This window comes from Ursus americanus, chromosome 20, assembly GCF_024610735.1.
Source record: "Ursus americanus isolate L20-20 chromosome 20, mUrsAme1.1.p, whole genome shotgun sequence".
Classification (NCBI taxonomy): domain Eukaryota; kingdom Metazoa; phylum Chordata; class Mammalia; order Carnivora; family Ursidae; genus Ursus; species Ursus americanus.
This window is the reverse complement of record NC_142146.1, coordinates 38,726,666-38,870,844: the sequence shown is the minus strand read 5'-3', so window position 1 is coordinate 38,870,844 and position 144,179 is coordinate 38,726,666. Positions and strand designations below refer to the sequence as shown.

The window sequence follows — 144,179 nt, the reverse complement described above, 5'->3', positions numbered from 1 at the left end:
CTAAGGTCACCCAAAAACTTACATTTAAGTTATTATATGATCTCTCGTCCAAAAATAGTATAAAATGTGATTTTTTAAAAACTGAGTTATAATAGATTCATACTGGGAGCCTTTGGCCCTTTGCCTCGGCTGTCAGAGGACATTAGTGTCGATCTAAGGACATGGCTATCACTCAGTATGGTTGATGCACGTGGGATTGCTTTAGACCCACACATTTCTTCAGACGACTAGACTAGTTACCTCACTCATGCATATAGCCTGCCAAAATCACCCTCTGTTTTATAGATTCCAGAAATCTCCCCAGCTGGGAGCAAGGAATTTCATCCAGTTTGAATTTCTTTTAGAGTAGTGTGTCACAAACTCCCAGTGTTGGCAAAGGTGTGGTGAAATACCCATCCCCCAACATCACAGAAAGTCTAAAATCATTTTTGGAAAGAAAGTTGGCAATACGTAACACATGAGCTTTAAAATGTTTATGTTCTTTGACCCAATGATACCATATCTGAGAATAATCCAAAACTGATTTAAAAGAACGAAAACAGAAATATCATGCATGGTGATATTCATTACGGCGTCACTGAGAATAGAAAAAGGTAGAAACAACCCCAGTTTCTAACAACAGGGTCTTGGCAAACTACAGTAAGTGATTGTTTGTAGCCATTGAAGTTTTATTTTCTAAAAGGTGATAACTTGGGAAGCTAGGTCCATCTGGTGCTGCCTTCCAGGAATCTGACGCCGCAGCAGAGGGACCAAGTGGCAGCAAAGGCTGGAGCTGCCGGCTTCTGGGTGGGGAGCCCGGCCAGATTGCCCCCCGCGGGACCCCTGCTTTTCCCTGCCCTGCTGATTCCCACATCTGGCTTGCCAGCTGCACTGTCAGTTCCCTGAGATTCCATAGCTTCCACTGAATTCCTTTTCGGTTAACTTAGCTAGAGATGTTCTCTGTTGTTCGTGCCAAAGGACATTGACACATCAAATAACCCATTAATCAGATCATCAGATTCTGAACAATAGTTGCCCAATCACAGCTTGCAAGTGTTTTCCAGAGTCTGATCAGCGGAGCTTTAGCCTTCTGAGATCAGAACAGTTGGAAAATAAGATATAATGCCTCCTGCTTGGGGGTACGGAGTACATAGTCTCGGTACTTTCTGAGAAGCACTGCTGAAAAAGCCGATTAGCCCAGTGCCTCCCAATTTACTCTTTTTTCCTAAGTAACATCTAGTAACACCCTGCCGCGAGTGCAGGAGCGGCAGCGGGGTGGGTGGCCGCGCGGACTGTACGAAAGCAAGCTCATGCAGTCCTCAGGACCTACAGCTTCCTCGTCTCCCAGCCCCAGAGCTCCAGGGGTGCTATGTCCTGATCTAGTTGGGTCCGTTTAAGGGAGGCCAAGCGATGTTAATCTTAGGGTGAATGCTTAGCCTCTGTTGAGGGAAAAGAAATCACAGGATCCAAGAAAATGATGAGAGGAGAGGTTGAATTATTTATCAGGGAGCTGCTGCTTGCTTGGGGCAATGCTGGATACTTATCACTTATGAGACCATTTAATCTTCACAGTCAAGAACCTCCTAACTGGTTTCCCGGCTTCTCCTCTTGCTCCTCTCCCATTCTCTCTGCACAGGGACCAGAGTGAACTTCCGAAACTACATCGGGTCACTCCCTTGCTTAAACCGTCAAGTTCTACTGAACGTCATTTCATGCCACAACTTCCTTTCCGCACTGCCCTCAAGCCATACTAACTGCTTTCCTCAACTGCTTTTCCTTTCCAACACCGCCCCCCCCCCAACCCCCCCCCACCCCCATCAAAGTTCCATACTGGCAGCTCCCTTGGCACGGAGCACTCGGTGCCCTGTCTTCCCGTAGCTAGCTCCACCTTATCGCTCAGGCCTCAGCTCAAACTTCGGCACCACTGAGAGGCCCTCTTTGACTACCCTGTCTGTAAGAGTACCTCTCCCCCACTTTCTGTCTCACCACCGTGTTGTTTTTCAGTACATTTTACCATCTGAAATTATCTTGATTTTTTTGGTCTGATGCCTCCTGCTAGTACGTAAATTCCAAAAGACCTTGTCTGTCCTATTCATTACCATAGATTACTGGTGCCTAGAACAGTGCCTGGTGCACCGTAAATGCTCAGCTCGTTGATGACCTGTGTGAAGTGGCAGGCACGCTCATGCTGCAGATGGAAATGGGCCCCAGATGCCTCGGTTAAGATCTTGACCAAGGCCGCACAGCTGGAAAGTGATCAGAGCCCATGCTTTGTGATGGGGCAAGGCTGAAGGGAGTCTTTGGGTCTTTGGAGTCCGGCTATTATTTTGTGTGGTTGGCCAAGTCCTGCTGGGATGCAGAACACAAAGAGCTAGGTTTTCCAGGAAGCCCTGAGCTTCTGTAAACTTTCTGCCTGTCAAGCCCTGTAGGAACTAATCTAGATTTATTAAAGATGATCAAGGTCAGAAATTCATGTTCCACCCAAATATCCAAAGAGCTCTCTAGTCTTGGGTTTGACAACTGGACTCATTCATACAGGAGATTGTGGAAGTGATTACGTCTAATATTTCATGTCCTTGCCCCAGTCTTTCTTCTTGCATTGGGCAGTGTTTTGGTCAAAGGTAAGGATCTGTACAAATTGATCAGCAAGAAGTATCACTTCAGCCAAAAATCCGGTATTTTATCATACCTTGTTGTCTGCAACACATTCTGCAAGGAAAGAACTAAAAGCTTGAGAGAAAGTAGGAAGGAAACAAAAAGCACAAGTCAACGAGGGGAGGTAAGGAGGGCAGGACAAGTCCTCTATTTCTGCCAAAAGCACATTAGAGTCTCCTCCATTTTCATCAAAAGGGTCTGTTTCAACAGAGGTAGACCATCTTCCACAGACACAGGAAGCTTCGCAAGGTCCTCAAGGTCTTTGGACCCCTGATGGGTGCGTGTAAGGACACATCAAGAGAAACTGACAAAAGGCCAAAGTCAAGGATAAAGAGGTGTAGGCATTAGTGTACTCAGGCACTAAAAATAAACGGAAAGATTTTTTTCCTATAACCCAAGTTATATAAGGACAGATGAGGTACAAAGAAAGCTATGAGGAGGTGGTGAGCTGTGTAGCTAAGAATTCCACTGTGATAGGCTACTGCAGTTGGAGAGAATCATTTAAACTCTTCACTGGGTAGGACAATCATCAGTGTACGTACCAGGATTAATCATGAAGAATATTACAAGATAGGCTGCTCTAGACACACTAAACAGATCTAGATAGTGGAATTCTGCACCGTATCACAAACGGTATTATAAGCTCTGAAATAGACAGCAGGGAGAGAGCCTTTCTCAGCACCAAACCTCTCTCATTCTTCATACATTGTTAATCATGGTTTTATTATATAAGAGGCAAAGTAAAGAATACACTAGATTTCATTACAAAATACATGCAAATAAAGAATATTCTCAGAGGTTTTGACAATTTCCATGTGAGTCAGGATAACAAACAAGTTAACAGATCATTCCCTGCTTAAAGACTTAACATATACTTGCTACTTGAGTAAAATAAATCATGCTTTTAGGGCAATCAGTTCAGAATTAAACCATATTTTTAGAGGTTGATGCCTCTGAAGTACTTGATGAGCGATATTTCTGCTTGGTGGCACTTACACATATATAGTATCTGGCACAGAGTTGGACACGCTGCAGATTTTTCTGGGGAGGACACATTCTTAAAATAAGATGGGATATATCAGAAGTGGTGGAAAAGCACCCTACGAAATAAAACCCAAGGGTACACATAATACGTGATCTTTTTTTTTTTTTTAAGATTTTATTTATTTATTTGACAGAGAGACAGCCAGCGAGAGAGGGAACACAGAAGGGGAGTGAGAGAGGAAGAAGCAGGCTCCCAGCAGAGGAGCCCGATGTGGGACTCGATCCCCGAATGCCGGGATCACGCCCTGAGCCGAAGGCAGATGCTTTAACGACTGCGCTACCCAGGCGCCCCACATAATACGTGATCTTGAGAGTTGAAATTCACATTAGCTGAATGTTATGGTTGGAGAATATAAAAATAAAAAAATCCAATTAGAACACCTCTTGAGTTTTGACCTCGTTACACCCTGTGAGGGAGGCTTATATTAGACTCAAACAGTTTACTTTTCCAGAAGTAAGTGAACAGTTCGACAGATCCTTTAATAAAAAGTCAGCATGGCCCAAAACCATCCGAAACACAGTTTCCTAAATGCTCTTAATAACTGCTCACACCTAATAGCTATTGCAATGCGATAAAACAAAATATGCTGAAACAAGAAAAATCATCTAATAGCACTTCATGTAATAAGACTAGCTGCTGAGGTAGCCAATGTATACTGAGGTGCTTATCCTCTTCAATTTCAACGCTTCAGCTTTGTGGAGGACCAAATAGTGCTTTGAATCAAAGTTCTGCTTTTCCAGATTCATGTTTGTGCAGTTGCAAGAACTCCAAAGAGTTTTACAAGTGTTCTGAGGACATTACTACAAAGCCATTATTTTTTAGCAGAATTTAAAGTATAATTTCCTTTTCAAATTTTATGGTTTCAGCTCTCCCGTATTGTTTAGGTTACATTACTTATTTCTACATAATCTGAAAATACCAACTGTAACACGCAAATATACACCAATCACAAGAGTTCAAGTCCACTCACATCACTAACCCTCTTCTTCGTCTTCTCTCGGGATACTGTTCTCTGCCCACTCATTTTGTGAGAATTCCCACATGGCTGCTCAGTTCTGGTAATTTGATTTGTTATTTTTATATTTTTTACTTTGAACTTGGGCAGAAAATCCAGTGCTTCATCGTATTTCGTACCATTCTCCAGGCTCCTTCCCCATATACCCTATTTAAGTTGTTCACACTTAGCTTTTCCTTTACGGGCTTCCTTTCAGAAACGTTGATCATGGAGTTAGTTCTACGATAATAAATGACAACTAGGATTTTTAAAAACCTAGTTAATAAAAAAATTTTTCTTAAAGGAGATTAACAAATGTCATGAACGACTGGGACAGCAGAATATGTACTGACACTCAGTGTGCAAAAAACCAACATATCCCAAATGTGAGTTTATAAATTCTATTACAATGCTATAGAATTGTTGTATTACTATTTTAGTTAAAAGGTGTTCCCATCATTAGCTTTCAGGAATACTGTTATTAATTTTAAATACCACTGTGTGACAACTATGTGTCAGTGATTTACATGTGATTTCACTCTTATGATGAACACCCAAGGTTATTACCCATTTTATAAGTGAGAAAATCAGATTCTGAAACATGACACAGCTAGCAGTGGGGAAGAGCTGGTATTCCGATCCAAACAGGACTCCACAGCCCAGGTTCTTCCTCTCCTTCCACATTAGGCCATGCCACATCTCAATTCAAAATCAAAAAGCATATATGCAACTAATGAATCACTGAACGTTTAAAAAAAAAAAAAGCAAGTTTCTTAGGCTGAACAGTTTGAAGGTCTGTGTTTTCTTAGGGTAAAAGAAAAGAAATGAGAATGGGACTTTTCTTCTTTTCTTTGTGGCAAATGAGTATCTAATCCAAATACTACATTTACTAAATGCCAAAGTTTTAGTTTCATCAGACAAAAAAAAAAAAGCATGAGTATGGTCATTAATATTAATACAATTTCAAAATCACATAGCTTGCTTTCAAAGTATACTTTGTACCCTGTGCTATGAAATGTTGACATGAAATTATACATAACCATTAAAAGAGGACACAGCATAAAAAGTGATAAAAATGGTAAAGAAAGTGGTGTGGAGTAGCTGGCATATATACTTGGTATTACTTTGTTTTCTCTTGAAGTTTTTACTCAAAATAGAAAATGCTAATGTGCCATTTGGGGAAAATCCTTTTCAAATTCCGTAAGGAAACAGAGAAACTTTAAAGTAGGTTTTAAAAAAAGAACCAATGCACATGCTACCACATGGATGAACCTTGAGGACATTATGCTAAGTGAATTATGCCAGTCACAAAAAGACAAATATTGTATGAGTCCACTTGTTTATCTGGAATAGTCAAACTCCCAGAAATAAAAAGTAAAATAGTTGCGGGGTGGGGAGATGAGGAGTTGCTTAATTGTTTTAGTTTCAATTTTGTAAAATGAAAAGTTCTGGAGACTGGTTGCCCAATGTGAACACACTTAACCCTACTGGATTATACACGTAAAAATGGCTAAGATGGTAAATTTTGTTATGGTAAATTTTTAATTTAATTTAAAATTTAAATATTTAATTTAAAAATTAAAAAATTTTAAATTTTAAAAGGAATCAATGGATTATTTTTAATGTAATAAACATATTGTGGTTATGTTACATTTTAAAAAGAAAACACTTGGAGATACATACATACAAGTTGATAGATATTTGGGATGTTCGTTCTACTTTTTTTTGTATGTTTGAAATCTTCCCCAATGAAATAAAATGGAATAACCCTTTGAAAAAGGGGGAACCAATAAAATTTCCTAATCAAGAGAATTATCTATCATGAAAATATTTTATTAGAGTTTAAACATATAAAATGTAACCTCTTAGCTACAACTGATAAATGAGACACATCACTTATTTCACTTGAGAGAAAGCTGCTGAAAACCAGACATGGTTTACTGGGCTTGCATTAGAAAAACTACATGGAGAAAATTACATGAACAGGCTAAAGTTTGCTATGAAAACAACGTATTTTATTAAAGTAATTAAAAGTCAAAAAACAACAACAAAAGGGAAATTCCACAACCTTTGCAACTATATAATCTTTATGTAGAAAAACTATAAAGTGACAGTCTGGAAAGCAGCTCCACAATAAACTTAATCCTTACATCAAGAGTAACTAAATTATGGAATCAGTTCACCCAAAAGAAATTGTCTTGCTGTAAAATATTTCAGCTGAGCTGATTTCAACTATATTATTCTCATTCCTGAAAAATTGTCTTTCCTGATATTTCAAATCACCAGAGATGTAACGTACAAGAGCCTGTTGAAGTAAAAGGATAAAACAAATACTCCAAGCACAATTACATGTGAAAATGAATGAGGGCATTTTATCTATAGAGCTACAAAACTATATAAATAACCAATTATACACATAATCCATTTACACCGAAGCTCCATGAGGTGGTACTGAATAAACACTGAGGCGTTGAATTTTCAACAATGGAACACGGCTCACTCTGAACAGCAGCACATTCCCACCTTTTAGTCTAGCATCACGACACTTCCCCTGGGCTCTGCATTCGTGGATTACCTAAGTCCTGGGAAGTTGGTAACAAAAATGAAGAAAAAAAGCCAAAAGGGCAACAAATTAAATACCCCCTACAATCTAAAACCTGCATGTGAAATAGGAAGAAACCAAGCACTCTGAGTTTTTAGTCACGTGTTCTTTTAAACGTATACTAGTGTCTTCATTACTATCTGAACTGAATTTTCTGTAATTTGCTTTACCATGAAAGTATAAAAGGAAAACAAAAAAAAAGCTCTTATTTTGTAAATGTACAGTCTTAGAAAAGTGGTACTATTTATTTTTTAAAAACCAACCTTCTCTGTGAAGAAAACACACTGCTGTGGTCATCAGAACAGTTTTGAGTCACTTTGGCAATACAGGGATTTATTTGCTCTCATTTCTTAATAATCATAACGATAGGCTATTATCACGGCCACATAACTTTTCAGAATTTATGTGATCACAAAGGTAAATGTGCAGAGAACATGTCTAATAAATTAAACCATGATTGGAACTTCTTAAAAATATTTTCAAGACTATTAAAATTTGGGGAAAAAATACAGAAGTCATAAGCAAGTATTTCTTCTAAGATTCTTTAATTGGGATAAAAGTCTCAGGGTTACCTCACAGGAATGGTCTGCAATAAAGAAAAATTAGGTCAGTGTCTCGTAATTTCTGCAAACTTAAGCAGAAAAGCCAAGAACATTCTGAGCATCATAAAAGCATTCTTTTGGGTCAGGGCTTCTTGTTGTTTTAGTTCTTTAATCTCTAACTTTTCCACATGTTACGGTTCAGAAACGCCCATATGCTTAACTAATGGTAATAAGCAAATACAATGTCAAAGAAAAGATATACAAACATGATCCTTTTCAATCATAGGTCTCTCTTTGGTAAGAAACAGACCACCATTTATTTACTTTCTCTCAGTGGAGGAGAAGGAGATTAAATGGTATTAACCTGGTAAGAAATCCCTGTGTATAAATGTTAGGATAGAGGGTAGAGAGTTTAAGCCACGCCCTTTATGAGAAGAGTAGGTAACAGAGGATTTCCTCTTACTTGTAGCTATGGCAGAGCGCAATAACGATCTATTACAGAGCTGGAACAGGGTATTTCCTGTAACTAGCAAGTCACCGTATCTGAACATTTTAGTCAACCTGTAGAAATTCTGCTATCTAATGAAGAGTGTTCTTTAGATGCAAAACATGAATAATATGCTATTTAAAAAAAATGGTGAAGTATCTCCCTCCTTAGAATTCAGCAATTTCTGATCCTGTTAAACTTTCACAGAATCCATGAAGAATTCAACAGGCTTACTCTAGGTATTTTCTAAGTAAACTGGAAATAACCATTTGTAATTCCAGAAAAAAAAATCCAATACAATCTAATACACACATTAATAAACTTTACAGAATACATATTCTATCAACCTAAGCAATCCCCACCCACCCACCCATCCAAAAGGAAGCCAGTCTGATCCTCCACAAGATATTCGTTGTCACCTGGATTCACATTTAAAGAACCGCTAAATTCCGTGGCAGTAGGAAAAATACTACAAATAAGCACCCAAAACTGACCTAAGAATTTCTACTCACTCCTCCTTATTCAGGATATTCTTTTTTAAAGAGAGAGAAATAAGCATTCCTTGTAATTTGACTACAAAAATCATTACCTGCCCAATTATTTCTAAGCCTATACTAGATACCAGCTAATGACGGAATGCCCAGATCACCAGGAACTCAACATTATCATTTTTGCAAAGAAAGGTAATATATAAAATTCCCTCCCCCCAGGCAATGACCAGGGGAGAAAAAACACGTTACCTTAAAAATGGCTATCTCTGTAGGTTTTTAAAAACCTTTAAAAATGGCTGTATCTGTAGGTTTTTAAAAACCAGCACCAAATGTTCATTTTTAATTATTCTGCAAAACATTTAGGAATTAACATTCCCGAACATTATGGACAAACAAAAGAGTGAACGATAAGGGAGTAACTTTCAAGCAACACTGCATGTTGCTAAGAACCATTAAGTCAAATAATCGGACTGGCTCATTTGTAAAGCTGCTGTAGGTCTGCCCAGTTTGGAAACAGCACACCTCACTGTCAGCTGATATACCTACTCCCCAAAGCATCTGTACAATCCGTACAGCTTATTTTATAACAAGGCAACATTAAATAAAACAACCTGAAAATAGTTTTAAAAAAGGTAACTCAATCCATTAGAATGGTTTTCTATGCTATTAAGGGGGGAAAAAAAACAACCATCAAACCACTGCATAAAGTATCCAGAAAAACTGAAAGATTCACAAATAGTAGTAGTGTCAGTTCAAGTCTACATAACCCTTTATTACATTATATTGATAGCAATATTATGATCAACATTATACAAGTTTTCTTATTTCTTCCTCATACTGCAGCAATTTTATTCCCATTGTATAACAGATTTTAACTCTGCAAATTGTTTAAATCAACTTTTTGCACCTTGAATTTACAAACCACTGGATGTTAAGTTCCTGAAAACTACTTTACTTTTAAGCTTTACTTAAAGCTAAACCTAAAACTCACTTCTTAAAAAAAAAAAAACAACCAAAAAACGAAAAACACTAAGGTGCTCTAAACAGAACTTTGTAGAAATATACTGATACTAGTGCTTGAAAGATAATCTACAGAGTGCTATAAAAGGGCAATTATCATACAAAAAACTTCTATGGCCAACTCTTGTTAGAAAATTTATTTTATAAATAAACTTCTTTCATGATCGAAGATGAAATCGAAAGATGGAGATTTAATTTTTCCCTAAAAGTAAGTAATTGCTCAGAACATAGGCTGAGTACACTAAAATCATATTGCTTCTTTGATAAAAGATAAAATATTTTAGCCAGGCATTCTGTTAACAAAAAAGACCATGCCACCTTTCCCTAGTCTTTTGATCTCTGGGTACTAGTATTACCCAAGGTAACGTCATCGAAGAAGTTGGTTGGCACACCTACCAAATAGGAGTCTCAGGTCCCTTAATTTTGATGGTCATCTTAGTAAATATAAAACTTTAGCTACTTGAACAATGGAGCTTATAAAGTGCATTAAGTATAAGAAACACAACAGAAGTGCTAAACTCACTTAGTAGGACTTTAAGGGACTTGATGTCACCAATAGGGCAAAAAAACAACATTATAGTTTTCTGTTCATATTTTATTTGAAATCTAATCCAAATTGTCAAAGCTACAAAAGGGGGGAAGACATCTGCATTATTTTTGCTAAGTCACAACATCCTAAAACAAAATACTACTACTGCCAGCAGATCCAGTATACACATTTCTGATGAAATTCATTAGCACAATAAAAATCTCATCTTGAGAAACAGCCACAACGAAAGTAATTTATACAATATAAAACAATGACAGGTCTACAGATGCAGTTACTCATGAGTTTACACATGCATTCACAAACAAATAAACAAAAAATCCAGGAATGCTCTTTCATTTGATTTTTTGTTGGTTTAAAAAAAAAAAAAACAGACCATTCAGGCACAAAACAAAATTGCATTTCTAATAAGTGACAGCATCTTAAAAATTTATGTCAGTGTTTGTTTTTCTTTGACTTTTTATGAGACCTGTGTGGAGATCGGGACTGGGATCTGGATTTCTTCCCTGACTTTTTAGGGGATCTAGACCGTGATCGCCTAGACCTTTTAGGTGTCCTCGAACCAGATGGTGATCTGAGGAAACAAACAGAAACAATTTATCAAAGTACTCATATGATCAAAATGGACCATCCTTCATTTATCTAAAATGATCTTTAACAGAGCACAATGAAAGTCAGAAATAAAAAAGACTGTAAACTTCCCAAATTTATACTTTGCCTACTTTACATACACACACACACACACACACACACACACACACACATAAACACACACACTTTTGCACCTTCTGTGCACAGCTTCAATGATTATCAGTGGTGTGCTTGCTTAAAAAAGACTGATTCCTGAGCCCTACCACTGCTCTATCTAACCAAAATCCCAAGAAGTAAGAACTGGGAATTTGCATTTTTAACAAGCTCCCCAGGTTATTGATATTTCCCGAAGTCCGAACCTCTAAATCTACAAGATAAAGTCGAAAGATCATTCACAAAATTTTTAAAACATGACAGTGCTGCAGCCTATCTTCTTGAAGGAAAAAGCACCAACTACTGTATATCATTCAAGGGAACCATTTAAGACCCCGTAATTCCGTAAGCACGGTTCATGTGGATTACCAAAACAAATAAATACACTTTATATATCTGCAAGTGCCACTGAGAAAAGGAAAAACTTATCTTTTACAAAAATTTTACTAAATATGGTCACAAAAATAAATTTTTAGGATATAAAGCAGTTTCAGTTCTCAGGAAAATTCCACTATATAACACCAGATGAATAAAACATTTCTTAACCACTTTTCTGGAACTACAAGGAAAAAAAGTATATAACACACATTTACATTCCCCACTGAAGAATGGTATTTATTTCCACAAATCTCTACCCAAGAACTTGCTAATAAGATGCAGGGGCAGGAGGGAGGGGGTAATGCATTTTCCTTTCAGCCTTGACAAAAATCAAAGAATATTCTACAGAAACTGAAGAACAGAATGAAAAGTAAAGCAGCTACTCCTAGTCCACAGAAAACACTGGATATAATGTTTAAAATTCTTGGCTGGTCTTTACTTGTTGGAAGCCTTCTTGTGCTTTAGTCATGAGGAGACTGGGGTGGGGAGGTGGGAAGGAATAATCTAAAATGAAAGTATACTTCTCTGGTTTTCTAAAGCCCTTTAAAAAATGGCTGCCAGCCAAATTATTTTGAAAAGCTGGTGAAATGACAAGGAAACTGGCATTTAAAATATTACCAAAAAAAAAAATAACTTGCATTTACCTTTTGGCCTTTTTGCTAACATCTCTAGGAGAATCTTTGTGAGAAGACCTGGATCGTGAGCTCTCTTTATGAGATCTTTCTGAACGCTCTGATCGCTCCGATTTGGGTGAAGGGGATTTCACTCGTCTACCACTGCTACTGCGAGATGGGCTAGGGGATGTGCTGTGTCGCCTCTTCCTATGGAACAAAGCCCCCAAAATATTCCATAAGTGAGCAAAGGATCAGGTATTCATTTTCTTTCTACTGAATTAGCTATTAATTCCTATCAGTTTACACTAACTTTATTTTCACTAACCTTGTTAATGTTATTTTCCAACAACATTCAAAGCCCTTTATAAAGAACAAGAAAGTCTTAAAGATAGGTTGATCAAAACAAAAACTGAATTCAACTAAACTGGATTTTCTTTTGCTGTAAGAGATTGGGACAATGGATAAAATTTCATTAAGGTCTCTGGTTAGATAACAGTATTTTTTCAATGTTAATCCTCCAATCTTGAAACTTTTATTGTGGTTATGTAAGAAAATGGGGCATCATGTTGGCAAGTTACTCTTAAATGGTTGGGAGGAGGGGAAAGGAAGGGGGGAAATTTAACAAAAGTAGAAATATTTCAACATTTGGAGAACGTGGGTGAAGGATATCTGGGAATTCTTTATACTATCTTTGCAACTTTTCTATAAATCTGAAAGTATATCAAAAGAATAAATACAAGTGGTAAATTTAGCATTTAACAAATTAGTATACCTATGTTATTTGTAATTATCTGTAGAGTATCTAAGCCAGAATTTTTTTACTTGCATTCCCTTGGATATGAGGAAAATCTCAGTTAACTAAAGCAGTTTTCTCTATTAAATGAGAGATTTAGGAACTTTGAAAGTAAAATAAAAAGTAAAAGAGAAATGATTTTGATTAGAATGAAGCCTTAAAGTGAGGAGTGAGTCCCTATGGCCTATGTACACAGACTCCTTTTAGACAGGATTGGGAGATTCAAGTTCACAAAGGCAGCAGCCTCAGCACAGAAGAAAAGCTTATACCAGAGGCAACAAGGAGGATGTAGCAAGCCTGTTTAGTTATTTAAACCTTAGGTCTGATACCTAATATGGTAACTGAATTCTTGCACTTAACTAAGGCTAAGGTACCATTTGAACCATGCAATGGGATGATGTCCCAATTAACTAAGCCACGTGCCAACTAACTGCTCCATTTCTCAGTTAAGTCTGCCTCCTACAGGCAGGAGCCAAACATGTTCATCATGAAAAAATACTTTTCAAGTTTGCTGGCATCAGTGATAAAAACATTACAAAATGAAACATCATTCCAAAACTTTATTTATTTATTTTGGGGGGGGCACGTAGTAATGTCATTTATTTTTTATTTTCTTTATTATTATTATGTTCAGTTAGCCAACATAATAGTACATCACTAGTTTTTGATTTAGTGTTCAAAAAGCAGTACAGGCATTAAATGAGGAATGCATACCTTTCTTTCCTTGTTGGAGTACATTCATCTTTTTCCTTCTTGTCTTTGGATCGAGATTCCAATTTTTCTTTATCCTTTTTATCTCTTTCTCGTTCTCTTTCTAATTCTTTCTCTTTCTCCTGTTTTATTTTTTTAAAGAAAGAATATTTAGTCATTAAAAAATATCAATCTGGGTTAATCTCATTTATACAATATTTTAATTACTTTTTAAATCACTACTGAAGGTATAATGCCGTTTTTTAAAAAATACCTACACTTCCAGAAAAACTAGTTATGTCTTCTACTTATCCCGAGTGATAATAGTAATACCAGTTACTGAGTTCCTACCATAGACCAAACAATTACTAAACAACTTTCCATATACATTTGTATGTAATACTTCAAAACACCCTTAGGAGTATTACTATTATCCTCATTCAAGAGATGAAAAATGAGACTCAGAAAGGTTAAGCCCATCTCCCAGTCACACTGGATGGTGAAGTCAGGACTTAAGTCCAAGCTCTACAGCCAGGGCTCTTAACTACTTCCTCTGTTCCTCTGCTAAAAAAAAAAAAACCGAAAAGCCAACAATACACTGGCCTTTCTATCTTAAACTACAATAAAATAGTCAGTAGCGATCTATAGCAAGTTGATTGAATCTAAAGAAAGCGCTCTCCAAAGCAACAGGCTGAAAAGGAAAAACAGTTATTCATAATAATCGTCCATCAGAAAATCTTATTAGTAACAAGTACCATTTTTATTGGAAATTTTACACCCTAATTTATAAAAGTACAAACTGACTACATGACTATACAATTATATAAACCAGAAAGATGACCTATCTGTTTATTCCCACTGCTACAGTCGCTACTTCTCACTTGAAATTATTTGTTCATAATGTAATTAGGGAGTGGCTACAGAAAATGAAACCACAAAGCCAACTTAGCTCTTCATTAACATGAATTTAATTTCCCTATGATTTGTATGCATCAAGAAAGCTATCTGGTAGCTCATAAAAAACCTAGACCGGACGTTGCAAACAGAAATGTTCTGTAAACAACCAGATAGTAGGTATTTTCTGCTCTGTGGGCCACACACAGTCTCTGTCCCAGGATTCAACTCTGTCACAATAGTCCAAAAGCCACTATCGATAATACATAAGTGAAGGCACATGGCTATGTTCTAATAAGCTTACTTAAAATGAGGTGGTGGCCTGTGAGGTGATGAGTCTCCTGACCCTTGGTATATACCTTCAAGAAACACATCCTCCTCTCTAGTTACAATCATCGAATGCAAAGAGATTAAAATGATATTACATGCATTACAACCATCAGGACCGGTGAGGATCTCAAGGTGTAGTCTTCCATGCAGATCAAATACCTGCGACCAACTCCAAAGGGACTCATGGAGTACAGAAGATACATCTTTTTAAAAACCTCATTTTTCTTTTTTTTTTGAAATACAACATATAGAGTACGGATTTAAAAAGTTATGCGGAGGACACCGTCTTCCTCTAGTGATCTGTAGGATATATTTTCCTGATTGATAATTTCATAGGAATCAAACTAGTTAAAATACTTAAAATATTTTAAACAATTTAATCCGATAAAAGAGTAATAGCAGCTATTTTCTCGCAATCCTGCAAACTGGACTATCGACCTAGTTTCACGGAGAAAACCAGGCCTCAGTGACTTGCCTAGGATCACACAGCAAAGGGAGGCATCAGGAACGCACGGGTCTGTGCAGCACCAAAGCTATTTGACTATACTGCTGCTCCCATCATCAGTTCTACGCCATTAATAGCTTTAGTGATTCTCACCTCTGTTCTGGCTTGTTCTTATTTCTCTCTCTATATATATATAACCTTTTCTGTAATGATAGTCAAGATATAAGTAAAAATTAATAGCAGTCCCAATAAAATTCCTGGGTTCTTTCAACAATTAACATGTGTTCTAAAATTCTCTGTATATTGCTACATATTTTTTACACATAAAGAATACAAGGCTTAGAATTCACTGATGAGGTATTCTACCATTTGGTGTCCTTCTTTGGAAACAATGGAAAAACAGTCCTAAATGAACTTCCCAAACTAACTTCATCTTTGTCTTTGTGCCACTTCTGAGGGTTGCTGGTGTTTTACAGTCACACATGTAGAAGCTTCTTAAGGTCTTCCAGTTTTGAAAGCACGCTTTTAGCAGATTTTCTAGTCCACGGGTAGTATATTCAGAATAAAATAGTGTGCTGTTGCCCTAAGACCCTTTTCCAAGTTGAAATAACTGCAAAACATCAAATTTCAAATATTCCTAATTGTCTACCAGTATTCAGCATTTACACATCAAAGGGTGTAATTTGAGACATACTTTTCTTTATGTATCCCAATATACCAATAATCTAGGTAGTCAAACAAATAACTTTGGAAAATGCATATTGTTAAATATACTTATTCCTTACTCGTTGAAGAAGTTTATCTCTGTAGTGCTCAACTTGCTCCTGAAAGCTCTGACCTGGTTTTTTAGGTCTTTTTCCAGATTCCAATTCATCCTGAAACTTCATAACTTTGAGCTGTGAAATAAGATTTTAAAAATAAATCTTTTCATCACTATAGTTTTTCAAGCAGTGCTTTGCTCCTTTAAAATTTTTTTTTCTTTGAAATAAGTGTGTAAAAAGGAAAAAAACAGAAACACAAAGTAGTAACTGCTTAGGACTCGGTCAAAATAGAACATCGACATAAAGCTCCCTTATCTGAATGCCACTTGTTAGACGAGCCCGACCGTGCAGAATTCAAGTGATCAGGAGTGGGCCCACATGCTCTCTGCACAGCCACATGAGAGGACTAAAAAACCCATGAACTATATAGTTCATGCCCTTAAGAAGCCACTTATTATCTCAACACAATGATAATGAATTTGCCATCTGCGTCCCCAAATGTGAAAGGCAAGGTTGCTAAATGCAACCTACTTCCAACAAGATGGGACAGCAGGCAGAACACAAGATAAATAACTAATTTTTTTTTTAAAGCAGCATTCTTTACAGTTCACGTCGGACCAAACACAGAGCTGCAGAATTTGAAGGTTTCACTCTATTTCCAGTAAGTGCAATCACTGAACATCAAAATACCAAGAAAAGGTTAAATCACAGTAGAAATATATTTAAGAGTATACTAATAAAAAAAGATTAGAAAAACTTCCAATTCCATTTCTTGTAATGTATCCATAGGGCCACAAAACTATTTGTACAAAACCAATTCAGCACTGTGTGTGTGCGTGCGTGTGTATATATTAATTACTTTATGTTAATACATATATTAAAACATATATTTATAGGTGCATTTGTTACATATGTAAATATAATATAAATATATTTTGTAATATAAAGATATATATACATCTTTACTAAGGGAGAACGAGAGGGAGAACTAAGGGAGAATGAGTAAGGTGAAATGCATGAGGACTCAGAAGACATTGGAGGCAGAGGGAGAAAGCACATATGGATCCCCCAGGTGCCAAACCTGTCCACCTCGTTTCACTCAAAGAGGGGAAGAAAACACTCTTGCCTAATGGAATTATTGCATATACAAACATCTTAACCTATTTTATTGAACTTTAACGTTCTTTAAATGGACTAAATGCTACTCTAAATGTTTTATATGTATTTGGAAACAAGACCTCATTGGTTTTAGGTTTTTTCCCCTCACTACAAATGAGGCTTTCCAGTAGAATGGGAACAAGTTATAACAACTTTCTTCCATGCAAAGTGTTATTTTCACTATTTTTGATTTCATGAACATTTCTCATACATTCCCTGATTTTTGCCCTTTTTCTACCTAATTCCACTTCTATAACCTGGGTCATTTATAATCAGAGATTTGAGGTTCTAGCCTCTTTCAAAACTCTTTAAAAAAATCTTTGCATTTTGTTGTTTTAATGAGGATATTTTCAAACATAGACAAAAGGGTAAGAGAGAGGGGGAAAGGGGAAGAAATGTAAATGTCTCACTTTACCACTGTGTGAAGCCTCTATGACTAAAGTGACACTGTTCTACAGAATGCATTTGTGGCAAATCAGTTTAAGAGTTAAGCGCCCAGGGGCACCTGGGTGGCACAGCGGTTAAGCGTCTGCCTTCGGCTCAGGGCGTGATCCCGGCATTATGGGATCGAGCCCCACATCAGGCTCCTCCGCTATGAGCCTGCTTCTTCCTCTCCCACTCCCCCTGCTTGTGTTCCCTCTCTTGCTGGCTGTCTCTGTCTCTGTCGAATAAATAAATAAAATCTTAAAAAAAAAAAAAAAGTAGTAGCGCTCAAAGGTCAAACAGACCCAAGTGTTACTTTGGAGAAAGAAAGGCATTCCTAGAGAATCTTTTTAAAAATCATTATAAAATCCTTATAGTTCCTCCTCATGTGGCCTAACTCAGGTACAAGCACAAGTCCAGGGCACCAAGAAAACAGGTGACAAAGGACCCCAACTCAAATGAAAGCAGCCCATGTAACAGCTTGTTTGCCAGCTAGCTATCTCGCTGTTGCCCTGAGACAGTGGCAAGTAGCAACTTCCCACTCAACTATCCACTCCTTCTTCAGGGGTCAGGGCAAAAAAGGGATCTTTCTGCTCCAACAACATAGAAGACACACCCCGTACCCCACCACCAACCGACCCATGTGTTCCACATCTCCAACCCTTGTTGGCAGAAATGGGGATGCCCAAAGAATAGGAAAAGACAACTCCAGCATAGGCCAGGCTCTAAACACTGTATCTGAAAGACTAAGAACTTCTTCTAGCCAACACCAGTAATACCCTATGCTGGTATGTTTTCTAAGTGCTTTGTGAAGAATGAAGAATGTCAGTATTTTATAACACAAATTCTTTGGTTTTTATTAATCCCATGCTAAAAAATGTTCAGCTATATAAGTAAACCAGTCAAAGAAAGACAAATACCATTCACTCATATGTCGAACCTAAGAAACAAAACAAATGAACAAAGGGAGGGAGAGGGAGGGGTGAAAAAGAGACAAACCAAGAAACAGACTCTTAACCATAGAGAACAAACTGACAAACTGACAGTTACCAGAGGGGAGGTGGAAGGGGGAGATGGGTGAAATAGGAGATGGGGATTAAGGAGGGCACTTGTGATGAGCACTGGGTGTTTTATGGAAGTGCTGGATCACTGTACTGTACACCTGAAACTAGCATTACACTGTGTGTTCTCTAACTGGAATTTAAATACAAACTTAAAAAGTGTTCAGCTATAGACATCTTTATGATGATATATTCGGGGAAGAGAGGAGTTTTCAAAAAGAAAAACTACAGTAATATTATAATAATTTATAACAATATAACAACATATACTATGATAATGTAATAATGACTATATATATATCCTTATTGAACTAAGGAAGGACATGTAACGTGAAAAGCATGAGAACTTAGAGGATGCCGGAGGCGGAGGTAGAAAGTACGTGCATCTTGGATCAAATTTAGGGGAAGAGGACAGGAATAAATCTCATGAGCCCTGAGTTCCAGTTCAAATTTGCCACCAGTTGTGAACCTTTATCCCACATGACTAAATCTCAGAGTGAACAATGGAGAAGAATTAGATAAGTCTAAAATGAAGCCAAGATCTAGATTTTAAAATTAGGGACTTGGTTCACAATTTAAATCTCGAAAGGGTAGTAAGTTGTGAGAGGTAGGCACTACATGAACAGGAAAACAATCACTGAGTATCTAACAATGGAGAGGCCAGATTATCAAAGAAGAGCACAGAAGTATGGAAATGTATGTATGTAGATGCATCTCTCTCTCTCTCTCTCTCTCACATACACGCACACAGATAGATACAGTGTGGAAATAATGTTCACAAAAACCATCCAAGTTACCAAAAAGCTAAATTATATGGTTTTCTTCTCTAATTTAAGCCAATAAGGAAACAGAACATTTAAAAACTATTCAACAGTCAGTTTTGGCATTTAAAAGGGGCAACTTCATTATCAAGAAAATGTATTTTTATTCAACTCCAGCAAGGCAAAGTTAGGTAAGCTTGGGAGGAGTTCTGAGAATTAAGAAGGGGCATGTGCAGCTTGGAAAAAATCCACAGGTGGAGTACATTCACTGATACATTTTTGCCCCTAAGAAATTTATACAGAATGTATATAAATAAATACATCCCAGGAAAAAGGAATCAACATGTTAACTCTGAAAATCTCTCCTCTCACTTATAATAGACAGTATACTAATTCTGTGTAAGGTTAAATCAAAATATTTTCCCTGTTAACGTTCTGGCTTGGTGATATCCAAGAAAGAGTTGGGCAAAAACTTGTACCAGCTCAACAGTGATTAGAGAACTGGAAACAAGGTAACTACTATGGCAGATATGATAAAGTGTAAGAGAAATAGTACTGACACATAGTAGGCATGCAAAATACTGTTATTTAAATGAACAGATAAAGATTTAAAATACACTCTTATACTTTTGAGACTGTAGGCTGACTGCTACACCAAAATTTACTGGGAATGTTTAATCTTCTTGGGGCAAGGAATGAAGAAGGTTCCCGTTACAATACCCTCACTTCTCTGATACATCTAACTAGTTTTGGTAATAAAAAAGGCATTAAAAAAGGAGAGGGGATTGAGGGAGGGAAAATTTTGTTTGAGATAGTTTGGACTCATTATCATAAGTTTTCCCCCTTCTTACTGTTATGTCCCACTTAATGTCTACTCTCCCCATCACAAAAGGATGCATACACTTAAAAATGAGCCCAGTATAATAAAATGTACACATAACTTGAATGTGCCAGAAAATCTCTCACTCTTCCTTGTTACATACTATGTGCGCTCAAATCTTATGGCCTTCATAATGCCAAATGTAATATATTCATTAGAAGAATTGGTATATTCAGAGGACATCCTCTGTGCCAGGCACTGGATTTACGATGATGAACAGAAAACAGACAGAGCCCTTTCCCCTTGTATACATCACAGCCTCGTAGGAAATACAGACATTAAACAAGCAAGCTAAGAAAACAAAAATAAAATAAAACACACACCACAATACATGTAAAATCACAAGAGAAATAAATAGGGAGAAGTAAGCAAATGCAGAAGTTTAAGAAAAGGAGAGCAGTAGAGAAGGGATGCCTGAACTAAGAGGCCTGTAGGAAGTTAGCTGGCATGAAGGTTTCCAGGCACAGAGAACACAGCACACAAAGGAATGATGCCAAGAGGGAGCCTAGGTCAGTGGAAAAGTGAAAGAAGGCCAGTGAAATATAGTTTCAACTTCATTGCAATACTAACCTCAATTTCACGAAGCTTAGCTCGTTTTTCCTCACTCATTTCAGAGTACTTAGAGAACTTGGACTCAGTCATTTCTTCTTTGATTGGATTAGAGTACAAATGATGTTCTTCTGATTTGGAACTTTGAGTATCTTCTTCATCTTCACTTTCTTCTTCTTGACTGGAAATAGGCAGAAAATATCATATGTCAAGGCAGAAAAAAAATGTTATATTTTACAGTCTGGCTTTATTTTTCACTTAGACTGTAAATAATGTTAACAAAACATAAGAGACCAATTCATCACTAAGACATTTCTAGAAAATATTTTTTTTTAAAGATTTTATTTATTCTACAGAGAGAGAGACAGCCAGCGAGAGAGGGAACACAAGCAGGGGGAGTGGGAGAGGAAGAAGCAGGCTCCTAGCAGAGGAGCCTGATGTGGGGCTCGATCCCAGAATGCTGGGATCACGCCCTGAGCCAAAGGCAGACGCTTAACGACTGTGCCACCCAGGCACCCCATTTCTAGAAAATACTTTATCAAATAATACAATTTTATAAAACTCTTGTTTCTTCCACATAAAAAGTTTGAGCTCAACATAATCACTTTAAAAAATTCTATGTATGTTAATGTTATCTGTGTGCCTTTCACTCTGCAACAAACTTTCCTTGCAGCATTAAGTGAAATGAATAATCAGGCCAATGATTCCCCACATTTTCCAGTTCAGCATGAGTTTGGGAAGCTTAACATTAAAAAAGCCAAACGTATTTATCCTTTCTTCAGCAGAGGCTACACACTAGAAAATACATGAGTTTGTGTCACACAGTTAACTATGAAACAATGTAGCATGTAAAGACCTTATCTGATTAGCACATAACCCTAGGAATAAAGCAATGTATAAATTTTAAATGTTATCACATATTAGTACTCATGTCAGAATTGATTCTAAAAATTGTACTGGTTCTACGTCAGATAAGAAGAAAATGAAAAGCTAAGTGAATGCCATGGGTAAGGATACAAAGATGAAAAAAAATCTCCTTTCCCTCCAGAAGCAATACAGTGGAAACAGGCAAGCAAATATGGGCAAAGTTGGTCCTCACAGCTAGACTCGGACTGACAAAATGTACTTGAAACACAAATGAAGGGCCCCCCCCCAAAAAAAAAGAAAAAAAGAAAAAGAAAGTAAGTTGTATGCTCTGGGACAGGGCTTTGGTGTGTACATATGTCAAATTTGGGAAAACACGTCATCCACACACAAACTCAGAATGTTTATGTATATACAAACAAAATTCCTTTTATAAATGAAATTGATTGTAACATTAACATTACTGGCATAGCCTAGAAAATATGCCATTTCCCTTTAATATTTGAACCTTATTTGTTGGGATTTGGGAACTAAACACATTCTACCATAAGCAGGAGTCCTTTCGGTATATATTTAAAACTATTCATAATAATGTAAAAGTAGTTATAATCAAATTCGTTCTAAATAAAAATTATTTGAGAGACTGGTAACAGAACTCACACACTGATGAGAAAAATGTAAGCAAGGGAGATAAAAATGAAGTGTTGGCAATTCAGAATCAGAAATATGGCACTAAGAGAAGACTATGCTCCTAGCTTTGTGATTTCTTACCCAAGGGTCCTTTCCTGAACATTACTAAAATGTTTTACAAACTTCATACTCTCAGAGCCCCACAAATCATTAGTACCACATAAAGGTACAACTCCCTATAATACTTGAAGAAGAAAATAGTAAAATCAAACCATTTCTAAAGAAATTGATTCTTTTTGGAGATAAATCTTTTACTTAACACTTCTCATTAATTTGTCAGAAACTTCCTAAATGCGGTTTTTAGTTAATTTTTTTAACCACAAGAATTTCTTGTTTTATGGTGCATAAATTTTTTACAAGTGTTTCAGATGCTTTTAAATGGTTAAACTATATGCACATGTATATGTAAATACAGAGGTTTGCTGGGAGATTATTCCAGAAAGGGTCACTCAAAAAGGATGAGACACAATTAAACTGTGGTATCTATGCAATGGAAATTACTTAACCAATTCCAGCCAGTTATTTACAAATTTTCAATAATTCTTCTGCAAATTCAAATATTCCTTAATAAACATCTTTGAACACTTACCTGAATGCTTTCAACTACAGATAAATACAGAGCAGACAACTATATGGGTTGACACAGAATAATGCCCATGACACTTAAGTGAAAAACAGGGTCAGAGAATAGTATGTGCGGTATTATATAATTTATGTTTAAAATAGATACACGTTTTACGTATACAGAGAAGATCCAGACAGCATACCGAACATTAATCACATTATTTACTTTTAAAGTGGGCTACACTTGATAATATAAAATACATATTCATTTTACAATTGCTATTTTAATTTTTCAGGGCCCGAGCAGTCTGTTCTAACTGGTTTTGACTTTAGCTCTTAGTTACCAGTTCTAGGTTCAGATCTCATCATAGCTTCATCTTACTCTTTTAAAGAAATGGAAATTCAAGTCTATAAAACCATACAGAATTCATTATCAATGAAATTAAATTACTATTGGGAAGTTCTCTACAAAACAATAGTCAGGCTGTATTGTTCTTAATCACCTTTCTGCCATAAAAAATAATTACTAGTTTCAAAATGGCGTTTTGGACTCAGCCACTAGAGAGCAGTAGTGAGGCATAAGAAAATTTCAAAGACCAAAAAGTTGTATATGAAAACATATCTTTTCCTTGCTTTGTACTTTCATAAAGTTATTTTTATCTTATTGTGATTTATTTGGAGCTCTTAAGAAAAATAAAAAAATAAAAATTATATTTCCAGTGATCCAGGTCTCACTCTATAAACATGATTATTCTGTCAACACTAAAATGTAGTCACATTCCAACATTAACACAAATATCAAATTTATGCAAAAAAAAAGTTAATACTTTTAGAAACAAAACCAACTGAAGAAATATTTGAGTTCTGCAATGGCCTTTTCTACCCTTCCTTCCCTCTAAATTAAATAATTATCTCATGAATACGCAAAATTAAATAATTTTCTCAGTGATGCTACAATAGTGACAGATATTAATAATGATGTATTACAGACATTAACAAAAGGTTAAAGCACTATTTTAAAGCAAACTGGACTGTCTCAATTCCTGTACTCCTAAACAGCCCCACAGAGGTATTTCCAACAGCAAACCACATCTATATTTTGTACATACTTTGTCATAATCATTGCTGACTTGTTCTGACCATCCCAATTTCCGGAAAGACATCATTGCTGCCAAGTTTTCCTCAGCATATCAAATTGTGTTCCCACAGATGCTGATCAATCACATTTCTGAATCCATACAAAAGCCCAAATTGTGCTGGGACACAAAAAGGACTTTTTCCTATGTTCACTCTTTCCTTTGAGAACCATAAACAAAAAAAAAAATTTTTTTTTAAAGCAGACACCTCTGCTTTGTGTTCTTGAGGTCATCTGTTCTATTTAATAAAATCAACTTCCTCGCAATGATTTAAAAAGGTGTCAAGATCTACCTAAAAACTACCAATACAAACTTGCCAGGAGAAACTGGGAGCAGTGTTCCTATAGTCACATTCAGTGTTAATTCAAAAACAATCTTGGGGTGATTACCAAAGAGCAAAATACAAAATTATAATTTCTCTAGATGTTAAAAGAAAGCTTTCTTTTCTGCTTATTCTTAGTTCTTTTGAGATGTTTACATTTAAACAGAATGGCCATCAAGCAATGCTTAGCAATGTGCAATTCAAATAAAAAGCAGCATAACTCTCCCATTCACATTTTAAAAATCACTTTTTGTGGAGCTAAAATACCTGATGACAACAATTTGAATTAAATGCAGTTGACCATTCAGTAATTACCAACTGAGTACATATACACCCAGCACAGAAAAATCAACTCAGTAGCAAAGTGAAACCAGATCCATCAAGACCAGAAACCAAAAGCTCTTTATTCACTGGAAAAACAATGACAAACTAAAAATGATCCTCTCAACAAGTTTTTTAAGAGTGAAGTTTTTCCTCTTCACAATTATTTCAATCAAGCATACCTCTTAATGAAAAAGGGAGTGTATATGCAATAAGAAACTAAGTATGTTTGAAACTTAAGATTCTTACTTTTGATTTTCTTCTTCTTCTGATTCTTCATGCTGGTCAAATAACTCCCATTTAGAAGTTGTTACAGCTGAGTGGAAGGAAAAAAAGGATGTGATTCCACAAGGTAAATTAGTATTTTTGCAGTAGCACAGAAGCCCAGCTTTAGAATTGAAAGTTCTTATTACAGAAGTTACCTACAATCATCTGTTCTTTAAATAGCCATTTCTATGTGCTAAATTTCTTTCCTCACACCTATGCTATAATTTTATTTAAATTCATGAGGTGACAAATAACATTACCATTCTTATTTCTGTGCTAGATGGTTAAAAGTTATTTCATTAGAACCTACAAATATTAACAATTACAGATTATACACACTAAGGACACATGTCCAGGTAAGTACGAAAGCAGGTCTAAACTGCATCTAATAATTAGTTAAGCATTATGGGAAGATCAAAGCCTGGTTTCTCTGAAAGTGACCTCTAAATAGATTCCCAAATAGGTGTACCTTCCCATCTACATTTTCTACTGAAAATGTCTTAACCTGAAAGGTTTTAGTGATTTCTCCGATTACTCTCAAAGCATCCAAACTGAAAGATGTAAGAAAATTATAACAGCAACTATAATGAAAACTTAGCCACTAGATGTAAAATACAGTTAACTCTGGGTCTTAAGGTTGAAACACCATGAAATACAAAAACACACAAACTAATGATAAGTACTCAATTTTTTAAAGCTTAATATTTACTGTACTTTTACTCACCCTGTGCTTCCAATTCAGATTCATCTACAGCTTCCCATTTTGATGGGGCAACTTTAAATATGGGCTCATTCTTCTTTGAGTCCTCGGTTGCATCCACTATTGAGGAAAGATAAGCCATTAACCCCGACTACTAGGGGATGACTTAAGTAGTTCATGGGTATCCACTATATTATTAAAAAGTAAAATAAAATAAGGCCACACATGGACTAATAATGCTAGTGTCAAAAATTATGACTAATCCAATTCTCTGTGCCTGAGGTCCAATTTTTAAACATATACATCAATGCAGAATATACAAGTTATTATGATTTCAAGCACATGGAAAAGTTGCGGCAGTAAAAAAATTTTTATTATCTCTACATAATTACTGTTTTTATTTATTATCTCTACGTAATTACTACACAATTCTTATACTATTCAATCTTTTCATGTAATTCAAATGTACTAAAGACTGTGTACACTTCCTGTTTCCAAAAATGATTTTAGGCATCTAGGAAAAGTGAACCCATAAACTATAAATAAAAAGAGAACTGACGAAATGAGGAATCTGGGATTATGAATAAAATTGAGCACAAGATCTTGCCTACAAGTTTTCCTGACAATCAAGACAAAAAGAGAAACTTACTAATACTATACGAGGCTGCCTACCCCAACAGAGAAATGTGACCAGAAAGAAAACCTTTTTCTTGGCAGAGTCAAATACTGGGTATTTGAATTTTGAAAAGTCAGAAATACACGACAGAAAAAAATTAAAGACTGACACCTTAAACTTTTTCCGTATCAGCATGTGTGGAAATTAAAGAGTTTTGGAATCCAACTTATTATTAGATCATCAGTTTGAAATCTGAACTTACAAGGCACTCCATCAAGATCATCATCAAGACTCTTTATAGGGACCCCATCAAGATCATCAATGGGAGTAGCATCAATAGGAATCCCATCCACATCTTCTAGAGGTGCACCATCAAGCTCTTCCTCAATGGGGGCACCATCGAGGTCATCTGGTACATCCTATGGAAACATACATACCATTGTAACATTTTCCTTTGCTTACTAGTCATATTGCCACAGGATTAATTTGCAATCCAGTTACAAACCAACCAGCTGGATACCCACATTCCCAGGTAAAATGTTGAGGACATAACTAGGATATAATCTATCCTCTTCCTGTCTGACAAAGAAGCAGTCATTCTTTCATTATTTATGAAATATCTACCAAGTGTTTACTGAAGCCAGGTACCATGTAAGGCACTGAGCATACAATGATGAGAAAAAATTAGTTTGTTCCCTTGGTCGCTCCTGTAATAGGGCTTACCAGAATTTTTTTTGGTGGGGAACGCAGACAATTATATAATCACAATATAGAAAGAACTGCAACTATGTTGACTGCTACAACAAAGAGGTATATTATACTATTCAAGTATGATAAGTAGGTTTCACCTAAAGAGGTCTGAGAAGGCTCAATGCCGTTGCTTAAACTGACATCTGAAGGATCTCAGGTAAACAGGAGATGTTTCAGAGACAGGGAGAAATGAATATTTAAAAAGGTCTATGGTAGAAAGAAATGTGTATTTAAGAAACTGAAATGAAGACCATGTGCTTGGAACAGGAGGGCCAATTAGGAGGATCTTGTAGGAGTGAAAGTGAAACTATAATTGGATTAGGGTGGTAGAAATGAATATAAAGGATTCACGAAACACTGATGAGGTGAAAAGCAACAGAATCGCGATGAACAGAATTTGCTACCATTGTGGTGCATCTCTTCATGTACGTATTTACTTATATAGCTACTTTAATAAAATTAAATCATGCTATATATATTGCTCTATTACTTACTTTTTTCTAATACATTATGTATCTTTCATGTCATCAAATAAAACACCAGTCATAAGAAATCAAAAAATACATGGAGACAAATGAAAATGGAAAAAAAAAAAAAAAACCCAACAAAACAGTCCAAAAATTTTGGGACATAGCAAAAGCAGTTCTAAGAGGGACATTTCCATCAATACAGGCCTACCTCAAGAAACAAAAAAATCTCAAACTATCAAACCTTACATGTAAAGGAACTAGAAAAAGAACAAAGCCCAAAGCCAGTAGAAGGAATACTAAAGATGAGCAGAAATAAACAAAATAGAAACTAAAAAAAACAAAAAACAAAAGAAAACAATAAAAAAAATCAACTAAACCAAGTGCTGGTTCTTTGAAAAGATAAACAAAATTGATAAACTTTTCACCAGACTCATCTAGAAAAAAAGAGAGGATTCAAATAAATAAAATCAAAAATGAAGGAGAAGAAACAACAACCAACACCACAGAAATACAACGGATTATAAGAGGACACTATGAAAAATCATATGCCAACAAACTTGACAACACAGAAATGGGGAACTTCCTAGATACATACAATCTTCCAAAACCGGAATCAGCAATCAAAAACCTCCAAACAAAGTTCAGGACCAGATGGCTTTTCAGGTGAATTCTATCAAACATTTATTTGTTTATTTTTAGAGGGGGGGACAGGCAGAGGGAGAGGGAGAGAGATAATCCTAAGCAGGCTCCACACTGGGGAGGCTCCACGCGCCTGCTCCACGATGCAGGGCTCAATCTCACAACTCTGAGATCATGACCTGAACAGAAATCAAGAGTCGGACGCTTAACTGACTAAGCCACCAGGTGCCCCTCTATCAAACATTTAAAGAAGAGTTATTACCTATTCATTCATCTCAAACTATTTCAAAAAATAGAAAAGGAAGAAAAACTTTCAAATTCATTCTACAAGACCAACATTATTCTGATACCAAAATCAAAGACACTAAAAAAGAAGAGCACTATAGCCAAAATCCTTGATAAACACAGGGGTAAAAATCCTCAATAAAATATTAGCAAACCAAATCCACCAATACATTAAAACAATCTTTCACCACAATCAAGTGGGATTTATTCCTACGATGCCAGGGTGGTTCAATATTAGTCAATGGGATACATCACATTAAAAAGAGAATGGACAAAAACCATATGATTATCTCTGTAGGGGCAGAAAACGCATCAGACAAATACAATATTCATTCATAATAAAAACTCTCAACAAAGTGGATTTAGAAGGAACATGCCTTAATAAAGGCCATATATGAAAACCCACAGCTAACATCATACTCAATGGTGAAAAACTGAAGGCTTTTCTCTAAAATCGGAATAAGACAAGGATGTCCACTCTCAACACTTTTATTCAACGTAGCAGTGGAAGTTCTAGCCACAGCAATGAGGTAAGAAAAAAAAATAAAAGGCATCCGAATTGGTAGGGAGAAATAAAACTGTCGTTATTTGTAGATGACACCATTCTACACATAGAAAACCCCAAAGATTCCACTAGAAAAATTAGAACAAATGAATGCAGCAAAGTTGCAGGATACAAAATCAATATACAGAAATCTGTTGCATTTCTATACACTAATAATGAAGTAATCAAAAGAGAAATTAAGAAAACAATCCCATTTACAATGGCACCATAGAGAACAAAAGACCTCAGATTAAATTTAACCAAGGACGTGAAAGACATATTCTGAAATCTATAAAACACTGATGAAAAAAACTAAAGATGACAGAAACCAATTAAAAGATATTCCATGCTCACGGACTGAAAGAATATTGTTAAAATGTCCATACTACCGAAAGCAATCTACAGATTCAATGCAATCTCCATCAAAATACCAACAGCATTTTTCACAGAACTAGAATAATCCTAAAATTTGTATGGAACCACAAAAGATCTCAAATAGCCAAAGCAAGGTAAGAACAAGGTGGAGGTACCACAATCTCAGATTTCAAGACATACAAAGCTATAGTCATCAAAACAAGATAGTACTGGGGTGCCTGGGTGGCTCAGTCAGTTAAGTGTCTGACTCTTGGTTTTGGTTCAGGTTCCAATCTGGGGGTGGTGGGACTGAGCCTGGCATCAGGCCCCACGCTCAGCAGGGAGTCTGCTTGTCCAAGACTCTCCTTCTGCTCCTTCCCCTGCTTGTGCTCTCTGCTAAAATAAATAAATAAAATCTTAAAAAAAAACCAAAACACCCAAGATGGTACTGGCACAAAAATAGACGCATAGATCAAAAGAACAGGATAAATACCCAGAAATAAACCCACACCTATGTGGTCAATTAATTTACGACAAAAGAGGCAAGAACATATAAAGAGGAAAAGACAAGTCTCTTCAATAAATAATGCTGAGAAAACTGAACAGCTACATACAACGAAACAAAACTGAACCAATTTTTTACACCACACACAAAAGTCAACTCAAAATGGATTAAAGACCTAAATGTAAGACCTGAAACCATAAAACTGCATCAAAACATAGGTGGTAATCTCTTGGGCACCGGCCTTAGCAACAATTTATGGATATGTCTCCCCAGGCAAGGGAAACAAAAGTGAAAATCAACTACTGGGACACTACCAAAATAAAAAGCTTTTGCACAGAAAAGGAAACCACCAACAAAACAAAGAGGCAAGCTACCAAAGGGAGATGATGTTTGCAATAAGGGGTTAATATCCAAAATACATTAAAAACATACAACTCAACACCAAAATAAAACAAATAATCCAATAAACAAATGGGCAAAGAACCTGACAAACATTTTTTCAAAAGACGACACAGAGATTGCCAAGACACATGAAAGAAGGCTCAAAATCACTAATCATCAGGAAGATGCAAATCAAAAAACCACAAGGAGCTGTATCACCTCACACCAGTCAGAATGGCTAGGATCAAAAGATAAGAAATAAGAAGTTTTGGCGAGGATGTGGAGAAAAGGGAACCATCGTGTACTGTTTTTTGGTGAGAATGTAAACTGGTGCAACTACTGTGGAAAACAGTATGGAGATTCCTCAAGAAATTAAAAATAGAAGTATCGTATGACCCAGTAATTCCACTGGTGGATATTTACTCAGAGAAAACAAAAACACTAATTTGAAAAAATACACACACCCCTATTTTTATTTCAGCATTATTTACAATAGTCAAGATATGAAGATAACCCAAGTGTCTACTGACAGATGAACTGGTAAGATGTGATGTATACACACACACAAATGTTAGTCATCAAAAAGAATGGATTCTTGCCATTTATGACAAAAGAGATGGACCTAGAGGGTATTAAGCTAAGTGAAATATATCAGAGAAAGATAATAAAATCTCATTTATATATGGAATCTAAAAACCAAAACAAACAGACCAAAAAATAAAAACAAAAAACAAAAAAAAACAGACTCTTAAACACAGAGAACTGGTGGTTGCCAGAAGGGAGCAAAATAGGTGAGGGGGATTAAGATGCACAAACATCCAGTTATAAAGTAAATAAGTCACAGAGATTAGAAATATAGCATAAGGAACAAAGTCAATAATACTGTCATAACATTGTCTGGTAACTACACTTATCATGGTGACCATCAAGTAATGTACAGAATTGCTGAATCACTATGCTATACACCTGAAACTAATATAACAATGTATGTCAACTATATTTCAATAATTAAAAAAAAATACAGGGATTGGGGGAAACGCAGTCATCCAGTTTTCACATAAGGACACAAAACAGAATTCCTATTATACATCATTTCATCTCCTGGGCTCCCAACAATTCCAGCAACAAAAACCCCCAAGTTAGTGGTCAACAGTAGGTATTTTTCAAAGAAATGTTACTCACATTCGTAACATACCACACCCCCACAGCATCCCCAGAAATAAATTCTAAAATAATCACACAAAGACACTGAGTGCCTACCTCTGTTTCCTTTTCTTCAATAATATTTACAAGTCCTAAGAAAATATTTTGTAGTTTGATCAAAAATGGTTCGGGATAAATTGCCCAATCCTCCCATGCTCTGAAGCAGGTCATTACCCGTTGCTAAATAAATAGGAAAAAGACAACAAATGATTATTTAAGGCAATACGTTTCAAACTTCATTTCATGAGAATGGCCATCACAATTTGCTGAATTTTCCTTTACGCCAACATCCTTGATAGAAAATAACTACCATCATATTTTTAAAAAATCAATGTCACCTTCTAACTAAAAGGGAATGAAATAAGAAATAAATATAATGAAAAAGAAACAGTAACTTTACGTTTAGCTCTTGACTACCTAAAATCAATGTCCCATACCACTGGTTGTACACACAGGCCACATTCTGGGAATAATAGTTAGAAATTTATGAAAATTGGTATTAAGGTAGTTTTGACCCAAATTCCTTTATGGTCCAATGAAGTACTTTCCTGATTCTGGCTAATACTACTTCTCCTTCCCATTACTAAACTTTTCTATAAGGTCTGATTTATGGTCAAAATTAAGATCAAAAAAATTTTAACTGGAGTTGTTTAAATTCCCAGGCTAAAAATTCCCTTAATAGAAGTCTTCTCCCATGAAAATAGTATCTATTTATTCCATTATATGCAAGGTATTTTATTTGGGTTTTCTTAACATTGGTCCACAGCTAAGAGGTTATAAAAAGTAACTGAATATAAACATGAATAACTAAAATTATGTTCCTACTCTAGCCAAATTATATATACCATTACAAAACAAGTGATGTTCTGAATGTTTTTTGTGAAAAGACTAATATTTAGAACATTTAAATGAAACACTTCAAACTAAAACAAACATCCAACAAAGTAACACTACATAATATATTTCAAACTTACAGGCATTTTTGATACTGAAGATAAAATGGCAGTAAATTTTAAAGCAGTAATTTCTGAAAGATGCATGTTATGTCTTATACTTGTCCTATGCACTTTTCTAGCCCTCCAATGTGCTTGCCAGCCCCTACCCTCTGTTTCACACTAGGGAAAAAATAAAACAATAAACATACCTTAAAGTTTTCAGACTGTAAATGGCCTTGAATTGTACGATAAGTAGCATTGAGGTCTGAAAATATCTGACATAACTTTGTTTCAAAACTGAAATTCAAGCAATACATATTAACAATAGAATTTATTTAAAAACCCCTATCTACTTCAGCATGCTAGCCAATGAAAACCCCACCTGAACTTAAAAAAAAAACAAACCTTATAAAGTAATTCTTTAAAAATCAAGAACTAGGTATCTAAACTCTTAAAACTATAACTAAACTCCTTATTCTGAGTTATTCTCTCGCAAAGAATTAGTTCCCTCGATTAACAAGAAATTTTACATTTAGGATACTTTATGCTACTTAAACTGACCTCTTTGTTTTATAATGGGAAAAGTGACTTGGACAAGGTAAAAAAACCAAAAACCAAAAACCAAAACCCTAATAACAGAGCTAAGATTAGGACCCACATCTCCAAATTTCATTTCAGAGTCAGCTCCTAGAGAAAAGTTTCCCTGATTCATAAAATAAACACCAAAAATGAACTCTGAGGAAGAATTATATATTAATTATAAGAGAGCAACATAACTTCCTATTGCCTAGGAAAATAATCACAGTGAACTACAACCAATACAATGATAATCAAAAGAGAACACAGATTCTATAAACAGTAAATGTTCTGTCTTTGGTCTCTTCCTTTATGCTTGCCACTATTTCTATTGTTTCAGTTTACTTACTACACAAGTGGCTAAATATGCAATAAAAATAAAGTTATTTTTTAACTCTTAATTTGTTCTAGTATAATTTATCAAAAAGCTGATAAGAAAACTAAACATTTAGCTTAAAGTGGTTTAATGAATGCAAACCAATTTTTTAGAAAATTCTACAAACTACGAAGAAATACAAATTATTTATTACTGAAACTATTAATTAACAAATAATCCTCTTTTCTGAATTCCTTACCCTTAATGTTTTATTTCAGGGATATCAGCTTACACCATTATACTTACAATTTTCTATAATATGAAGCATTGGCAACTTTGGCTGAAGAGTTATACAAAACATCAGAAACCAAATATAATCTGGCAATCTAGAATACCAAAAGAGAACATAAAAGTGATTAAAGATAAAAACCAGCAGCAAATAATATATCTAGAAAAAATTTCATATTGAAATTTTTTGCAATCAGTGGCATACAGCTAATGTTTGGCTACAACAATAACAGCTAATTAGAAGAGTTATAAGAAATTCAACATTACCCAAGTCACTACTTTGGCAGGGATAAAATATGTAACTCATTTACGTTTCAACCTGTTGATAACCTGTGTATTGATTAACATAACAAGTTTCCCCAGACAGGAGGAAAGTAAGACTGCATGGGGAAGATCTCTTCAGTCAAGTGCTTCATGCAAAAACAAAACAAACAAAAAAACACCAATTTCAATAAAAAAGAAGTCAACTATAATTCCTTTTACTTAATTAAATGTTCCATAAAGAGAAATCATTCCCATACCTTTTTGGGGAGGGGTGTCTTTAAGATGGACAGTGACTCAGTAATGCAATCCACTATTTCTTCAGCAGCTTCAGCATTATTAAGACAGAAAACCATTGCATCTCCAATATCATTTTTCCTTGGAGTTAACCCCCGCAGGATTTCTTCTAACTTGTCCCTCTGTCTGAATACAAATGTTTTTAACTTATAAATATTTATACATACAAATTTCAAATGCCATTATAGTTTCTGCTCACAAACTGATTTCTTTAAAACCAACTCGGATAAAATTCTGAAGACTAAATCGTGTTAAATCTGATTTAAGTCCCCCAAATATATTACATTTCTTTGAAGAGCTTACATGGGAGAAGAATATTTTCTCGTGAATAAAGGATCTCAGTGACTTTTAGCTTACAAATAAAGTAAATTTTAAATTATGGGCATTTTTTTTAAGAGTGTTTGAGTGTCCCAGTACCATCATCCCATTACAGTGAGGGGATAAAAAAAAAAAAAGCCTTCATGTTTTTCACTCTCTTTTGAAGGAAGTCAGTTACTTTAGCACTTCTGCATCAGACAGAAACAGGCTAAAGCAGGTGGTGGCAAACTTTGTGAGAATCAGAGAGTAAATATTTTAGGCTTTGCAAGTCATACCATCTACCGTCTCTCTCATAGTTACTTGACTCCACTGCTATTAACACCAAAGCAGCCACAGACAACATATGGGGGGGGGGGAGCATGATTGTGTCCCAATAAAACTTTGTTTACAAAAACAGGAGGCAGCCAGATTTAGCCTGTAGGCTGAGTCTGCAGACCTGGACAAAAGTAATGATGAAAATACATCTGCAGAAGCAAATACGCTTCAAATATATATAGCTCTCCATTAGCAAATGCTCTCACAAACAATGCATCAATGCAACTAGTATATAAGATTTAGACTATTCAGTGGAGTATATAATCCTATATGCCATAATCTTTTAGCTAATTTTTCCCACTGAGGTATACAGAACTTCCTCTTAATAGTTATATTTGTTTCTGCTTCTTAAACCAGACTAACTTCACTGTACTCATACTGACTGAGCACTAAAAAATATGTTTTCATGGTGGCCACACATTGCAACTCTTGTGGAAAGACTCCGCATAATCAACCATGTAACTTCACAAAGCTCTACAGTAATTTTTTCCTCTTTAATGTTGCATTCAGAGAGGCTAGAATTCTAAGGGTCCCAAGGTAATTTCTGTAAGAGTCACAAGTATTCCACTGCTAGAGAATCACTGCTTAAGAGATTATCACTATTTTTTACCAGTAGGAAGAGAGAGAGGTCAATAGGACACATAATTACACTCGCTGAGATGTTTAAAATTACCAAATACATGAGAAATGTATTTTAAACATTCACAAGTAAAAGAAAAAACATTTTATTTTAGGGTTAACATCTTAGTAATATCATTAATTAAAGCGATTATTAAAGCAACTTTTCTGAATATGTAACAGGAAAAGAAAAAAATTCTTACTCTTCCTTAAGTGCTCCCTTTTTACTAGGCTCCTCTACAAAAGCTTCTGTTTCTTGCTCTTCTGACATCCCATGCAGGTATGGATTTAACGGTGGTGGCCTCCAAAAAGATCCATTTTTGAACATACGAAAATCTTCTGTCCGCCACTTAGTCGGAGAATCTCCCTAATAAATGTCCAGAATGTTATTAGGTGAAATACTTCAGGGTCAAAATTAACAAAGTAATTGATTCCACTTGCCTGCAGAATAGAATAAAGCTTCCACCTATAGTAAACATGGGCTGGTGTCTGGTTTTCAAATAAGAACCTAAAACAAAAAAATAAATATATTCCTTAACAAAGAAGTGTCTTCACGTAAATATAAACAAATGAGAAATACTATTTGCCTATTTCATTTGAAATAAAACCAAAAGCAAAGATCCCTGAAGAAAAACCCCCACCCACTGCCTTCTGCCATCTATCCCCTTCCTCACCCTAGCCCTCACACTGCCTTTGTGACTGACATTAGTACTCAGAAGGTATGCAACCTTACTGAGTCTTACAATCGATTTTATTGAATGCTTATATGTCAGATATATCTGGCAATGGATTTTTCCAAGACAGAAATTTCAAAAGCAGTGGTTTTTAAATGACTTAGAAGTGTTAAATGAATGTCTTAGATACTGTTATCTGTTCAGAAGATAAGCAATATTCTATGAAGCTCTACTGTTCTACTATGAAGGACTCTTTCATCGAAAAACATGAAGAGTAGTATTTTCCTCCTAGAGACTGCTAAAAACAATGTTATTTAATTAACTTAAATCAAAATCAGATAGAAAACTGACCCAGGTACATCTAGTCTAATTACTAAAGCTACCTTCTCACCCCATTGCAAAAATAACCCCGTACTTGTAGAACTTTATTCTTGGAAATATTTTTAGCTCCAAAAAATAAGTAAAAAGTATTTTTTAAATGCACACCTGAGGATAAAAAAAAAATGTGGTATATACATGCAATGGACTATTACTCAGCTTTAAAAGGTAAGGAAATTCTTACACATGCTTCAACATGGACGAACCCTGAAGACACTATGCTAAATGAAATAAGCGAGTCTCAAAGTACTGAATGATTCGATTCCACTTATATGAGTTGACTAGAGTAAACAAATTCAAAGAGACAGAAAATAGAATGGTGGCTACCAGAGGCTGGAGGACCCAGGGAATGGGGAATTATTGTTTAAGGGGTACAATTTCAGTTATGGGAGATGAGAAAATTTCTGGAGATAGACAATGGTAGTGGTTTGCTCAAAAATGTGAATGCACTTGATGCCATTCAACTATACATGTTAAAATGGCAAAACAGTACATTTTCTATTATATGTATATTTTACATAATGTAAATGCACACCTGAACATAGGATTGTTGATTTCTCTGTTCATAATCATAGCTTCAAACATTGGCCCTTCACGTACAACAAACTCTATCATTCGATGTATCAGGGCGAGCAAATTCCTACAACAACAACACAGTTAAAGAAAATGGATTCAGACCTACCACTATATAAAACTATACTTGACCTAAGTTACTATAATTGTGCAGAAAAAGATTATTCTGCTGACTAATACAAAATTTTATACCAAAAAAATAACCTGGAGCATATGTTAATGCCTTGTGCATTAAGAGGGAGTGGGACAATGGGGATAGGGGAGTGGGAAGGGAAGGAAAGACGAAGGGAGGGTGGGAAACCACAACACAGCTTCATAGCAATAAAGATTTTTTTCTAAATGCCACTTAATTTTTATTTTCCAAATGCAAAACATTACATTATGAATCACAACTAATTGGAAAGCTGCAAATATATAAAATGAGTAAACTCAGAGCTTACATGTTATCATAGCCATCTAAAAACTTACACACTATCTGTTTTAAAAGAAAATATGCCTAAACCAAGCACCTTTGTGGTGGCACTGAAATGTTATTTACATGACTATATAAAAAATGCAAACTATTTAACAAGTGTTAAGGCCTGATTTAATAAAAAATCCATCCAACTCTTGTGCTTTTCTGGTACACATATAGCAGATGGAGTTTTTATTGAATCTGACCTTTAATGAGGCAACATCCCTTTGGATCACACTTCAAACTGGTTCACACAACTCATGACATGTATAATTCTGCCTGCGTATTATGACTCAATGAAGCAATTATATTGCCAAAGCCTTAAATGGAGTCCTCTTTCCAAAATATTCCAAAATACGGGACATGGTGAGATGCCTCTCCCATTTTTCATAACATTTACTTTCCAATATTTAAGACAAGAAGAAACGTGTAACTTTTTAGCACAGTCATATTATTGGTTGGGCTCATAGAAAATCTTTATTTTTAAAATCTAGGTCCTAAAATCATGTGATTTAAACATTATTTTAGACATTAATTATAGCATCAAGCAAAATGACTCAGCTTATTATAAGCTGCTTTTGATTTCTCACTTCACCAGTCCCCCAGCATACAGAGTAGGCAAATAGAAATTGGGGAAAGCAAAAGGATATTGGCTCTTGGTACAAGGCACACACTAAATTACACCTTTAGCATTCCCAGCTCAAATTAAGTTCATGTAATTGCTGGAATATAAATAAATATATAGTTATAGAATAAGACAGATTTTTTTGGCTCTATAATGCCCTGCTGCAGAGTACATAAACAATAAAATAATTTATCTCATGGTCATTGTAATTATTTTCTCCCATTTCAAACAAACCTACTTAAATGGACACTAAAATCTCTATACAGTGAAAAAAATTAATTTTTTTGACCTCCTCTAGATCAAAAAAATTATATGAAAGTTTAAATCTTTAATAGAGGGGAAACTAAATATTTAAAACTACTAACTCAACCTCAAATTGTTAAAACAAAAAACCAAAAGCAACACTTAATTTTGTATCTAAAAATTATTTTTCTTTCACAGAAGTATTAATTACTCTGCAAATATGCAGTTCTTATTATCCAAATGACAATGTATTCTCAGCATCCATATAGTTAATGATATTATTTGGAGGGAAGGGAGATAATATAAAGTTAAGATTCAGTTCCAGAACTCCCAATGGTATGTGTCAAATTAAAGTGAAGGGAAATTTTATGTAAATATCATAATATATAAAATCAATTACTGGGGGACAAATACTATACATTCAGAAACTTGTATGAATTAAGTCAAACGCAACTTGACTTGCATATTATAAATGAAAAGTGGTTTAGCAAGTTTAAAACAAAGGATTCACTGTAATGGTGAGTTAAGACTTTTCAACAAAATGTATACTCAAAATTTAGTTTAGAAATAAGCTGAGTCACATGTAAAGCTACTACTGGAATATGCTTTTTGAATACTACAAAAATACTTTCCTGTGAATGCTTTTTTATCAGTGGAAAAATAACCCACTATAGTTTTAAACAGGCTTGTAAACTGATAAAATGTATTTTTAGAAAATTTAAAGCTTAAAAGTTTTAAAATATTTCATGTGATTATTTAAAATCAAAATCTGACAATTAGTTGTTGCTAACTTGAATTCAAGATTATTAAAGAATTGTAATCACACTTTTTCCTTAAAGATTGTGTATTTAACATCATTTTTAAAAGGATGACTTTTCTATCAGAATGAAACAGTGTAGTACACAAAGATGATATATCTTAAAGTGCATTATTTTATTTTAAAATGGCAATTATCTTACTCTGGGCAACAATAACAAAAAAAAAAAACCAAAAAATTGTCTCTCAGTTATAATAAAACCACATTTATTGGAGTCGATCGTACCAATGTCTGGTCAAAAACTGTATACTTTCCCAATCCATCCCATGATGTTTTCCTGGTCCCCCGCTGCCGCAGACAGTTCAGCTGGTGTTGCTCACCAAGGCCAATGTCAAAGAGAATTTGGTATTCTTTTGTGTTCATTTATTATTCAACCAGTGTTGTGTTCCTGTGTTTGGGAAAAGGCTTAGCTTGACTGAGCAAGAGCATACCTAGAGCATGAATTCTTCTGCTTTATCATTATGTTGAAAAAGAAAAAAAAGGGAAGAAAGGAAAATAAAAGAATTCCAAATACCTTTGTTACCATGAAAAAAAATTTCTAGTATGTTGAGTGTTCATGAAAATAATAGGAATTCCTAATCAATTAGAAAAAAACCAAAGCTATGCCCTTCAGTAAGGAGAACTCAAACTAAGGTTGCAAATCAAACAGGAACCAAGAGAAAAAAACAGATTGGGTCAAATTGTAACATAATATACAATTTAAGATACATTTAAAACACCTATTTTCCCATAACAATAGTCTGAATATTATTAGACTAACAACTCCAGATTAAATCTAACAAACACATTCTAACTACTAAAGCTATAAACTTCCCTACTTTGGTAACAATAAAAACAAAAAGATAATGACATAAAATTGCAAAGTATACTAAAGTTAGTCACATATCCCCCCAAAAAGTACTGGGAAGGAACCATTGCTCAGTCAAGATATTACCTTTTCCTCAACACCATTTTTTTTTTTAATTCAGAAGGGGATATTGTCTATATTTAGATCAGTAATAATAAAGAAAAACATGTACCTTTCTGTTGGGATAACCACTTTGACTATGGCTTGCGACAGAGTCTGTATATGAAGTCACATCAGATAATAAACATAGAATATGTGAGTATTGTTAACAAGTAACAAGCAAAAATATACATAATGCATTGAAAACACTACACATCTAATCACAAGTTTTGCAGGCAATCACTGCATTTGAAGTAATTATACACTAAGCAATTACATAAATGCAAATGGATGTGTTCAGTGAACAATAAATGTTCACCAAATGCAAAGAATCAGAACATTCCTGCCAGAATGCACATCAATGCACGGAAATAGGTACTACACTGAGAATTATCAGATAAAGATTTTAATTTGTGAAATAATTAACTGTTTGCCTCTGACCATATAGTTTGCTACTTTGTTCCCAAGCCTTTAAAACCAGCCCTGTCATTTTAAGTGTAATTATTTCATAATAGAACCAACAAATTCTTATAAACTTGAAATTAAGTTGGTTTTATGTTTAATAAAAAGAAAATACTCACCCTTTGCTTTTACTAGAGTAGTTAACTGCTTTTTTAAAAACCACATATGCTCTCAAATACTCTAATACGTCAGATCTTGAGAACTAAGTTAGCTAGCAGCCATCCAAACAGTTTAAGTATTTAGATCTTTCTAATTGAAAAGTCACTTAACCAAATACAAAGTAACACTTTCTCAGAACAAAGTAAATTTAGATACTGCACTTAAGCAACCTGGGTACAACAGTGGACAAAGAGAAAAAAAACTTAAATGGTCAAAAAAGGAATGGTAGCCACAAATAAAAAATATGACCTAGTATTTCAATACAGGGTTTCCATGGGCTAAGGCAGGGAACACATCTACTTATTTCTTTAAGAGTTGTCAAACAGAATTACACACACATTTTCTATAAAATTATTGAAAAGAAATACTACCACAGATTTAGTATTTACAAATTAGATGCGGCCCTATGTACATTTTTTAAATTACCTTCTCAAAATCCTCCTTGTTTTTAGGTGGCGGTAACATTGGAGCATTGGGGTTTTTTAACCTCTCTCTAGGCTGCGCATTAAAAGGCAGTCCTGATGGAGGTGGGGGAAGCGTATGTTCCATCATGGAAGGCGGAATGTATATTGGATGTGGAGGAATAGGCACAGCTTTACCCCAACCTAACTTCATTTCAAAAGACATAATCATCTTTCCTGCAAAAAAAGAAAAGAAAGGTCACCGGGGTAATTCTCAAAAGAAAATAAAAGACTTTCGTTAATTTGAATTAACTTCCATGTTTAACCTTTCCATTTCTGGTCCATTTTTTCCCTAGAGTTTTTATACTTTTCAGAACCAGGAAAAAAGTCTGAATTCTGTAGTAGACAATAAAAACTTTACCATTTAAATTTTTTAAAGCTCTTTCAGCATCTCTTCTATTCATAAAGGCCACAAAGCCACAATTTCTCTCTCTTGCTCTTTCTTCATCAGTTCTAGGCCACATAATTTTCACACTGGCTAACGGTCCAAATCTTCCAAATTCTTGACAAAGCATTTCTTCATTCATCTATTAAAAGGCATAAAAATAAATATATAAGGCATAAATATTTTTCTAGTATGCAGAAAAAAGGGGGGAAGAAGTCTATGTGACAGAAAGCAAATTTTTACAAAATCAACAGTGAGACCTATTAATGCCACAACTTTCCATTCAAGTACTAAGACCCTATATAGGTAAAATCTTGCCCTCGGGAGACATTCACAAATCTTTTCATACCAGAAACACAAATAAGTGATCAGGGTGAACAGGCTGGGTGGCAAAAGAAAAGTACACCTCTACCTCTCCTGCTGCTCCTTTTGAGATCCTGCATCTTCAGATGCTGTTCTTCGGCAGCGGTTTATTTAGGAATTTAGCAACAATTTTTAGTCAGCTCTGATTATCACATTTAAGGCAAGGAGAAAGTACATCATGATGATGAAAGAAAAAAAGCACCTAATCACTTTTTCTTTTTCTAGCATCCAATGTAATTCAGAAGAGAGAAAAGAGAAAATGGTAAATACACAATGAGGTCCAAAACATATATAATTTTGGGTGCCTGGGTGGCTCAGTTGGTTGGGTGTCTGCCTTCGGCTCAGGTCATGATACCAGGGTCCAGGGATGGAACCCCATGTTGGGCTCCCTGCTCAGCAGGCTTCTCCCTCTCCCTCTGCCCCTCCCATTTGACCGGGGGGGGGGGGGGGGGGACGGGGGACGACACAAAGAGAGAGAGAGCATAAGCAGGGGGAGTGGCAGAGGGAAAGGGAGAAGCATGCTCCCCGCTGAGCAGGGAGCCCAAGGCGGGGCTAGATCCCAGGACCCCGGGATCATGACCTGAGCCGAAGGCAGACGCTTAACTGACTAAGCCACCCAGGCGCCCCATCAAATAAATAAAATCTTTAAAAAAAAAAAACATGGGGCGCCTGGGTGGCGCAGTCGTTAAGCGTCTGCCTTCGGCTCAGGGTGTGATCCTGGCATTCTGGGATCAAGCCCCACATCAGGCTCCTCTGCTTGAAGCTTGCTTCTTCCTCTCCCACTCCCCCTGCTTGTGTTCCCTCTCTCGCTGGCTATCTCTATCTCTGTCAAATAAATAAAAAATCTTTTAAAAAAACAAAAAGAAAAAGAAAAAAAAACAAAAAAAACCATAATTTTTAAAAAAAGCATATTACATATAACAACCACTATATTCCTCATAACACAAGTAACACTGAAGTGATGAAAAGAATTAAAATATAAAAGACAGAAGAACAAATTACTAGTCTGTGATCATGAAGAGAAAATAGAAAAAGGATGTCCATTAAGGAAGCAAGCTATAAATAAGAGGGTAGTCTCAAAAGAACACTGTCCACCATTGGTCACATCCTGATTTGATAAATAATAATATCAGTACACAGTAAGACATTTCAAATTCAGATAGTCAAGTTACAGAAAGAGGAGATAAGGCCTTAAGAATTGTAGCAAGACAATTCAGCCCATACCAGTAAGGCTCAATTTTATAAGATAATTTTATAAGATAGTCTCTAGGTTCCTTCAAATTTGCTTACTTCAGATTTTTTACTTTATTTTTTATTGACAAAGCAGTTTTCTTCCATAATTATAAAGAATATAAGCTAACATTCATCTAACTTTTCTAATATTACCTGTGGATTAATGTTTCCAAGATATAAATTAGTAGTGCTTGGATCTCCTACATCATGTGAGCCAGGTGCATAATCGTCAAGAACTAGGACAAAGAGGGAGAAAAAAATTATAACCTGCAAAATACAAAGTTTGGACAATTTCTACTAATTAAAAAAGCAAAAAACTGTATTACCACCAGATGATCTATTTCTTCTTGAAGGCGCATCCACTTAAAAAGGGGGAAAAGAAAACAATTCTTAGTTTTTAGAATAGTTAATCACAAATATAAACATTAAAATAAATGCCACTTACTGGAACGACGCTGACCATCAGAATCTGACTGAGGTGGCTCAAATCGGCTTAACCTGCCTTTTGTTTTATGTCTCTCATCACGCTCTTCCTGAATTCTGTTGAAAACATTTATAATCACTAATAATGAGGCAAAAGTCGTTCATTCACATTTATTAAGAATACAACTTATCCAGGTACTATGTTCATGTAACTTGAAATATTTGTGAGTAATTAAATGCCAGTACTAACAACCAAGAATAGAGAGTCCCTCAGCTGTAACAGTCATTATAAGCAAATTTCTGACATGTCATGCAAGCATTAGAATACAAAGCTCACTTCTAAGGTGAGAAGGAAATTCAACATTAAAACCGCTGATTTTTGTCCTTTCTTGGTTAAGTTTGCTCGCTCCTCACCCCATCTCAGTGACTACATTGTTTCCACTGCAAACAGGACTCCGGACATTAGATAAATCAATTGAATTGCATCCGTATTATGCTACCAACCTAGATGCTGGATGAAATGCTCAATCATTTCCAAACATACCCTAAAAAAAAATCACTATAATATCTAAAACAACCTCATCATTGGTAAGGCAGTTTGTGATAACTAACCGGTACACTACATTCTTCATACCTGCATCTGTAAGTATCAGTTCAATATACCTATGACAGCCATTCTCCACACTATAAAACTTACTGTTTCAATTCTTCTTTGAAGAGTTCCAAATTGCTTTTTTTCTTTTCTTTCTCCCCTTTCTTCAGTGGCTATGAAGGATATGACAAGTTATACTTCAAACAAAACACGGTCAAACAAAACTAATGGCTCAATAATCAGGTCATTTTAAATAATTTTTATTTTCTTGTCAATTGTGTTCTATTATTTAAATTAAAAAGAATGCTTCTGTTCTCACTGCACTTCCTTCCTGTTCTCTTGAATTAAAAATTTAACAATTCAATTATTAAAGCAATTATAGAAAATGACAAGCAATAGTGTTAAGATAAAGGAACCGCAGACTTTATTTCCCAAAAGCCTGTGCTACTTAGACCTGAATATTATTAGAAGGCAACAGGGAGCAAAACTAATGAACATAACTAACTGCCAAGTAACTGCCATGAGCAACTACCAAAAATATGCACTTCTTCAAAACAATCACCTTAGGAAGACTATGAATTATTGAAATAATCAGTAACAGCTTTGAAACTCCTCTTTTAAAACTGCTTTTGAAATCCCTCTCTTAAAAAGTGCCAAAAAAATTCAATGGGGGAAAATAGCCTTTTCTCACAAATAGTGAGAGAACAATTCAATATCCACATGCAAGAAAAAGTGAAGTTGGACCTCTTCTTCACACCACACACAAAAATTAACTCAAATGACTCACATACCTAAATTAAAGCACTAAAACTATAGAACTCTAAGAGAAAAACACAGGAATAAATAAATCTTCATGACTTTGAATGAGGCAATGGTTTCTTAGATATGACATCAAAAGCATAAGCAAAGTAAAAAAAAAAACTGATAAACTCTACTTCATCACAATTAAAACCTTTTGTGTTTCAAAGGACACTATCGATAATGGACAAAGACCAGTAAGATGACTAAAATTTTTAAAATAGACAATTTTAGGGGCACATGAGTGGCTCAGTCGGTTAAGCGGCTGCCTTTGGCTCAGGTCATGAATCCCAGAATCCCAGGGTTCTGGGATCGAGCCCTGCATTGGGCTCCCAGCTCAGCGGATAGCCTGCTTCTCCCTCTCTCTCTCTGCCTGCCACTCTGCCTACTTGTGCTCTCCCCCTCTCTCTAATAAATAAATAAATAAATAATCTTAAGGAAAAAAGAGAGAGACAATTTTAACAAGTGTTGGTAAAGACGTGTAAAAATTAGAACCCTCATACGATGCTGATGGGACTGTAAAATGGTACAACTAATTTGGAAAGAGTTTTGGCAGTTTCTCAAAAGGTTAAACAAATAATCGCCGTATGACCCAGCAATTCCATGTCTAGGTATATAAAAGAGAACTGAATAAGTAAGTCCACAAATGTTTATAGCAACATTATTCATAATGGCTAAAAAGTGGAGACAACCCAAATATCAAGTAATAGATGGATAAACAGTATGTGCTATACCCATAAAATAGAATATTATTCAACTATAAAAAAGAATGAAGTACTAGTCTGTGCTGGAATACAGATGAACCTTGAAATATTATGCTAAGTAAAGAAGCCAGAAACAAAAGGCCACACGTTGTATGATTCCATCTGCATGAAATGTCCTAAACAGGCAAATCCAAACAGACAAAAAGTAGATTGGTGGTTGCCAGGGGTAGGGGATGACTAAAAATAGGTATAAAGTTTCTTTCTGGGGTAATAAAAATGTTCTGAAATTAGAGATTAGTGATTGTTGCACAACTGTGAATACACTTTAAAAAATAACTATATACTTTAGAAGAGTAAGTTTTATGGTATGTGAATTACATCTCAATAAAATTGCTTTTTTCCATTGCATTGCTTTCAGAGCTATTTTAAAAGTCACACAAGAGGGGCGCCTGGGTGGCACAGCGGTTAAGCGCCTGCCTTCGGCTCAGGGCGTGATCCCGGCATTATGGGATCGAGCCCCACATCAGGCTCTTCAGCTATGAGCCTGCTTTTTCCTCTCCCGCTCCCCCTGCTTGTGTTCCCTCTCTCGCTGGCTGTCTCTATCTCTGTCAAATAAATAAATAAAATCTTTAAAAAAAATAAAATAAATAAAAATAAATAAATAAAAGTCACACAAGAAAAGTCAGTCTCACCATTCAGTGTAATCATATTTCTTCACCAAATGTGGCTCCAAATAACATGACCCACCTCTATCTTCCAACCCCCATGAAAAATCCCACCATCAAAAAACTAAAAATCTCCTAACACTGAGAATATTTAAAAGAAGGTACCACTAGCTGACAGTAATTCCAAATTAATTCCAAAAACGTTCTAGGCAAAAGATACATTATTGGAATACATATAGTCTTCCAAGGTAACTGCCACTACACATGCTGACATTATTTAAATACCACAGTTCAGAACTGCTTAAAAAGATAATCCCATTATTTTATATTTATGCCTAAAATATACTCAACTTTTTACTAGCGGTATACTATGAATATAATAACACCAAAGGTTCACTGCTCAAAAAACCTAAAAAGAACACTGCCTACATGTCCTACTCTAATTTATCACCTCTTCTCTAGGAAGATTAAACACCAAAACTCAACATCTACTCCCAAAATAATTAAAAACAAGAAACCAAAGTCCTGCTTACAGTGGAAGTACTGAAATATCATTGGCAGTATCATCTCTGAACATAAAAAGTCACTTATTTGGGTCTGACTTACAGGTTTTTTGGTTTCTATCACAAGAAGAGATGGTGGTCTTTCATTGGATGACTGATTTGGAGGATTTTTTTGATCTGCAAATCTTGAAGACGGCTTATAAATTTTACCTCTTTTTTCATCTGTTTCATGTTCTTCTGAAATTTAAAACAGTAAGTTTTAAAACTAATTTTCAAAAATAATTTCATATTATCTGATTTTTTATTTTTTTGAAAATAAACAGAAATTAGTAAAATGCTTTTAGCACTAAAATATACAACTACTGACAAAATATGAAGTTAATTCATATTACCATCTTACTTTCAAAAATACTAATTTAATCATTTTATAGTAAAACTATGAAATATATTATAATTTTCACAAAGTCTTTTGCTGTATTCAAAGCTGAAAGGTACAAACTATTTTTAAAACTTATCTGGCTCCAAGTTCTCATTAATACACATCTGGCCATTTATTCTGCTAATTAATAATTAATATCAACACTAGAGGGTGCTGATAGAAAGGAAATACGAAATTCAAAAGACACCAAACATCTTTCATAATTACCTACAGTTATTCTACCAAGACTTTTTGGGTTGCTTAAGGACAATAATATTCACACTAACCTTTAGCTGCATTAACAACACCTCCACGCACAAATGTCTTCACTTTATTACCATCACTTCCTTCAAAAGCAGCAAGAAATTCCTCATAAATCTCAGCAGCTGCCTTTTCATCTTCCTAAATACACATGAAAATACCACTTCATATAAAAAAAATATTGTACACAGGGCGAAACTCATCAAGGAATAATGTAAACAAAATCTTTCTCTTCATTGGTAAAAGCAGGTTAGGCAGTCCTAACGGGTAATATCTAATCTTTAGTAGATATTAGATACTAATTAACGCTGAAACTAAGAAAGACTTTGATCCTCTACTGGCAATTTCTGGAACTAGAAAAGGACCCACTAAGTAAGTTTATTTAGAGACATCAAGAGTTAAACTGTATGACAATTATATATTGTTATTCTATTAATGTTTCTGATGTTCCCAAAACATGATGATTTAATTCACTGATTATAAATTTCCTTTGCAAACCAAAGACATGAGTATTAGAAGATGAAGCAGCAATAACTCCACAGCTGGCATTAGAAAAAAAGCTCAAAAGAACCTTGACAATTTCAATTATAACTCTTCACAATGTCCCCAAAACATGTACGCATAAAGGCCAATAGAACAGAACAGAAAATAGAGAAATAAATCCAATAACACTTGGAAATATAGTATTCAATAAAAGGAGCATCTCAAATCAATGGAGACTAGATTGACTTTTCAATGAATGATGTTGGGATAACTATTTGAAAAAAAGATAAAAATGAACCAATTCTTCACATCATATACCAGGAGAAACTGCAAATGAATCAAATTTAATTTTTTTTTTTAAATGAAACTGTTTAAGGGACGACTGGGTGGCTCAATCAGTTAAGTGTCTGCCTTCGGCTTGGGTCATGATCCCTAGGTGGCTCAATCAGTTAAGTGTCTGCCTTCGGCTTGGGTCATGATCCCAGAGTCCTGGAATGGAGTCCCACATCGGACTCCCTGCCCAGCAGGGAGTCTGCTTCTCCCTCTCCCTCTGCCTGCTGCTCCCCTCCCGCCGACAAATAAATAAAAACCTTAAAAAAAAAAGAAGAAGAAGAAGAAACTATTTAAGTATTAGGAAAAAACATGAGGAAATTCCTTTATAAGCTAGGAGTAAGAAAAACACTGAAAACTAGAAATCATAAGGAAAGACTGATAAATCTGGTTACATAACAATAAACAATTTCTGCATGGAAAAAACACCAGAAGCAAAATAAAAAGACAATCGACAGACTGGGAAAAAAACACTGCACCTTGTGTCACAAAGTATTAATATACTTAATATACGAAGTAAAAAATAGAGATAAAACTACTAATTTCTAGAAAGATTGGTTTAGATATAAGCAGACAGCTCACAGAAACAAACACAAAAGCTGTTCAACCTTACTTATAAGAAAAATGCAAATTTAAAACTACACTGAGATATCATTTTTCACTGAGCAGATAGGCAAAACTTCAAAAATATCCTCTGCTGGCAAGGCTATCGGGAAACAACCTCTCATACGCTACTGAGAGAGATGCAAAATATCCCTGCCCTTATAGAGAGCAACTTGACAATATCCAATAGAGCTACATTTATGCATTTACCATTCAACCCAGTAATCTCACTTACAGGAATATATCCCAAAAATAAACTAGCAAAAAAAAACCATATGCATAACATTATTCATTAACAGCACTATTTGTAATGGCAAAAGACTAAAACAAAAATGCCCTCAACAGAATTTTAGTGAATAACTACTGTATGTCTACACAGCTATTTAAAAAAACAAGGAATATTTCATTATATCTGCAGTAATCTCTGAGATACAATGTTAAGTGTGAAAAGCAAGATGGAGAACAGTACACCGTATATGGCATATTATGGATCACCTAAGAGAGAGAGAGGTACAATATACATTAACACACACTTGCTATACAAAAAGAAGAGACCAGAAAACAACCAAATTTTACACAGAAGAAGCAGTGAGACAGGAATACAAACTGGACTCCTCTAAATGTACCTTGTGTTACAGATATGACTTGGTGGTGGGAGCTGAGAATACCCCGGTCAAGAATCTTCGAAAAGCATTTCTCTACACACTTATTTAGACACATTTCCAAGGATAACACAAAAAACAATTTAAACATTACCTTTTTCTTTAGTTCTTCCTGCTCCTTCTTACTTAAAGTTCGCTTAGCTGTACTCATTTTTCCAATACTGAATGCTTTAAGTTTGTTTTCTAGAAGAGGCTGTGGAAAGAAATAAAAAGCATATATTGACATACATTCTTAATACTATCTAACTCAACTGGTACATCTCAACTGATAACCAAGTCTTCAGATTAGATGGCTTTTAAAAAGAAATTTCACTATAAAGCAGAAAAGCTGAGGCTACTCTTCTTAAGCATCAAGTGCCTACCTTGGGCTTGATCCTGATGTAAGTATTCCTTAAAGAATGTCTTCATTTGCTAACTCAAGGTCAATAACAAACAAAAGCCATTTTCTTTAAAAAAGGTAAAAAAGCAGAGAGAGAGATGCCAAGGCTTAGAACTCATTCAACCAACTTCCCCGCACCAAGAATAAAAGCACTTGAGAAAAAGTACAGATGGTTCTGGGTAAAGAAGCAGTGATGGAAAACAGACATTCAAATAGGGAGAAGGCAGCATGTATTTCCAAAGTTCAGTAGCAGGAATCGAAATACCATCTATAACCTCCATTTCAGGTACTACAAATCACATCATTTCCTTCAATAATTCAGTAAATGAACTCATTCTTCAACAATACTGATGTTTAGGAGCATAATGATAGTATTTCAGGTTTCAGCAGAAGTAAAATCATCTATAGATCTTTAGTTGTTCAGTTATTCATTTAAATGTTAGATTTTGATTCATAAACTTAAAAGAGAGTAGAATCTATTAAATACAACCTAAAATATTAATCTGTAATTGAAATCCGAAGGTTTTGCTCTTGCCTACCAAAGTGAGAAGTTAACCAATTACAAATCAGACTTTATCAATCCCCTGGTTATAAATAGGCTTGCCCCCTGAGAGAAGCAGAATAGAAGAGTAACACTGCTACAAATTATTTTAAAGTTACATTAAAATCACTTTGAAAAAATAAAAGTTTATAATCCAAAAGTCAAAATGAGGTTTCAGGAATAGATTCAAAGTAAATTTTTTTCCCAAAGTAGAAAGAAAAATGTCTGGTCATCATTCAGCTATCTTTGGGTTTAATTTTAGAAGTTTAAACAAATGGTAAAATTACATATAAATTCAATGAAAAACATAATTTTACAAAACAAAATCAAAAGGGCTCAAATTTTATTTATATCCTAAGAGCTAAACTTACACACCAAAAAGAAAAATGATTACGGAAATTACGGAATGTTTACACAAAGAAATATAATCATCCATTAAAAGTTTCACAGAATTTTTGCTACAATTAAAAAAATTAGAACTGAAAAGAGTATTTTAAAATATATTCCTGTAATATGGATCTCAGCAAAGTAAAAATATATTTATGCTTAGAATATTAAATAAAAATAGTGTTATCAATGTTAATATTGGCTGCTGTCTTTATTATATTTCCAAATTTAATTTTTATTGATTTATTAATTCCCCAAATTTAATCACAATTGTATGAAATACAATTTTGTATGTATTTTGTATGTATTTTGTATGAGATACAAAATTGTATGAAATAGAAAAAAGTCTAAAAGAGCATGAGAACGCTTTGCAGATACACATCTTTGCAGATACACATCGTAAAGTAGCTTCTTCTCTGGGTTCTCATACTGTCCCAGGCACTACACTAATTAGAGTAAATAGTACTTCCCATGGTGAGGCTATAAGCTCTCTAAGAGCACGAACTGTGTTTTACCCATCTATTTATTTCCAGTGACTGGCATATGGTACTTAGTTCAGTAAATGTTTGGTATAAGGGAAGAACAATAAATCCGACCATTAACCATTTTATATTCAAAACACTCCTTGGTTTTATAAATAAAATTTCAAATTTTAAATGAATCCTATCTCACATACAAACTTTAAAAAATTTCCTTACATGAACCTGAGTTTATCATTAACCCAAATATAAAAAAGAATGCTATTTTCAAATAGTACATGATGAAAGAGTAAGTACAAAACCAAAATATTCAACCACCAAATCTGATCAAGGACAGATTAAAATTTCTTATCTTTATCAACACTTACTCTTGAGAGATTCTGATGAGGAGAATCACAAAGACTTTCACGGGCACTCTCATTCCTATAATTATGTTTTCTTGGGCTCTTAGGTCGTGTCCGACTTGGCATGTCACTATCTGAGGGTCCAGATGCATCCATCTTCAGGAAAAGTAAAACAAGTTTTTAAAATCACATATGTAGTACTAAAACTACAAACAACCCAAATGTCCAACTAGTGACAAATTTCACTATATACTATCAAAATTCTCATCCCTTAATATCACCAATGATTTCAACAGAAAAGTCCTTCAGTACAGGGAAAGTTTTCAATAATTCTAACTTGTTCCTGAAAGCTCAAATTTTATATCAGTAACAAATAATTGTTTTCTTTGAAGTAATAGGTCTGTTTCCTTTATTTTTAAGAGAATATCTGCCAAACATCCAAGTCTGATTAACCACAGTTTGTCAGTTGTTCCTTCAGGTAAAAACAGTATTCCATCAAAAAAGGAGTCAGTTTTCATTTCTCAACTTAATCAGACAAGTACCTTTCCTCAAGACAAACATACTTTGAGAAGAGGTAGTGCCTTATGTGTACTTCCCATTTCATCACACAAAACATTAAAAAGACCCATACACAAGGACAAAATTTAATATTAATAATTTTCTGTTTCATCAAGAAGCAATAAATGTTTGCTTCATCAAGAAGATTCTTAAGTGAACCTAGCATATTTTTACTTTTACTGTGCCAGGTGGGGAAGAATACAATGACTACTAATACATTTTGACAACACTGGCTTGATTCATGTTAGATGTCAACAGTTTACCCATCAATTGCCTTTGCACCATTAATGCAAAGGTCAAAACGATGAAAAAGGCAAATGTCTTTGTATTATTATAAAATAGATGAATTCACAAAACCCATGAAAAATTCTCAGTAATCCGCAAGGGTCTGAAAACCATTCTTTGAGCACTGCTATAATGAATGACATGTAAAGGAATGTTTATTGAAGAATTATTCAAAATATCAAAAAGTTCTAAACAACAAGTATATGCCCATCAACAGAGAAATAGCTTTAAAAAATCATGTGTAATTTCTCCTATGGAATATTACAATACCAACAGAAAGACTGTATTAGAGCTCTAACTGTTGACTTGCAGAGATTTCCAAAAGGTATTTCGTGCAGTGAAAAAAGAACAAGTGTGTATAACTCAAATTACAGTCAGTGTACAAGTATACACATCTGTATATGTACAGAACTTTATAAGCACAATAAAAAATAAAGATACATACATACTTGGCTTCTAATATGGTCTGAGGGGGCCAACTTACACAAATAGAACACAAAAAAAAGAGGGCACCTAGCTAAAAACATGAAAGAAAATAAACACATACAATATAATAAAAATATTAAAGAAAAAAGACAAGCGGTGCCTGGCTAGCTCAGTCTGTGGAGTGTGCACCTCTTGATCCGGGGGGATAGGAGTTGGAGCCCCACATTGGGTGTAGAGATTATTTAAATAAATAAATGCTTTAAAAAAAGAAGAAGAAGAAAGAAAAAAGACAAAGATTGCCTTTTATACTCACATGTGCATCTGAAGATCCAGATGAATGAACATCTGATGATCTGGTCTGCAATTAATAAAAAGTCAGTATTTAAATGATCTGAAAATGTATTATGCTAACAAAACAAGTATGTCTCAAGTAATACAGACTTAATCTTCCCAAACTTGTAGCAATTTCTCCTCAGCTAATAAAACCAAAGGAAATCTAGAACTTTTACAAAAAGACTGTGATCCAAAATAAATGTGCAAGTCAATTCTTTAAAATGCAGAATGCATATGTGCCAGAATATGATACAAATGAGTGGGATATATTTGAGACATAAACTTTTAAACTGTACACTAGAAACATAACCACTATTCTTACAATAGAATTTTAATGCAAAAGCTCTTCCCAAGTCATAAGATACACTGTTTACTGCCACAACACTGACAGAGCAGCAACTTCTTGCTATACAGCAAAGAAACTTGCCCTCCTTCCTCCAACTACCCAGTCACATAAGCAGCAGATTCTAGTAACAAGAAACTCCACACATAAACCCTTAATATAAAAGGTACAAATGCTACTGGAGAAATAGTTCAAGAAAAAGAAAACACTTTCATCAAATCCACTGCTGGCCACCATTTACAACTTGTTTTAAAGGAGGCTGCTTCTATTTCAGCACATCACTACTGCTGACTTGCACAGAAAAAGTTCAGTCATCAAATAATGGCACTTTCCAACAATGTCAACTGTTAAAATTTCATTCTATTTTTTCTTAATTGATCTACAGATCAAGTTACATATGGCATACAATATTTTGTTTTTTCACTATGCAGACAAAGCAGCCAAGCTGCAAGACTATTAACTAAATAACATGTGGTATCTGTCTGAAATTTTTACTTGGAGTCCCAGAATTAAACTCTGTCACTGAGTTGTTTTTATTTTGCAAGGTATTGGGTAGCGAGATTTTACTTACTTTTATGTATAGTCAAATGTTAAAAGTGAAACCAAGAATTTTAACACCACAAATACTAGACCCTAGCTCCAAGTTCTAGATTTCAAATAAAATGCACAAGACGTTGTATTAATTTTTAAGAGAAAACTAAAGATTTTTAAGATATACAAAAGAGCAAACACAGTAAAACTCATTAAGTCTACACAGTATTGCTTTACTTACCTTCTCTAAACTTAAGGCTAAGAACTGCTGGTCCGATTTTCGCACTGAATCAGTCTGTTCCTCTGAACTCCATTGTGCCGGGTCCTAAGCAAAATAAGCTCAAGACCACCAAGCACTGAGCTAGCTACTTTCCATCACTATTCTTTCTATCCATCTTTTCTATCTCTAACTTTTATTGTGTCCTTCCTCATTCACTTTCTTCTCCCATCTAACCTTTCTAAAAAGGCAAGATGGTATGGAAAAAGAAATTTTTTAATATTTAAATTTAATTCTCTGAAACACACTCAGACACAGTTTGTAATGTGCCCATTTGCACACACTTAGAAACTAGAAAATCCAAGACAGTAACTAGTCTTAGAAAAGAAAAATTCAGTCAAGACGCTGAACAGATTGGGGGGAAAAAATCAACTGCTTGCCAATATAATAGTATTAACCTGCTAGGTAACAAAAATGATATCCTAATTACAATAGTCACAAGAAGTGTAAAACATCTAGAAACCAACAAAAGAAATGTACACAACCCGGGGGAAGAAAACACAAACTTTACAGAAGGATTCAGTTATTCAAGTCACCTTCTGAAAAGACTCATCATATTCCTGGATGGGAAAACCCATGAAGACAATGTCAATTATACCCATATTTATCTACAAGTTTAATGCAATTTCATTCAACAGCTCGATACCCCAAAGGAAAATCTTTGCAAGGGGGCATAGGGGTTGTCAAAAATAATTCTAAAGTCCACCCAGAAGAATAATCATGCAAGAGCAGCTAGAACAGTGCTAGCCTTTCTTTCTTTAATCTCCTATGCCACAACATCCAAATCATCATTTCTAGGATTTAAAAATAACAGCATAGCTTACGAAGATGCATCAGCTGATTTCAATTAACCTAAGATGGCACTGGACACATTTACTGCAAACCAGACATTTTCCACCGATTTGCAGCTATAACTACACACCGTTCAGAATGGAACTTCTTTAAGCTTAAGAGTTAGAGAGATGCAAATAGTAGTTAATAAGATTTTTTAAATAACCAACATCTAAAGCTAGTGGTCCAAGTAAACAGTTAATATTAATGCTACTTCCGAAGCTGAACCTCTGCCTCTCCCTCTTCTTAACCTAGACCTGACTATATTATATATGTCTTGGGTTTGGTTTTTATGTTGTTTTTTTTTAACTGAGGAACGACAAATTAATGATGCTTACAGATCTTCTGTAGAGCACAATTCTTCACCCATATGAAAAGACCCAAAAGCAAGAAATGAATGGGCAGAATTAAGAGAAGGTTAAGACAATAAAGAAGCAGACACAAGACAAATTTATCTCAGAATAGAGAAAGCAGATAGTATAGATGTGGTGAAGGATGGCAAGAAAATCCAAAAGAAAAAAGGATAACTCTTATGATTGCTAAAGAGATAAAGGTGAAGCCAACTACACTATACTATATGGCCCTATATGTTGGTGGCTGAGAATAAAAACTTTTTTCAAATTAGCAACCTCGTCACAGGAACATTCATTCCTCCATCACTACCATTCTGCATCATCAGCTTTTTCCCATTACTGACTCCTAAAATGTCTTCCTCTATTCTTGTCCTCTAAAGCATCAACTTACATCTCCACAAGTTTAACAATCTCTTCTGTACTGAGATGACTTCTAATTCTTTATTTTCAACCTTAGTTCCGCTCCTGGGTTCCCATCTGTTCTCAAACTACCTCCTGAACATCTTCACCTGAATGTCTGCCAGCTCCTTAAACTCAATATATTTAAAATTCCTTCCAAACTAGTTTCTCCTATTGACCTTATTTCTGACAATGGATTGTATCTCTCAATCACTCATAATATGGAAGTAGTAAAATGTTTTTAAGAGCACAGATTCTGGAATCAGACTTCCTGGTTTTAGCACTTGCCAGTTTCATAACCTTGGCCCTAGTTCCTTTATCTGTAATGCTGAATAGCACCCTGCCTCATAGGATTATTGTGAAGGACAAAAACAGGTAAAGCGCTTAGAACAATGCCTAGCACGTAATAACTGCTCAATAAATGTTAGCCAGCAACAGCATTATAACAGGATCATCCTGGACTCCTTTATCCTCTCATAATCACGAGTCAAATTCTGTTCATCCCGCCTCTAATATAACTCTTCTATAGGGACTCTTCTCTTCCTTTCTAAAGACACAATTGTGGTCCAGATCTTCCCTTAATTCAACCATTTACTGGTACTATGCTTTACATTAGAGATATATAAAGTAAAATAAGACATACCTCCTGCCTTAAGAGCTAATAAAAGAGTCAAGTAAAACAACGGCCACTAGAGCAGAGGGGGCAGGCAGATCTTAATGGGAGTGGGGAAGAAGTTAACAAAGCTTCCCAGAGAAGATCTGAGGTGAGATTTCTGCAACAATCCTCAGTATTTATCAGGAGCACTGCAATAATCTTCCAACTGGTCCTCCTCACTCCCAAATTCTTCCTAAAGTATGCCCCAAGAATTCTATCCTAAAGGATTTTCCTGCCTTAAATTTCCCAAGGCTCTCTAATTTTACTCCGTAGCATTCAAAATCTCCACAATTTATCTCAAACTTATCTTCCATCTCAGCAACTTTTATTCCCTACACAAGCGCTCTATGAACTGACTAAAAGAGATCACTTACCAATCCATTCCCAGATTGACTTTTCCTTTACTTCACCCATCTCTTTTTATATCCCTATCTCTACCCTTCAAACCTCTGCTCATTGTTCAGAACTCAAATTCCTCTATTCTTGAAGCCTTCTTCCCACTCTCCATTTAACCAGCTGTCACTTCTCTCTGAACTTTTAGATACTTCTACTTTGCACTATTATTAGTTGACTTTTTTTCCACTAGACAGCACACTCCCCAGTTTGTATAGCCTCATTTAATGTTTTCTTCCTCAAAGTCAAGCACAAGATCTGCGAAGTGACGGGAAGCCTCAATATACTTGTTGACTTAATCTATTGAACAAATATTTATCCAACAAAATTAAGTTACACTCCGCTGCCAACATACTTTGTTGTGCACTTACTCACAAGTAGCAGCTACCTACCTTAATACCACTCTCCAAGGCAAACCAAGCGCTACCTCTCAAAAAAACTTTATAGATCACTAAGACACGTACTATGTAAGATAAAGTTAAATAAAAAACCTGAAATGATCTTTAAAGTTATAGTCAAAACACTACTAATACATGAAGAATTCTAAGTACATTTTGAATATCCTGTAGTTAATCTAAACTGAGGAAAGCCTAGTGAAAAAAATCTAACTCCTGAAGACAGACAGCTAACAGTACCAAACAGCCTTGAGTGCTACTGGCAATGGCATCCTGCCTTTTGAAAAGTTATTTCAGCACAATATCTAACACGTGGCTGGTCTGCAATAAAATATTAAAACTACTTAAAAATTGTATAAGAGGCAAGTTATTTATAACATTAATGTTTTCAAGTTTAATATCCTGTACCCAAGTTTTTATTTTTATTTTTAAAAAATGATGATCTTTGTGAAAAAGTGGTAGAGAGGCAGCAGTCTTCAACTTGCACACCAAATGAACCCCTCTTTCATATGCCACTAAGGCAAATGAGAATATTCCATAGGTTTACTTTCCAGGAAGAAAAAAGCTTCAGGAATAAAAATCAAAAGAAAATAAAAACTAGACTTTCAGAAAACAATCAATCTAGCAAAATGGGAATTTTTAAAAACCATATCAATAGTCATATTCAAGCACCAGTGCTGCAAATACTCAAGTTGCTAAAAGAGTACCGATCAAGAAAACAGAAGTTCATAACTTCACTCTCCATCCAAAAAGGACAACCTTCCACCCATAAAACTATACACCTTATATTTTAAGATAAAGTTACAATCATACCATAACAAACTTTCACTCTAAAACTAGCAAACCATGAAGAACCTAATTTTCAAGATTTGTGTTTTGTTTACAGTATTTTACCATAGTTAAATCTTAGGTATCTTCAGGTACCATCAAAAGAATGTACACAAGCAGTAATAAATACCTAAGGATCACAAGCCTTGAATCAAACCTCATTTTACTTATTTCTTAGGAGTGAAATACTTTGTTAATCAGCAATCAAAGCAGTTCCCTAACCAATTCAGCACTAAATGTCCAAGGAAGCCCAGCAACATCCTCTACCTGTTCATTTACCTAACCCAATTTTTGACAATATGGCAAAAAAGAAACACTGTCACAGAGGGAAATAACAGGGCACATAATTCCATTATATTAGCAGTATAACCCACACAGGAAATATAGAAGGAAAGAAAATACTGCATTCTCTTTACATCCTCATTTTGCTGTGCCAGCAAACAAAATTCTTAAAATCAAAATAAACTACTCTTTATAAAATTAAATTCTAAGGAAATATGTTTAACAAATTTCTAAGGGAACAGTTATTATCTCTCTTCCCAAAATCAAAGCTACAACACAGTACCAACAGCCCTCTCCCATTCTAAAGCAATATTTTCATTTGGTAATAAACAAATAAATGCATAGAAAATAATTACAATTAAGACACATCAAATAATTTTGCCATTGTCAGTGAAGAAATCCTGAATGTTGAACATTTTATTTCTAATTTATTTTTATTGAAGTACAATTGACACACAAAATTATATTCGTTTCAGATATACATGATTTAGTATCTGTATGTATTGCGAAATGATCACCACAGTAAGCCTAGTTAACATATTTCACCATGCAGAAATTTTTTTTCCTGTGATGAGAGCTTTCAAGATCAACTCTCTTAGCAACTTTCAAATACACAATACAGTATTATTAACTAGAGCTACCATGCTGTACATTACATTCCCTTGTACATTTTTAAATTACATTTTCCTCAATGTGTAGAAATATGACTAACAAGCATCCCAACCTATATCAATGGGAATTTAACTACCTAAGAATGAGCATGAAACAAAAGAATCTGTTCATTCCATCTGTATTGTAGAATGCGTCACTCATCTGATCTCCCAGAAGAAAGAAAATCAAACCAGAGATCAAAGGCTAGAAATTCAAAATACTGTAGTATTAGCCAAAAATATGTGATACTCTCTCCAATAAATTCTGGACTTGTGTGAGAAATAGAAAGCAGCAATGTGGGCAGTCATTATACAATAGCTGACAACTTAAGAGTCTAAACCTTAGGGTTAGAATTTATCCAACATTTTGGAAAGTAAGTACTTTATAATTCCTCTAAGAACAGAAAGGAGAGGGTAAAAGGAACTAAGATTTATTATGTACTTTATAGACATTAATTCATTTAGTCCTTACATCAACCCTGTAAAAAAGAGATTACATCCATATTACAAATGAGAAAACTGAGGCCAGAGAGTTTAAGCAATTTGCCTTATTATCACAAATATATTCAATTTCCAATTCAGAATTTGAATCCAAATGTCTTTTGCTTGTTATCAAAATCCATAATCTTTAACTGCATCATGCAGCCCTCCATATTAATGAAGAAAATTACATCAATATCATTTGAATCCTGGGAAACTGATTCCTTTTACAGGCATTCCTAAGGAATCTCTTAATAGCATGAAATGATGATAATCTAAAGCAATATATAAATTGAAAAGATTACTGGAAGATCCAACAATTTACTTATAGGAACAGCCACATACTCACAACCATGAGAAATACTATTTTAGAAGGAAGCCTTAACATATACATTAGAATGTTTTCAATATATCCAAGGCGTCAAGTAGGAGATACTTAAAATATTATTTTGAAAGAAACTAAAATTGTGAAGCTTACGTGCGAATTATTACGGGTGTAGTGGCTTTAGCAATAGTTCCCTAACAGTAGCAAGCAGGGCTGTTTTTGTCCATCTGTTGAGGAAGTGGCCCGAGTGATGTACCCAACTATTCCGCTCCACACCGACGGGAAACATACGGGGAGGGAAGAAACTGACAAGGAGTAAAGTAGGGTGTAAAACAGCCAAAACTGGCCCTCTACTATAATTTCTACAAAATTAAAGGATGAGGGGTAAAGACATTACTAATTACAAACTAATTATGAACATCATTCACAAAATGTCATAAAGACTATGATTTATTAGACACTGATAAAGCAAGTATAAAATGGGTTGTTTCTCAGAACAAACTAAACGCAGGACTCGCCCCTTCCACCGTAAACTTCACTTCCTAATAACTGATTTATAATCCTACACGCTCTGCCAGATATAACAGTTCCTAGAACCTTTAAGTGTTACACAACTTCAAAAAGCTTAGTAACTACTTTGGGCAGTACCTATTACTTTTAATATCGTGTTCGAGATGAGAAACTCAAAGTAAAAAACGATTACATGACCGGCCCAAGATGGCAACTAAGACCTGATGCTAACCACCACCTAACTACTGTTAAACTACTTCTACAGCTCAATGGTTTCACAATACGTGCACACGGTTCCCTGTTAACTCAAAATCAATTTAACAATCCTGAGTGGCTTCCAAGTCTTTGGAAATTCTCCCTTCGATGGAACACACAACATGGAGATGCAGGAGACCCCGAGTCCTTGAAAACGAACCCTCAAAAAAAAGGTGCTCATTTTATACTTCCTCTTAAGTGAGATAAGACCACGTGTGGAGCGTAGCATTAACCTTGGCGATGCAGCTCTGCAAAGGAGAGCTACTCCCGCCTCTGCACTTCCCACCCCGCGTCCCTCCACCATTGGTCCTCCCCTCACAACTTGCAGCCCTAGATGTTATTTATTCCCGGGAGGGCAAGAGAGAATCTGAGGGACACCGGATGCGTGTGAGATCTAAAACCAAAGAACCGAGAAAAGAGAGGCAAACACTTAAGCACCGGGAAGCGATTCCCGCCTCTCCCAGGTGCTGTCCGGCGGCCTTAGAGATCAACACACAGGAATACAGGGGCGCGTTTTCAGGCTTCAAACCTCAATCTAAATCGCTGACTTCACTCCAATGCCAAACGCAGGCCGAACTACTCACGCCACCCACCCTGGGCCCGCCAGTCTCGAGCCGAATCCAGGCTGGGACTAAGGGGAGATACCAGGCCTCTCAACCTGCGCACCACAGTGCGTCGGGGCCCGGGCCTACGGTCGTGACCAGAACATGGAATCCCACCCCAATCTCCTCCCGCTGGCCAGAAGCGTCGATAGGCCCCCAGATGGCAGTGATAAACTCACTGACTTATGAAGTCCTCTAAGAAATTACCTTCGAACTGGCCTTCTGAGATCCGCCTGGCGTTTTGTCCGCCATCTTGAGCTTTGCCCCTCCTTCGGCGGCCGCAGCAGCACGGGCGAGTCGAGCGCCGAAAGAGTGGATCTCAGCGGAGCCCGCCAGAGGAGCCTGCAAGACCGAATAGTCGACTGCCGAGATAGGGAATTCGGGCAGAGCTGTGTCACATGACTTCCGGTGGCAGTAATTTCCCCGGTCCAGACCACTCTGCTGGCTTTCGTGGGTGTTTCGGTTGCTCTTCGTACATGTGGGTTCGGGAATTTGGAGAATCTTCTTGTCCTGACTTTCAGGGCCGGCTGATATTTCACTTTTTTCTCAGCGCCCGCCCTTGATAGGTGCGAGCCCGTTGAATTTCCTGGGTGAGGAAGGAACGGCTCCTTGAAGATACAGACCTGTCCGCCTGGGAGCTGACTGGGGGGTCCCCCGCTCCATGGCCAAAGACGCTGTTTGCGCCAGCCCCGGAGCTTACACCATAGTGCGAAAGACAAACTTGCAATTTGCTCAAGTTACTTTCAGATAGAACGGTGCCGGCGGAGTGGAAAAAAGGAGCGTTTGACCCAACCTGAGAATCCGGCAGTGGCGTCATCCGATAGACTCTTAGGTTATCTACAAAATGGGTACATGCAGAGAGGGAGAATGAGAGAAAATCATAGACAGTATCCTAAATGTAGTATACATGTAAGATGTGTGCCATTTAAAATTACGTTTCGTGGTTTAGTGTTTTCATTTTTAATCACATAAATGGAGGGGAGCACCATAAACTTTTCTGTACGTAGTACCTTTTTAAAGTTCTTAATAGGATCTGTATTCAAAGAAGGAAAACTTGGGGTGCCTAGATAACTCTGGGTTAAGCGCATCTGACTTTTGATCTCAGCATAGGTCTTGATCTCATGGTTGTGAGTTCAAGACCGGAGTTGGGCTCCACATTGGGCATGAAGCCTACTTTAAAAACAAAAAGGGTGGGGGGGAAGACTTGCTTGAGACGATCATGCCTGAACTGAGCCAGGCAAGGGAAATGGAAAGGGCATTCCAGGTGGAGTAGTTGAAATAAAACCCTGGTGACATGAATCAGTACAGCTTATTGTAGAGTCACCATAAGCAGTCAAGTTTTATTAGAAGAGGTATAGAGAGGGTCATGGCTGGAGAGATGGGTGGGAGCAAGTTCACCTAGGGCCCTGAAGTGAGCAGGGTGCTTAGGAGTTAGAATTCTAGTCTGAGATGAAAAGTGGCCTTCAGCAGGGCTGTGATGTCAATCAGACTTCAGATTTTAAAAGAGTGCCCTCAGGGCTGCAGGAGGGGAAGAAGGATTCATCACTTTCTCTCCCTAATTCATTTATTCAAAATATTTTGAGCCCATTTTGTGTATAAAATCCTGTCCAAAGTGTTGAGGGGTCCACAAATAAAAATCACCGTCTTCCTATGACTTAAAACTTAATGAAGAATGGGGAACAGTAACAGCAGAATGAAATTGATGCTTCAAGGAGAGATCAAAGTGGTGGAAACCCTGAAAGAAGTAATTCTGAGAGTAAGGGTTGGGTAGGGAGATGGGGAGGTTTCACAGAGAAGGGAGCAACTGAGCCAACTCTGAAGAAGTAAAATTTTGTCTGCTGGTCGGTGTTGGGAGGAGAGGGAAGGGAGGTTGGGGTGGCCATGAAGGAAGCACTAATTACAGAATCTGACTCATGGCAGGCCCTCAGTAAAGGTTAACAGTCATATGTGCCTGGCACTGAGGAATCTGCAGATTAGGGCTTCTGTTCTGTGTGAGCAGATGGGGATGGAAGAACAGACAACAAATAAGCAAATAAGATGATCAGAAAGTGACAAGGACTATGCATTGAAATTAAAATTGAATGATGCTTCACAATCTCCAGTACAAATGAATTTATTTCCAATCTGAGGTTTTATCACACTTTTTCTTTTTTTTTTTTAAAGATTTTATTTATTTATTCGACAGAGATAGAGACAGCCAGTGAGAGAGGGAACACAAGCAGGGGGAGTGGGAGAGGAAGAAGCAGGCTCCCAGCGGAGGAGCCTGATGTGGGGCTCGATCCCAGAACGCTGGGATCACACCCTGAGCCGAAGGCAGACACTTAACCGCTGTGCCACCCAGGCGCCCCTATCACACTTTTTCAATTCTGGGCTGCTTCTCCCACCCTCATCCTGGTCTCTAACTGAAAAACTAATCAATTTTACGCTGTTACTGAAGATGTCACTTCCTCCAGTAAGGGTTACAGACCTCTCTCCCCCACCAAGCCTAAGATAAGAGACTCTGCTTCTGTTTCCATAGGAACCTAATACTTTCCCACTCAAAATGCTCATCACATTAGACCTTAATTGTTTACAATGTAGGGTTAAAGTGAAATCATCAGCTGAGATGAAGGAAGAAGGTGTAAGACTGGCTGTGCCTAGTCATGTCCCGGCAATGCTGCAGGCTGATTTTGTGTATAAAGTGAATAAATGCATGCTTTTCATTCAAATCCCCAAAGTTCTACTTCTCACAGAAACAATTTTTGCCAAATGTTTATCCCTAAGGAGTTAGAAATAAAGGAACATAGACTTCTTCCTTCTCTTCTTTTTCATAAAGTCCTAAAGAAAGCCAGACAAATGTGGCCTGACAAGAAGTAATACACAGGCCTTTATTAAGGCCTAATTAAGTACACTTTAAAAAACTCACGATCACGGTTATAAGCAAAGTTCTCCTCAACACATATATGTCACAAAATCTTATCCCTATTACTCAAACCACAAATTAAGGAGGATGACATAGCATGAATCATCCAAATGGAATATTACAGAATCTGAAAATTTTAATTAGATTCACAATTACTATTGCCAAGGGACTACACATAAATAGTAATTCTACAATTAGTATTACTTTTTTACAATCACACTAAAACCATGCTATTTGTCTCCTAATGTGTTGGTTCTCTAGTCCCTGTCATCTGTTTTAAAGGGCTCTCCCTGCAGCCACGTTCAACGGAGATTGCAAAGTAGTGCCAGATGCAATCCCCAGAGGTGTTTTGTTTGGTTCAACCCGGGAGGTTTTTGTTCTTTGAAATCTGAGCTAGCATTTTAAAATTGGGACATTTTCTGTTTTTATACTCAGGGTTTTCACTGTTTCTTGAAAAATGGGAAAGTCTGGCAATAACTCAGTGGAGGTGAGCCACTGCAACTTTTGGGAAGGGAGCTGTGCACTCCAGTTCACCGGACTGTCACCACACACGTGGTGGACAAGATGCTCCACACCTGGCCTGCTTGTAGGCATTTGAGTTTTCTACTTCCTGGGTACAATTTAAGTCTTACTAGTGGTGATGAACACAAAACATTCAACAATCAGTCCCCCAGCACCAATAAGAACGACTTATCCATTAGGCACAGAAGGCTCAGTGCCCAGGACCCACATTACTTTTACGGACCTCCCAAATGTTAGATTTCTTTTAAAATAAGAGGGGGAGAAAGGGTGGATTGGAGAGGCTGAAACAAAAGCAACATTTAACAATACACACAATGAAAGAGAGAGACCTTACAAATGATTGCCCCAAAGCCAAAATCTCCTGTAGTGTGCCAATGGACTGTTCCTACTTGGTGGCACATTCATTCTACAGAACCCTTATTTTTTTTATTTATTTTTTGACAGAGATAGCCAGCGAGAGAGGGAACACAAGCAGGGGCAGTGGGAGAGAAAGAAGCAGGCTCATAATGGAGGAGCCTGATGTGGGGCTCGATCCCATAACGCTGGGATCACACCCAAAGCCAAAGGCAGACGCTTAACCGCTGTGCCACCCAGGCGCCCCTCTACAAAACCTTTAAAGCAGCTTCTCCCTGCTCTCTAGACTTCAGGATAGAGGCTGGTGAAAGCACAATCCCATCCATTTGTTTATTTGGCAGTTAATGACTTTCTAGCATGTGCCAGTGATGAAGAATAGTTGGAAGGCAGGCAGGCAGGGACAACGGGCCCCTACTCTAAGAAAAAACCACCCTTAAAAGGATTTTACACCACCCTGGAAGGAGTCCTCCACCCTTTCCCGTGTGATAGATAGATGACAAAAACCTGATTGGATGACAGGCGCAGGGAGGGTTAATCAGATTAAAACAGCAGCGACAACAAGCCCATAAAACCCCCCAGATTTAGAAACTCTGTTGGCAACCCTCTTGGGTCCCCTTCCTCCTTAGGAGCTTTGTATTATCACTTTGGTATCGCTCGATAAACTTTGCTTTGCTGCCCACCACTGTGTCTTGTCTACCTCTTCATTCTTCAAAGCAGCGTGACCAAGAACCACCAGCACTAACAGCGAAAAAAATCCTGTAACACCCAGCTCTGAAAAAAAGAAGATAAAGAGGGAGAGAGAAACAGCTAAAAATCAGACTTAGCTCTTCGGCTGAGAGAAATCCCAGCTGCTTCTAGGAATAGTCAGGGATCAGCCTTCAAGAAGGGTATGTTCTGTGTGAAATTAAAGATTCTTTCTGATAAACTTGATTGCCTGCTCACCCCACAATGCTAGCCTGACAGGATTTCAGTGGCAATAGCAGCTTCTCCATTTTCTCCCCTCCCCTACCAAAAAAACTATTACCCGACTTGCTTATTGATGATGTCTAGAATTCCTTTGACAATAGTAATTAGCAGAAGCTTTTTTTTTTTAATTAAAAATGCCTGGGAAGTAAAATATATGTAAAAATGGTGTCAACAAGCATAGAGCCCAAGAATGGGCTGGTGACATGTTGAAGGTAATAAAAATTGCTATTTTAGCTATGATCCTGGTGAGAAGATTACCAGGAGCATGCCACCATGAAACAATTATTTTATCAGTGAGATAAAACTTAAGATGGTCTAGATGGGGTATTCTGGAAATAGTGTTCCTAAGTGAGTGAGTATGTGTGTAGGTGTGTGCATGTGTGTTTGTGGCAAAGGTGTATGTACTAAAGGACTCATGGCAAGTCAAGACAACTAGCAAAGGGCAACATCTCCTAGGGAGCCCTTACTGGCCATGACCTGGCAGTCCAAAGGTGGGCTTGGCTTAGATCAACAAGAGATCAGGCCTCAACTTGTGACCTGCTTTCTGCCAGTGGGGAGGCTGCACATCCTCATGAAGACTGAAATTCTTAAGATAAGACCACGTAATATAAAGGCAAAGTGAAGAATGAACTTATGAAGAGGAAATGAAACGACTATTTCCCTTATCAATTTCACTTGGTTGCCAATAACGAAAGTCCAAGTGTAGTGGTCTTAAACACATAAGGCAGGAGCACGGGTGGCTCAGTCGGTTGAGTGCCTGCCTTGGGCTCAGGTCGTAATCCCAGGGCCCTGGGATCCAGTCCTACATCGGGCTCCCAGCTCCAAGGGGAGTCTGCTTCTCCCTCTGTCCCTCCCCACAATCATTCTCTCATTCTCTCTCTCTCTCAAATAAGTAAATAAAATCTTTTAAAAAACTAAACACATAAGGCTTTATTTTGACCTTGTTATCATGGTAAGTCTATCAAAAAATATAACACACCTTTCTTCTTTTTCAAGTTGTGTTCTGTTTCCTTCACATTGACTTTGCCTATGTCTTATTTTATTCTTATTTATTTTAGGTTTTCTGTTGTTACTGTAAATAGATTGTTTTTCTACTATTTATATATGTCCTAAGTAATTGCTGTTTATATATTGATTACTATACATTAATGTTGTGTCCAGCCACTTTGCTGAATTCCTTTATAATTTGTATAGTTTTTCCATTTTTTCCTCTTAGCCTTTCAGGTACACAGTCATGTCATTTACAAATAATTGCAAATTTACCTCCTCCTGTCCCTTTCTCCACCCCCCCATCTTTTGTTTTTCTCTTGTGTAATAACAGCCAGACCTCCGGAATAACATTAGGTAAGAGTGGTACTAATGCATGTCCTTGTCTTGTTGCTGACTTTAATAAGAATGCTTTTAGTGTTCTTATCAGGATAAGGCTGACTTTTGGGTTCTGAGTTAAATTATATATTTATTTTCTAGCTACCCATGAAACTGAAAATACATAATTTAAAACTCTCGTAGAAAAGTTGGAGACTCTGAGGATATGCCAAAGAATGCCGATGGTCAGACAAGATGGTTAGAGAAACACTTACGGGCTTGTGTCAAGAAAAACCAGGACATCTCAGTGACTTGGGAAAATAAAGGAACAAAGTAGAAATGCCCTGCTCTCTGTACCAGGGAGAATGGGAAGCAAGGAGGGCAAATGTGAGGGAGGACATGTAGAAATCTATGTTAGCTTCCTGTTGCTGACATAACAAATTACCACAAAGTCAGTGGCTTATAGCAACGCAGATGTATTATCTTATAGTTCTGGAGGCTGGAGTCTCAAATGTGCCAGCAGGCCTGTGTTCATTTGGAGGCTCCAGAGGAGAGTCCTTTTCCTTGCTTTTTCCCACTTCTAGAGTTCACCTACATTCCCTGATTCGTGGCCTCCTTCTCCATCTGCAGTCAGCAGTACAGCACCTTCTCTCCTCTCTGACCTCCTTACATCTTCTCTCTGACTCTAATTCTACTGCCTCCCTCTTACAAGGCCCCTTGTGACTACCCTGGGCCCACCATGACAATCCAGGATAATCTCCCCATCTCGAGAGCCTTAACTGAGTCTTGTCCCAAGTCCGCTTGCCATGTAAGTTAACATATTTGCAGGTTTGGGGGACTAGGATGTGGACATCTTTGGAGGGCTACTGTTCAGTCCATCACAGAATCTAGATAAACTTTCTGCTTCTGTATTTTGTCGCTGGTTGGAAGGCACAGTTTTGATTCCATCAGAAAACTGACATGGGAAATGGTCCTAATAAATATGGTCATGCCGAACCAATTGAGTTCTGAAACCGGTATTGGGGAATTCAGTGGCTGTGGTTCCAGTGAAGAAGGAATGAGACAGCTCCCTATTGCCAAAGACTTACAGGGCATAAAGGAGACAGTAAGAGTGTCATCAGTGAAGACTGAAATTTTAGTCTCATTTATTTACTGCTGTATCTGCCTAGAACAGAGTAAGCGCCAAGCAGGCACTCGGCAAGTATTAGTTAATGGATGAAATCTATATCAGAGGCAGTGTAGGGGAGCCCAGAAGACTGGCACTGCAGAAGAGGAGAAGGAAGACCTCATGAAGGATGCTATTGAACTTTTGGGCATGTCCATCTCAATCTCAAGACCTCACCTCTGGGGCGAACTCCCAGGAGTTAACTAGAAGCTGCTCGGAGAGCAGAACGAGGACCTTACAAAATGTTGTCTCCTTTTCAGAAAGTGCACGTTTTTCTATTTGGGCAGGTTTACACGTCTCCCTTCATGTCCCAGTTTTGAAATAATGCAACTCTCCTCTTATCTCCAAAGAAAAAACAGTTTTCAAGAATTGCATGATTTCTACACAGGCAGGCTCAACGGACTGCAAGCGTCTTTTACTGTTGGCCACCTGGCGGCGCTGCAGCAGCTGGTAAACAGGAACACCCACTGTCCTTTGTAGGGTATCCCGTGAGCACACACAGAACCTCTGTGATGTTGGTGCCCTTGTCACATTTGTTGCTACAAAGAAAAATCTTTCTAATATCCTGTGGCTGTCCACCAAGCTTTCGTTGAGCAATTGTGCTAGTGCTGTTGCTAAAAAGAATGTGCTAAAAAATCATTTAGGAGGGGAAGTTAAATGTGATAAAAAATCATGAAATACTGTGTTGTTTATTTAGGAGAGAACAGTCCACTAAATATTAGAGATAACAAAAATAGTAGAGACAACATTAGAGAGAATATCTTTACAGTCAGGCTTGCTCTGTTTCTCTAGGAAGGTAGGGACAGGGCTGAATCCCAGTACCTATATCCGTGCCCAGCACACAGTGGGTAAACAATATATATTTGTTGAATAAATAATAAATAAACATGGAAGATCACCTATAAGCCACCTGATAGCTCCCAACCACATATCTATCCTCTCAGTTCTACCCCTACATAGAGACCAACAAAAAGTTCCTGAAACCAAATTCCAAAATCATAGCAGTAAGTTTCCAAATAGTTCAGCTCAGGTTAGCTGCTCATTTTTGGTCTAATCAACTGTGCCAAGGAAAATAGTGCCACATAGTACAAATGGCTCCCACAGGCTTACCATGGATGAATGAAGATTTTGGGGAGGCAGATGTGTGAGGCACATAACAACAGATTTCTGTTCTCAACTCAATGTACAAAGTAATTTTTAACTTCTAGAACTATTTAACAATGGAAAAATCTACCTTAATGAAATAAGCATTACTCTGTGAAAATACAAAGACAGAAACTGATGGTAGAAAGGACGAGGAGTTGGAGGAGAATTATATCTGGGCTCTAAGACTTCTTAGACCACAACATTCTCAGTCTTTCTAATGCTTGAAACATCAGTAGAAAAGACAAAAATGACCAAAGCTGTAAAGCTGCCAAAGTAAGTAATTATTTAGTGTATACTTGGTTTGATAGTTACTAGTGTCAGATCCTAGATGAAGTTTGAATCTGATAAGCTAACTGTTGAGTGCTTTTAGAAATCCACACAACCTTAGAGGAGGACACTATCTAAGATTGTAGTGACAGGAGCCAGAACAGATTATCAGGGACACTGAGACATAAACCAGGAGTCCCTGCCCTTTTTGTATAATATAGTAGGAAAATACCCTGGTAAATCCAGATCAAATTAAACAAATGCCAGAGCCTTGTTCCATTTTCATTTGATAAAAATCAGTGACTCCAATTTGTCCTGTTCATTAGACTTCGGTTTTTAGTTTTTCTTCCATGATTTCTCTTTTCCTTTTTCATTAAAACTTGTGGGGGAAAAATTCCTCAAGGAGCTGTGGAGACGTAGACAATTCTCATACTTTGGGGTTGGAACATAAATTGGTACAACCTCACTTGAATGGCAATTTGGCCATTCAAAATTACCATATGAAGTGCACATACCCTTTGACCCAGCAATCCCACTTGTAAGAATTTACCTTCCACTGGGGCGCGTGGGTGGCACAGCGGTTGAGCGTCTGCCTTCGGCTCAGGGCATGATCCCGGCGTTATGGGATCGAGCCCCACATCAGGCCCTCCGCTATGAGCCTGCTTCTTCCTCTCCCACTCCCCCTGCTTGTGTTCCCTCTCTCGCTGGCTGTCTCTATCTCTGTCGAATAAATAAATAAAATCTTAAAAAAAAAAAAAAAAAGAATTTACCTTCCAGATGCATTCTCACACTGGTAAAGAACGTGTGCAGCAAAAGGTCAAAGACACCCTAACTAACTGCCCATCAACAAAGGACTGTTTAATAAAGTTATGGCACATCAAAAAAAAAAAAAAAAAACACCAAAAAACACCTCAGTGTGGAGCCAGGCCTGAAATCCTATGCCACTGCTAGAAGAATGAGGGAGGTCTTTATGGACTGACTTGGAAATTGCTTCAAGATACACCATTGTATGACAAAAGCAAGGCAGGAAACATTTTTGTGCTTTAAAAAAAAGACGTCTATAGATAGAAATATAGTATACAGATGTGCTCCAGGCATGACCCCAGCCTCCAGTAATCATGCCCCATGTAATCCTCTTCCCTTGAGACTGCGTTCAACCTAGCCATGTGCTTCTAGTGAACAGCAAAAGTAAGAGGATGTCACTTCTGACACTTGGTTATAAAAAACTTCAGGGGCGCCTGAGTGGCTCAGTCAGTTAAGTGTTTGACTCGTGATTTCAGCTCAGGTCATGATCTCAGGGTCGTGAGATGGAGCCCTATGTGGGGCTTCATGCTCAACAGGGAATCTGTTTGAGAGTCTCTTCCTCTCCCTCTCCCTCTGCCCTTTCCCTACCCGTGTGCTTGCTCTCTCTCCCTCAAATAAATAAATAAATCTTTAAATAAAACCTTTTTTTTTGGCTTCTTGTCTTACTTGACTTTTCTGGCTCTTCTTGGCTATTTGCTCTGATGAAGCCAGCTACCGTGCTGTGAGGCGCCCTGTGCTCATGTAGCAAGAAACTGAAGGAAGCCTCGGGCCAAAATCTAGTGAAGAAATGAGGCCATCAGTCTAACAGCCTGTGAGAAGGTAACTCTTGGCAACAACCCCTTGAGTGAGCTTGAAAGCACATCCTGCCCCTCCTGGTCTGACTCCCCTGTGCTCCAGCCACACCAAGGTTCCAGTTCCCCCATTAGGCTCTGTTGTTTCCAGTCTGTCCCTTAACTCACACCTTCTCTCATTTTGGAATGCTTTTCCTCCCAGGCCCCTCCCCTGACTAATTCCTATCAAATGCAAAATACTAGCAAAATACAAGACCCAACTCCAGACTCCTCCTCTGACACCCTCAGCCCATTCCTGCCCCAACTTGTCTCTTGCCTCCCCCCCCCCCATCCTGTAATTCTCTTTCTGGCTATGCATCCCAGAGAAGTTGGTCCCTCACTTCTTTAGGCTGTCCCTTATTTTACGTAGTTCAGGATAGGTCTTCACCCACTGTACCCATTTTTCTGTTTTGTCTACTAGTCAGTAAGCTCCATGGAGGTGAGAAGGAAAGGGATAGAAGGCAGGGACATGGGAACTGTGGTACAACATACCCTTTTCACTTCCCCATTCCCAGTGCATAACCCTAACCAGAGCAGTGGGAGTGGATATGTTTAGCTCGCATAGAGGTCACTTACATTCTTGACACAAGTTCACAAGAGATATTTGAACATTTATACATGGTGCATGTGTAAAATACCTTTAGTTGCAATTGACAAAAGCTTCCTCACTTGTGTAGCTTAAACTGTAAGGAATTTTATTTCACCCATCAAGAAGCTCAGAGGTAGACTGCTGCAGGATTTGGTAATTTAGCAGCTCAGTCTCCTCAAGGTCCCAGCTCTTTCCATCTCTTTGCTCTGCCATCTTCAGTGGGTCAGCCTGCCCCTCAGGCTAATTCTCCCCTATAGTCACAGAATGGCTACCACAGCTCCTAACACCACGTCAGAAGAAGTGTTCCTTTCTTCCTGAAAGCTTGTAGATCTCTTTTTTTTTTTAGGACTGAGGAAAAAAGTCCTAGAAACCACTCCAGCAGACTTTCCCTTCATGTTTCATTGGCCATAAATAGGTTGACGCCCATGCCTTATCTAGCTGATGGCAAGGGGAGTAGATAGATGATCATGATTGGCTTACATGGAGCACCTGGCTGACTAGGGCATGCATTATCTGAATAAAATCTGCCTTCTGCTAAAAAGAAGAAAGGGGGTGGTTAACAACAACACTGGCTTCTATATTGTGTGGGCTCTCTTACTTTTTTTTCTCACTATTATGCTTAATTGCATATATTATAATTAGAAAACACTACATCACTCCCAGCACCTGGAGATCTCTTTTAAAAGTACCACACATGTGACCTAAATCCAGCTCAGAATATGGATTTTTAAAATTTTGAGCATTGGTACTGCTTGTTTGGGAAAGATATGATGGGGTCTGAGTGAGAAGAGTGAGGCAGTTAAAACTGGGACCATGCTGGTGTCTGCCAAGGGATTGAGGTGATGACTTTCTTCCCTTTCCCAATTGGCCAGGACTCTTCAGAGAGCTTAAAGAACAACCAGACCAGGAGCTGACAAGCTGGGCATGTTGTAGAATAGGACACACAGGTTCTCTAACCAGATTGACTACTTTAAATCCTAACTCCACCACTTAATATCACATGAAATTTGGGCAATGACAGTATATTTTCTGGGCCTCCATTTCCTTATGTGTAAAACAGAGATAATAATACAAACCTTGCAGGTTTGTGAGATTAAGTAAATCTCTGAAATGAAAAGCATATGGCAGAATGCCTATAACATAAGAATAAACTATCAAACCTATCATAGTAAAAACAAAACAAACAAAAAACAGCATTATAATAGCACAAGAACTGACAAATTGGCCAATGGAATAGAAGAGAGATCTCAAACATAGATCCATTTGCACAAGGGAAATTATGTACAACAAAGTGTCACTACAAATCGATGTGGGAAAGGATGAATGTCTAGCAGATGGTGGTGGGGAAAGTGATTCACTACGAAGAAAAAGAAAACCTGTCCCTATCTAACACCATGCCCCAAAGCAGGTTCATGGGACGTGGCGCAAAAGTCCTTTTTCACTTTCCAAACTAGCAGTATGGTTTCAAGATGAATGAAGCATCTAATTGTCTAAGGAAGAACTCTAAAGTCGTTGGCAGAAATTGTAGTAGGGTGTCTTTGTGACCCTAGGAGTTGGGAAGCATTTCCGAAACAAAATTTCACAAGCACAGACCATAAAACAAAAAGTTGATGCATTTAAGGCACCCCTTAAGGCTCAGTCCATAGAGCTTGTGGCTCTTGATCTCTGGGTTGTAACTCTGAGCCCCATGTTGCGTGTAGAGATTGCTCAAAGAAAAAAAAATCTTTAAAAGGGGTGCCTGGCTGGCTCAGTCGGTAGATCACACAACTCTCAATCTCAGAGTTGTGAGTTCAAGCCCCATGTTGGACACAGAGCCTACCTAAAAAAAAAAAAAAAAAAAAAAAAAGATGCATTTGATTACATAAAAAAGTAAAGAATTGGATTCAACATTTAGAATATGCAAGAACTGCAAATCATCAAGAAAAAATAGCAACTTCACAAGAAAAATGGGCAAAGGACATGAACAGGCAACTTAAGAGAAGGAAGCCCAAAGTCCACCAAACAAATAAAGAAATATTCAATTTTATTAGTAATCATAATGAATCCAAATGAAACAAGATATCATTTTATATCTATAATATAGGCAAAGATTAGAAAGCCAGATGATGCCAAGTGTTGGTAGGATGTGAGATATATCATGCCTTGTGATGAGGAGTTATCAACTTGTCTAATTTTTTTCCCACTTATCTATCAAGTATATAGCAAAACATGCAAAACTTAGTGGCTTAAAACAACAACCACTTTATTTAGCTAATAATTCTGTGGGTTCTCAATTTGCACTTGGCTCTGCTGGGTAGCCAAGTCTGGTCCACCTGTTCTCAACTCACTTAGATGTCTGGGGCTTCAGCTAAGGTGGCTGAAGCACCTGGGTCCTCTCTCCACATGGTTTCATCCTCTAGCAGGCTAGTCTGGGCTTGATGACATGATGGTAGAAGGGCTCCCAGCTCAACAACAGGAGTTGTAGGATCTCTTGAGGTCTAGGCTCAGAAGGCAAACATTTTTTGCCACCTTCCATGAAGCAAATCACAAGGTCAAACCAGATTCAAGGGGGAAGGGAAACAGGTTCTACCTTTTAATGGGAGTTGCTACTAAGAATTTGTGACTTTTTGGGGCGCCTGGGTGGCACAGCGGTTAAGCGTCTGCCTTCGGCTCAGGGCGTGATCCCAGCGTTATGGGATCGAGCCCCGCGTCAGGCTCCTCCGCTATGAGTCTGCTTCTTCCTCTCCCACTCCCCCTGCTTGTGTTCCCTCTCTCACTGGCTGTCTCTATCTGTGTTAAATAAATAAATAAAATCTTTAAAAAAAAAAAAAGAATTTGTGACTTTTTTTTTTTTTTTTTTTTTTTTTTGCCTTCTGGTATACGATGTGTGCGTTGGTTCATCCATTCTGGAGAACAATCTGGTGTTACAGTCAAATTAAATACATTTATATTCTATAGCACAGCAATTTCCTCCCTCAGTATATATTCCAAAGATATTCTCACTCAGGTTCATTAGAAGACAGCATTATTTGTGGTAGCAGGGAATTAGAGACAATCAGATATACCTCATTTGGCAAGTAGATTATGTTAAAGTGCTGGATACACACCAGGAGTATTATGCAACAATTAAAAACAATGGATTTAAAGTATACATAGCAATATAAAGAGATTTCAAAGACATATGCTGAAAGAAAAGAAACAGAATGAGATATATAGTACAGTACTATTCAATTAAAAATACATGTACACAGAACAATATACATTTTACAAGAAATATGCAAGATACACATTAAACCTATTATAATAGTTGACTTTGGGGGAAGTCTTAAAAGGAAGCAGATAAGGAAGAGAAGACAATAAATTATTTAAGGAATAAACCAATGACCAGAGGAGCCCTGCAATGACGATGTACCCTGAAATTCGAAACTTCTGTATCTGAGGTCCAGGAAGAAAAAGAGATATGATAGCTGCTTTGTCTCTTCCATCCCTTCCTGCACGAGAGTTCCTTTTCATCATAAAACATTAAAGAATTTTCAACTTCAGAAATAACAAGAGCCAAGGAAGGGAAGGCCTAGCCCAGGGACAAAGTCATATTTAAAGGTCACATCTCTGCATGAGGGGCACTTTCACAGGTGGCAAATTCAAGAAAATGTGGCATGTTAATACCCTGGGCATTTTTGCTAGAGTCCAAGGGCAACAGGCATGGGAACTGGATGTCCTTCCTTGAAAAGTACTCAACACCTATTCTATTTTCCTACCACTGTCCTGGGTGGAATGGTTGGTCACTTTCATCAAGATGGCCACAACTCATCCCACTCTGAGCTGAACTCCCTGTTGGAAAAAAGTGCTTTCAGAAGACTATATCCCAAATCTCCATAGGCTTCCAGACCTCTTCAAAGAGGTCCTGGTTTTCCATGATCAGGCCCAAGGATGCTTTGCAAATGAAGAACACTGACCGTCACACTCTTAAAAATTTCTATGAATTTTGTTCTTAGATCATTTACTAAAATCAAGCATTCTTTCATTTACCAATTCCAATGGCTATTTACTTTATGATGCATCCTGTGTTTCTTTCATGGGCAAATAAAAGCTATGGTTAGTTTAGTTTTTTTACTTCCAATTCAGTTATCCATGTAACTAGATCTAGACTTGGAAAATCACATCCGAACTGTGTATTTGGCTTCAGAAAATTGGATATTAAGGCAAATTAAATACGTTTTCAATCATCCTCTTTGTTAGTTACTATTTGTTTCTGGCTTAAGAAATGTATCTGTTGTAATGGGCTGAATGCTTGTGTTCCCCCCACCCCCGCCCCAACTCACACCAAAATTCATGTGTTGAAATCCTATCTTTCAATGTGATGGTATCAGGAAGTGGGGCCTTTGGGAGGTGATTAGGGCATGAGGGTGAAGCCCTCGGGTATGGGATTAGTGCCCTTATGAAAGAGGCCCCAAGGATCTCTCTTGCCCCTTCTGCCATGTGAGGACCCAGTGAGAAGATAGCTATTAATGGACCAGGAAACAAGTTTTCACCAGACACCAAATCTGCCAACACCATGATCTTGCTTCCCAGCCTCCAGAACAGTGAGAAAGAAATGATATTTGTTTAAGCCGCCCAGTTACTGGTGTTTTTGTTATGGCAGTAGACATCTACTATGTTTATCCTTCTCATGGCTTTTTATTTTTTACATTAGCACTTAGAGTTTTCATGCAGATTTTTAAATCACAGAAGTCCTTGATTTTTGAGAAAATGAGGGGCTGGTGAAAGACTAGTTTGTCTTGTTTAACCACTAGAGGGCACACTGCATCAGATGTTTGGGATTTTTTTCCCCATTTTTATATAATTTAAATGTGTACTTCAAAAGAATGTCAAAGACTAAAAGAAAGAATAAGAGAACTTTGATTTTTCAATGTAAATGATTTTTTAAAAAACTTTCATTAACTGAATAATAAATGATTACATATGAAGAAAGGGACAAAATAGAGGGGAAAAATCAAAATCCTTAAAACCTAAAAATAAAAAAATCCAGATACTGTACTTGACAATCAAATAAATAAATACACAAGTTTTTCTGTTCAGTTATTAAGTGGAAAGAGGATAACTCTGACTCTGTAGGGAGAAAAAGAGAGCATTGCAGCCCCAGAGAAAAGCCATAGTATGAAGTATACACAAAAGAAGCTCTATGAGAGGAAATTCTGTACTTCAACAGAAGCCACTAGCTGTTTTATTTAGTTTTACTGAATTAGCACCATATGTATATCATTAAAAATTCGAAGGTACAAAATATGTAGAGTGAAAGGAAAAGTTTCCCTTCCCCCCACAATACACGGTTCCCCTCTTTGGCGGCTCCCACTACTACTGATTTCTTATGCATCCTTCAGAAAACAAATCTACACATTTACAAGCATAAAATTGAGCAAATATGTTGAGTTTCCCCGCACAGAAACAGCAGTGTAGTATATATGCTCTTCCCACTTTGCTTCTTTTTTTTTTTTATTTTAAATTTTTTGAATCACAGTTGACATATTAGTTTCAGGCGTACGACCTCAGGATTTGGTTTTGTAGATATTGCAAGTGATCACCAAAATAAGTCCAGTTAACAGCCACCATCACACACAGTTACAGGTTTTTTTTCCTATGACGAGAACTGTCAAGATCCAGTCTCCTACCTACTTTCACATCTACAGGACAGTAGCGTTAACTACAATCACCGCGCTGTTCATTACATCGTGACTTTGCTTTTTTTTTTTTTTTTTAACTTAACCACATATCTTGGAGATTCTTCTCTGTGCATATAGATCTGCCTTATTTCTGTCTCATTATTTTTAGTGGCTGCCTGCAATTGAAATTACATTATTATTTTATAATTCTGTTTAAAATATACCCTTCATTTATTTAATCATTCTATTAATGAACATTGAAGTTCTTTCCTATCTGGTGTTTTGTTTTGTTTTGTTTTGTTTTGTTTTGTTTTGTTTTGTTTGTTTTTTAAGTAGGCTCCATGCCCAGCATGGAGCCCAACACGGGGCTTGAACTCGTGATGCTGAGATCAAGACCCTAAGATCAAGACCTGAGCTGAGATCAACAATCAGAAACTCAACTGACTGAGCCACCCAGGCACACCCTTTCCAATCTTTTTTAAAATTAACACTATTGCAATGAAACCCCTTTTACATATGCCATTTTGGACTGTGTCTATAAAGAAGCATTGAGGTACTATCAGTCAAGTTAAGACCAAAGTGGTGTACATTTTAATGGGGAGAAGAGAATCTGGGAAAGTCCTGAACTGGCCCTATAAAGAAGGCCCCCGACCTCACCTCTCAACCCCTCTACTCAGGCCTATACTATGCAAGGATCCGCTCCCCTCTGCAGATCTCATATGATCCCTCACCATCAAACCAAGATTAGATCAGATACCACTTGGGACCAAAATATATGCAAAGCCTCTTGTCCTCATAATCCTCACTCTGCTCTGACCTGATACCCTGCTCAACCTTTCCCCCTGCACTTTTTAGATCAACTCTGTCCAACAGAAATATAATTCAAGCTACATATGTAACTTAAAATTTTCTAGGAGCTACATTTAAAAAATATGGGAACAGTTGTAATTGTTTGAAATAATAATTTTATTTAACATATTATATCCCGGGGCCCCTGGGTGGCTCAGTTGGATAAGCATCTGCCTTCGACTCAGGTCATGATCCCAGTGTCTTGGGATCCAGCCCCCACATTGGGCTCCCTGCTCGGTGGGGAGTCTGCTTCTTCCCCTCTCCTTTCCCTGCTTGTGCTCTCTATCTCTCTCTCAAACAAACAAACAAACAAACAAACAAACAAACAAACAAACAAAAATCACATAGGTTATACATCATAGTGTATAGGTACTGTCTACTGATGCAGAACATTGGGTTGTTTTCAGTGGTTGTCTTACCGAAAATGCTGCAATAAACGTCCTTGCGTGTGCTTCTTTGTGCATGTCTACCTCTAGGATAAAGAAAATAGAGACCGAAGGAAGAAGTTGTGCTAAGGCTCCAAGAGGGAACACAGCTCAGAGTGATGAGAAACAGGGAGAAAGCCTGTGTGGTGGCGGGAGCACAAGGGCCAAGGTGGAGACCTCAGGGCAGCAGCCATAATAGGGCCATGGAGGCCATTGGTAAGGATTTGGATTTTATTCTGAGATCAAGATGATATGATGAACATTTTAAAAGATCACTGTGGCTGCTGCATGGACAATGATTTTGAGGGAAAGAGTAGAAGCAAGAGACCAGCAACGATGAACGTAAGAAGGGGGAACAGAGCCCTGGCGGAAGTGAAAGGAATCAATCCTTAACAAGTTGCAACGAATGGGAAATAAGTGGAGTAGTAAGTGCCCTGCTCCCAACATGGACACATGCATCCACAAGGCGGACACCGTTCTGCCCTCAAGGAGCTTATTCTTACAGAGATTAAGCAAATAATTTCGGGCTTAGACAACAGTCTGCACAAGATGTGACGGGCTTTGAAAGTCACATGGCTCTGTACTCACTGGGAGTTCAGCTCTCCCACTTCTTAGCTGTTACTTTGTGGAAGTTTCTCTCTCCCTCACTCTCTTTCTCTCTCTGTCGGTCTCTTGCATCTGATTTCTTCATCTCTAAGGCTTAATGAGAGGATTAAATGAGATCATTTTTGAAAAGCACCTAACACTGGTAAAAAGGAGGCACTTAATTATATTTGGTGAAGGAGTGGAAAAAAACATTCCCCTTTCTCTGCCATCTGTCTTCCTGTGCCCCTGCCCACCTTTCCAGGCAATCATCTCGCTTCTAAATTCCTGCCATCCCTTCAACTACAGAATGCGATTAACAATGGAGTCAACTCAGCTCATTAACTCTTTGAGTGTAGTTTTGTCAGAATCATGAGTTGCCAAGTAATGCAAACTAATTGTTTGCACTCCTTTCTTTTTCCAAAGTTATCCTGCTTAAAAATAAATAAAATGGTTCCCCCTTTCCCCCCTTTTATTATCAGGAAGTTTAAAATATACTAGAAACAATAGAGGGAGGAATTAAATTATTGGATTAATGGATACCAGATTATTATAGTTAAGTTTATTGTTTTGGACCACAGCTCCATGGGGACATTAATAAATGGGATTGCTTTTGCTAGAATATTCGTTAATCCTGTGGTTTAGTGTTTTAGTGCACTCCACTTTCTAACAGGAAAGCAAACAAAATTTTACAGATGCGTATATGTTAAAAAGATTAAGTTAGTTTTTAAATCTCTGTATGCTCTCAGAACATGTCACAGAATTGTTCTTAAATGTAATTTCTCTTTCCTCTAAGTTTTTCTCTACGGATCTTTTTAAAATTTAAAATAGAAATCTGAGGAATGTTGCTCTTAAATTCTGAACCAATATGAGTTACTCCTGGCTATTGGAGTTTTAAAAGACTTTCTTTGGCTTGGAGGCCTTAATTAAGATGATTTGTTTTGGCAGTTACTTTGTTTTGCCTTCTTTGTAAGTAAATAATTCTAAACCAACAAAGTAATATGCCAATAATAGGTATAATACATTGTTAATCCAGGTCATATCCACAGCTGCAAAGTGAAATAAAAATAATGTTACTTACAAAAATCATTGGAGCTTTCCACTCAAGGAAAATAGATTGCTGAGGTGTCAAATCACACGCTGACTGTTGTGTGTACCCTTCCATGCCTTCCACTGCCCTCACAGCTATCTGTATAAATCAGTGCATGCATATGTAGGGCAGTTTCCCCCCAATTTCTTACATGAAATTAAAGGTTTCTGGTTCATGAGAGTGGACCACACATACGCATTTGCCTCCTGTTGTCCTAGAGACCATCACTGTATACACAATTTTTAATAGGAGGGGGTGGGGGGTGTAAAATTAAAACAGCAAAGAGAACAGGTGAGCAAGTCACCAGTGGACAGTAATCTTTGGAATGCAAGTCAGGTAAAACAGAGCAAAGAAAAACAAAACCTAGGATATACCAGGAAGGAGGATGCAGACACATCCTGAGAGAGTCCCCTAGCAATGATGTTTAGTGAAAGATATCATGTGTCAATGGCTTAGCACATTGTAAGTGCTCAATAAATGTTAGCTATTACATCATTACTGGAGAATTTGCTTTTGTTAGTCCAGGTCAATACATCTACATGGAATTTATTCTTTCATAGAAGTACATAATATTCCATAACTTACTCACCCATTTTCTTATTTGAGAAACCTTCAAATTATTTTTAGGTTTGTTTGTTTGTTTGTTTGTTTGATAAAGAGGTCTGCCAAAATATGGTGCAACATATTTCCATATAAACCTGTCCTTTAGTTATTGGAGTTTTTATTTCTATATGCTAGATTTTCAAAAGTGACTTTGCTGGATCAAAAGGTATGTGCAAGTTTAATTTTAATTGACTCACCAACTGAATGAGCTTTTTTAAGAATTATAGGTGATGTGAGCACCTGGGTGGCTCAGTTGGTTAAGCATCTGCCGTTGGCTCAGGTCATGATCCCAGGGTTTTGCGATCGAGTCCTGAATCGGGCTCTGGGGCTCTCTGCTCAGCAGGGAGTCTGCTTCTCCCTCTCACTACCCCTCTGTGCTCTCTCTCACTCAAATAAATAAATGAAAAGGTTTTATTTATTTCTTTCAGTGAGAGAGAGAGAGCACAAGCAGGGGGAGTGACAGAGGGAGAGGGAGAAGCAGATTCCCCACTGAGCAGGGATCCTGACGTGGGGCTCCATCCCAGTTCCCTGGGATCATGACCTGAGCTGAAGGCAGACACTTAACCAACTGAGCCACCCAGGCACCCCTAAATGAAATCTTAAAAAAAAAATAAAAAAGAATTGTAGCAGACCAACTCTGGCCAGCAATGCTGAGCATTGCCTGTTTCTCTATCCTCCAGTCAGAGTTGGATGTTATCAATTTTATAAATCAATAAATTTATAAACTGTTGTCAGTTTGATGAATAAGAAAGGTAGATGTCACTACTATTGTAATTTGCCTTTTCCTGGCCTAGCATAGTTGAACATCTTTTTATACACTGATCAGCTATATGAAGTTCTTCATTTGTGAACTAATTATTCATATGCTTTGCCCATTTTTCTTTTGCTATTTGTTATCAGAGTTCTTTGCATTTTAAAGATATTAATTCCTTGTCTGTACTGTATTGGCTTTGATTACCATTGTTTGCCAGGCAGAAGGTTCTAATTTTTATGTTGTTAAACTCACCAGGTTTTTCTTTGATGGCTGCTGGGTTTCTGGTCTTGCTATAGGCTAGATCTCCCCCAAATTGAGATTATACAAATACTCTTCCATATTTCGTTGTTATTTTTACTGTTTTATGTTTTAAATTTAGTTCTTTAACCCATCTGGGATTTATACTTATTTATTATTTTTATGCCATTCTCATTTTTTTATTAAAAATTTTTTAAGTTTTTATTTTAATTCCATTTAGTTAACATACAGTGTGATGTTAGTTTCAGGTGTAGAATATAGTGATTCAACACTTCCATATGCTGCCCTGTGCTCATCACTAGTGACTCCTTAATCCCTATCACCTATTTCACCCATTCCCCACTCCCTCCCCTCTGGTAACCATCTGTTTGTTCTCTATAGTTAACAGTCTGTTTCTTGATTTGTTTCTCTCTCTCTCTCTCTCTCTCTCTCTCATTTTTCCCCCTTTGCTTGTTTTGTTTCTTAAATTCCACGAGTGATATCATATATTTGTTTTTCTTTTATTTCGTTTAGCATTATACTCTCTAATTCCATCCATGTCATTGCAAATAGCAAGCTTTCATTCTTTTTTATGGCTAAATAATATTCATATATATATATATATATATATATATATACACACACACACACCACCTCTTCTTCTTTATCTATTCATCTATCGATGGACACTTGGGCTACAGCCATATCCTGGCTATTGTAAATAATGCTGCAATAAACATAGTGGTGCATGTATCCCTTTGGATTAGTGTTCTTGTATTCTTTGGGTAAATACCCAGTAGTGCTATTGCTGGATCATAAGGCAGTTCTATTTTTAACTTTTTGAGGAACCTCCACACTCCTTTCCACGGTGGCTGCACCAGTTTGCATTCCCACCAACAGTGTATGAGGGTTTCTTTTTCTCCACATCCTCACCAACCCCTGTTGTTTTTTGTGTTGTTGATTTTAGCCATTCTGACAGGTGTGAGGTGGTATCTCATTGTGGTTTTGGTTTGCATTTCCCTGATGATCAATGATGCTGAGCATCTTTTCATATGTCTGTTGGCCGCCTGGATGTCTGCCTTAGAGAAATGTCTATTCATGTCTTCTGCCCATTTTTTAACTGGATTTGTTTTTTGGGGTGCTGATTTGTCTAAGTTCTTTATATATTTTGGATATTAGCCCTTTATTCAATACATCTTTGCAAATATCTTCTCCCATTCCATAGGCTGCCTTTCAGTTTTGTTGATTATTTTCTTCACTGTGCAGAACCTTTTTATTTTGATGTAGTCCCAATAGTTTATTTTGCTTTTGTTTCTCTTGCCTCAGGAGACATATCTAGAAAAATGTTGCTATGGCTGATGTCAAAGAAGTTACTGCCTGTGTTCTCTTCTAGAATTTTAATGGTTTCCTGTCTCACATTGAGGTTGTTTAATCCATTCTGAATTTATTCTGTGTATGGCATTCTGTGTATGGTCCAGTTTCATTCTTCTGTATGTTGCTGTCCAGTTTTCCCAACACCATTTGTTGAAGTGACTGTCCTTTTCCCATCAGATATTCTTTCCTGCTTTGTCGAAGATTAATCGACCATATACTTGTGGGTTTATTTCTGGGGTTTCTATTCTGTTCCATTGATCTGTGTGCCTATTTTTGTGCAGTACCATACTATCGTCATTACTACAGCTTTGTAATATAACTTGAAGTCTGGAATTGTGATGCCTCCAGTTTTGCTTTTCTTTTTCAAGATTGCTTTGGCTCTTTGGGGTCTTTTGTGGTTCCATACAAACTTTACGATTCTTTGTTCTAGCTCTGTGCAGAATGTGGTTGATATTTTGATAGGGATTGCAATAAATGTGTAGATTGCTTTGGGTAGTATAGACATCTTAACAATATTTGTTTTTCCAATCCATGAGCATGGGATGTCTTTCCATTTCTTTGTGTCATCTTCAATTACTTTCATCAGTGTTTTATAGTTTTCAGAGAACAGGTCTTTCACCTCTTTGGTTAGGTTTATTCCTGGTATCTCATTATTTTGGGTGCAATTGTAAATGGGGTTGTTTTCTTAATTTCTCTTTCTGCTGCTTCATTATTGGTGTAGAGAAATGCAACAGATTTCTGTACATTGATTTTGTATCCTGGGACTTAATATACCAAAACCAACTACAAAATATATAACACAAAAGTTACAGAACACTTTTGCTTAAAAGATAAACAATTCTAACGAAAGCATTAGCAAATTTAATCTAGCAGTGTGTTAGTGGAATGTTAGCAAGTAATATGGGAGTATAATTAGAAATCGTAAGAAATTCAACCACAACAAAAATGCTGAAGGAATTTGAAAAAATGGCTAGACATGAAAAGCCACTAATATCAAAAATTAATAATAGCTTTTCTATATACTTACAACAACCAGTTAGAATTGGAAATGAAAGAAAAATATCCTACTCATACTATAGTTTTATTTTTTTAACAGAACTTTCGGGAAAAAAATTATTTTCAGTGTTATTTGGGGATTTGTGAAACATAATCTTGAAAATGGAAAGTAAACATGGGTGGAGCCCTGCATGCTTTCTAATGATTAATTCATGCAAGACCATTTGGAGATAAAACACCAAATGCATCGCTGACTCATCAGATCTTCATTCCCTCAAGGAGAACAAGTGCACCAGCCGAATTCAAAATAATCTTGTAGTTTCCCTGAAAATTACTGCTTCAACTGTGTTTCACAAGAGAATTTCTGGAATTAATTTCCTTTTGTTTGGGCTGGTCTTTACATCAAGGGCATGGCTGATATTCACTATCAGTCAGCTAAGCATTGTGTTGTCAATGTTTACTATTAATAAAACACAAAACTGTCACATGTCGCTTGGATAGAATGTCCCCTGGAGAGAAAGCTCTGGGTTGTCACCTTTACTGGAAGTTTCCTACTTCTAAGAATACATTCGTTCATTTATGAATGTAACAAATATTTACTGTATACCAGGCACGGTACCAGGTGCTGGGGGTAGAGTAGAAGGTAGCACAACTGGACAGGCTCCTCCCTCAGGACCCTGACAGACTCACGAGCTGAGGATTGTGCTCTGCAGCAATTGTGACTGACCCATTGCTCTTCTCTAGAACAGGAACATGGAGAGCAATGGGTGAATGAAGAATTGGTAATCTCCCCTTCTAACTGAACAAATAGTGGCTTTTATCATGAAAATGCCTGACAGCAGTACCCACAGTGACTCCTACTCTAGTAGGAAAGTCCTTTTGCCAGTGCAGTTCTCTGTCCTGCTCCCCTCTACTGCCCCATGCATGTGTTCTCCAAGCAGAAGGAGCAGCAGCATTTCCTCTCTGCCTTCTCACTGGGACTGAGGTCAGCCTTGGGACGAGGCCAGCATGAGTCAGCTTACCCAGCACGGACTCTCGCCTCTGCCTTGAGGATGGCCTTGCTAAAACCTTGATGCACACATGCAGTGTGTGTATCCAAGGTCCAGGACAAAGGTGGGGGATGTCCCTGTGGAATATGGGCTGTGAGAGCCATTGGGCTTTGGGTTGACAGAGTAGTGAGGGGAAACATTTTTTTTCCCCAAAGAAATTTGCTAGTCATAGCAGAAGCCACCAAGCTGTCCATATATTTTGATCTCATGATTCCATTTTGAAGAATTTATGGCAAAGAAACAATCTAAAAGAAAAAAAAGCCCAAAGATAATTCTCATAATTGCAGTTGGTAATCATGATAAACTCTTAGCATCCCAAATACTGCCAATAGAGAAACTACAATATAATCTGGATGAAACGTTACAGCAGAGGTATTAAAAGTGGAAAGGACGCGTACTACTTTAATTCATGGAAATATCTACATTTAGAATAGAAGATGGAATTCACACATGGATTATAATTATATGAAACATCTGTAGATATATCAAAGAAGATTAGAAGAGAATTTTGAATATTGCTAATGGCTTAGAATTCAATTAGTTTTTTCCCTAGAATTCTCTATTTAAAAAAAATGCAACAACCATTCTCTTATGCAAATAAAAATAAATGGCAACTGACATATCAACATACACAAGCTATTCAGAGCAGGCTTAAAAGGGAAGAGCAGAAGCAGTTGTCTGCCTGTTAGGATTTGTCAGTCTGTCCCACCTCCAACCTCTCCAGGTCCTGAACAGCAGCCCAGGTTTGGAGGCCCCACCACCTCCTAACAGATCACCCTGATGCCAGTTACTCAGCCTTACAGCACGCATCGCAAATCTTCTGGGTTTCTGGTTGCTGTGCTCTGTCCCTCCTCAGTCTAATTAGGTGTATTACCTGAATACGGCTACCTCCCTTGAGGCTGCCTGCCTGCCTGCCTGGAACACCACCATGTCTGTCTCCACGTGGAGCCTTTTGTGTGCTTCTCACAGGAGCTTCTTCCCAGCACCTTCGACTGACTGTTCCCCTAACACTTATCCAACGCACTGCATGTAGCTGGGTTGTGCCCGGACGTCCTCTGCATTACTAAAGTTCATCACTATGTATCTCAATGGCTTTTCATTTTCAAGGATCTCTGCTAAAAGATAAATATCCTTGCAAGTTGTACTGTTTTCAGCCAGTGTTTTGTAATATCATGGCTGGGTTTGTTGTTCTTTGAGTGGGGGGAGGGGGACTAGCAATAACAGTAACGACTACCTTTTATTGACACCCAGTTTGTATCTAACACCTTTTACACATCAGTCTTCACAATGACCTCGCAGGAAAGCATTATGGCTTCCCTTGGCAAATCAGAAAGGTTAAACAACTTGCCCAAGTCGGACTTCAAGCTCAGGCCCATCTGACTCAAAAGCCAGGGGTCTTTCAACCACCTCTCACCGTGTACCTGATGTAGTGCCAAAGAAAGCACAGGACTGAGAGTCAGAAACCCAGCTGTGGCCTTGCACGAGACTTCGCTTGTCTGGTTTCCTCCTCTGTAAATGAGGGAGCTGGACTTAAAAAGCTGCCCACTAGGAAGGAATAGAAGGGGCTAGGAAAATGGCCAAAATGGTGTCCAAAGGCCCTTCTTTCCCATTTCACACCTGAGACCACCGATAGGCTGTTGTTAGATGCATGATTCCGGGCAGCTATCCAAGCACTGGAGAGAAGAGGAGAAAGGGTCAAGGGTGGTCACCACGGTTGAAATTTCCAAAGTTGTCACATGAAGAAAAAGGCATAGGACTCCTTACACATTTGGAAAAAGAATCCTTTCTGACAGGGAGCTCTCAGCTGGCAATTTTAAGCCCTGTAATAGAAATTCTTTCCCACATGATGTGGTAAAGTCCTGGAGGAAATGTTACTGGCACCAGCCCGGGGGGAGGATTAGTAGTGAGGAGGTCCTCTTGGGACAGACTCTGAATTTGCAGAAAGGGTTTGAAAGGAAACAGTACATGCAGATGTAGTTTTTGCACTCAGGGCTAAGTAACAGCATCATCACAGCCTCTCTCATCAAAGAAAACAGAAAGCAAACAAGAAGCATTACAATTGGAATCCCCTCCCCCGCCCCCGAAAATGTCAGGCAATAAAGCACAGACTATTCTTTTCCCAGAAGCACAGACTACCATCCTTTTCCCAGGAGCTACCACCAGGTGCAACCTACGTGGGCCATCGTGCACCCATATATAATATAATCACCCTTTTGAAAATGCAAAGCTATACTTTCCTAAGTAGATACATTAAGCACATTAGAGGAAATGAAAGCCAAACTCAATGGAGCTGGAAGGCATTTAAAGTTCAGCTTCCACCCATCAGGGATTAATGCTGCAGAATCTTCCTCCACCTCTCACACACCCACGTCCCAGAGCTGTTTTCCCTCATGAGCCTCTGCAGCCCACGCTGGGCTTTTAGCCTCTCTCTCCGCAGGAGGCTGTCGGGGCACCTGGCACCTGCAGGGGCTGCCACGTCCAGAAGGGGGCACAGGAGGGGCTCAGCAAGTCGGCCAGCAGGCAGCCAAGCCTGACTGCTGCCCCGGTTGTTCCCGAAGGGAGCTGGCTTTGGGGCCACGTGTGTGCAAGTGAGACACGTCACCGGGTGTTAGTGTGTGTGTGGGGGGGGGAGGGGGATGCTGTGTAAACCAGTTTCTCTCTGCAGCTTGGCTCTGCTCTCAGCAGTGGGTCAAAAATTTGTGTGTGGCAGTCTCAGAAGCTCTTATGACATTTGCAAAACTCCAAGTATTTTAAAACCAGACTTTCAGGAGGAGGATCTGTTAGGTTCTAAAAGCTCAAGCCGTAGCCAAAGAGGGTGTAAATTTTTTATACCTCTACGGCACTCTATCCACACTGACATTTGCTTCTCTCTATCTCAGTTAAGGTGAAACCATGGTGAGACAGAGCCCTAAACAGTCTCTGCTGAGCTGCGGGGGTGCTAAATGGTGCTATTAATAGAAGAGATTGGAGGAATTCTCTTTGATACAAACTACTTTGTTAGAATTGACCTTTAAAATCCAAAGCATTGTAAATCTTTCCTATCATAATAGCTCATGTTATATGTTGTTTCTTTTCCCAATAAATCACTAGTCCACCAAGTCGACCATCTAGAAGCTCAGCTGAGTGGGGGGTGGAGGGTGGGGGTTATGTATCATTTTTTGGTGGTGTTCTGTCGTCAAGATCCCCGGGGGGTTGATTCTGAGATGCAGAAACCACTGTCCTGGTCACTGAAGTTCACAGCCAACAGCTTTTGTGTTTTCTATTTTTGGTTTAGCTTTTCTAGGTTGTGGAGGTCAGTTAATTAGAGAAGATTCTGCCTGAGCAGGGTCAATGCAGATATTTTGAGTTGAGCCTAACTCTGGGCTTAGAAAGCCTTGGGGGTGGGGTCCTTTTTTAAACATTCCACAAATGTTTATTAAGTGCTTACTATGTGCCAGCACTCTCTGATAGGTGCTGGGGATAGAGCAGACAGCAAACCCCTGCTCTCAGAGAGCTTATATTTCAGTGGGAAGAGAAAAATGAATTAAGTATATATTACGCCATATATTATATAATGTCCAATAATAAAATATGAAGAAATTAAAGCAGAGTGAGGAGGTAGAGAATGATGGGGGCTGTCATTTTAGATAGGATGGGTGGCAGAATTTTCTGAGAAGTGGTGATGTTAAGCAAAGAACACAAAGAAGGGAGAATGTCAGGGTGGGAAGCATCTGAGGCAGAGGGAGACAGAAAGAAGCAAGTGCAAGGGCCCAAGGGCAGCCGACAGCCCACCAGTGATTCAGGAAAAGACACGCCTTCTTCTGGGCAAACAGCGTATGCCTGGGCTCGGAGCATGGCAAGCAGATGATGGGCTGCCTATCAGACCTCCCTGCCCCCTCGGGCAGGACGTTGAGCAGAGAGAGCGGTGCATAGCCATACAAAGCCTCTCCTAGTGATATATGCTTGGGACTTAGAGGAACAGCAGGAAGGCTGGTACAGGTGGAGAGGAGAGAGGATAGAATCAGGGAGAATCGTAACTAGCAACCTCAGTCTTAAAAGATTACTGATTTAGAAAAAAAAATCCCTTTGTTACGTGAACTAACCACTGACTACGTGGGATAGGATTTAAGAGCAACCCCTCCCCTGGTCTCTTCTTCATCCTCCATTGTGGTGATGATTTTCTGCCATGAACTATGAGGCTGATATAGAATTTTAAGAACCAACATCAGACCTAAAGAAAATACCATTCCAATTTGGAAATTTAAGGCTGGCTATTTCCATACCCATCTCACAGAGAGGAAGACTCCCCTCTGTTTATTCTTTTCTTTATGGCATTTGTATCATACTTGTCTTCCTTGAGGCAAGATATTCTGCACAACAAAGTCAAAAGAGCATTGGCATAAGTGTAAAATCACCAATATTCTTTAAAGATTTTATTTATTTATTTGTCAGAGAGAGAGCACAAGCGGGGGAGGGGCAGGCAGAGGGAGAAGCAGACTCCCCACTAAGCAAGGAGCCTGATGTGGAACCTCATCCCCGGAGGCTGGGATCACTACCTGAGCCGAAGGCAGACACTGACTGAGCCACGCAGGCATCCCAAAATCACTAATATTCTTTAAATTACATAAAAAATAAACAAGTAAAATAGACTTTCTTCACCCCTTCTTCCATCTCTAACTCCCTTATGGGAGACTTTCATTTTCTACTTTATTTCTAAATTGTTTATAAAATGTTTTACAAATCTACTGCTTTGACAAGCCCATAACTAATTACTCGATATTATTTTAATTTTTCTTAACCATTTAAGAAAAAGAAAGTGTTGTGTTGACATCTGCTAGACCCAGATTAGCCTGTCTCTCCTAAGTGGTTATTGCAAAGAATTTTGAGGCCAGTAGATAAAATGTATGTACGTTGCTGAAGGACCTGTTAGAAATGTTAATTTGATAATTTCCAATGCAGTCTGGAGCTGGGAATATGAGAGAATTGTTGCCTGCAGAGCCATTCCATTCCCACTCCACTTCCTTCCCAGCATAGACCCAATTAAACAAAGTCAGTGGAACCAGGAAGCCTCCAAAATACAGGAGTGGCCATTCATGCAATTTAAAATGGAAAACAAAGTAAGTTCCTTTCTCCAGCATTCAAACCTACTTGTTAATTAAAAGTAAAAGAGCATGGACATTGTTATGATAAAGGAGAAATCAGGAAAGTGAGATGCAAGCCAAGGGACAGGCTACAAATAACGAAGGATTGACAGTTCTCTTTGAGATGAAAAAGTGTGGTTGACTCATGACTTTTGGTTTTACAAGGTTTGCCTGCCAGATGGTGCTTAACCCTTCCTTCAGCCCTGACCTCGGTGGGGTGGGGATCAAGGCTGGGGTGCAGGTGTCCGCTTAGCACATTACCGGGAAGTGAAAAACACTGAAAGCTTAATTGTGTTTGAAACAGCTTTGAAATATTCCTTGTTTCCAAATGGCTACATTAAATAAGCAATCACAAAATCGTTGCATTAAAACGTGGTGGACACATCTCCCATACAATGGAAAGCAGGGATGATCCTGACTTCCCTGTGTTGCGCTCCAGCTTGCTCCTCTGCTCCTCCGTGCCCTGTGCACCTAGCACACAGCTTTGTACATAGGTGATGTTTATTACTGCTGGTTAAATATATATTCAAAAGTGTCTCCAGAATGCTCACTGTAGATTTATTCAATAATCCCTATCCAGTACTGGGAAGTCTCTCTAGACAGGGAGTTAAGTGTGTGTGAAAATTAGGTATACAGAGTTAAGACTCTTGGGAGGAGTTTCATTTGTAGAAATGAATTAAGTGTGCTGAAAAGATTCTATTGATAACTCCATATAATGTACTGTAGTCTTACAATAAAGTAAGCCAAGGAAAAGAAAACGTCACAAAGAAAATCATAAGACAAAATGCACTTACTGTTCTAAATTGTATTTGTCCAAAAAAAATCCACATATAATCCACAGTTTAAACCTATATTGTTCAAATTCTTGTGGTTTTCATATGAATGGGATACAAGAATGAATTAAGATCACTGAAATACTCTCTCTCTCTCACACCCACATATATATATATATATATATGATATCCTTCAATTAGTTTAGTGATTGGTACCTGGAAAATTATGCTGCTAAATATTTTCAACAAACAGATATTGAACCTCAAAGAAAAGAAAAATTATTACATTAAAAGACTAAATGTACAGGCACATGAAAAGATGCTCAACATCACCCCTCCTCAGGGAAATGCAAATCAAAACCCCAATGAGATATCACCTCATACCTGTTATCAAAAAGACAAGAAATAACAAATGTTGGCAAGGATGTGGAGAAAAAGGAACCCTCATACACTGACGGCAGGAACGTAAACTGGTGCGACCTCAAAAAATTAAAAATAGAAATGCCATATGTTTCAGCAATTCCACTTTTGCATATTTATCTGAAGAGAATGAATACACTAACTTGAAAAGATATCTGCATCCCTATGTTCATTGCAGCATTATTTATGATAGCCAAGACATGGAAACAACCTAAGTGTCCACTGACGGATGAATGGATAAATAAAATGTGGTAGATATATACAACGGAATACTACTCAGCCATAATAAAGAATGAAATCTTGCCATTTACAACAAGAGGGATGGAACTTGAGGGCATTATGCTGAGTGACGTAAGTCAGACAGAGAAAGGCAAATACCATATGACCTCATTCATACGTGGAATTTACAACAAAACAAAACAAAAACCAAGCTCACAAATACAGAGAACAAATTGGTGGTTAACAGAGGCAGGAGGTGGAGGGATGGGCAAAATGGGTGAAAAGGGTTAAAGGTACAAACTTCCATTTATAAAATAAATAAGTCATGGGGATGTAGTATATAGTTTGGTAACTATAGTATTATTAATTAAAGTTAATATTGCATATTTGAAAGTTTCTAAGAGAGTCAAACTTTAAAGTCCTCATCACAAGAAAAAACCAATTTTTTATAACTATGTGTGGTGACGAATGTTAAGTAGACTTAATTCCCAATATATACAAACATCAAATCATTATATTGTACATCTGAAACTAATATGTTATATGTCAATTATACCTCAATAAAAATTTTAATTTTTAAAAAGAAAAACAAAAACCTGAAATGGAACTATGGCAAGTGAGCTTGAGGCCCAAACAGAGCCCGGTAAATGAGATGCCCTCCCCTTGAATGATACAGCGGAATATTTTCCTTTGCATATGATTCTGTTGCCATAATCAGTAATATTGTGCTAAATGCAAGGATCATCTATGAAATCATGGAACTGGCTATTTGCCTCTTTGCAGAGATCTAGGGTATGGCAAGCCCCCTGGTCACAACAGATGTTATTCATTTGTGGGAAAATGCTCTTTATATGAAATGCACCTTCCAGCCATGCCTAATCAATATCCAGCTATCACATACTGCATGCACACATGCCTTATTTGGCATCATTCTTTTCAGGGACTTTCTAACCAGATCCAGTTGGTGACCACATTCAATGATACTTACAGTTGAGCTTTGGGCCAAGATGCAACAGTGGTTTATTCTCCTCAGTTGTGTTCATTTAATTATTTACAAACTGAAAATGGAAGGGGAGGCAATGTGAGGTAGTAAGTCCCTTTACTGGAGATGTTCAAAGCTGGCTATACAATAGCCTCTCAGGAAAAGGCACCCTACAAAGGAAAGGGTGGGGGAGTTGGAATTAATAAAGTTTGACTCTGGCTTTGCCACCCAACAGCTTAACATCTCTGAGCCTCTGTGTTCTTGTCCGAAAATGGGGATAGTATGGATTTACCTTGCAAAGAATATTCTGAGAATTAGAGCTAATGTATGTAAAGTGCCTCTCCCACTACTTGAACACAGTATATGTATTCAGACTATCATAAAGGGGAAGACAGTTGGACTAGACGACTCGTAGGATTACGTGACAACCCTATTCTAAGATTCTAAGATTCTAAGTTCTAACCTTTTGGGTTTTTTTTTTTTTTTAAGATTTTATTTATTTATTTATTTGAGAGAGCGAGCGAGCACATGAGAGAACACTAGCAGGGGGAGAACACGAGTAGGGGGAGAGGGAGACTCCCCACTAAGCAGGGAGCCTGATGCAGGGTTCCATCCCAGGCCCCTGGTATCATGACCTAAACTGAAGGCAGATGCTTAACCAACTGAGCCACCCAGGCACCCCAGTTCTAACCTTTTAAAAGGCTTACAGTACTGAAAAGAATTTCCCCAACCACAAATACAGTGAGTGCTTAGCATGTGCAAAGCACTGTGTTTCAAAGAAAACTGTTCCTAAATGAGGAGCAGGAACTTAATAATCTTACACACTTGTGTAACTCTTTCTCAAGTTAAATTAATGAATGCTACCTAGAAGGGCTTATCAAAAGCAAGCCAACAGCCTATGACAATCTCTTACCCAAAGGGTGACTCTGAATTGGGATGAATAAAACATGTAAATGCAATGCCTTTATGGAAAGACAACATAGGCTCTTGCCAGGAAACAGGAAGAGCAGAATTGGGAGAAATAACTCCAGAATGGAGACTGCCATCCTAGCTCAGGGAAGCTGAAGACTTGGGCAGGTCTGGTCACAGCTTAGGGACTGTTGGGTAACAGATGGGGACCTCCAAACACTATTTCCAGTGACCTCAGAGGCAGGAAAGGGGAGTCCATCCTAGACCTGGGAGAGGGGATGGAAGCAAGCTGGACAAACAGGAGGCACGGACTATACAGCACAAGTCCATAGCATGGATGGCGTACCCTTAACAGTCAAAGTATCTTGACCCTCCCCCGTGTCCCAACATGTTATTTATAAATTACTTCCATGTAGTGCCTATTAAGTGTATCATAAAATCTTCAGAGTATAGACAGCGAAAAGGATTTTGAAACAGAAGATGTAATATTTTATTCTTCACCCTAATCAGTCTTCTTGTGCACCCCACTTTGGAGACCAGTAGTACAGAACAGGTGAACTTGTGTGAGAGAGAGGAGCATGGAGTCGTCACCCCCTGCATAAAACCTCAAAAGGGAAAAACACCGTCTACAAGTTTCCCTCTGCTTTTCTTCAAAAGAGAACCTTGTCACCAAGTCAGTGAATAGGCAGGAATAGTGCCAGATAGGAACTCAGTGTCCCCACCACTCTCTCTCTAGCTTCCAGCCTTCTGCCCGGCTTTCAGATTGCACTTGCCTTCCAAGGTTGCCATAGTTACACCTGATGCCACCGCCAGAAGGTTTTCCACCATTAGGAAGCTCAGACTCTACAATCTGGTAGGCACCGTATCTGACCTGGAAGAGTTTGGATGATAACGCTAGGACTGTTTTCAATTTGGGGGAAGGGAAGCACTTTGTTTAGACTGTATGTTACAAGGAGAGGGAATGAACCTAACAGAGTTCTCTTTATACAGAGTCCTAGGTACAATTAAGCACTAGGTCCATAGTGGGTTTTGTTTGGTTGGTTGATTGGTTTTGGCTAAAAATTCGCTGTGAAAAAAATTATTTCCTGCAAAAACAGGTGTATTATTAGCAAATATCATAGCATTTTTTTCCCATGGGCTCTACAAATAGCTACTAGAGAACATCAAATTTGCTGTGGAGCTTTTATAGACGCTTCATCTTATGACCGTAGAGAGAAACACAAATAAACCTATAAGTCAGTCTGTAAAAGCATCACCAAAGCAAACTGTATGGGGAAAAACATTTGTCCAGTTTGCTACAGGTCCCCTATATGATTGCATTCTGCATTCGGGACCCCTCAGCACCCAAATGTACAGAACTACAGAACTCCAAAGAACTAAAACACATTTGTGGTCTCAATTTGACAGGCTTTGGATTGGGAGAACTAGCTGGTTTCTGCCTCTAAACACTGGCACTGGCATTCCAATGTAACACTTGGTGATTCTTCTTGTCAGGAATTTGGTAGTCAGTCCTGGTGACCTTAGAGATGCCTTATCTCCCAGCGAACCGTCAGGGAATGGCAGCCAGCCCGCTGCTTCTATCGGTTTAGCCAAGCCCATGGGCTGCGAGCGTGGTTCTCACTGACAAGAGGCAGTTAGCTTACTAGAGTTAAACCACAAAACCTACCCTGGGTAGGGTTTGGGGAACACATTTTTATACCTCAAAAAAACTTAAGAAAAATTAATTCTATAGATTGGTAGTAATTATGGAAACGTCATAATGCTGGGTTTGTTTCTGTTTTTTAATAAGTCAGGTCAGTTTTGCTGTTTCCTTAGATCCTACTTACTTGGCTTTGTTGAGGGTTGGCACCGAAGAGCTTTCACGACACCAGCCCATGGTATCAGCTGATCTTGTGCCTCATGTGCGGTGGGAGACAGAAGAGAAAAGAGAAAAGCAGAAATCACAAAGATTTTCTGGAAGTTGGGTTTCAAATATTTTGACTTCGTAAAACACTGTTTCAAAGAACATTATATTTTATAATAGCCAGTCTCACCACTACTGGTCATAAAGATAAATATTATTTTCACACATTCATTTATAGTCAATTCCATTATTTCACTCCATGTGAACTATTATATTTTCCCCAATTAAGTGAGCTGATTATGCAACTGAAAGATTGGTAAATATGGAAGTTATTATTGGATCAACATTTTCTACAGGCTACAGCTTAGATTGTTTGTGGGGTACAAAGAGAACATGAAAATTTTTTTCCTACTCTGCCCTAGATTCAAGTTATTCATTCCCAGGATTGATTTATAAATGTCTAAATCTTAATCCCTTTTGCAAATTAGCACGGGCCTTTAAAAGCCCAGATGTTAAAGGAAATTTGTTTTAAATTGCTTTCAAACAGTAAGACAACAGACAGTGGAAAAACAGAAAATACTAAAACAAAGCACTAGTTGAGTAACTACAGCAAAATCTCATTATTTAAAATTCATTCATTCATTGGTGATAGTTAAGAAAGGCACAAGACCAAAATGTACCTTTGGCCTAATTGTGTAAGAGTTTGCTTAGTCAGTTACTAGTGGAAAACATTTTTTAGAGAGGAGGCTGAAACCTCTATAGAGAATGTTTCTAATACCCTTAAGTAATTTTAGACATTTAAAACATTGAATTATTTCTCAGTTATAAATAATCTTTATCAATAATTTAAGTCCTTCTTGAGCCACTACTGAGTAAATCTTCCTTGACCTACTTGTAGGATTTGCTGTAGCGATGAAGGTAGCCTTTCATTTATAAAATGAAAATGAAAGCCTTTTCCTAAATCAGACTGCCCTTCCCTGCTAGTTTCCCTTGAGCAAAGCAGGTCAGACGTTCTGGTTTATGTACAGGAGATCGAGAAGCAGCTTGCCTGGGTTCAAGTCTCCCTTCTACCAATTGGGCATGTTATTTACGGTCGTGGTGCCTCCATTTCCCAGTCTGTAAAATGGAAAAAATAATAATACCTAAAAGATTTTACAGCACTTAGAACAGTGCCTGGTCCCTTTAAAATTAGCTCTTGTTGCCGTAACACTGCATGGCAGGTCAGCGAGGCAGGTTAGCCGCAGTCACACCCCCAGGGCATCGCTAAGAGAAACTTCTGTGAAATGATACATTTTAGAACAGACAGGTTTTTTAGCCCCTCCTTTCACAAAGCTCAAGGGCAAATTTTCTTTCACACCGCAGTGCATCACCACCGTTTTCAGATTCTTCAGCCTTCCTTTCTTCTGGCCTCCATCCACCCAACCTAGCCTGCCAGGTACTTCTGGTTAATTATACATAAGCCTTTTCCAAGCCACCCCCTCCCAGTCTCTACGAATTCGTCTTTGCTCTCTTTTCATTTCGTGCTAGACCGCACCTCCTCCCTGAAGTCCTTCCTCATAACTCACTCCACTATGATCACCCCTTGACTCGGGCACCGCTCTGCTTGGGAACCCCTTCTCAATAAATTCTTCAGATGGTAAGAGGCTTTTTGAATCGCCCGGTCTTCATCTGAAATTTTTCATTAAAACGTGGAGTTTGAACAGTCCGCCCTGAGTTGTTGGACTTTGGCTCCAAACCAGACTCCCAGTTAAAGACACAAGAACACAAAAATGGGTGAGCTGCCGGCCCCGAGGGCTGGTGAGCGCGACCGGAGTCCCGTTTAGGAACAGTTCCTTTGGACAGGACCAGGACGAAGGAGAGCGGAGGTTAGTGACGCACCTGAATAAGTCCGCTAGACGAAAGGAGATAACCTAAGGCTTTAATCGTGCAGGCTAAGAGCCCCGCGCGCGCGTGCGCGCGCGCACACACACACTCCACAGACACTGAAAGAGAGGAGCCTTCTCAGGTATCTGACAATGACACGACTCTGATCCGGACAGGGTCTCAAAAGCCCCCGATTTCCAGAGAACCCCTGCCCCCGCCACCTCCAAAGATTACTGTTAGCGCATCTGTCAGCCAAAGCCGGACTCGGGAGAGCCAGACACCCTCCCCCCAAGCCTCGCGACCACAGCTCCCCGCCCCCCGCGAACGAGGCTGCCCAGTGTCCTCTGGAACGCCTGAGTGACTGTCGGGTTTCGAACCCGGACGTCGACCCTGGCCCTTGGCGCCCGCAGCCGAGTTCCTGGCGCAGCCTTTGGCCCCCACATCAATCATTTACCGGCCAGCCAGGGCTACTGAGGCCCGAGGAGGGGTATGGTACGGAACTCGAGACCGGGGACAACTCTATCCCCCAAGGCGGCCGCGAAACACTAGCCGGGGAGGCCCCCGCCCTCCCTCGGTGCGTCCGTCCCTCCCTCCTTCCAGCGCCTCGGCTCCCACATCCCCGCCTCCCGCTCCGGGGGCGGCGGCGGCTGCGCCCGCACTGCGCGATGCCCAGTCACCGCAGCAGCGCCGCCGCTGCCGCCGCAGTCCGCCGCCGCCGCTGTCGCTGCTGCAGCGCGGGCGGCCGCAAGCCCGTAGCTGGGAGCCCGGCGCAGGGGCCGCCGAGCCCGCGCGCTCCTACCAGTCGCTGTGCTGCTCATAGCCTGATTATTTTATTTATTTTATTTTTTTTTTTCAGGAACGGCTGCTCAGAATCAGGTCTTCTCTTGAATCTGCAGCGACGTCCCCGGCGCGTGCACAAAGGCTCCGACGGCGGCCGGCGGGGACAGCCGAGCGCGCGGGAGCCGGCGCCAGAGGTCGCCTGTGGGCGCTCTAGCCAAGCCCCGGGCACCATGCCGCGGCGCCTGCAGCCTCGGGGCGCGGGCACAAAGGGCCCGCCGGCCACGACCGCGGCGGCTTCGGAGGCCGCCTCAAGTTCCCACCCCTCTGCCTCCGGGGACCCTCCAGCAGCGGCCAAGCCGCTGCTGCGCTGGGACGAGGTGCCCGACGACTTCGTGGAGTGCTTCATCCTGTCGGGCTACCGGCGGTTGCCATGTACGGCGCAGGAGTGCCTAGCCTCGGTGCTGAAGCCTACCAACGAGACGCTCAACTTCTGGACGCACTTCATCCCGCTGCTGCTGTTCCTGAGCAAGTTCTGCCGCCTGTTTTTCCTGAGCGGCCAGGACGTGCCCTTCCATCACCCGTGGCTGCTGCCGCTGTGGTGCTACGCATCGGGCGTGCTGCTAACCTTCGCCATGAGCTGCACGGCGCACGTGTTCAGCTGCCTGTCTCTGCGCCTGCGCGCTGCCTTCTTCTACCTGGACTACGCTTCCATCAGCTACTATGGCTTCGGCAGCACAGTGGCCTACTACTACTACCTGCTGCCCGGCCTGAGCTTGTTGGACGCCAGAGTGATGACGCCGTATGTGCAGCAGCGCCTGGGCTGGCACGTGGACTGCACGCGCCTCATCGCCGCCTACCGCGCGCTCGTGCTGCCTGTGGCCTTCGTGCTGGCAGTGGCCTGCACCGTGGCCTGCTGCAAGAGCCGCACAGACTGGTGCTCTTACCCATTCGCGCTTCGCACTTTTGTGTTCGTCATGCCCCTCAGCATGGCCTGCCCCATCATGCTCGAGAGCTGGCTCTTTGACCTGCGCGGCGAGAACCCCACGCTCTTCGTGCACTTCTATCGTCGTTACTTCTGGCTGGTGGTGGCCGCCTTCTTCAATGTGAGCAAGATCCCCGAGCGCATCCATCCGGGTCTCTTCGACATTATTGGCCACAGCCACCAGCTCTTTCATATATTCACTTTTCTTAGCATCTATGACCAGGTGTACTATGTGGAGGAGGGCCTGCGCCAATTCCTCAAGGCGCCGCCTGCGGCGCCCACCTTCTCTGGCACAGTGGGCTACATGCTGCTGTTGGTTATCTGTCTGGGGCTGGTCATTAAGAAGTTCCTAAACAGCACCGAATTCTGCAGTAAAAAGTGAACCTCTGCCTTGGAGGAGGCTGCTGGTTCGCCCACCTATTTGTTTGGAGTTTCTGTTGTTGTCATTGTTGGTTTCTTTTCAAGTTTTGTTGTGTTTCCTTCTTTGCTCAAGGAAGGTGCTGCAAAACCACAGGGAAAAAGTCGAATGCAACAAGGGGGTCTCAGTGCACTTGGGGGTTTTTGAAGAGGGAGATATGGTTCAAGCAAAAGGGAGAGGGCCACTTGTTCTTGCCCCTGGAAAAAATTCGGGTGGTGTCTCTGACATCCAGGAGTTTTTCAAAGGGAGCGAGTAAAATCCCAGATAAAACCCCGAACAGTTTGGTTTTCCGGTCGTCTTCTGCGCCAGTGGTAATGACGAGTAGTCCTGGTGAGGTCAGGTATGCAGTAAAGAGGGTAAGTAGACAAAATCCCTGGGTACTTTCATTTCAGTGTGAGGAATGCTTGGATTTGTAAAAAGAATGGAGCTTTGTAGGAAATGGGCACAAAGACACAAACCCAGGGCTTAACCTGCTAGAAAATGCATGGAATGTGAACACAAATTAATTATTTCAAAATGTTTCTCAGATGTTATTTAAATAGTAATATATACAATGATTTTTCATAATTTATCAAAGCTTGTGATATGCACTGAATTGTCTTTGTTACATAGTTTTGAATTTTGCAGCCCTTCTGCATTGCACACACTTGAACTGGACATCAGGGCAAGCTGCTTGAGAATTCTCAACTACTTTTTTAAACAGTGTTTTCTGAAGGCTTATGTGTGTTAGGATACAACTGTGAATTATTCTACCTTAGGGACTCTGGTTAAACTATTGTTGAGGAGCTCAGTGGTTTGTATACATCCCAGATTCCAATTTACTTTAATGTATTCCACAAAACCCATCCGATTTTTTGTTTGTTTTGTTTTTAATTTTATTCTTTCCTTCTCTACTTATTTAAATTGCCACTGGAATAAATGTGCCTTTTGAAGCAATGCCCAAATGACTGGTCCTCAGACATAGTTTCATGCATGGAGAGAGCAGTAAGAATACGCTTTTCTTACTTTACTGTAAATCAGGGTCTAACATTCCACCCAGGAAGGAAGGGAGATGGTGTTGGTTTTAAAATTTGGGTAGGACTGGAAGTAGCTTACCAGGAGAAAAGGAGCCAACCCGCTAATGTGGCTGTGGTTCCTAATGCAGCCATCGGGGAAGGTGAGAGGACACTGTTCTAGACCAATGCCGTTTATCCTTGCTTAAAATTAAAAATGTAATATTCAGGAATAACTGAGGCAGTTATATTATGAAAGTCAGGAGCATATTACTTCAGTTGAAACTGAGGATGTTGAGTTAAATAACATTACCTTTGCATAGTTGACCACTGGTCTCATTTGGATCCACACTATGGAAATGAATGGAAAAATCACTGAAAAATTAGTGAACATGTTTCTGAGATCCTTTCTAACAACCACATTGATCAATGTTATTTAAGACATTTCTCATAAGTGATAACGTGTCCTTGAGATAACAACTCTAGATGAACACAAACCACTGAGGTGGCTTATTTAATTTAACTTATCACACTTCCTGACAAGTCCTTTTGGTTAAGAGCCATTGAATGGGGAGTCTTGACTTCATAGTATAATTTAGATCAAGCACAGAAGGTAGATGAACACATACCTCAGCACTAGTAGGCTGGAACTCCTAAAAAGATTGCTGTTTTTGTTTATGCTTTTCATCTCTACTGTATTTGTAAACAGAGAAGCTTGGCACAATTCCTGGAGGAACCAGTATCCTTGTGCGGTAATTTGCACACAGAAGTTAACTTTATATATGTTTATATTTAATTTGGAACCTCTTAATGGGATCATAAATACACTTTGCACATTTGCTGATGGAAGTCAGTATCTAATCTTTTGCAAGTGCAAGGAGATTCCCATTAGTTGATAGAGGCTGAGAAATTGTGCCTAGCACAGATGTTATTCCTCAGCTGTAACTTAACTCAGCGCATGTATTCAAGGACAATTATGGAAATCAGGATATTTCCACATGCAAACTTATTTGCATGTCATTGTTGTCTCTTCTTGAGCCCTAAAGAATATTGGTTTGGAAGCTAGAGAAACAGGTTGAGGAGTGTTTGGTAGCTTCCTTGTAATAGAGGACCTCCCCTTTCAGAAGGAACTTTCAAGGAACAGAATTCTAGAAAGGGTCCATGAGTTTGAGAACAAGAAATAAACCCTGTATTTGTCATTTTAAATTTTTGTTGGAGATCTTCTGGGTCTACAAACAGAATTCCCTTCTCGCCTGTGTCTTTGTCCTTAAGCAGAGGCCACTTAAGGATAAAATTATACCCGTATCATTTTCAAGTGATTATGATGCATGAGCCCAGTAAGGTGACACAGTTTTCCCCTCAAAGTTTGCAGACCCAGTATGCCCCAGAGAGAATGAGGACTCACTTTCCTTCCCTTTGCCGTTTTCTTCCTCTACTTTCCTTTCTCCCATTCCATCTTAGTGTTTATATACCACGTATAACATTGACAAAAGGACATTCTAGTTGAAACCAGTGGTATGGCTTCACCTCCTACTTGCAAGTAGATACCATATATGCTTTTTGGACCAGGGATGATCTGTGAAACTATGTATGTTATTTGCTAAATTATATCAGATTTCTGCCCAGATAAATGGGGATATTTTAGATTCAGCATATATTTACTGAGTCTTCACGTGCATGGAACTAGCCAGGTATATTATTACATATTTCAGGGGTAATACAGCAATCAGAATAAAATATCTTTAAAAATATTTTTCACATTCTCCACCTTGCCACATCCACTAGAATTCAGTTTTACTTTATTGTGTTCAGCTGCTTGAAATGTAGGACAAATGATAAATAAGAATGTACTCCATTATCTCTGTAAAACCTATTTTGGCAGTGGAATTTTGAAGCATATTATGTAATGCATTTTATTTTTACTTGTTAGTCATGATCTAGATGACATCTCAAGGAGGAGCGTCATAGAGTCATGCCTGGGAAACGTAGGGGTTTGACTTTGGAGCCTGTCACCCTGTGGGTTGGTCTCTGGGGTTGACTCAGCTGAGTTAATTGGTTAAAGGGGGTTCCCTTCTTCCCTGTCCTTGCAGCTGCACCCTCAGGTGAAAGGGATGACCTTCCCAGACAGAAGTGAGTTTTTTGGTCATGTCATGACTGGCTCGTAAAAATAAGCGTGATCTTTTCCACTGGCCATACACTTTCCATAAATAGCCCAGGAAGAAAGTATGGGGCTTCAGAGCTGGCCAGAGTAGGCTTCACATGTTTCCATTCATAAATCCTGTCCGTAAGTGCTTGCAGTTAAAAACCATTTAGCCTAATTCATTATACCACTCCAGGGTAATCATTTCTAAGAATGCAAAATTGGGGGCTGGAGGTGATTCTTATAATTTTTTTATGATTTGGTGCTGAATCTGAGGGCTCACAGCAATAATAAACAGGGATTGTTATCTTCAAATCTCTTTACAACTCTACTTAGTTAATCTGCACAAAGCTAGAGTAGGAGACAGGTATGGTAGGAATTATCTCCATTTCTAGGTTATACCAAGGCGACAGAATCAAGTTTTCAAACTAGCATTAGAACATGGGGATGGTTGTATGCTCACTTGTGAGTGTTTGCTAGTTTGCATGGCTATGATGCGTGGTCAAGCACAGACACTAATTGGAGATGTGTGTCTCCATAATTATATGTCTATGATTAATAATATCTAATATCTATTTTATATATATAGATATATAATTTATCATTGTAAAACAGAACGAAGTGCGATTCAAGTTATCCTTGAATTTAGATTATAAAATCTTAAACAAAATGTACTTAAATAGTTTTTATTATCTTGGATTGTTCTTCATCTGTTTCGAAGTCTGCCACTGCTGACTTCACTCTGTCAGGAGGCTTTGAGTTGATTTCCACATTTGTCCATGTAATCCTTTTAGTGATCATTGAGCACCTACTGCATATAAGACATCGGGCAAGGATCCATCCATATTATTACAGCCGTTACCCCTTTGTCTGCTGGTGGAACAGAGATGGGAACACCAGAAAGCCCTCTGGCCAGGAACCAGCCTCTGACCTTGGCCACAGCAAAATGTCCTAAGCCACTGAGTTTGGTTCTTTTCTCCTTTCTGTTAGCATAGGAGCAATGCATAGAATCTTACTTCACTTAACAGGCTAACTTACCCAGAATCAATTTTTCTTTCTTTCTTTTTTTTTTCTGTCTCCTCCTAGGCCTATGTGAATTTCATTGCTAAAAATAACTAGAAAATTTAATGTACGATGCAGGTGAAGGGATAGCAGGCATATGTACATGGAGAGAGTTGAAAATTTTATCATCACTACTAATTAATAGAAATGTTAGTAACAACCACTTTTTGGGAGGTTAATAGCATTCATGTCATTATGAAGCAAGATTCATCTGAAGTGCCTAGACTGTGACATCATTAAGTGTCTGAATTTCATAGATAGCATACTTAAGTTTTAAAAATAGGAGCTTCAATCTGCAAAGATGAACTCATGTTCTTTAGCCTTTTCCCTCTTTTAAGGTCTTTGTGTTGTAATCTATAAAACATGTCTTAGAAAAAATTACTCTGGAGGAAATTATGAAAAAAAAAAAGTATCAGATGTGAAACAGACAGGAAGAAGGCATGAGCAGGGGAGAACAAGGAGGATTAGATTCAAGCAGTTAGGATGGGACAGCCAGTTCAACCGTGGACAATTTCTCCTGAATTTTAAATTTTGTCCCTAGAAGAGCATGTGAACTCCCATGGTGTTAGCACTCAAATGGACAGGCAAGGAATTTTATTTGGCAGCCTAACCACATCCGGTAGTTTTTGACCTGAGCACCAGTGCCAAGGTATATTTTGAGTCGTACTCTTACCCCTGGCTTAATGTCCCTAATTTGTTTCCATAAAATTAGAACATAAGGCAAATAGGCATTAGGGGATAGCACCAGCCAATTGTAAATCACCTTTCGAATCATTTCTTGGAAGGATTGCCAATATCCTCTGATATAAATTGTCTGACGAAAAGCGAACAAGCCTAGACAAACTGAAAAAAGAAAGCATTCGTTGGTTAAGCTGAGTGAGCACCATTGTATTCCAATGTGATAGGCCGCACAACTTCCTGCTGAAGGTTTTATTCCTTCTTCAATACTATGAATAATTATCTTTTAATTGTGAAAATGGGTATCAATTCTTAATTACTCTTCCAAAAATCCAATACGAGTTTTTGCTGTTGTTTCAAAAGGACAGATGTATTGCATTTCTGGTTTGCAGATTTCTAGCCAGCTTGTCGACATTTTTGTTCTAGAATAGCTTCTTAAGAGTCTGTGAGCAAGATGCAGAATTAGAGTGTTTATTTATAGGTCAGAGGCCAAGAATGCTCCGTTGGCTGTTAACTGTGGCAGGATGTGACTTTGGAAAGCTCTGAACACATCTTTACATGCAACAAAATGATCACTTATTTACTATTTAACTCAATGGAAAAGAGCCTTTTCTTTGAGCTTTCGAAAGTGTTCCCCAATGTATTGTGCTTCTAAACGTGATGCATGATCCCAATATTTTTTGTTCTTGAACAGTCTCTGAAAGCTATTCCAAACATGGCATTCCTCAAGGAATATTTCTTGAATGTGCAAAAGTATTCTCGAATGTGTCATGTGGCAGGCCACCTTTCTCATGCCTTACAGCTACGCCTAAAATATGCAATAAGCACTCACGTAGGAGTGGCAGGGTCTTCAGGTAGTGATTTCACCACGCCGTAGAAATGGCCCTGCTCCGCACAGCTCACCCACCACATTGAGAAAGGACGTCATGTAAATAAACCTTCGTTTCTAGGTGAGGGGCATACAGGGACACACATAATTTCATTTCTTCTTTCAGTTCCATCTGTAGTTAGAAAGCATAATCTTTTTAATATGCTGGATGCAAAAAAGAAAATTAATAGGAAAACATTTTAAAGAGGTATTCTAATTTTCTATTTTAAAAGTTTATAATAGCAATTTGTTTGTAAAAACAGGTCTTAGCACATAGATGAGAACCAGCGCTTTTTGGAAAGCCTCATCTTTGTCCTGGGAGTTTAATCACCTTGAGCTCTTACCCAAATGAAAGACCTAGTAGGTCTTTAAAAATGTAAATAATGTATAGTTTAAAGAAGGGTAAAAAACCCATTTTTTTAAAAAAATGAAGAAAACAGGTCGGATATGTTCTAGGTGTGTAACAACGCTAAATTAAAAGTCTTTTAAACATTCTAGTTAGAAACTTCATTAAATTCACTCTCCCAGCAAGGCTTAGCACAGAAGGTCTACTTCTCGACCAGCCTGATTTTCTTTTACGGAGGCTATGAGCAAAATTATTCTAATAAAGCAACTGAGTACCGAGGCAGTAAGGGAATGAGACACAGTCCCCTTTGATGAGGGTATAACCACAGTTAATGACATAGCCAGGAAACTGTACAGCCCTGGACACGTGCTCCTCATTTCTGTGGAGTGGAAAGGAACACAGAGCCCCACGCCATCGCTACACAGACCAGGAAAAGGCTGTCTGCGTTGCAGGGCTGGGGACGACCCCATGGCTGTTCTTTTATCTGCATAAAGCATGTGATACCTCTGAACCCCTCATTTCAGCCTTCTCCCAGGCCATTCCCACCACCCTGGAAGCCTTCGGTTTCCACAACCTCCGCCTTGAAGACAAAAGGTATTTAGGCCTTGTCCAACCACCTGCCTTACGAGGTCCATCCATTTCTAAACCAAGAATTTAAATGTGATTACTTTGCTCGGATTTACAGGAATGTACAATCAGCGGGTCCCCTTTTGCAGTAAAGGGCACTAATTGAAGGCCATACTCATTTTTTCCCTCAGGTCAGAGGCAGAGGGGGATTTCACAGTGACCAAATAGAGACCTCCTTATGTCAGTATTTTTTTAAGTTCATTTAATGGTGAAAATGGAGGGAGAAAGGAGTAAAGGATAATGCAGGCATGAAGAAAGAAACCGAAAGAAAGTTCCCACTGCTTGCTCAATTAATTCTTCTTAGGCTGTCTGACTCCAGCCATCCCCTACATCCTAAACAGCTGTATTTAGCTGGCTAGAGAGGCTTCTCAGGCTGTGTGAACTTCCATACAGGGACTATATGTGATTTCAGATCAATAGTATAGTCTGCCAGAGAAGCATTCTTTAATCATAATTCCCGTTACCCGATAAACAAATCTATAGAAATAGCTATCACTTTGGTCAGTTCTGTGCATGTAGCTAACGAAATTGTGACTCATTTCTCTTGTACAGTTTGCTATGATTTTGGTTTTCTGAGACATTTGTTCCTTATGGTCTTGAATATGAAATCTATATTAATAATATAACTATGTATTTTTTGCTGAAAAACACATGTATGAAGTAAGAATAAATCATTTGTAAGCATAGTGTTTAGGTCTGTATTTGTATGCCTTCAGCAAACAATTCCGAAGTTAATAGTAAGTATGTATAACACTAATACGCATGATAAGAAGAAGCCGTCCCTTTTATAAAAATCAGCAGGTAGAACGGAGAATGTAAGTGTCTGATGGAAGTCCTGAAGAAGCACCCTTAGTATATTTTTATAATTTTATTTAAATGAAAAAATTCATGAGTCACTTTGAAACCATGTCTTCTAAGAAAATACTTAAGCCCAGATAATGAAGTTTTTCCTTACTCTTCCCTATATTTCAGGCCACCTGTGGTCCATGGACTTATGTGCAGGGCCAGTGCAGCCTGTCCCAGAACCCTGGGGATGTGTGTGAATCTGTGGTCTCTCTGTCCCAAATAACCCTAGCAAAGGAGATCCAGCTCCAGTTATTAAGGTCTGTAAGGTAACCTCAGGGAAGCCTAAGTCTAACCCCGAGGGAAGCCAGGATAAGAACAGAGCCAACACATGGGTTGGGGCTGAATAGAGTAAATCACAAAGGGAGGCTTGATCAATCTGTGCCTGAAGCCTACCCACTTTGGACTTGTCCTTATGTGAGCCAAGAAATTTCCTTCATTTTACAATCTAGTTTGAGTGTTCATTGCTTATAATAAGAAGTCTCTTAACTTATCCATAAGGTTTGGTAACCTCCCAGCCATCAACAATAGAATTTGCACAGCCTCCATCCCGCCTTCACTCAGCCAGTCCCACATTTTTAGGATCTGCATATTTGAAATACATCACGTTTAAAGTACAGATTTCTGTATTAGGACTCAGTGCCATCCAGTGACCCTCCCGGGTTGCCTAAACCACTTTCTCTCCGGCTCCCCACTGCAGATATTTCATATCTCAGACCTGCCCACTCCCTCCCACTCCTCAAATCTCCCATCCTACCACTTCCCATCGCTTCAGCAACCACACTATTATTACACATTGTTCTCCTGTATGTTCAACTACTTCTACTCGATAGGGTTCTTCCTACAAACATTTAAAAATGTACCACTAGTATCTCCCATCTTCTAAATAAAGAAAGTCACCCTCTCCCCACTATGTCACACTCTAACAACCACCACCCTCTCTTCTCCTTCACAGCCAGGCTTTTTCCAAGAGTGGTGTGTACACCGTCTTTGTTTCCATACCTCCCACTCATTCATTCACCCACTGCATTCTGGCTTCATTAGTCTCACTAGAATGGTTCTTACATGATCTCTAACAACCTCCTTGGCTGATGGACGTTTTTTAGATCCTGTTTGCCATTCCCTTCTCCTGAAACTCTCCCCTTGTCCTCTGGGACCCCATAGTCCCTGGATTCCCTCCTACCTCTCCGGCTACTGTTTCACAATTGCCTTTGCTGACTTCTCTTGCCCTGTTTACGCCTCAAGTCAGTTTTCTCAAAGTGTGAGCCAGACCAGGGGCGCCTGGCTGATTCAGTTGGAAGACCATGCGACTCTTGACCTCAGGGTCATGAGTTCAAACCTCACGTTGGGTGTAGAGATTACTTAAAAAAAAAAAAAAGTGTGAGCCAGACTATCTACATTCGTTTAAGGGCTTCGTCAGCATCTTGATTCTGCCACTTCCTTTCAGGTCTCACAGCAGTGGTATTATAACTCTTGTTCTAGGAAGCTCAACCTTGAGCCTACTCCAATACTTCCGATTTTGTAAGCCAACCAATACCTGTTAATAAATCCCCTTCGGCCCCAACTAGGTTGAGTGGATTCTGTTGTCTGCAACTGATACAGCAGGCAAACAGAAAAAGATGGTGATCAAAAGTTCTGGCAATGGGAAGCCATAGCTCTTTAATCTCCCAACCAATCATTGGTGGATAGTCTGTTGGGCTTCCGATTTTTTTTACCTTTAATTTTCCTTGGAAGACAAAGCAGGTTCTGAATCAGGCAGCTTCTTCCGAGAGTTTGGTTCTATTGCAAAGCAAAAAAGAAACATTAGAAAGAGAATTACCTAGAAATTTGTTTCCCCTTAATGTTGACTTAATACAGATGGACAGAAACACAACATGAATATTTAGAATTTATGTCAGGTGAAAGAAATCTAAAATAACAAGTGGCATTCCCATATCACTGAAGTTTATATAATTTCCATATAGAGATTAAGCCCCTGATAACTAAAAATCCTAAGACTACACAGAATTCTGACACTGGATAGGAATTCTAGGAGACTGAGCCAGAACTTCAGCAGCTGCTTGGCTTCCTCTTTCCCTGGACAAAGGTGCTTTAGTGCAGCCCCTCTTTCTTCTAGCAGTACCCCAAATTTCCTTTTAGGAAGGACCTCTCCCACTGAACCTTGGTAGGACTGCTCTCCCTGGGGGTGGTGACCCGAGGTAGGCTTGCAATCATGGAGCTTCTATAGATTCTGAACTTCCCACAACTTGCCTGCATATGTCTTCATGCAATTCTGAGAGCTATCCCATGAGTTTCAATAAATTTTTTTTCTTATTATTTTCTTCCTGTAAATTAACCAGAAGGTTCCCATTTTTTTTTTCAACCAAAGAGAATTAAATAAGGGCTTCCAGTTTCTGATCTGGTATATAAGGAGCTTAGAAGTTATCACTCTATGCTGACAATAAAAAGCTGAATAAGCTTTAAAAAAATCAACAAGTCTTCTTAGATCTGTCAGAGAATTGTGGCCACAGGGCAAAATGCTGTCCTCAAAATTAGGCAGACATGCAGGTAGATACAGAGAATTACAACTTACCACATTAGGAACCCACAAGCAGAAACCTCTGCGGGAACCAGTACCGGGTTCCTTTCACCTGATAATCATGTCTGGCTTTCAATAAAAAATTACAAGGCTACTAAAAGGCAAAAAGCATGGTTTAAGGAGACACAGCAAGCATCAAACCTAGACTCCAATAAGGCAGGATGTAGGAAATATCAAATTGGAAATTTTAAACAATGACGCTAACTGCTCTAATGGAAAAAGTAGACAACATGCAAGAACAGATGGGTAATTGTAGGCAAAGGGATGGAAATTCTAAGAAAGAACAAAAGATAAATGCTAGAAATCAAAACCATTGTGACAGAAATGAAGAATACCCTTGATGGCCTCATTAGTAGACCAGACACAGCCAAGGAAAGAATCAATGAGCTTGAGGATATACCAGGAGACGCTTCTGAAACTGAAAGACAAAGAGAAAAAAGACTGGGAAAAACAAACAAAAAAAAGAGCAGAATATCCAAGAACTGTGGGACAACTACCACAGGTGTAAGACATACATAATAGGAATAACAAGGAAAAGTGAGAAAAAGGAACTGAGCATATTGACTGACACAACACCCATTAAAAATTTATAACTTGAAAGCAAAGGACACGACGTCTGAATCATTTGTAAATAATTTCTTTCCTCCTTTCTGTCTTAGAAGACCCCTGTCTGTTTCTGGCTGCCAAGTTTTTTTTCTCAAGAGCAGAAGGAATTCTTTAAGAAAGGTGAGAATTTGGGGCACCTGGGTAGCTCGGTTGGTTAAGCATCTGACTCTTGATTTCAACTCAGGTCATAATCTCAGGGTCTTGAGATCAAGTCTGTATTGGGCTCTATTACAGCAGGGAGTCCGCTGAGTTTCTCTCCCTCTCCCTCTGTCCCTCCCTCCGGCTCAGGCACTCTTTCTAAAATAAATAAATAAATATTAAAAAAAAAAAAAAGAGTGGTGAGAATTTTAAAAATCTGATTACCTTTGCAATTTGTAAGTACTTTCTAAAACCACAGGATTAACAAAGGAGATCCCATACCCGCCTTCGTAATTTCCATCCATCCCACCTTACCTGAACCTATGTAACTGTCAAAATATACGTGGAGAGCTGAGAGGTAGGGAGAAGCCATGTGAACATTTATCAGTACAAAATGTAATCTCCTAAAAGCTACCTTATTAATTCAAGATGACTTGAGTGAGTTTTTACTCCAGCTCTTAATGTAATGGTTCACCGCGTCAGCTCATCCTTCCCCACGATAAATCTGTTTTGATGGTAATCTGTAAACACCAATTTAGAGTTCTTTCATATTCTAATTTTAGTTACACAGAAATGTCATAAAGTACAAAAAGAAATGAGTTTAAGGAAAAATTTTTCTAAAGATATATAATACACCAATTGTAAGCAGATGATGCTCAAATTTTGCGTAGAAGGCAAGAAAAGGATTCAAGTCCTCCTTTCCATTGTTTTGGTTTGATTTTTTGGTTTTGATTTTGGTGTTTTCTTTTCGTGCCTTCCAGCTCTTAGAGAAAAGGTCAGATACAAAAGATGGCAGATGTGAAATCCTGCCGGAAGTCTCTCATTTTGATCTTTGTTGTTACCTATTTTTTGCCAGATGTAAAGTTTGTTCATTTATAGGTGCAAATTTACCACAGAAACACATAAAGGGGTCCACAGCAAGTGGTATAAATCATGGTGCCTCTATTACACAGGTGGATCTGGCTAAAATGAATTTTAAAATAAGAGTCAGAAGGAAGAGGGGATTTTCTTAGCAGTAGATGGCAATCCTACGTTGTCTCCCCATCCTACCGCTTCACGGAATCATTTGAGTCCTGGGGCTATCATTTGCTTGGTTGTGGCAGAGGGAGCCGTCCTCGCGGGATGAGTCACGCTGTCCTGTAAGTCAGATTCAAGTCTTCCTGGGCATAACAAACCAGGGCTCCTTATATGAAAACCAGGATACCTTAAAAAAGAAACCTTTCACTCCCTGTCCATGCTGTCCAGTCCCATAAATATTTCTAACAAGACATGTCAGGCCACAGTATCACTCAGCTCCCTCCACAAGGGCTGGTGACTATTCACAACCCCTCCTAAGAAATCCCGAAGAGGAAACAAGTGCCAACCTGAAAAACGGGGGGCCACATCAGGAATAGCTGCTTGGGTGCTTGGGACATCTTAGAGTCCAGCCTGGTTCTGTGTCTGGCACTCTGTCCCCACTGTCCACGCTGCGGCCATGGAGCTGGATAACTGCAGTCAGAAAACCTACCATAGACGCAGCCTGAAGTTCCCTACAACTGGGAAGAAAATGTTGGACACCCAAGTTGGGGAGTGGGGGCAGTGGGGATCCTAACCACCCCCTGCAGAGAGCGGTACCTAAAGAGCGACGGACACACAACACGCACACTCTCTCCTTCTCTCTCACACACACCCCCAAACTCAAACTCCCTGGTCACTGCCAGATGGTGAGATGATCCCCAGCAGTAATGGGCCCTAGAAAGGCCTCTTCCTGAACCATGGAAGACAGCGGAGGGGATTCCTGTGGGAATCCCGGCAGGTGGGGCGTGGGCTCTGGAATACACTGAGCAGAGGGAGGGAGGCGTGTGTCTTCCTGGGGCGTGGCGAGCTCGCAAGGGGCAGGAGTTGGGAGGCCAGTGGGGCAAGGTGGCTGCAGCGCCCCGGGGCAGCCCGAGGCTTGGGGGTTTGGGGGCGGGGCAAGGCGCGGTGGGAAACCCTGTAGGTGATCTAAGTCTGGCCTCTTTCCTCCATTGCAGTTATTTGCCTCTTGCAGCATCAGACCTCGGCTGGGTTTGACTTCTCAAGCCATTACTCCCCAGTCTTGTCATGTTAGGAAGTTACTTGGCCCCCCCAGACTTCCATTTCCTCATCTGTAAAATGCGGTTGTAAATATTTCTTCCTTAGGGTAGCTCGAGAATCCAGTGAATGAATGTAAAGGTTTTCTGCTCGGTGCCTGGCACGTGGTAACTGTTCAGTACATTTTAGCTAAAACACTTAAGAATCCCATAACACACACAATCCACGAGGCTGCTGGGAGCATGTGTGCACTCCGGGGCGGGGGGGAGTGGAATTGAATTAACTTTCTTTCTAGATCGGTGCTATCCAATAGAAATAAAATGCAAACCGCATATGTGATTTTCTAGTACCTACATTAAAAGGGTAAAAAAAAAAATCAAGTGAAATTAATTTTAGTAATACATTTTATTTAGCCCATTATATCCTAAATATTATCATTTCACCAGCCACATTTCAAGACCTTCAATGTCTTCCGTGCTGGACAGCACAGCTCAGACTCCTTGTCACCCTATGGGTCTCAGCTCAAATGTCACCACCACCTTTGAACATCTAAGTAACCACCTTGGTCTCCTCCCCACCCCCACCCCCCACATTCACCATGGCTTCATCCTGTTTTATTTCCTGCACATCATTTATCACCATGTGAAATGACCTTGCTTATTGTTTCCTTTTCCCCATTAGGATCTAAGCTGTAAGACCGCAGAGGTGGCTTCTTAGCGGACATGGTGCCCTGCCTACTGCAGACACCCACTGAATACTTGCCGAATGTATGAATGAATGAACGAACAAATTAATACATGACTGGATGTGGTATTATCTACCGACTCTACAGATTGAACTATCCATTTCTGACTAAGAAGATCTCTCTGCAGTGCGGAAATAGTATTCTATTTGAAGAATTCAAAGGATGCACAATTCTCAGGGATATAAAAACAGAATTCTACCATTTGGACAATTATGGTGGCAGTGGCAAGTGACTCAGCTACTACCTTTATACCTAGGTTATAAACTCCATCTCCCAGCTGTGATGGCATAAGTATCAGATGTTCTTCGATAGCCATTTATTTGCTTTATGCATTATCTAAAATGTATACCAACTCGATTTAAGATTTTTAAAAACAGTTTTAAAATAAAGCTTAATATATAAAAATATTAAACTGAGTCCAAATGGTGAAGAGCCAGTTAACTCTGGCTAGGCTCACCTTCACTAAAAAGAGAGTAGCTGGCCTAGCATAGGAGTATGTATATATCTCTGTTGAGACAATTCTACAATAGGATTTTCTTGATAAAACGCATTTGAGCAATGGCTCAATAATGATAGTTAAAACCCATTTCTGGACGAGCTACTCAATTAAGGCAATAATGTGTTTGTGGTATTCATTCTAATGGACTCATTCGCTACTATAAAATCGTTAGTGAATAGTGGTTTCTAACCTGGCAGCCTAGTAGCGTTACCTAGAGAACTTTGCAAGGCAGGTGATTCCTAGGGTCTATCCTCAGAGATTCTAATTCAGACGATCTGTCAGGGCTTTGGAAACTCTTGTTAGAAGAGCTCTCTTGGTGTCTCCAGTAATGAGCTGGGTCTGGGACATTCTGCAGCAGAATTGTCCAATTATCACCAGAGGCAGATGAACCAGGACACCAAAGAGGCTCAATTTTCAAGGACAGTTCATGGGTGTGAGTCCCTCCCAAAGCCCTGTATCCAGTTTTGTGTTTGTAATTTTGCGTTCTTTTTCTTACACAAGGGAGCCCAAATTATAAAGGGTTCACTCCCCAGAAAACCTGGATCTGCTCCTGACCATAAACTATACTACAGCCAGAAAACGACAGCCACAGAGCAAATCCAGCCCTCTGCCTATTTTTGTACGGCTCATAGCCGGGAATGGTTGCTACATTTTTTTACTGGTCAGAAAAAACGAAAAGAATAATACTTCATGACACGTGAAAGTTATATGAAATTCAGATTTTGATTTCTATAGGTGGTTACATTGGCTCACAGCCATGCACACTCATTCACTTACAAATTGTCTGACGGCTGCCATGGCAGAGTTGGGCAGCTGCCACAGAGACTGTACGGCCTGCAAAGCTCAAAGTATTTATTCCCTGGCCTTTTACAGAAAATGTTTGCCAACCCTGACCTACACCATCAAGTGATAACATCATTGACACAACAGAACACTGATTTAAACGGGTTACTTCATTTAATGTGAAAAGCGTGCACGATGGGGGAAATGTTTAACATAAACAACTTAGAAACACTCCCAACTGTAGAAGGGAGAGTTTGCTTTATGAAAATCTACAAGTGACTGAATTCCCAAGTGAATATCAAAGAACCATAGCATCTTATTCAATATAAGTTAGAGTACGCTATGTTTGGTCTCTAGGTTAAGAGCAATGATTGGTGAGACCAAAGACTTTGGGAGATGATTAAGGATAGAATGATTACCAGTAAAAACCTTCCCAGGTAGGAAATACAGGAAGAATCTGGCAGGATGGTTGCAAAAGATGTATGTAGTTAGATTAACCATTAATCATAAAACAAGCATGCGCTCTGCAGAAAAGTATAGTAAAATGGTGCTAAAGTTGTACTTCAGAGTTAAGCTCTGAGGTGGGTTCCTAAACCAGTTAATCCAATACGTGAAACAAAACTAAAAACATTTGAGGGATAATGATTAGGTGAATTGGGCAAGAACTGTGACAGATCATCAAATTCTGGTAGCAAAGCAGATTAAAACTACTGATCTGGCTGTCCCTCTTCAGAGAAGTATGACAAGAAACTTATGCAGAGCTGTGCGAGGGTCACTCTGAAGATCTGAGATGGAAGAACGGAGTCTGTCAAAGGCCAGAGTACAACCTGAGTTGTTGTGAATGCTGACTGGCAGGGGGCCATAAATGTTGCAGATTTCGCAGTCAGGCAAACAGCAGAAAATTAGACCAAAGGGCAAATCGATTGGGAAGATCAGTCAGCAAAGATGTTATTAGGTTGGGAGGTTAATGATGAAGGCATGGCTTTTTTATTAGTCCGTTGACTTTAAAGATCTCATGATTGCATTATACAAAAAAAAAAGAACAAGAGTTCTAATTCCTTAACTGACTCAGGGGCCCAAGGCTTTGAAGAGCCAAGTGGTCTGCTACTCCAGGTTCAGAGGGGATCTTAGCTGTATGAAGACCATTCGTTCTGTGCCTTTTTTTTTTTTTTAAGATTTATTTATTTATTTATTTGACAGAGAGAGAGAGACAGCCAGAGAGAGAGGGAACACAAGCAGTGGGAGTGAGAGGGGAAGAAGCAGGCTTTCAGCAGAGGAGCCTGATGTGGGCCTCGATCCCAGAACTCCGGGATCACGCCCTGAGCCAAAGGCAGATGCTTAATGACTGAGCCACCCAGGTGCCCCCGTTCTGTGTCTTTTGGAGAGATCACAGTCCTATGTTCCAAAGACGATCTGGGAATAATATTTCCATGGTCATGATAAAAGAGGAGTCTTGAGGGCTGGAAGGTAAGAGGATTGTTGAGTCGATCTGAAGGATGAGTGATTTACCAGGCAGACAGACATAGGGAAAAAAGAAGTAAAGGAACATTTTGGAGCATCTGCCATGTGCTAGCCACTCTGCATTTGTTACTTCGTTCTCTCTACATCCCCTCAGTATAATTATCATTGATTCCACTAAACACCTGAAGAAACAGAGATGGTAAGTTTTGTAACAGGGAAAAACTTAGCGTATCTGACTCCATATTGCTTCTATTTCCCTTGCTGCTATGACCTGTAGCTTAAATCTTCTGCTTACACCTAAGATGTGCATAAACTGCTTTTTACCCAAAATCTACCTCACTCGAGGAGATAAGGAAATATGGACAGAAATGACTATGCTCTGTTTAAGATTTACAGGATCGACATGACCAGATTCCTGTACGCAAAGATCAACTGACCAAGGTCAAAGAAGTTACACGACTTTCCTGGGATGTCTACAGATAATCAGTCACCTTTTGACTCCAACCCCATTCTGCTTCTCCTTTATGCTAACATAGAAGAAGCTTAAATTTCTTGCCAAGGGGAGATGGTTCTTTAGGACAATAGTCCCCCATCTCTTTGGTTTGCTGGCTTTCCAAATAAAGTTGCTTTCCTCACCCCAACATCTTGCTCTCAACTTGTTGGCCTGTCATGTGGCAAGCAGAATGACCTTGGACTCAGTTACAGTTTCATGCTTACAATCACCCAGCCAGTAATGGTAGAATTGAAATACAAACTCAGGTCTGACTGTCTGCCTGGCCCTGAGTCCTTACTCCTTCTCACTCACCATCCTGCTCCCAGCAGGCTCCCCAAGCAGAGAAAGCAACAGGCAGAAAAGCCCAGCATCATATACGCTTTCCACTTTCAGTGACCATCAAGACATTCCTTTAAGTTTACCAGAGTTATAAAAACAAAACTAAACTAATACCCTTAATTAATTAATTATACTGTCTCCAAGTTGGAAGATCACATTCCCCCATCGTAGTCTTTCTTAAAACAAATTGCCATGTTCTAAACCTAGGAAATGTCCTCTATTAGGTCCCTTTGAAACTTCACAGAATTTAAACCTGCAAACTGGCTGTAAAAATTGCATCATAGGTTAATGCACAGTTTTGCAGACTACAGATTGCCCCAGACAGGCAAGCAGATCTTTTGGCTCCTTGCTCCATCTGTGACTAGTTTCTTTGTCACCGTATTCCAATTAGAAATGAGGTTGTAACTCTAAGTCTTCCCTCCCCATGGGGTTTCTTTACACAGGCCATTACAGTAATGAGTTACATGGTCTTTCCTCAGGTGATGGTCAGTGGTAAAAACACATTCAGCAGATCGTCAGAGCAATTAGTACAAGCTTCTTTAAAAATTGGTTAAGGAGGGGCGCCTGGGTGGCACAGCGGTTAGGCGCCTGCCTTCGGCTCAGGGCGTGATCCCGGCGTTATGGGATCGAGCCCCACATCAGGCTCTTCCTCTATGAGCCTGCTTCTTCCTCTCCCACTCCCCCTGCTTGTGTTCCCTCTCTCGCTGGCTGTCTCTATCTCTGTCGAATAAATAAATAAAATCTTTAAAAAAAAAAATTGGTTAAGGAACATGTGCTACCATTTAGAAGTCCTTCAAGTTATGTGATCAATTTGTAGATATTTCTATTCCTTCTAAAACTGCGTCTTCGAATTTGTCAGAGCTTGAAGTATTTACACCCTTCCCCCCCCCCCCATTATAAACCACTCAAAGAGGCCATAGGAAGACACTACTATCAAGCAATGCTGTCTTAAAGAATCCTGGCCACTCTGAATTTAGTAGGTTTCTTTTGTAAACCTAGGCCTAATCTCAGATTAAACAGAACAAATGGTAGCTAAATAGATGGCCTCTTCAAATCTGTTTGCTTTACCACAGATGAACAAGCCAAGACTTTCTTAATTTGTAGTTGAGAGCTCTCTTCCCAACTTAGAAGCAGATGGAAAAGGAAGACCAACCACCAACCTAAACAGAGATTCTGTAATTATAGGATTTTAGGTTTGGAGTCACTTCACTTAATCTTTGCATGACCCAGAATTCAACCCAGAAGATGAAAAGAACAGCATTTTCAATTCTATTTATGAAAATGAAGGACTTGGCTAGAGCTAATAAAGCCGAGGGAAAAAAATATAAGTTGTTAGTCAAAGCAACATAATCCTCACTCCAATGCAAAGTGGGAAAAAAAAATTTAGTTGTACATGATTTCCATTGTAAGAGGTAATACTTTTGCATACAGACTTGTAAAAGAGGACATAATATCCTGAAGGTGAATTACTCCATGTGGGAGAACCATATTAAGATTCCACTGTTGAAGAAATGCCTGAAGCTTATCAGATCTAAATAAAAGATTGATGGTGATTCTGAGTTTAAAATTTAATGCCCAAGCTAGCTACTAAATTTTACATTACAAGAATGTTGGTGGTACTGTAAATCAATAAAATCAATTTTGCCATCTTAGGGGATAGATTTTATAACATAAAAATTATTTACCTCTTGCGCTTTTTCAGAGGGCATGGTTTACTTATTTCACTCACTGTCACTTGTCAAAATTTTTATTTTGATGGATTTAATGGGTAATATTTCATACATGCTTCATTAGAAATCCCATTCTTTTAAAAATGCCCTGTTTCCCCCAGAAATTACTGATAAACATGATCATTTCTACCCATAACATGGTATATGGGTTTGCAGATACGATCCAATAACATGATATACCCATATTCAAGAAAGCAATTCCCAACTTTTAATTATGTTTAAACTGATCCTCTCCCTGGAAAAAGGAACTTCAAGACAGCTACACTGTGCTGTGAAGAAATAATCAATATAATAATCAGAGCTATGAGGCTGCTTTGTAAATAAATGGTAAGTGTCTGTTTATCCAACACCTTAGTTACTACGTAAGTCTTTTCCCAAAACCAGGTTACCAATTCACAGGAGCTTTATCTTTGGCTAAGCCCATCTCTCCAGTGAGTTAAAGGCTTGTAAGAGAAAGTAAGTGACCTTTCTTGGGTTTAAAATGGGCTGTGAGATGAGGACCCGTGAAATGCCACTCAAAGGCAAGAGTCACAGTGTTTTCCTCTGCACGATGTCATTAATGTTCCCACCGATCTCCCTTCCCCAACCCCCGGGAGGGAAAAAGCCATCTTACTAAATAATGCAAATGTAAGTATAACAACATATGCCTCCAAATTGTGTTTTCGTAAAATTATAACATCAAGATTTTGATCACTGGGGCTGATCAGATACTCGGTGACGTTTATAAACAAGAAATCAAAGATGACAGTGTGGAAAAACATCACAAATGCTATCCTAAGTAATCATTTAAAACATACTTCAAAATAAACTATGATAAGAACTTCCAGTTTATTAACTCAGAATTAGAATTTGAGAAAGACACATTTCCAGGTCAATAGTGAAATATTTATTACTTTGTTTTCTTAACATGGAGGAGGACGTATTTTAATCATTAGGGAGAAATCCGGTTTCCTTTTCCTAAATGTATTGGATTAATGTCATATGTGCATCAGGCTAGCTAGGAGGAAGGCCATTTTAAAGAACACTAATCATTTTAATTCAAGATAAAGATATAAAGAGCACTAATCAATCATATTTAAGTTCTGAAATCAAGAATTTACTCAGAAAATCTTTTCTAGGTTTTCATCAGCTAATACGATTATTCTTTAAAAATGTTTGTAGAATCAAATTGAAGCCCTTTTCTCTTTCCCAGGTCACTTGCACCATTACCCTCTCTATAAAATCCCATAGAAAAACACAAAATATATGACATCCATTGTTTTCTAATTTGTAAGGTTTTTTGAAATTACAAAAGATACAAACACTCGTACGCAAGTCAAACATTTCAGAGGTGTACAACACCCCTTCCCCTTCTCCAATCCCCTCCCCCGGAGAAACCCAATGTTAACAAGGTAGTGTATCTCCTCCACACCAAACAAATATGTGCGAGTGCATCCATCCAAACACAAATGCAGAATTATAAAAGTTCTGCTTTATAAAGGCAGAATCAAATTATCCAGATTATTCTCTATATTAATGAGGACTCTTTGATTACAACTAACAGAAACAGAATGCGGTTTAAGTAGAAGGGAGGATTTATTGGTTCATTTATTGGTTGGCTTCAAGCATAGCTGGATCTAGGGACTAAAATCAGCCCCAGGTCTAGCTTTGTCTTGCTTCAGTTTTTCTCTATATTGGGACGTTCTTGGGAAAGTCTCTCCTGTGGCGGCAAAGGGGTGCCGCAGCTCTGACTATACATCTTTATAGTTCCAAACCCAGGAGAAAAGAGAGTATGATTCTTTTTCAACAGGATCAATGAAAGTTCTGAGATTTGCACTCACTGCCTCTGATTAGATTACATGTTCATCCCTGAATCAATCCCTGTGGCTGGAGGAATGCTCTGATTCTCCAGGCATGTGTCATGGGCACACATGGATTGAGAACAGGGGCCTTAGTTTGGGCTGCCATATAAAAATATCCTACACCAAGGAGTTTAAACAACAAGCATTTATTTTTCACAATTCTAGAGGCTGGGAAGTCCAATGTCAAGGTGCTTTAAGATCCGGTATCTGGTAAGGACTCTCTTCCTGGTTTGCAACTGGCTGTCTTGGAGTGAGAACGAGAGACAGAGACAAAGAGGCAGAGAAAGACAGAGAAAGAGATGGAGGAAAAGGAGTGAGGAGCAAGGGGAGGTGGAGGGAGAAGGAGAAGGACTGAGAGAAAGCTCTCATGTCTTTTCTTATAAGGGCACTAATCCCATTCATGAGGGCTCCACCCTCATGGGCTATTACCTCCCAACAGCCCCGCTTCCTAATACCATCACATTGGGAGTAATGACTGCAACATTTGAATTCCGTGAGGGGGTGTGTGTGTGACACAAACACTCCCAAAAGGAAAACCCAGGTCCTATTTTACAAAAAAGGTAAACGAATCTTGGGTCAGCAAAACCAGCACATTATCTATTACATCCTGTATCCTCCTTTCTTCACTTAGTATTATAGTATGAATATCCCTCCATATAAAGTAATCAGTGTAAATATCATATCAATAATGGAAAAAACATCTCATTTTGTAAATCCCCATAGAATTTATACCATTCTATTCCTTTTTTTTTTTTTAAAGATTTTATTTATTTATGTGACAGAGAGACAGCCAGCAAGAGAGGGAACATGAGCAGGGGGAGTAGGAGAGGAAGAAGCAGGCTCCCAGCAGAGGAGCCTGATGTGGGGCTCGATCCCAGAACGTTGGGATCACGCCCTGAGCCGAAGGCAGCCGCCTAACGACTGCACCACCCAGGCGCCCCTACCATTCTATTCCTGATGGATGTTCAGCTGTCCCTGCTCCCTCCACTTCCCCCACTTCCCCCAGTTTTATATTATAAACAGTGCTGCAAGAAACATCCTTGCATTGCCGATTCATTTATTTCTGTGATATAGATTCCTCCAAGTGGGATTGCAAGTTCAAAAGATGAACATGTTTAATGTTTTGATATTTGCTGCCTCATTATATTTCAAAATCTGTTGTTTGCATTCCCGTCAATGACATGGGATGAGAATGTTGGTTCTTTCCATCATTTATAATGTTACTATATATGTTAATGTTATTATATAGGATATTATATAACCCATTGGATATTATGACCTCTTCAGTTTTTTAAAATCTCAAGGGAATAAAACAATATTACACTCATAAAAAGAATGACAAAGGGCGCCTGGGTGGCTCAGTCGGTTAAGCGTCTGCCTTTGGCTCAGGTCATGATCCCAGGGTCCTGGGATCGAGCCCCGCATTGGGCTCCCTGCTCAGCGGGGAGCCTGCTTCTCCCTCGGCTTGCCATTCCACCTGCTCGTGCTCTCTCTCTCTCAAATAAATAAATAAAATCTTTTAAAAAATAAAAAGAATGATGAATCTGCATATGTGAGAAACATTTAAAATCTGTATGTCAATAAAAAGACAACTTCTACAATCTTGAAAGCCAGACTCAGACCAGAAGAGAATATTTGCGGCAGGTATGACCAGATGAAGGCTTCAGGTTCCTCATTTGATCTCCTTTACCAGTTAGTGACAATTTGATTTTTTCATATTTTTATTGGCCACTTGCTTTTCCTCCTCTGCAATTAACCTGTTCACGTCCTTTGTTTATTTTTTAATGGATTGCTGATTTTTTTTTCACCAGCTTTAAAAGTTCTTTATATATTAAGAATGATTTCTGAATTTTATCTATTCTTTTTTTAGCATATTTTTATTCTTTTTTTATAAAACTATTTTGTATACTTTAATTTCAGAACAAAATAAACTAAAAACCCTACAATACACAGCCAAACCCCTTAACAAATATGGGAAAGGCTAGGGCTTGAGGCCCTTGTATCCTGCCTCAAAGACAGGAGAAAAATAAAAAAATCGCTAGACACCAGCAGAGGGAACCAGGTGAACTGGGGCCACTCCGGGCTGCTGGGGAGCCATGGGGACACTATTCACGGGGCACAAGGTCTATAGGTAGAAACTTCTAATCCACCTCTTCCGTGAGAGAGGCATCCTCGTCACCCTCAGGGGTGGGCTGGGGTGGGGGGGGTCTCATCAGGAACAGCAGCACGGGCTTCTCTGCGGTCACTTTAGGTCACTTTATCTTCCTCAGTGCCCAGGCCTAGCTTCATCGTGTGGTGGATGCGGTGGGAGTGAGTCTCGGGATCCTCCAGTGAGAAGCCAGAGAAAGCAGAGCCCTTTTAAACAGCAGCACGGCCAGGTCCTCGACAGCCTTGTCACTCTTGTCGGCCTCCGCCTTCTGCCACAGCATCTCCGCAACGGGGTGGTCAGGGTTGATCTCCAGGTGCTTTTTGGCCATCGTGTAGCCCATTGCAGCATTGTCTCCAAGAGCCTGGGCCGTCGTGATCCTCTCATGTTGGCCGTCCAGCCACAGGTGCTAGTCACACTGCAACTAGTCACACTGCAGTCACACCAGCCTGCTGGAGACTGTCACCTTCTCAACCTTCTTATCCAAGGTTTCTTTCGTGAGTTTGCAGAGCTTCTCAGACTGGGCTTTGCTCTCCTTCTTTTTCTTCTTCTCCTCTTCATCCTCAGGCAGCTCCACGCCCTCTTCAGTAACCGAGACCAGAGTCTTCCCATCAAACTCCTTGAGCCGCACCTCACAGCACTCGGCAACAGTCTCCGTCATACACACTACCTTGAAGCCCCACTCTGCATTTGCCTCACAATAGCAGAGCCGGCAATCTGCTCTTTGCTCTCACCAGTGATATGATAGCTGGACTTCGGGGTCTCCATCACCCGGAGACATACTCTGCAAGAGAAGTCATCTCACCTCCACACTGAGAAGGGTGACAGTGCAGTAGCTGAGACAGGCCGTGCCGATGAGTTGAGCTCTCATGGATTCAAAGCTTTAGGTTTTTGGAGAAGGCCTCGTAGAATTTCCTATAGTTCTCCTTGTCTTCTGCTAGCTCCGAGGAGAGCTCAAGGCATTCCTTTACGATGTTTTTGCAAATGACCTTCAAGATTTTGCTCTGCTGGAGGATTTCTAGGGAGATGCTCGGGAGCAGGTCCTCAGAGTCAACCACACCACGGGTGAAGCTGAGACACTCTGGCGGCAAGTGATCACGGCTCTGCGCGATGAACACCTGGTGGGCATAGAGCTCAATGTTCCTTTTCTTCTTGTCCTCAAAGAGGTTGAAAGGAGCCCCAGAGGGGATGAACAGCAAGACCCTGAATTCCAGCTGACCTTCGACAGAGAAGTGCTTGACTGCCAAGTAGTCTTCCCAGTCATTGGTAATAAGAACGTGTATTTATTCTCATGTAAGATTAGTGACTTTTCATTAGTTAACATCGTATATTGAATTATGTTGATGTATTTCCTAAGGTTGAATCACCTTTGCATGTGGTCACAGGGCATTATTCTCTGAATCCACTTTTAAATTCAGATTCCAGTTATTTTATTTTGGATCTTTCTCTATGGAGAGAGATATATTGTTTTCCTTTGTTCATACATTTTATTTTTAAGCTTTCTTTCTACGTGTATACATTTATTAAAATTCCTAAGTGTAATCAGAAGTATTTGCATCTTTTGTTCTCCTTTTTGCTTCGTTATCCCCACTTTCCTTATCCTCATCACCCACGTCATTCTTTCCCCACCCTCTCCTTTCCTTCCATGTGCACATAACCATGTTAAAAATAGATTATGAATCTTTCCATGTTTTTTCTTCAAGGTGATATAATCTTATAAATATAGATGTGTGTATATGTATGGTTTTCTTTTTTCGGGGGACAGTGGGAGTAGGGGTGGGATTCTTTTTGAATCTATGGGTCGTTGTTTTTTTCTTTTTCCCCATCAGTTCTGGAAATTCACACGCACACAAATTCTAAGGAACAAAATGTCTTCCAGCAAACACTTCCAGCATACTAGGACATAAGGCACCATGAACAATATCCAGCAGAACAGGTAGGTATCAGCAAAGGACTCCAGAGACCTCAGATACTGAACATATCAGACACCAAATATAAAATAACTATGTCTAACAATTTTAAAGAAATACAAGACAAGCTTGAACTATGGACAGGCAATAAGAAATCATTTTAAAGTATCAGAGCCTTAAGGACCATTTAAAACTTATAAGAATGAAAACTATAATGATGAAATTAAAAACTCAATGGAAGATTTCTATTTCTGGCAATAGTGGTTACCAAGATGTTTTGGACCACTCTCCCACTGAAAATAGCTAAAAATGCTGGCTAGATCAGAAAAAATATCTTAGAGGCACCAAAGAGCTAACAGAACAGTAAGAAATAACCAAGCCAAAACCTAAATGCAAGTGGAAATACAGAAAAATAAGCATAATGATGAAGCCAGTATTTATTCATTCAAGATAATTTCTAAATGTACTTTAACTTTGTGTGAGGGCATGCCTCGTAACCTCATGTCTTGATGACCCTATGAACGAGGCCTCAACACTGAATGGCTGTCGCCTATGCTGTGGGGAGACTCAACAAACGGACTTGTCTGGACAGGGGCCAATTGGGAGGCACTTCTCTGCACATCTCAGAATGAGATCTGTCCCTCGAAAGTCGAGACACTGACAGCCAACTCTGCAGGACCAGCAAAACGATGGGTTTGCAAACCCTTAGCGAGCAATATCCAAGTAGGATGGGTTGGGGTGAGGATGGAAAGGACGAGCTAGCCTGTCATTCTTCCCATCTGCCTTACCCACAACAAAGAGGGTGGGGGAGAGGGCATGGTGCTCACCCTCAGTTCCAGGGGAAACGAGGCTGCTGAACTGAGTTCAGACCCGCTGTCCTCCCTGTACCGCAGTCGCCATGTGACGATTCCCTGCTGCAACCTCCTTGCCTGCCCGGGTCGATGCATTAGGCTGAGTTCAACCGCATACACAGCGTATTCTGACACTCAGGGCTGTTGCTCAGGGCTCTGACAACACTTACTGCCAGTACTCCAACATCAGTTAGGATGCTTCTAGCTTCGCGGAACAGAAGGTCCAGCTCAGAAGAGCTTAGACACAATAAAAGGGGATGTTTTTAAACGTTCTAGAGAGGATTCTCAGTTTAAGCACTAAAAATTGATTTTGACTGATCTAGGGAATAACACATTTGTTGAAAGGATGTTGGGTAAGTCAAAGGGTAGGTAGAACTGCAGCGGAACGTAGGCCACAGAAGCAGTTTGGTAAAGACAGTGCGCTACATTCTGACCCTGGGATTCAGGATACTAAGTGCTACTTCTGGAACTGTTGCTCTAGGACATTGCATGGTTTTTGTTTGTTTGTTTGTTTTTTAAATAATAATATTTTTTTATTATATTATGTTAGTCACTATACAGCACATCCCTAGTTTTTGATGTAAAGTTCCATGGTTCATTACTTGCATATAACACCCAGTGCACCATGCAATACGTGCCCTCCTTACTACCCATCACCAGCCTATCCCATTCCCCCACCCCCCTGAAGCCCTCAGTTTGTTTCCCAGAGTCCGTCGTCTGTCATGGTTCATTCCCCCTTCTGTTTACCCCCCCTTCTTCTTCCCTTTCTTCTCCTATCAATCTTCCTACTTCTTATGTTCCATAAATGAGTGAAACCATATGATAATTGTCTTTCTCTGCTTGACTTATTTTGCTTTGCATTATCTCCTCCAGTGCTGTCCGTGTTGCTGCAAATGTTGAGAACTTGTTCTTTTTGATGGCTGAGTAATATTCCATTGTATATATGGACCACATCTTCTTAATCCAGTCATCTGTTGAAGGGCATCTCGGCTAGGACATTGCATGTTGCTACTGTCCACCACACCTGCCGCCAACAAAATGAATTCTCCAACTTCTTCATGTCGCTAGCTCGGGACTCACAGAACCACACAGGTGGTTCAGATGGTCAAGCAGAGAAGAGAAGCCTGTGCCTCAGCTGTGACGCTGCCTTAGACTATGGATATCTGGCCCTCAGTGCTTCTACACTGGGAAGCATCTCTGTCCCCCACTGATATGCATGTGGTGGGATATCCCCAAACATGGCAATGTGCTGAGAAGCAGGTCTGGGCCTCACAACCATATACCACATTCACTCATTATCAATTGAGGTATTACTATGAAACAAACACCCATAAATTCTCAGAGGCATATGAAAATAAAATATTTTTATAGCTCCAAGGTTGGGGGGTTGAACTTCCAGGCTTCTGAGGCCCAGGGTTGGAACCGACAAGCTTTCACTTGCTCTTATTCTGTTGGCCAAACCCAGAGTTGAAGGAGAAGAGCATCTGAACTCCAGAAATTCCACAGAAATCCTGAGCTTCCAGCTGACTGAGTTCCCATGTCTAGGCCCTGTGGAATTTCATGAATTACCAGAACCCATTACTTGGCTCCAGAGGCTGGGATTGCTTTGATTGATTTAGGCCAGTTAGGGATCATCCCTGGAGTTAGGGGTGAGGATAATTCCACTTAAATAACATGTTTTTTTTTTTGTTTTTGTTGTTGTTGTTGTTGTTTTTTTTGCCAAATGGGTTTTGAGGCTTAATGGATGTTGGGGAGAAAACCCTGTCCTCTCTCCAACTAGTCTCACTGGTCTTTCAGAACCTATATTTTATACCTTCTGTAATTAATTTTTTAAAAAACGCACTGATTACCTTCCCAAATAGACAATAGGATCATGTGAACAAGGACTAGTTTTATATTGTAAGGAGTCCCTGAGTACTGAACATATATGATAAGCATTCAGTAAATGATAATAAATTAAAGATTGGTTCTCCATTGCTCCGTTGTTGGTGATCAATTAATCAAGACCATGAAAGTAAAGTTGAATTGAGTCAAATAATTAAATAACTAGACTTTTCACCAGTTGTTTTAGTTTTTCACAGATACTCATTAAATTTTTACACAAAATAAGAGTAAAATATTTATTTTTCACATAACACGGGCTATAGGGATTTCTTTTAAAGAGTTTTGAACTAGTTGGGAAAAAAGCATCACCTAAATCTAAGCTTTGTTCTTATTTCTCTCAGAGCCCTAAAATTGTCATAAAGGGTCTTCTTTATGAGGTAGGTATTTATTGTGTTGCCTCTGAGTTTATGTTTTTTTTTTTTTTTAAGATTTTATTTATTTATTTGACAGAGATAGAGACAGCCAGCGAGAGAGGGAACACAAGCAGGGGGAGTGGGAGAGGAAGAAGCAGGCTTCCAGCAGAGGAGCCTGATGTGGGGCTCGATCCTAGGACTCCAGGATCACGGCCTGAGCCGAAGGCAGACGCTTAACGACTGAGCCACCCAGGCGCCCCTGAGTTTATGTTTTTGATTAACTTCTATATCCCTTTCTTCCTCTCTACCCCAATCTACGGGACAATTAATACCGTTGGTTATTAGAAGAAACATATTTCTTCAAAAGTGTGCCTTGCCCTGTTTAGTGCCAAAATGAATTCCCCTTTGGGTGAACTGGTATAGTAATATACTTCATAATTACTATTCTTACTCTATTAACTCTTCAGTAAATAGTGCAGAAAGTGCTTTAGAGACCAAGCTTTTCTAACTCCCTCATCATTTGCAGATGAGCACTATAAAGAAATTGTTTTTGGAGTTTTTTGAACATCCATTGGGAGTTAAAGAAGTAACTGACTTACATAATTAACATGGAAATTTGGCAAAAAGCAAAGTTTTATGGATTGAGTGTCTATTTACAAAAGGAGTTTATAGTGAATTTTAAAAAAAAAAAGTGTTTCAGAGACTTCTAAGTTTCCAAGGATCTGAGTAAGGAAAGCAGTTCCATGCCTCCAATGTTAAGCAACAGTAACTAGAAAGTTGGACTTGCCATCTTCATTTTACACGGTTGGTGTAGTGAAGCGCCTTGATGCCCCCATCCTTCACTCTTTGTACCCACTCTCTTTGCAATGTGACTTTGCACCTAACTCCCCCTAGGGTGAGTCCTTCAACTCTGGGTTTGGCCAACAGAATAAGAGAGAGTGGAAGGGTGTCAGTTCCAACCCTGGGCCTCAGAAGCCATGAAGCTCAACCCCCCAATCTTAGAGCTATATAAATATTTTATTCTCATATGCCTAGTAAGTCTAGGCAAGGAGCACAAGGAGCCCTGGGCAGAGAGGAGGGGTGGCTGTGACCTGCTATGGGCAAACAACAGGAGAAGCAGAGGAGGTCACCGTTGGGGTGGAGTCGGAGGTGGGGGCTGTTTTCTCTCCCCCTACCAATGTTCTTGGCAAAGCATTGCCTGCCTGGTGCCATCTTGAGACAAAGTAGCAACTGGACGAGGGTGCCAGAGCCTAGCCAGGGTGAAGAAGATAACAATGGGGCCCTCCCTCCCCTCCACAGCCCAAGGGCTAGGGAATTACCAACCAGGGGGGAAGCAATCTCAGTAAAGGGCAGGACAGGGGTGGTGGTTCTCCGAGGGGCATTTGCATAGAGCATATGGGGATGAGGTGAGGGGTAGGACAGCCCCAGCTGTGGCACTGGGGGCTCTTCTGATACTCGCCTGGAGGAAGTCATCTACAAGTTTAAAGCCCAGCTCTGTCACTAACAGCCTTGAACAGGTCATTAACCACTTAGTATCTTTACTGGTAAAATGGGGATAATAATAACACCTACCTCAGAGCGTTCTTGTGAGGACTGAGTGACATAATGCATGTAAGGCATTTAGAACTTATATGTACATAAGTATGTACACGCATATGGCAGCAATCTCTCCCCAGATATATGTCCCAATCAGTTCTCAGCCAGGTCTATAAAGGGGCAAAGATGAGGAGAGTCACTGTAAAGCTCTTCATGCGAGCTCATCCTGAGGGGGGATAAATGCACTCTACAGAATGCTAGGGATCACTTGGAAGCAATGAACCCGAGGTACGTATAACAAATACATACGGATCCTTAAAACCCACTGTTGATTGTAAAACATAAATAGAACAAAGTCTGTGGCACAACACTATTATTAAAAATTTAAAACATATACCAAACAACACCTGACATTTTACAATATTGTACTTGTATCAAAGGGTATTTATCTACTATCTTATGGTGGATGCCTACATGGAAGGGGATGGAATGAAAATGGACATCAGGGCTGAATGGGAGAAATATCAATGAAAGAAAGGGAATAATAGTGTACCAGGAACTGAGGTATATGATTGACTCACTGTTTTTTACCTGAAACATAAAAAAAAAAAAAAAAAAAAAAAAAAGGAAAGAAAGAATAGGAGTGAGGGAGGGAGAGAGAGGGGAGGGAATGAATAACATAATTAGTGTCTGGGCTGCAAGTGGGATGATTGACACTGAATAGGGTAGTTAGGGAAGGCCTCTCTGAAGAGGTGACATTTAGGCCAAAGCCTGAACAGTGTGAAGCCTGTCATATGATGATTTGGGAATATGAATTTCAGGCAGAGGGAATAGCATGTGCTAAGACCCTGAAACAGAAATATGACATATTTGAAGAATAGGGGAAAAAAGACGAGTGTTTTGGAGCACAGTGAGCAAATAAAGGTGAGTTTTAATTTTAAAAGATGGTCTGGTAAAGGCCTTTCCTCATACACTGGTCTATATGTATAGGTGGTTTAGGACAATTCGTTTCACAGAATTGGTAATTCCCCGGGAGAAGGGAAGTCCTCTGTGGGCTTATGGTGACCTGGCTTGTGACAGGGAAGGAAGAGGTGAGCATCAGGCAACAGGAGAGGAGCAGAACCGATTTGCTCCCTCGGGTGTAGAGGAGCCAAATCCCACCCCTGGGGAAGACAGAAATTTTAGCGGGGCCCACAACCTAAGTTCTCCCCACCGATTGCTGGGCAGCCAGCTAAGTACCTGGTTGGGCCGGACTTCTGACATAGCACTATCCCTGATGTGGTCCTGCTTTCGCCCATGCCCTCAACACTTCCTGGCAATAGCACGTCCCTGGGACCACTGTCGACGTCTGTCCCCTCTGGGATTTAAGCAGTGGTCTCTTTTTGCCCCCCTTCCACACCTTTCCAGAGAACATACTTTTCTTGGTTTCTTTCAAAATAGCATCTGGTGTATCAAAACTACAAACCTCAAGTTTTCTCATCTGTCCTGGGGTGTTGATCTCTCGTCACCCTACCAAATGCTGAATGTCTCCTGAAACAGCAAACAAATAAGCAAAAAAAAAAAAAAAAAAAAGCCCAACCCCCCCACACCAACAAACAAAAACCAATAACAAGCTGTTTTTCATGAACAAGAAATCTTTGAGAACAGAGACCTAGTCTATCTTGATTTCCATCTATCCCCATGCCTAGAAAAATGCCAGGCCTACAGTAGGTGCTCAATAAAATGGGTTGAATGCATTCATACACATACACACACTTAAAATGATGAAAAAAATCATATATTGTTCCCATGGCAAAAGTTCCAACTGGAATTCATCTTTCTCAAGATAACAAGCATAAATGTAGCTTCGTTCAGCACCAATTTTTGCTCACTTGATTTTCCTCATTGGAGCTCTAACGAGTAATGATAATGCTTATTGAGTACTATTTGCCAGACACTGAATCTCATTTAAAATCCAAGACAACCCTATGGATTAAGGACTATCTTATCCTCACCTAAAAGAAGAGAAAGATGAAGCTTAAAGAGATACAGGAATCTTTAAGTGATGGCTAGATCTGGGTTTTTAACCCAGGTCACCTAACCCCAGAATTCTTGGATGAACTTCTGAAACTCAGGTCAATTTCGCAAAAATAAAATGTATTGAAGTTGTACCTGAAACAGCAACTACTCTTCTGAATATTGTTTTTCTTTTCTAGACTAACCATTGGCATCCATATATTAAAGCATGTTTTAAGGAACTGAAAACTTTTCACAATATTGCAATGATTTAAAAAATAAGGTTACAGGACAGCTTGCAAAAGAGCAGCGGAGAAAGAATAGAAGTGAAGTCTTCTAAGTCATGGGCTGTCCTTTGCACTGAGTCCATGTTTATTTAATTTTAGTTTTCAGCTGGAAATTCCCTTTTTTTCCTCTATTTTTCCTTCTTTTTCTTTGTTCTAATGGTTTAATTAATTTTTGAGCTCATAAAACAATGTCTGAGCATTGTGACAATTTTGCTGCAGTAAACTTCTTTGTCTGAGTTCCCTAGAAATTATAGCCTGAGGCAAAATTTACATTCTAAAGCTTTACTGGAAGAATGCAAGCCCAAAGAAGCAAGAGTGAAGGGGGACAGGGCATTGAGGCAGGAAGGAGGGGAAGGAAAGTTCCTGAAATGGCCCTCCACTTCACTAAAAAGCACAACTGGTTGCTCGGTCATGTACGAAGTTTCCAGAAAAGCCTCACGAATACACTTCTCAGAAGAGTCCTCTGGGGGAGAGGAAGGAGAAGAATTTATCTATGGCTCTCTCTCCCACCCTTTACTTCTCAGTGGTTGAAATTTGCTTCACCGGGTATGAACGCCTAGCACTTCTAGCATTGTTTCCCGGCTCCCCTTGCGGCTATAAAGAAATAGCAGTGGCGTCCACCACCCTATGAGCAGACATGAGCCAGGGACATTCCCTTTCCGCCTGCAGCCTCCTGGGCCCTATCAAGCCAGAGTGCCCCTGGCAGTCCTGTTGTATCTTGTACCTCAGCGGTGACAGGGAGGCCCAGGGTAGGAGAAGAGAGGCCTGTAGTGCGAGGCACAAGGTAGGTGATGATTGGGCTGGGCCGTGGGTGAGCTGGGAGGCCTGGAGCCCAGCTGGCTGAGCTGAAGTAACATTACAACAGCAGGGCTTCCACAGCAATGGCCCAGAAGGCGGTTCTCCTGGAGAGTCATCAGTAGCATTGAGTAGCCCAATACAGTCAGTCTGTCAGAACGTTCTCACACATGTCTACTTGTGCACATACAAGAGATGTCCCCTGGGTGTACCTCTACAAGTGGACTGGCTGGGTCACCGGGAAGCTTCGACTGTACTAGATGATGTCATATTATGTTCCTAAACAATAGCTGTCAATAATCACTTGTTATTGATTTGGTCTGATTTTTTCCCTTTCTTATACATACATCTAAAACTCATCTATTGCTTCATACATGGGAGGAGGGGAAATCACTGAATATCCCTATCACAAGTTCCTCCTTATTAAACTACAATAGGCATCTCTTGCAAACTCACAGGGAACTGAAAACAGGAATTAAATAGTATCTGTGAAGGATTTCGAACTTCTTGCAGAGAGAGGCTATTTATATTCACATTAATTTTAAAACCAGAATTTCCCATTATTTCCAGGAGAGGGCACAAATTCATCTTATGTGTATCCCTGCTGCTTGTCACCAGCCTCCCTAACCTCACCCCTCACGCATACACACACACACACACGCATGTACACACACACACACACACGAATGCACTCCCTAACTCCGATTTTGCACTCATCCAGTAGATAAGCCACTTATACTATCATTTCAAAACCTATGAAAGGCAACCCAGGGCAGGCTCCTTACCCTGCTGCAAGATCCAGAATGTCCACTGGGGCTTCGTGAGGTCCCTGTGTAGGGCTGTGTCCACTGGGCCTGGAATGGGGAAGGAGGAAGGGCCTTACGAGTTCAACACATCTGGCTCTAAGTTATAGCTCCTCTATTATTTTTCCTCATTTCCTATGGCATGGGTGTCCCAAGAGTAGTGAAAGGAGGGGCATCAGACAATAACGGTGTGCATTGTCTGTAGAGAATTTTAAAACAATAATAAAACAGACTAAAAGTTGGTCTGCTTTGAAAAACTCTAGTCACACACCAGCAATTCTATACAACGTCAGGTCCCATGTAAAATACTCTTCCTCCTCCCAAATCTTTCGTTGGTCTAAGTTCTCAACAATTTCTTCACTTACTATTCAATTTTGTAATAAATAAAATTAGCACTTTTTAATCCTTCCATAGGCCTTGTATTCTACACAGACGTTACGTCAGAGGAGCGCTGGCATCAACGGACCCATCTCCGTGTGCTTGTGTGAGAGCTCCGTTCCTTGGGCGCCTTTCGTGCCTCCAGCTCGGGAGGGACCACCTACCCACTTCTGCATTTCAACACTCGATTTGAAAGAAGCGATTGTAACAGAACTTGTGTTACTTCCATTGTCTCTCACTCGATTTAATTCTCTCATTCTATGTGACCACTCGGAGCTTTTACTTGTGATTAAAATTTAAAACAGTGCAAACTGCAAGCTACAATATTCTTGTTTGGTAAGTGCGACTTCTCATACATGACATATTTTACACTATTGGAATAGTATCTTTAAAATTTGAAATGGATCCCTTTGTGTTATTTTTCTTGTTTAATTGTGAGCTAATTATTATTAGCCTGTAATGTTATTACTCATGCCTGTGGCAGACTAGTATGTAGGTAAATGCTTTTTCCCTTTCACTTGGAAAACACTAATGTAATTTAAAAATATTAATCCATTACCTTTCTGTCTTCTTTGATCCTGTACTAATTTATTACTTAATTATTTTTATCGACATGCTTACATATACAGAGTTCAATAAAAGAAAAATCTGCTTCTTTTCTGTCTGTTATTATGATTTTTCATTTTGTTTCAGTATTACTGCTGAAAATAATGTTGTATGGCAACAGCTCTGTTAAGCAATGATCTGTCCTGATAGATGCACCAGGCACACCGCTGGTTCCCGGAGTGGTAAGACCACCTTGTAGAGCCACAGAGCTGCCCAGCCTGAGGAGACTGCCCCCTGCTGCTCGGGTATGGATCTGCCCAGGAGGCTAATGGAGGGAGATCAACCCTCACTTTACCTTCCTTTTTTTCTTTTATTCAAAGTTGTATATTTAACTAAAATGTCAACTCCAAGAGAACTAGAACTTTGTCTGGTTCAGCACTGATCCCCAGGAACAGAGCAAGCAATGAATACATTTTTGTTGAATGAAAGTAGTGTGGTGTTACCTGGCACACATTGGAGTGTGCACATCTTTGTGTTTCTGAGGGTTTTGTGGGAGTGTTTCCAGCAAAGGTAGGAGCGCAAGAGCAGACATCATGCATTTCACTTCTTTTGCACCCCCCACCCTCATCCCTGTCTCCCAGCGGTGCCAGAGACTCTACAATTGCAGACTGACTAATCTCTTAACTATAGGGCCAGGACTCAAAAAATTAAGAATGGCCAAGGAGTTTAAGTTAAATAAAATAAAGTAGCATTTTATATCATTTTTTAAATCATCTTACTGGTTTCTTTCAGGGCAGGGTTACTCATTAGAAATAAAATGCCCAACTTATCAAAAGACATTATAAGTGCTATTGCTCTCTCCCAAATTTTAATAATTTATTTCTCATTCATCTAACGGATGCCCAGAAATACATCTAACTATGTATCAGAATTACTAAAGTTATATTCAAAGTAGGAAGTGAGGGACAATGAATTTTTAAAGGATCTGACCAGATCATGTAAGATGTTCTTTCAAAGATAAGTAGCATAGAATGTTGGCGTTAGAGACCTTCTAAAGCTTACGTGGTCCAGCCTCACTCTGTAATTGAAGTCAGCAAGAATGCAAGACTTTTGTCCAGGCTCACAGTGTAGGGGTAGAGCCAGGACCAGAGCCAGCAACCCTACCTTTTACCCCAGGCTCTCCTCCGAAATGACAGAGCTTCTAAAGTCCAAGAAAATGGCAATACTTTAAGCAAGTTGATGCAATAAAGTATTTAAGATAGGTGGCCCAGACTTAACAGCTGTTTATAGTGGCCATTGACTGAACAAGGAAAAAGAACAGTATAAAGAAACTTTACATAGGTAGATAACAATATATTGAATAATGATTCGAAGTTACCTTTACAAACCTCTTTCATAGCACATGCATTTATGGGGTAGAATTAATAAATAATTCTTGATCTCAGGGTCATGATTTCAAGCCCCACGTTGGGCATAGAGATTACTTTTAAAAACTGGTAATAAATATTTATTAAGAATCTATATGTACGTGACACATAGTTATTTTCTATAGAGACTTCTGAATGAATAAATAATAGCACACATTTACATAAAACTCACCATATGCCAGTCTCTGTTCTAAATGCTTTACATTCATTAACATATTGAATATTCACAACAACCTGCTATTACCATCATCCCCATTTTACAGATGAGGAAACTGAGGCATAGAGACCTTCACCGAGATCTAATAAGTAGAGCTCTCCTAATCAGATCATCTGGTTCTAAAGGCTGTGCAAGCTATGATCTTCTTCTCATTTTAAGGAACAAAAACATAGGAGAAGGTTAATGGCAATGCAGGTTAAAAAAATAGTGAAGGAAAACTATAAGGTCCACAAGGTGGTACACAAGAGCTGAGTGAATGGTAAGTCAGAGCTCTTTGGGTGCAAGAGGAAGAAACTAAATTAGAAATAGCTTAAGTTATTTCAAAATCTATTTGCTGTCCATATTAGTTTTAACAGGCTAAATTGCGCCCCCCTCCTCAAAATTCATGTACTGAAGTCCTAATACCAAATACTTCAGAATACGACTCTAGGGGCACCTGGGTGGCTCAGCCAGTTAGGCGTCTGACTTCGGCTCAGGTTTTGATCTCAGGGTCCTGGGATCAAGCCCCACATCGAGCCCCACATCAAGCTGCATGTCACCAGGCCCTGTGCTCAGCAGGGGAGTCCGCTTCTCCCTCTGCTTCCTACCCCACCCCCAGTCTCTCTCTCTCAAATAAATAAATAAAATCTTTTTAAAAAGAAAACAAACAAAAGAATGTGACTCTATCTGGAGATAGGGTCTTTAAAGAGATACTTAAGGTAAAATGAAGTCATATGTGCAGGACCAATCCAATCTGGTGTCCTAAGAAGAGGGGAGTAGGATACAGACAGCACAGAGGGAAGACCCTGTTCTTTCAAAGGCTCAAGGGAGAAGATGGTGGTCTTCAAGCCAAGGAGAGAAGCCTCAGAAGACGCTAAGTCTGCCAACACTTCCATTTTGGACTTCTCGCCTCCAGAACCATGAGGAAATACATTTCTGTTACTTAAACCACCCAATCTGTGGTCTTTTGTGATGGCAGCCCTAGCAGACTGATATGGAAGGGTACTGAGTAGTTTGTAAAATTGAAGGAAGAGTTACAAGAACCAGTCAAAGCCAGTAATCTCAAAGATGAGAACAGGGCCTCAACACATCCAGGACGCTCACCTGGCTGGGCACACACACACATACACACACACACACACACACACATGCGCGTGCGTGCGCGTACACACAATCAACCTCTGTCCCTCCCTCCCTCCTCCCCCCACCTTCTCCCCCTCCCTCTCTCTCTCTGTCTTTCTCTCTGTCTCTCTCATTTGTATTTTACTTCCTTCTTTTCTATTTCAATAGGCTTACTTTATGTGGAGGGGAGACATGGCGTCCAACTCTGCTTTTCTCTCCCAGCCTCAGAATATGAAAATGCCAACGATGGACTTGGTTGGCCCAGTTTGGGTCACATGTCTAATCCTGAACCAATCGGTTAGTTCTCTTTCACTATGGTGTCTCCACCACCCTGGCCTGGCCTGTGTCCCCGAGTCTGGAGCCGCTTCTGGTTACCGTCTCGAGCATAAACCTGGCTTCGGCTGGGGCGGGAGAGAGGTCGTCGTTTGGCTGCTGAGAGAAGAGGAAAGGATTCCGGGATCTGACTGCTCCTACAGAAGACTTTCCACAGGCCTCCTGTTTGCAGCCCTGCCTCCTACCCTCTCTTTCAGAAGGATCTGTGCCTCCAACTGCAGGGCCTTTCCCGGGTGATGTGCCACGGACTGGCTTCCTTCTTCACAGTTCCCCACCTGCAGACACTCAGGTTTCCGTTTCCTCAGCTCAGCTGCTTAGTCTCCCTCATTTAGCTCCTGTCCATGTTCCCAAAAGGGTTGACACTGACTCTTCAGCCGTTTTGGCCCCTTTGCTGTCAATTTAGTGGCATTTTGGAAGGGATCAAAGTAAACTGCATGTTTTTAAACTGTAGTGTTTCACCAGAAGTCTATTCTGGGGCTTTTCAAACCCTCCTCCTCTCTGAACAGCCGCGGCAGCTGCCTTCCTGTCTGGGAGGAGAGGTGATGGCACAGGGGCAGGGGGAGAGAACAGCAAGAGAAACGCGGGCAGGCTCCGGCTCTCACCCCGCTATCAAGCACCCCTACAAACCTCGGCTTTTTTCTGTTTTAGATTTTGAGCTTCTAAGATTTTATTTGAACGAAAGGCCTTCAACTAAAAATAGAAAACCTTAAAAACCACTGCACAGCACCAGGCAGCTGCCTGCCCGGTTTACAGAGTCGTAATCACCGTGTCCATATGGTTTGGTGCCCTGGTTTTGTTTGTTTATTTATTTATTTCCCATTAGATTGCACTATGAACCTGTTTCTATATTTCTGTTGCTTTTTCATAATCGGTGTCTTACCCTGGTGCCTGGTACATAACGGGTCCTTAGTAAATAGTGATTGAAAGAGTGGATGAGTTGTAATACTTACTAGCTGCTGCTCTAAATAGTTTTGTTATTATAATAATAACTTCGGTTGGGTTTCTGCATTCATTCACGCAACACATATTTGTGGAATATCCGCTATGTGCCACACACTGGTGGATGGTGCTGGGAATACAGCAAAGAATACAGAGACATAGTCCTTTCTGTGCAGTTGGAAAGGGCAGTCTGACAAGTGAGTTGACAATCACGATGCAGAAGCATCAAACTATTAGAGCACCTCGTAAGGGCCTCTAACTTAGACTGGAAAGCCCGGGAAATCTCCCCAGAGGAAGAGACCAAGGAAAATCATAAAAAATAAACAGGACATGCCAGAGCTGGAGGGAAGATAGAGGCTCCATGTGGAGGAAGTAGCAGGTGGAAAGACTCTTGCCTTTTCATTCAAGAGTAAACTCCCTGGGCACATACTATGTGGCAGGCGTATAATGTATTTAAGGTGCCTGAGGACATCTCAGTGAAGTTATCTGTAAAATGAGCAAAAATGTCGTTCACAAGCACAGGGGAGAGGGCTGGGCTGCAGGTGGGGATGTGGGTATCCTCCGCACAGACGTTGGAAGCGATGTGGAACTGAAGAGGACCAGTAAGATCCCTCAGGGAAAGATATGGAGGAGAGACAGGAGGCTACTATCATCACCCTAATTTTATAAATGAGGAAATTCAGGCTCAGAAAGGTTAAATAACCTGCGCCCGGTCACATAGCCAATGAATGACTGAACCAAGACTCCAAATTAAGATCTCTTGGCCCTTGGAGCTTATGATCCTTTCCACCCTGACATTGCTGACCTCTCTGCTTTTGTTGCTGACTTGAAGGATGGAGAAAAATCACTTTAGGAAATGCTCTAACAGTGTTCTCAGTAACTGTCATACAGAAGATTGTAAAACATGGTGCTTTTGGAAGCTCTTTCAGACCAGTAGAAAAGTCAGTAAATTCTGTCATTTTTCCTTTATATTTAGTATTGAGTATATAGCATAGACAACAGCAAGCCTCCAAAAAACAGCCAGGTAGAATACAGTCAGTGAAAAATTAAGGTATTAAAATACTAGAAAAGAGACAAGCAGCTAGATAGGAGAAATATTCACTTCTCTTGGCTTTTATTTGATGGCACTTAATATTTAATAAATTCTAAACGCTCAACTCCCTGGCATGATTCTAAGAACCCATTTCTTACAAAAATTACATGTGTCAGTGAGTTTCCTAGGAACGTTCTTTCGTGGTAACACAAAATTAGGTGGCCTTAGTTCTTCAAACTTGTAAAAATGACTCTTTGCTTACATGATTTTGTTTTTCTAACACAGAAACATCGAGCATAACAACTTATCACTGCCTGGAATGAGAACCCTGCCCTCATTCCTAGGTAATGATCCAGGAGTTGGATTGTATTTTCTTGTTTTCACAAACCCGCTGCATTATGGCTTTTTCCATTCATCTAATAACATTACTCATTATTTCTTGACAATGATCATTTAACAATTCACTTGTTTTTCTTTGGGATTCTATTTCTAATTACATATTCATTATAATAAAATTAAAATATAGCTCAATTTCTGCTAATGGACTGTGGCATTCTTCATATTAGAAGAAAATTCTATCTGTATGGCATTATAAAGACATCGAGTTCCAGGAATATTCTGAACAAAGTCAGAAATATCCAATAATAGTCCTTAGTTTGGCCAGAATCCCAGTAATGTCATTGTGCCTTTTCCCCAAATGGTCTATTGGAATGCTGGTTTCTTTTAAAGATGAGCAAGTCCATCCTTGTTTGATGTGAAAGATGTCTCTTTTGGCCTAACTCCCTTTCTTCTCTCTGACCACCTTTCTTCCATCAAAAAGTGCTCCATGAAACACTTTTTAAATAAAAGTGAGAGGCACCTGGCTGGCCCTGTCAGCAGAACATGTGACTCTTGATCTCGGGGCCATGAGTTCGAGCCCCATGCTGGGCATCGAGATTCCTTTAAGAAAAATAAAAGTGAAAAATAAAAGTGAAATTAAAATAACTGTGTTTAGAGATTTTTTTCCCCCCACAAAATTCTGGGTCAGGTCTAGAGAATCAGCTCCAATCAAGACAATTTTATAACCTTAGCAAATTCTTTTAGATTCACTAGCATCTAAAAGTTTTATCATGGATTTACTATTTCTTCCTTTCTACTTAATGAAAATTTTAGAATTTGGTTAAAATAATTTAGTTAAATAGAGGATTTCAGAGAGGAACGTAGCTTTTGGAGACACTCACTGTCATTTTCAGCCATGCAACAGCTGTGCTTTATCCTTAGCTTCAGGCCCCAGGGTAGTAGGTGGAGTGCGTCCCAGCACGCAATGGGGTGAGGCCAAGGCAGGAATGAGAACGGGAGAGTGGCCTGGGTGGAAGCAACATGGTTTATCTCAGCTGTGTTACACAGTGGGTAGTGTGCTGGTAGAGTTCTGGTCTCAGGTAGACCTGGATTCAAACCCCCAAAACCACGCCATGACCTTGGGAAATCCCTTAACCAACACGAATCCCTGTTTTCTTATTCATAAAACGGAAACACTTTTGTATCCCTCAGGTTCTAGTCAGCCGACAGAAACCGTACCAGTTACTGAGCAGTGAGAGTTTAATATAAAAAACTGTTAACTAGGTATAATAAAGTTGTTAGCTAGGTGACTGAAAGGTAAAATGAAGGCTCTAAGAAATCATAGCCATAGCCACTGTGGGAAGCAACTTCCTCCACTAGAGGTGCAGAAGACAGGAAGAAGTCGGAGGAGGAACCATGATCCCGGCAGCTGGGTTACCAGTGGGCTGGTGCCCGGGTCTCTGAGAAGGTGCAGTGAGGCTGCTCCTGCAAGGGAACTGGGTTCAGTTGGCTCCAGGAAGGAACGGCCTCTGCTGAGATGAACAGGCATGGCTGACGTGCTGCTCACGGAACAGGAAGTAGCTATAAGACCCCAGGGAAGGAGCAAGTTTCTTCTCCCTCCTCCAGCCTGCTAGTGTCTCTCTGGTTTCCCCATTGGCAGAGCCCAACAAGAAGTAGCTGGTAACGGAGAAATGTGGTCTGTAGAGTCTCAGATAGACCCAGCGCCACAAAGCAGAGACCAAAACAGTGGATTTGGAATTGAGAGACAAAAACTTGTGGCTGGCACAAACGCCAGGTATTGAGCACTCACTCCATGCCAGGTCGAGTGCTTTCCATGCATTCTCTTATTTATCTTCACAACTTAATGAAGGGTCCTCATTTGACAGATGGGTAAGAAAGGACGCCAGGTTTATCTGACTTCATCAGTCCTCCGCTGTATATAACAAGGTGTTGTCTGAATTCTGTCTCTGTAAGTAGATGTTGTCCTTTCCACCTTCACCCTCCCTCTCTGTTCTAACATAGTCAATATTCTCAGAGCTTCGTGGTTCCTGGGGAGAGGTGAAGGAAGCAGAGAGTCAAGCAAATTTACAGAGGAACAGAGGGAAGGAAGTGGACCCATTTTGTGGTTCAGAATGTGGTCTGTAATAGCCCATAATGTGGCCCTGACAACAGGCAGATGGGGAAAAAAAAGAGCATGAGAGCTTCCAGGGAATTCACCTTGCAGGAAGGAGAAGACTGAGCTAATGGCTGAGCTGCCATCAGTTCACTGGGGAGCCTTGGTGCTGGTCACTGAAGCCTTGGCAACTGGCGTGACCCAAGAGGGTTGCCAGGGTGGAGGATACATATGAAAGCTGGGTTGGAGCTTCTGAGAGAATCTCGAAGGGAAGAAGCATCCTTCTTTGTGTCTTGAGCTATCGCTGCAGCCTGGCAGGGATCTGCTGTGGGGCAGGGAGGCGAGCGAGCCGTCTCTGGTCTCCAGAGCTGAACAGAGAATTCTAGGGTTAGTGAGAGCAACTGAGATGAGAAGAGGCATCTGCCTGAACTTTCAAGGCTTCAGGGAGGACAGCAAAGACTTTGACAGCGGCAATAGCACATTGTGAAGCAACCAGCTGCCATGTCACCTCAAACAGCACTAGAAAAAGAATAAATCTATAGAGACGATTGTGAAGGTCAGAGCCACAAGGCCGAATGGATAACATTCCGTGTGCCTTGGGCCAAGTTCCCTGGAAGCAAACTCAGATGAGACTGGCTTGCAGGTGGTTCGCTGAGGGCTGTAGTCAGTGACAACACTTAAAAGAAGTAAGGAAAGCAAAACTGGACAGAGGGAGGGATTGAACTGCAATGCAGGTGTGATAGAGGCCTAGTTGATTGCACCTTCAGTGGGAACTGGGATAGTTCTTCAGAGTGGTCCCAAGTGGGGACGGATCTTTTGACTCCCTCACAGACCACCCATTGGGTGCAATCCTTGGAGAGAGCTGTGAATCTTGCCCTGTGGGAAATTCCTAGACAGATGTGACTGGGAGCCCTTAGCAGCTGATGTCCCAGCAGCTGGGGGAATGAATGCCTTGGTCCTAAACGAGAGACCAAGCAGGCCCAGTACCGCGTCCGCTACACATCCACCAATGAAAAAAATATCTACTGAGTAACTAGTCTTAGTCAGGCATTGTGCTGGGCACTGGAAACACATCAGGGGTGGAGACAGACAAGTATCTGGCCTCATGGTAGAGTTATATTATCTAAATCCTTCTTTGCCTCAATGACCTCACTGTAAACTATGGATAATAAGTTCCTAACTCAGAGGATTGCTATAGAGAGTGAATAAGATAGCACATGTAAAGCCCCTAAAACTCTACCTGGCACATAGCAAGCTTTCAATTAGCATCAGATGTTGTTATTACTATTTGCAATGTCTATGCTACTGTGTTTAAGGACTGCCTGGTGGACCAGCAGGGCACTCAACTCCACTGCGACCACTGCCACAGGCATGGATTTGAATGAAGGAAGAGCTCCTAAGGGAGAAACAGTTGGAACACTGGGCCTGCCCCGAGAGCAGTAATATCAAGCAATCAACTCAAGCTCAAGTCCATCTCTCCACTTTGGTGCTCCCCCACCTCCCTGTACTTGGGCTCTGAACTGGGACTTGAAATGGGCACTGCATCTAGGAATTTCCCTTGGTTCCATGGCTGCAAACCCTGGGCTTCACAATCACAAATAGCTGTACCCCAGCCCCAGTCCCTGGCTTACCCGTTGTCTGGGCACACACCACCTGACCCCCATTTGTCAGGTAAGAGGGACTAAGTGGCAGAAATGACAGAGGGTACTGTCCTCACGCAGAGTTCCAGCTGGAGACATGGGAAGAGACACCATTTTTTAGAGCGTTTGGTTTCTTCAGCAGCATGGACAGTGTCTGCTGTCTGTGGAAGAAACTGGGGACTGCAGCAACAGCATCGTGCTCTGAGCACTTTGGCCTTGGCAGCCACAGAAACATCCCAGGAGGCCACAGCAAAGGGGGAAGAGGCTACAGGTCCTGAGTGCTACCCAAAAGAAATGTTTCACAAGTACACATAAGACTCCTTTCTAAAGTCTCCAGGGATCAAAGCTGACATTTCCTCTCACAATTTGGGAGGGGCTGGTATTCTCACATAGCAGGTGAAGGTAAAACCAGACGAATTCTAGTTTGTACATATGCTCTTGTGACTCTGTCCCTCCTGTGTGCCTCCCAGCACCACCACCATACTGTGTGGCCTAAGGTATGAAGAGTTATATACAGGTAATTGATACTTACTGTTTTGTCATTCGCTCTCCATTCCCTCTA

At 39.2% G+C, this 144,179-nt stretch overlaps 2 protein-coding genes, 1 long non-coding RNA gene and 1 pseudogene across 9 annotated transcripts; 1 reads left to right on the top strand and 3 right to left on the bottom strand.

Annotated features, from left to right (window-relative positions):
• Positions 1-9,542: 9,542 nt before the first annotated feature.
• On the bottom strand, positions 9,543-62,065 carry U2SURP (U2 snRNP associated SURP domain containing). 4 transcript variants are annotated; one of them, XM_087870263.1, is made up of 28 exons: positions 61,642-62,035; positions 53,306-53,350; positions 51,748-51,879; positions 49,688-49,786; positions 47,542-47,656; positions 46,940-47,073; positions 44,272-44,339; positions 43,597-43,691; positions 43,478-43,513; positions 43,305-43,387; positions 41,532-41,697; positions 41,136-41,347; positions 40,162-40,205; positions 36,966-37,070; positions 35,816-35,886; positions 35,582-35,741; positions 34,091-34,253; positions 33,588-33,667; positions 32,599-32,686; positions 31,512-31,634; positions 26,586-26,742; positions 25,732-25,827; positions 24,990-25,056; positions 20,865-21,024; positions 16,036-16,146; positions 13,606-13,724; positions 12,129-12,305; positions 9,543-10,936 (listed from the first exon to the last, which is right to left on the bottom strand). In XM_087870263.1, exons 1-28 carry the CDS (start codon positions 61,684-61,686, stop codon positions 10,798-10,800), a joined length of 3,090 nt encoding a protein of 1,029 aa, XP_087726389.1. In that variant the 5' UTR covers positions 61,687-62,035; the 3' UTR covers positions 9,543-10,797. The 4 variants fall into 4 exon arrangements, with proteins under 4 accessions (XP_087726389.1, XP_087726390.1, XP_087726391.1 ...); XM_087870264.1 differs by having other exon boundaries at positions 43,481-43,513; XM_087870265.1 differs by lacking the exon at positions 12,129-12,305 and having other exon boundaries at positions 61,642-62,065.
• A 15,932-nt stretch (positions 62,066-77,997) lies between these two features.
• LOC123802630 (uncharacterized) lies at positions 77,998-97,877 on the bottom strand. 2 transcript variants are annotated; one of them, XR_006782592.2, is made up of 3 exons: positions 96,132-97,877; positions 93,403-93,566; positions 77,998-79,896 (listed from the first exon to the last, which is right to left on the bottom strand). It is a non-coding gene; the product is annotated as an uncharacterized LOC123802630 (long non-coding RNA). The 2 variants fall into 2 exon arrangements; XR_015727887.1 differs by lacking the exon at positions 77,998-79,896 and having other exon boundaries at positions 90,280-93,566.
• Positions 97,878-97,931: 54 nt separating this feature from the next.
• PAQR9 (progestin and adipoQ receptor family member 9) lies at positions 97,932-109,135 on the top strand. 3 transcript variants are annotated; one of them, XM_045813466.2, is made up of 2 exons: positions 97,932-98,013; positions 98,868-109,135. In XM_045813466.2, the coding sequence occupies exon 2, from the start codon at positions 99,022-99,024 to the stop codon at positions 100,153-100,155; it is 1,134 nt and encodes a 377-aa protein (XP_045669422.1). In that variant the 5' UTR covers positions 97,932-98,013; positions 98,868-99,021; the 3' UTR covers positions 100,156-109,135. The 3 variants fall into 3 exon arrangements, with proteins under 3 accessions (XP_045669422.1, XP_045669414.1, XP_045669428.1); XM_045813458.2 differs by lacking the exon at positions 97,932-98,013 and adding an exon at positions 98,298-98,585; XM_045813472.2 differs by lacking the exon at positions 97,932-98,013 and adding an exon at positions 98,377-98,503.
• Positions 109,136-123,153: 14,018 nt separating this feature from the next.
• Positions 123,154-124,438, bottom strand: LOC123801244 (heat shock protein HSP 90-beta pseudogene; annotated as a pseudogene).
• Between the last annotated feature and the right edge of the window lie 19,741 nt (positions 124,439-144,179).

Coding starts and splice junctions, on each gene's coding strand:
- U2SURP (XM_087870263.1), bottom strand. CDS start 61,686: ATGGCGGACAAAACGCCAGGCGGATCTCAGAAGGCCAGTTCGAAG. Junction 47,074..47,541: donor TGTTGTTAATGCAGCTAAAG/GTTAGTGTGAAT, acceptor TTTAAATTTCAG/AAGAACATGAAACAGATGAA. Junction 31,635..32,598: donor TACAGTCTGAAAACTTTAAG/GTATGTTTATTG, acceptor CTATTTATTTAG/CAACGGGTAATGACCTGCTT.
- PAQR9 (XM_045813466.2), top strand. CDS start 99,022: ATGCCGCGGCGCCTGCAGCCTCGGGGCGCGGGCACAAAGGGCCCGCCG.